Below are 107,528 nucleotides of genomic sequence, written 5' to 3' on the forward strand. Positions count from 1 at the left end.
TGATGTCCTTTCCTTTCAGAATAATGGTAAAATACTAAAAGAGTCAGCACAACAGTCTAGGCTAAGTTGAGATAAAGCTGAGCTTTTTCACGGTACCTGAGACCTCTGCTCCGTCTCAGGAGAAGCACAGTACGCAACCAGGCACATCTTCAAAGTACAGACAAACATTCTCAGAAACAGCTGAGTTCAAATTCATATAGGGAAACTTTTACTGAAAGATAAAACACCTTACAAAGGGTTTCTCTGTTCACACAGGAGAACATGTTTTGTTTGATCGTGCAGAGCAGTTTGTTTCCCAATCTCATCTTTCTAAGTATCTTCAAATATATGAGGAAGGGCAGCACTTCACCCTTTGCTCTCAAGCATAAGGAAGACCACTGAGATGCCTATTCAATTAACCTTAGGTAAGAACAAATTCTTAGGGGCATTTCATGAAATGCTATATAGAATCTGATCAATAGAGATTTATTTTTGTTACATCCAAAACAAGCTGCAGGAAACTTGGGGAGTGGGTTTTATTTTTAGTTACAGAGCAAAGAAATTAGAAATGGTTCCTTTGAGTACGTATCCCATTTGCTATAGAAATGACAACACGTATTTCAATCCAGCCAACAAATCAATTTATAAAGCTCTAGGTGAGTTTATGGTTGTTACTTCAGAAAATACGAGTAGTTTCTCGGGAAAGATAGCATTTCAATAGACTTACAAGGCAAAAATACTTTTACACAATCATCAGGTTCAATCACAAAGTTACAAAAGGCTAGAAACTAAGTGTAACAACATTCTTGTCTCAAGAAGCTCTGTTGGAGAAAGAGTTTTAGTTATTAACTTGTTTGGTTTATTCCAAAATATGCCAATTTCCTTACAGTTCCAAATATGTGCCAGTATATTAAAAGAGCATATATATAAAAAAAGTACAATTGCTTGGCAGTTGTGAAAAGTGCTAGACATCACAACTACACAAATAATTCAGATTAAAATTGTGATGTTTTACTGATTAAGATAGCAGGATTTTTAATGAAATGATAACATTTGATCCTGGCTAGGATATTTATTGTTGCATTCATTGTAAGAATGTATATTGGTATTCTGCTTTTGTGATGCAAATTGGCTTTATATACCAAAAACTACTATGGCCCATTAAATCTTATGACTTAGAACTTTTACTTGTGGGACTCTATCTTAAAAAGATACTACTCAGTCTAGAGAAGATGGTCTTTATAATGATGAAAAATTGGGAATGACTTAAATACCCAATAATACAGTGACTAACAAATCTATGTAGGACTTATGACATAAGACAAATATTTGTTTTATATTATTAAGGGGACAATGCATGCTACACAATTATATTTATAGCACAGTATAAAAACATTAAAAGTTCTACACACAGAAACTAGACTGGAAGAAAGCCCTGGAAGATTATCTTTAGATCATAGGTGACGTTTCCCCTCCTTACTTTCTGCTTTAACAAAGTTTAGGTAGGGGCTATATCTTCTTATGTTTAAAAATCAGCATTTAAAAATGTGATATTTAATATGTAATATAAATAATTGACAGTAAAATTCCACCCATCACTTTAAAAAAAACACATTTTAAACATTAAACTTGAAGACCACCAAAGAAAATACTAATTGGAGGAAATATCAAGAAGTGAATAAAAGTCTAAAATATTCATTGTGTTTATTTCACCAGGATTTCATTTTATGAAGTACTTTAATTTTCAAATCCTATAGTAGATTGTAAGCTCCATGAGGGCAGAGATTATGTTTTCTTCAGTTTCCAATCAGCAGCACCATTAGTAATGCTTAGAATATAGATCGTGTTAATAAGTGATTGATGGATGACTGACTGGCATGATAACTGCAAAGGTCAGCTTACTGGGCATCATTTAATTTGTGTGTCTAGCCCCCTTTTTCTGTCAATAGCTGACAGTTGTCTTGGAGCAAGACCTCCACACCGCTTTTTACCCATTTTGTCTGGCCATCCCTTGACTTTGGCCTTTTGGGCAAGATTCTCCTGGGATTGTGTTTTGCTCCAACTATTAAAAATAAGACATGCTTTTTCAACTATGGATTATTGAACAATGTAATGTAATATAATCTTGGAGCTTCTGGTGATCATCTTTGTCTCTGCACTGAGAAAACTGAATGACAATGAAACGAACACAAAGAAAGGCCGAGCTAAGAGATGGAGAGAACCAATATGTTGGTGACATCATTTGATCACTTGGCTTGAGCTATGCCTGAATCTAGGCGATCCCTGGACTTTCCAATTACATGACCTAACAAGTCCCTTTATCCTCAACAATTTTGTCTTGTTTTGTTTTGTTTCTCTTAAGCCAATTTGAGTTGGGTGTGTGTGCTGAATAGAGAGGATTGTAAATTATACAGATATTTATGCTGACATTTCTTTTCATAAGTCTGCCAACAATTTTGATAATAATGGGAAGTAGTCATTTTATGTAAAATTAGTATTCTGATAAACAGCCTTAAGAAATCATTGCTAGTAACTGTCAATACCTAAGAGCTACTTCTAATTTTTAATAAAATTTACTCAGATAAAATTCCACAAGTTCATTGGAATTGAAGGGACTTTCCACTGTACACTGAACTGCTGATACCCAGATGTCTTCTACAGTTGACTTCTTTTTAATTTGTTCATATATTTCTAATCTTTCATATTAAGACCATACACCATGTTTTACCCTTGTAATTTCTGTTATCTTCAGCCATGTAAACTTAACCCAGAATGCCTTGTTAGGGCTTCATTAATATATAAAACATTCCTACTCGTCCAAAGTCTTTTAGAATAAATTGGGTCACCTGACAGAGGTAATAATTTTATGAGTAAGAGGCTATTATGAGGCCTTGAATTTATTCATAACCAGTACTTTTTGCAAGATAGCTGTGAATAGATATCTTTTATAAAATTTGTCACTGTATTTCTATGACACATTCTTTGAAATTTATAGGAAGGTATATATTCTTGACATCTCCGAAGCTAAAAACTAAAGAACTGCAAAGGTCAGGTGGATCTTTAGATTTAAATCTTTCTTTGTGTGACCATAACTCTGTGGTGGAACACAGATTATGCAATATGTACATAGTTAAGATAAATTCTTCTCTTTTACAGGAGTCTCTCTACTAAGCATGTAATCATATCTATTCTTAATTTCTCTCTAAATTGCTAAGATATTTAATATTTGCTAAAGTGTCTCTTTTTAACCTATATTTTGAACTGAAGAGAGAATACATTTGTGTTCTCCACAAAGTGTGCCTTTTTAAATAATAAGATTTTCATCTTCTTTTTTTCTGTATATGATGCTAATCTTCAAGTAGGGGTCGGAGCCCAGTATGTGGACTTTTAAATATTTCTTCAATGTGTATATCTGCTTGTATATCTTTAGACAGCTTTTACATGAGACCTTGGATTTGCAATCATTTTGTTTTTATTTAAAATTCAGCTTCTTTAATTTTTTATTGCACACCTGGGCAATTATATGGTGTAGAACTTTAGTGCTTGCTATGAGCCAGACACTGTTCAAAGTGCTTTCTATGTAATATATTTATCCTCATCATGGCCTATAAATTAGCAGCTATAATTATCCCCATTTTATAGATGAAGAGATTGAGGCACAGAAGGGTTAAGTAACTTACCTAATGGTATATTTCTAATGAGTAGTAAAGCCAGGAGTTGAACCCAGAGTCTAAGCTCTTAACCATTGTACCACACTATCAATCATTCATTTATGCTTTTAATTTAGATATAGATTAAAGCAAACAAAATATAACAAACACACACTTTAAAATAAAATAGAGATCTTTCTGAATAATCTGATGGCAGGAAACTGAAAGGGATAAGTTTTGTTTTCATTTAATTTGATTTTAAGATAGTCGATTTTATTATAATTTTACTTTATTGTAATAATAAATTGTTTTCCGATAAAGTACTTAGATTTATAAGGAAACCTTTGTGTATAAGTAGCAAATATGGAAGAAATATTGTTGATGTGGCAGATTTGCAAACTAATGATCTGGAGAAAAAACGTGTAGCAGGTAGGCTACATGAAGTAGAATTAAAAAAAGTCAGTATTCCAGAACCATAGAGAATATTCTGGATTCACTTGAACTTAGCAATGCCTTACATCTCTTCTATAGGCCAATACCTGCTGATTTTTCAGTATCACCAATTTAATTTGTATAATGCATTCTTTCCCGTTTCAATGGAGAATGTCATAATATAGGAAGATGTAATTATGACTTCATTAACTGGAAAATGTATTCCCACTTTCCAGGATTCAAGAACTGGAGAACTTAAACAAAGAAGCAAACAGAAGAACTGGAGAACTTGAGTCTTTGAATTCTGGAATATATATGTATTTATAAAATAAAATTATTATTGTTATTAAGAATATTAAATATATGTTTATTATCTAAGTCTATATTTGGACAATTATGCTTAAACATATATAGACAGAATTTCCCTTGGATCTACACACATACATTTAGGTATTAGAAACATTCCTGTTTCTATGTTTCCATTCTTTTATTTTCTCCCAAAATAGCAAATACAGAAATATTCAATTAAAGTGATTTTATTTTCTTATTGAGAAACCAAATTCCAATGTAGATTCAAAATATATATTTATTGGTGGTTGTATCTTTGGCAATAATATACTACAAGACATCATTTAGTTCTTTTTCCAGGACCTTTTATTTCCCAAACCTTCTTGGCCTCTAATTCCAAAGAATCAGTTAAATTATTATTTCCATCTCTACATACACTGTCAAAGAAGCAAATCTTTCATTTTTCCTTTCTCAGCAGCATGGGGATTGAGCTGTACCTTTTCAGTTAAGCATGAGGTAGAAATGTAAGGAACAAGAGCAGGAAGAGTACTTTCAAGTATAAACATTTATAAAGTAAGTAGTTGAACAACCATTTTACTTGGCTGTAGAATGACTCTCACAAAAGAGGCCAAATGCCCACAATATTCTAGGATGGTTTGACTGTAATCAAGAGGTGTAGGTTATAACCGCTTCTGAGTACATTTCACTGGTCTCACACTGGCTTATTGTTCAACAGGACAGAATTCTCACATATCTGGTCATTATTTTCTGCTCATTTTCAGTATATTGATATACATTTATTGTCAAAGTAGCACAAGAGAGTGAAAGGAGTAGCAGTTTGGTGGCTGTCAGATGTGGGTTCAAACATTTACTTTCTCATTGTCTCTGGGTTAATGGGTTACTTACTTTCTCGAGGTTTCATTATCTAAAAGGAGCCCTCATTGGGCTGTTTGGGAGGATTCAGTGAAACACGTGTCATGGTTTCTGATTCTTAGCAGTGGCTCATTAATTATGAATTTTATTACTTATTTATTTATTGGCCACACCACCCAGTTTGTGGGGATCTTTGTTCCCTGACCACAGGTTGAACCAGTGCCCTTGGCAATAAAAGCATGGATCCTAACCACTGGACCACCAGGGAATCCCCTAAATATGAATTTTAGTTCCCTTTTTATAAACCAAATTAAACAATTACCATTTGAAAATATTTACCCTCCTTTCCTAACTTCCATCACTGCTGTTGTATGCGACTGGTATTGAACTCATTGAGTTGTGATGGGAGAAATGATGCTAAAGTTTCCATTGCAAGGGCCATTAGTGTTTACAAAACTAAGCTTGATGGAATAATGTACTTTTAGTCTAGGATGTCCTGCACGTAATGTAATTTGGATGAATGGAGTGATTTTAAAGAAGAGTTGGTCTTAGATCATAGGTGTTCTTGAATAAAGATATTCAAGGAAAAAAATCTCCTCATGAGTAATAAAAAGAATGCATTAAGATAAGAATTAATGTTTATATTCCAATAGTATTTTTCACAGAAATAGAACAAACAGTCCTAAAATGTGTATGGAACCACAGAAGACCCAGAATAGCCAAAGCAGTCTTGAGAAAGAACAGAGTTGGAGAGATCGTGGTTCCTGATTTCAAACCCTATTACAAAGCTATAGTAATTAAAATAGTATGGTACTGCTCTCAGATGATGGCTGTGGGAGTGGGAGCAGAGTGGAGCAGTAGCAGCAGAGCTGAGGACCCAGAATGTCTGGTCACCTGGGTCTGGATGCAAAGGAAGTTTCCAGTGATGTAGTGCACACGGCCTGGCAGCTAGAGCAGTGCAGACCTGTGTGCCAATGGGGCTGCAGGAGGAGGGGGCATCTCCCCAGCCCTGCCTGCCAGGCTTGGAGAGGCCAGAGGCCCAGGCACACAGGGGTGGGTGTTGGTAGGCAGATGCTCCCCAGGCCTTGGGGTTTCCTGAGTGGACTGCTGGGCAGGTGTGCCAAGGGTGGAGGATGTTGGCCAGTGTGTGCTACCTCCTCAAGGAGGGGAGGAGGGCCCAAACCAGGATGCACTCTATAAGAAGTACAACCTAATATTATTTTTTAAAATAGTATGGTATTTGCATTAAAACAGACACATAGATCAATGCAACAGAACAGAGAGCCCAGAAGTAAACCTATGTTTATGTGGTCAGTTAATTTACAACAAAGGAGGCAAGAATATACAATGAGAAAAGGACAGTCTCTACAATAAATGGTGCTCGAAAAACTGGACAGCCAAGTGCACATGAGACAGCACCATTATCTTCCACGATACACAAAAACTCAAAAAGACTTGAACATAAGACCTAAAACCATCAAACTCCTAAAAGAAAACATATGCGGTAAGCTTCTTGAAATAAATCTTGGCCAAGATTTTTTGAATCTAATCCAAAAGCAAAAACAACAAAAGCAAATACAAACAAGCAGGACTACATAAACTAAAAAGCTTCTGCATAGCAAAGGAAACTATCAACAAAATGAAAAGGCAATGTACTGAATGGGAGAAAAGAATTGCAAGTCACATATCTGATAAGGGGCTAATATCCAAAACAGATAAAGAATTTATACAACCCAAGAGCAAAAAAGCAAACAATCCAATTTAAAAATGGACAGAAGATCTAAATAGACATTTCTCCAAAGACATACAGATGGTCAGTAGGTACATGACAAGATGCTCAGTATCACTAATCAACAGGGAAATACAAATCAAAACCATAATGAGATATCACCTCATACCTGTTAGAGTGGCTATCATCAAAAAGACAAGAAATAACAAGTGTTGGTGAAGATGTGGAGAAAGGAACACCTGTGCACTGCTGGTGGGAATGTAAATTGGTACAACCATTATGGAAAACAGTATGGAAGTTCCTCAAAAAACTAAAAATAGAACTACCATAACCAGCAATTCCACTTCTGGGTATTTATCCAAGGAAAATGAAAATGCTAATTTGAAAAGATATAGCCAAGATATGGAATCAGCCTAAGCTGAACGAATGGATAAAGAAATTGTGGTACAATAGAATATTATTCAGCTATAAAAAGAATGAAATCTTGCCATTTGCAACACTATGAATGGACCTGGAGAGCATTATGCTAAATGAAAGAAGTAGGACAGAGAAAGACAAACACCCATGATCTCACTCACATGTGGAATCTAAGAAGAAAAAAAAAAAAAAAACAAGCTTATAGATACAGAGAACAGATTGGTGGTTTAAAAGAAGAGGCAGGGGATGGGAAATGGTGGGGAGAATGGGTGAAATGGGTTTGGTTTTGTTTTGTTTTTAGTTTAAATAAATTGAATTAAAAATTGTTTTAAGGATTGCAATAAGAAAATTATATCCCAGTATTTCTTCATTCACTTACTTGTATAATGTCAATATACACCTGGTAAATTCCTATGACATCTGGAGAACCAAACCAAAGTGTGCAGACAATAATGAGTAGCCACGATGCGTCTAAGTTGCTGCTGTGAACCAGAGTGCCAGATCTCCAGCAGAACTGCAGTGCTGTGTGTGACAGACTACACCTAAATGCTTAGATGGGGAGATAACTTCCGATGGATATGATTGCACATGCCTGTGTATCCCTGATTTGCCAACAGCAGCTGAGGAGGCATCGCTTCTTTGCAGGACCTTCGTGCACAATCTATGTTTGTACCCAGGGGCAAGACAGGTTAATAAGGCCAAGAAGGAGGGGAGGACGTGGGAGTGGGTAATAGCCAGGGAGGACTTCAGAGCATCAACCTGGGGGGAAAGGGAGGAGGGCTGATGACGGAGGGTGTTCCCTGTTGCTTCTGCCTATGTGTCAATTGGCAGGAGAAATTTTGAAAGTTGTGAGGAGGAGCTAGCGGCTGGGATTAGGGGTGTTTTGTACCCCACCCTTCCCACTTGTAGGAAAACCTCTTTCCATTCCGCGGTAATGGAATTGAAGAACGCGCACTGATCCAGGAATAGGAGGAAAGCAATTGTCCTGCTGCTCCTCCTCTTGTCATTTTTACCACTTGCCTCCTGACTCTTCTCCAAACCCAGCTCATCTGCACCAAAGTGGCAGCAGAATATCCTGCACAAGTGCCAGCCATCTGGAATCTGCTGAAGCCACCCTGTGCATCCCCAGCTGCCCTGTTATCCAGCCACTATCCCTGACCATTGGGACCGCTTCTGATGGCTGCGGCCTCTGCTGCCTCAGGGAGCATCTTATGTAAGCAGCTCCTTTTCTCTCTCCTGGTGAGTAACAAGCGAAGGATTAGGGAATTTAAGCATGTTACTGTGCACATCCTTCCTTCAGTTTCGGCTTGAAAGAGAGTCAGGGTGGGATGGAAGGCAGAGAAGGTAGACTAGGAGAACAAAAACAGATTTGAGAAAAATTCAAGGAAGAGTTGAGAGATCTGTGACCTGGAATGGCAGGTGTTTGGTTTGCTCTTCAAGTTTCCGCTGCCAAGCTGTTCGTATTTCAAGGGAATCCCCTGTTCAATCTTCCTGTGGTGTTTTTCCTTCTAGTGGAATGAATTCACTCCTCAGGCATTTGGCCCAGAAGTTTCTAAGGTTTGCTTTTGCTACTAGTCATTAAATAAGCTGTACTTATTTAATATGCTTAGTTCCACTGAGCTGTGAGAAGAGGAAAATGATTCTGGGTGGGGATGCGAAATATCTAGGCTTTTCGTAGTTTACACAGGAAGGGCTAAGAGAAGGCCAGAGCTCTTAGTTCAAGGAAGGTGTTTAACTTGAAAAAAAAATAATAAAGAAAAATGTGACAGTCATTGAAAGAAATACATTAACTTGGCTTCCACTTAAGTTTTTAGTAGCTTTGTAACTGTGTACCTTAGGTGCTAATTTTTCTTTGGTGGGGAGTGGGGAGAGGGAAGTTGTCCCATATCTACACCTGGTATTTCTGAACACTGAATTTCCTTCTTTTTTTCATTTTAGCAAAATATTTTGGTTTCAAATTATATTTTCAGTATTTAAAAATTTTATTTTATGAGGGTAAACATTTTCTCCATATAAATAATACACTATGTGGGGTTGATGGTCACATTCTCATCCTGTAACTGCCTGGGTGTGGGGGGGTGAGGGGAAAACTCAGAGATCTTTAGTTCATATTATTAGCTAGGTAAAATGTGGGGAAAGCTTTCCAAGATACCCAGGTTTCTTTTTCTTTTGGTCTCTGCTCTGTCCAGTGTCCTTTGGTTCATCCCCTGCCCATCCATCCCTAACCCTCATAATGACTAAAAGTGTGTCTGACCCCAGCTCCTTCCAAATAACTAAGCTGCTCATTTAACTTGAAGACTGGAATAGTGCTTCTAGAGATCTGCATTGGCTCTGTCTGCAGAGGCAGAACCAATGAGTGGGGGCCCTAGGGCAGGAAGGAAAAATGATGGAGGTATAAGTGGGAATGTGGATACACTCTATGAGAAAAATGTGTATGTATAATATATTTGTATATATGCATAGGTTTATGAATCTCTGTATGTATATGTCTGTGTATACATATACATATATTTCTAATTACAAAATGCTCTTGCACAGTCTATATTTAGACCATTACTGATAGGATTTTTTTTTTTTTTTTTAATAACATTTTTTTTTTTTATTTTTTTGGGGGTACACTAGGTTCAATCAACTGTTTTTATACACATATCCCCATATTCCCTCCCTTCCTTGACGCCCCCCCCCCTCGATTCCCCCCCACCCTCCCTGCCCCAGTCCTCCAAGGCATCTTCCATCCTCGAGCCGGACTCCCTTTGTTATACAACAACTTCCCACTGACTATTTTACAGTTGGTAGTATATATATGTCTGCGCTACTCTCTCGCTTCTTCTCAGTTTCCCCTTCACCCCCCGCCCCCTCCCATACCTCGAGTTCTCCAGTCCATTCTCTGTATCTGCTTCCCTGTTCTTGTCACTGAGTTCATCAGTACCATTTTTAGATTCCGTATATGTGAGTTAGCATACAATATTTGTCTTTCTCTTTCTGACTTACTTCACTCTGTATGACAGATTGTAGTTCTATCCACCTCATTACATATAGCTCCATCTCATCCCTTTTTATAGCTGAGTAATATTCCATTGTATATATATGCCACATCTTCTGTATCCATTCATTTGTTGATGGGCATTTAGGTTGCTTCCATGTCCTGGCCATTGTAAAGAGTGCTGCAATAAACATGATGGTACAAGTTTCTTTTGGGATTATGGTTTTCTTTGGGTATATCCCACAGTCTATATTTAGACCATTACTGATAGGATATTTTATACTCAGAAATTTCTTTAGATATATTTTAGTTCATTCCCTGACATTAAGAATGAAAATATTAAAAGGTCAAGTAAATAAAAAGACTCATTTTTTAAAAAGTGGTTATTTAAATTAAAGCAGAATACAAATACAACTTTTTAAATTTTAGTTTTGGGTATTATCTGCCTAACAGAGTTATTGTAAAATTACAGACTGTTTAAGTAGGCTGACACTATATATCCAATAGACGTGGGTGGAATTAGAAAAGAAATATACATCCATACTATGGCTGATGGTTTTCTTTCCTTCTCCCAAATCACGGGTCCTATAACTCTAGAAATATGTCCTTAGAGAAAAATTGGTTATAAAATTGGCCTATCTGTTCTAGCTCTATTTTATATTTAAATAATAACAAAATGGTCATTTTGAAAATCAGTAGAGGAAGCAAATAAACAGAAAATGCCAAGAAAAATAAGTAAAATAGGTTTTGAACTTACATTCACTTTTAAACTGATAGCTTTTCTTTTCTTTTTCAGATAGTCTTTTTTCCCTGAGTTAGGTATCTAGCTTTTTAAAGCAATATTTGTGTCTTGAATTTCATTAAAAATCTTTACCCTGTTGAAGTCTACTCCCTATATTTTGAAATATATTTCTTTTTAGACTAGTTTTATGAATGAGATCCTTTAGACTTTAAAGTTTATGCCAAGCCAGTTCAAGCAGTATTTTGAGATCAGTAAATATTTGTGGGCTTTGTTCTTTAGGAGGTTAAAAACATCCTCAAATATTTTCTTGACTTAACTACACCTCAAATTGCTTGGGGCTGTGAAATGATGATCTGTGTACAGATATGTGATTATTGTATTCCAGAATCAAGTACTTTCTTCATGCTAAAAAATCAGAATGACATTTACAAATTGCCTTAGAGATGATAAAACTGTATATAAAGTCAATGGTTTATAACTTATTTTCTTGAAATGATGCAATACAATTCAGGTTCTAAGAACTCTATTCATTTTAATTCTTTCATTGATACTAAATAATTGTTGTGTCCCTAAAGCCACTTTCTTTGCTGTTTCCTTTTAAAATGAATATGAAAAATATTGAAGGATTAGAAGCTTAATTTGTTTTGGAAATTGACAATACTTTTTTCAATAAGATAAAACTGTAATGTGAAAGTTTGTGATCAAATGTAATTTCTGATTTTTTTCTTTCTTTTGAGGTTTTAATATTATTTTGCGATGCTTGTCAGAAAATTTCTCTTCAAGTTCCTCCACATCTTCAGGCTGAAGCACTTGTAGGCAAAGGTGAGGAACAATGTTAAGAATTTCATAGTTTTAACTGCTACATTTAGTTTCCGGGCATTCTTGTAAAGTTTGGGATAAAAGCCACATGGCATTAAAATTCAACATTGAAATGAAAGATAAACTACTTGTTTTTTCATAGTGGTTAGAAACAATTAAAGGACTAAATTATTTGTATACTTTTCTTGCCAAAATATTAGCGAACATCAGAGGGCTACATTATCTTAGTTTAGTACAAACAAAGCAAGGCACCAAAACCAGAAATATATTTTAGTTTCCTCTGACTGATCTGTTGTTGAAGTTCCAAAGCCAACATTCCTTAATTGATTAGATACAAAACAGATGCATCAACATTGAAGTGCCCCAAAATAAAATTTATGCTTAAGGCTGATTACCGTTAGCAGGTACCCATCAAGAATTTATGTGATCTATTTCACAGAATAGCTTCTGAAAGTCAAATAAAATTTGAAGTAGCCTTATTATCACAGCCATACTGGAGTCATTGGTTGGTTGTTTAGAGTCCAGGGGTAACATTTCTTTCATCAGTGTTTTTTTATTAGCCTTAAGTTTACATCTAGAGAAACACACCTTGTGTGCAGAAGCGGTGTTCTTTCCAAGATAGACAATGCTGTGCCCAGTGCTTTGAGGTTTTGCATTAACTGCTTATATCTTTTAAAAGCACTTAAAAGATACACAGTCTATACTCTAAAGACACAAAGTAAATATGCTAAATATATTAAATATGAATCTATAAAGCAAATATTTTGATACAACCACTAAGCATTATTAAGCATGGGGCTTATTAAGCCTCCAAAAGATTTTATAGAATTAGTACTTGCAATATCACTGAGAAATATTATTTAAGTATAGACCAGTTTTCTTATTTTTTGCAAGATAATTTTAACTATCACAGATTATTGCAAACAAGTTCAAAATCTGACATCATACAGTTACACTACACATAATAGAAAACACATTTGTACATATATATGAGTTAAAGTGGAAACAATAAATCCACTGACATTAAAAATATTTTATGTCTATTCATAAATTAATTTATGATAAAAGCAGTGGAAATGGTGACTCCATCAATTTAATTATTTAATTTTTATGGCCTCTAAGTTTTAGAATAGCAAGTACACCACACATTCCCTATTTTTGCTTCTCATGCGCTGAGTGGAGGTTGTCATTCCTGTAAAACTTGTTCTATTCCTGTTTCACTTTACAAATTACAGTGAAATTTCTTCCCTGCAGTGAATCTGAAGGAGTGTCTCGGGTCTGCCAGCCTAATCCAGTCAAGCGATCCTGACTTCAGAATTCTAGAAGACGGAGCCATTTACACAACACGTGACCTCATTTTGTCTTCTGAAAAGAAGAGTTTTTCCATTTTGCTTTCAGACAGTCAGAGTCAGGAACAGAAGGAGATAGAAATTGTGCTGGAAGCAGGAGGAAAGAAGGTATATTAGGCAAGGCTTGAGGCACAACCATCTGCTCCCGAGAGCCCTTCCTCTCATCTGTTTCCTTCTGTGCTAAAATTATCACTCTTCAGTGCGCACTTGTTTGTCTATTCCACTTGTAATTAACATGTGTAAAGACCAGACTGCTTTAAGGAGTAACAGCGCTATTTACAAATGGTGTAAAGATGAACAACTCTGTAGCCAGGGAGCGAAGTCAGAATTCAAAGGTTTCAGATGATGTTTTGAGGTCTGGCAATAAGAACTACCTACCCGACCTATCCGCAGAACAAGGCAGGGCGGGGCTAAAACTCAGAGAAGATTGATTCTGGCTGGAGGTGTGGGGCTCCACCCTGAGTGGCTTTCTCCCAAGGGACTATGGGTTTGAGTCTCTCTTTAAAGAGATGAAACCGTCTACAGTTTATTCCCATCTCAATAGAAAATTCTAAGAGGTCCCTCTCTTCAGAGAATGCAGCATGGCCAGTCCACGGATTGCTTTGAATGTTCTGACTGTAAGCTCGTCTTCTTGCAGTGAGTGGTCGTGATCAGGGAGAAGGTTACTGGAATTCACAAAAATCTCACTTTAAGCAAACTCTGCACAACGAATTTGGTCTTATGAGATAATTTATTAATAAGTGATTCGATTTATAAGAGATTTTCCCAGCTAAATTCCTGTTGATTACAAGAACTCTTCATCAAATTTAGAATATGCTTGCATATTACATATACTTTAAATTTGTTAAACATTTAGAATAAGGCTTACAAAACATTATTTTATGTTCAAATTGTAAAAAGTCTCCATTTCACTATAAAATAAAATATGCTGGAACACATGCTGACCTATGGGTCTTTATACAGGTATACGCATGCTTCACACAGTAGATAAGATTTTAACAAGTTTTGGTTAAAATTTGTTAAAAATTTGCCACTACTGCTTCTAGTGTCATAAAATCAATTCTTTATTTTGTTAATGGATTATTTCTTTTTAGGGGGTCAATATTTCTGAAAATATCATCTTTCACCAAAACCCCATTAAGTTCTGCTTGGTTAAGTGATAAGAGATTAAATCAGGAAATACATGAACCTGGTTCTTACTCCATGTGTATATGTATGTGTCTTATTAATAAAAAACAGAACTTACAAAAAACAGAAACTGGGCATCACCCATAATATAGTTATGTACAATCATTGCTTATTTTCTTCATGTTACTGTAAATGTGATCACAGTATCTAGAATAATAAGCAATGCTACATTTCATCACCTCTCATCAAATGCAGATTCCTAAGAGACATCCTAAAGATACAGTCCTCAAGCGAAGCAAGAGGCGATGGGCACCTATTCCATGTTCGCTGATGGAGAATTCACTAGGTCCATTTCCACAGCACGTGCAGCAGGTACAGTCCATCTTGTTTGGTTTTATATGTTAGTTTTGTTTCTTTGTTTTTAAAACTTTCCATTTGAATTGAAATAGGGCTTTAACCTGTTGGTACTGATAAAATTATCTAGTCACCAGAACTAGGGTCCTATAGAAGAAAGTCAATTCTATCACTTTCCTCCAAAAATCACATTTGGCATTTAGAAACAATTTGCATATTTTGAGTTCTGACGCTTTTAGGTCTGCACCCAGATTCTCCTGAATACCCCACCAGACTTTAGCATTCATGTACAGAGGACACTCCTACAGATTTTGCATAATTCAATTCCCCCTTTAATTAGCACTTATCCTCACAAAGAAAGGCCAGTATTTCTGTTTTCTAAAAAGTGGTATCACTGCCACATAACTGAGTGTAAGCATAGGCCAGTTTTGAACTTATGCAATTCATGAAGTATTAATTGTGGGAGGAAAGTTGCGTTATTTCTATTTTCTTAACCACAAAAATTTCCATTCCAAATAATTCAAAATCACTGAAATCATTACTATACTTTATATAGGAATAAGAATAAGTGAAAAAGAATTGTAAAGGAATATTCAATGCCATGATTTTTCAGTACATATGCAGATAACTCAAAAGAATTTGGGATGAAATAAGTGACAAGAGTTTGTGGCTTTGCATATTGCAGGGTATGATTAAGAATTTGAAAAACATGGAGGACAGTGGGTAGACAAGTAGAGGAAAGAAAGAATAGATATGTAGGAAAGAGAGCAAGTGATAAAAAATAAACCATTGGAAGATGCCTTAGAGGACTGGGGCGGGGAGGGTGGGGGGGACTCGAGGGGGTGGAGTCAAGGAAGGGAGGGAATACGGGGATATGTGTATAAAAACAGATGATTGAACTTGGTGTGCCCCCCAAAAAATAATAAATAAAAAAATAAATAAATAAACCATCACAAGAGATTAGGTTGAAAATATTTATCAGGGCATATTTGTTCTTTTCCTAAATTGTCACTTATTGTTACAGGTCCAGTCTGATACTGCACAGAACTATACCATCTTTTACTCCATAAGTGGACCAGGAGTAGACAAAGAGCCCGTCAATCTGTTCTTCATAAACAAAGACACGGGGGATATCTTTTGTACACGAAGTATAGACCGTGAGCAGTATCAACAGTTCCAGGTAGGTTGATTGCATTATTAATTCAGAATTATATTTTTTTATTACTGGTTTAATATTTTCAAGCTGTTTATTTATCTATCAGAAGAATCAATTGTTTTAAGATTTTAAACATTGTCCCTGTGTAATATAAACTTCAAATTTCTATTGATACTATAGATGAAGAAAGATAATGGATATCACAAGGGAAGAAAGCAGGGGAAAGCTATAGAAAATATAATAACAATTTTAAAAAACAGGTTTTGATCTGTATAATCCTGAGACAACAGCAGTGAATTTTATTGAGTTTAAAGTTCCCTGTAATAACTTAGCTCAATTATTCTCAACCTTGGCTGTACATTATAAACCACATGATAATCTAAAAAAAAAAAAGCAAACAAACCACAACAAAAAAAAACAACAACTGATGACTGGGCCAATTCCCAGAAATTCTGATTTAATTATTCTCGGATGGGGCCCAGGCAACTGAAAATTTGAAGTCACCCAAGGTGATTCTAAAGGTATCTTGAGGTTGCGGTCCCCTGCTTTAGCCTCTTGCTTTGCACTAACCTTCTTTTCTTTCCTTCCCTTTGACTGTCCTTCAGCAACAAGTATCTTGAATATCAATTTATTTCCTTAGTCATGCAGAATGAACTTACTAAGTCATCTTATTCTATCTAATTTTTCCCAAAGAAAAATTCTAACTCTTCTGAAAATTAAAACCTTTGTTTTTCTGTTTCAACTTCACATATCTCCTTAGTGTTCTGATGTCTAATCTGACATACAAAAGAAATTTACAGTGAGTTTCAGCATGATGGTGAATGTTTAAGCATGTTGTTTAAGGACGTGGTACCTTTGAATTATAAGCATGTAGTAAAGGAATTCTTTGTTCAAGCAGCACGTGAAAGGGAAACATACTTGGGCAGTCCAGAAAGTAATTTCTTAGCAGACATCTGAAAGTTGAGTAGGAATTGGTGGCCACAGAAAGGCAGCCTTGAAAGATGTCAATAAAGGGTGCCATGAGGGAGGAGGGGGAGGAGGGAGCTAAGTGCTCTAGGTAGAGGCATCAGCAACAGAATGAGCCATCAGCTTAAAAAAAATCAACAAGAGCAACAAACAAACTCTGGCAGGAGTGTTGTTTGAAGCTAAGGAAGAGTGTGAAATACGAGGTTAGAGCAGAGAGGAAAGACCACAGTGTGAAGGACCTGATGTTTCATGCTGAGAACTGTATTTTAAGGATGTCAAAGCACGATATAAGGTAGCGCAATTTTTGAAACAACATAAATGTTCCACTTTAGGGTTTTCATAATGAAATAAAAGGCTTGGATTAGAATGTCACATCTTCTTTATGATTTTATGCTCCCTTCCAAATTCTCTAGAGTATTTATACTTTACTCATAATAATATCAAATAGTTACCTTACAAAATAGCTTGCATATGGTCTTATGGGAGAAGTATGCTAATCATATTTTAAATATTTTGACCTTTTAATCAAAAAGCCAAAAAATAATTGATAGATAGGTGTATATATATTTATGTACATGTGTATGTAAATATATGTTTTCTGCTGCTTTTATAGCTCCTTCACAAGAAGAAAAGCTCTAGCACTAGCAGTCATTCTTGTGGAGAAATAAAAAGCTGCCTGCTCTGTATGTTGTGATGTACACTTCATTTCTTATTCTGCTGATAACATCCTATTTATGGATTTTTGAGGTCTTCAGCTGCTTCTCACTGGTCAACCTGCTGTCTCTTTTGGCTTCTTATTAAGATCGTTGCAAGAGGGAAGGGAAAAAGAATAGTTTAAAATTAATAAGTTACTGGAAATTCCCTGGTGGTCTGGTGGTTAGGACTCTGCACTTTCACTGCCGAGAGGATATATATGGTCCGGGAACTAAGATCCCGCAAGCCATATGGTGTGGCATAAAGTAAAATAAAATAATAAAATAAAATAAAACAAAATAAAATGTTACTTCACTATTTTTTGACATCTTTTAAAGGACAAAGGAATAAAATAGTTTGAAATTTTTACTCAAAGTTGGGCTTCTGAGTAATTTCCCTTCAGAATTACTTGTATTTCTCTAGTTTCCATGAACATGCTTGAGACTGAATTGACATTAAGAAACATCAATTGCAAATCAACAAAATTCATAAAACACAACAACCAGATGTAAACATGACACAAGTTGTAAAATCACTTGAGGCAATATGGAATAGAAGCCTTCTCTGTCAATGCAGAGGTTAAAATTAAAATATGTCTTTACTTTTCTATCAAATCAGTTTCACTTATTGTTTTATACTGGAAAGCTTATTTCTCTGGAAATTAGTGGATCTTCCATGTCTGCCACTTTTCACAGGTTATAACCTCAAGAATCTGTTTTCTTCTCTGTTTTATGGGCTGCTCATAGTTGTTTTATCTTTCTCAGAGCTATTGTGACTATTAAATGAGTAATGTTGGCAAAATCACTAAACTGTAAAGCTTTTAAAAAGTATTTTAATGGTAGATCAAATAGTGTAAATACTCCAGAATTTTGTCCTCAAAACTGGGGCTTTTGATGGGATTTCCCAATTCTTTGCTTTTATCTAACGCATATAAATATTAAGTATTAAGAAAGTATTTTTGTTTGAAATCATTTGATTTCATTGATTATCGGGAATGGGGTTTAATTCAATACATATGATTGCTGTGCTCCTGTTCGCACTCCTGCCCCGTGTTGTATTGGTTAATCTTGGCTGGTAAAGATTCTTCTGGATGAGTCACGCCATTATTGCGGTCTGAGGAATTTGTTTTAAACCATTCAACTCATCCAGTCTTTTAAGGATTTATATAAGGCCACTTTCAAGTTTTTTAAAGCAGAGTTGTATAAGAAGTAGTTTTCTTCAATAATTCCCAGTTATTTTATGAAAGAAAGCAGCTGCAAACACACTTCCTCTTTGAATGTTGCAGAGAGTCTGTACCTTATAAGTTTATAGGGAAAAATCAGCTCAGTCGGGTCCCTTCTTACCTATCCAGCCAGAGTCTTACTTAATCTTGTAAGGTATGCTTTCTTTTCCAGACACAGGAGTCTATCCATTGTCTTTATATACACGTTGCTAATTACATTCTGTACACACTCAGCTTTGGTGTCACTGCTCTCCCTTCCTCTGTCCAGTCTACCCTCAATACCCCTCTCTACAAGGCTAAATTCAAATCCCAACTTCTGTTGACAACTGTTTACACATTCCCAAAGATGAGAGCAATTTCAGAGATAAGGGCCAAAAAGGCTAAAAGGGCTAAAAGCGATGCGGTTCTTCAAGCTACAGAAGAATCCAAGGCGGAAATGAAATCACAATAGTAGACACAAGAAATTTACTTGTTTATTAAATATATCTATTTATTTTTACGTATTTATTGGCTGCGTTGGGTCTTCATTGCTGCACATGGGCTATCTTTAGCTGCAGTGAGTAGGCGCTACTCCTCGCTGCAGTGCACAGGCTTCTCATTGTGGTGGCTTCTCTTGTTGCAGAGCATGGGCTCTAGGCACATGGGCTTCAGTAGTTGTGTCACGTGGGCTCAGTATTTGTGGCTTGCAGGCTTAGTTGCCCCTCAGCATGTGGGATCTCCCTAGACCAGGGCTCCAACCCATGTCACCTGCATTGGCAGGCGGATTCTTAACCACTGCACCAAGAGGGAAGTCCCAAGAAATTTAAATAATACTCTTCTAACTCAGCTAAAAATGCGACTAATTCCACTAAAGTATAGTATTCTATTTATACTTATTGTAACAATATTTAAATACCATTATTGCTTTTTATATAGAATAATGGGAGCTAGACTGCAAAACCATTAGTTTTATTGAGGTTTTTGAAACTGTTGCTTTCATGACTAATTATGAAAATATTTATAAGTAGTTTCTTTACCATATGAACATTAGTGAATTCTCCTAGAGATCCAGGCTGTGGTTTAAAGTTCAGTGCCATTTCTAGTTTAAATCATCTTTACAATAATCATTTGAATTTTTATTTATTTTGGAGATGCTGAGCACATTAATGGTGAAAACTAAAACTAGTACCTGAAATAGTACCAGAAACAAAATCACTATATCTGAAAATCAGTGGAATGTGAAACAATGATATTTATTTGTAGTTAAGCATCAGGACATATTATTTTAAACTACAGGTGATTATACAGCAAGAAGTAGATGATTATTTTCCATTGAAAAGAAAAATTAGTGTAAATTACAGCAAGTTGGACTTAGGTTAGATAGGGAGATGTTTTAATGCCAGTGTCGTGAGGTAGAAGAATTCATTACAAGTGGTCCCATAGAATGTTTACGACAGTTTTTACAGAGGGCAAGCTTAAGGGATTGTTTATTTTCCTAAAAAAGAAAGATGGATGAAATTGAATACAAAAAGCTATTTATTGGTGAATTAGCCAACATAAGGCACGGTGTTAGGTGCTTCAGTCACACGAATATCCTAAGTCTCAGACTTCACCCCCTGAGGACAATTAGAAACTAATAGGGACATAAAACAATTACACGGTTTTCTCTAGCCAAAACTCTCAAAATGACAGCAGTTTAAAGAAAGAAAGAAATAAAGAGAACAAATGTGAGGGGAGGGACTTCCCTGGTGGCGCAGTGGTTAAGAATCCGCCCGCCAATGCAGGGGACAAGGGTTGCATCCCTGGTCCGGGAAGATCCCACATGCCACAGGGCAACGAAGCCCATGCGCCACAACTACTGAGCTTGCACTCTAGAGCCCGCGAGCCACAACGACTGAAGCCCGCATGCCTAGAGCCCGTGCTCCGCAACAAGAGAAGCCACTGTAATGAAAGAGTAGCCCCTGCTTGCTGCAACTAGAGAAAGCCTGCATGCAACAATGAAAACCTAACGCAGCCAATAAATAAATAAGTAAATAAATAAATAAATTTATTTTTTAAAAAATATGAGGGGAGAGGGAGGGATTGATAGGAAGGCTGAATAGTGTGTCACCTTGTGGTGGTGATGGTGGTGGTGGTGAAGTGATGATAATATACTCCTGTATCTCTGAGTGCAGAATTTATTAAGATACAGGGATCAGACTGATAGAAATCAAAGTATAAGTTTTATTATTGAAAAAGCCCAGCTGGAGGTTGTTTGGGGAAAAGTGAAAAAGGGAACAGAGAGAACATGGATGGTGATTTCAAAGCCTTCTGTCCTGGAGATTGGAGTGTAAACTTCTTCCCCTTCAGGTTAGCATGTGAAGATGAAATGTTGCCTTTCAACACAACACTGAGGGTCTTGTGTTACTTTGGTAGATGATAGGAAGATCACGGAGGAGTCTGGTTAGGGGAAATGACGATTAAAATTGTTCTTTTGGAAATGATTCTGACTCCTGAGGGCTATACAGTTTGGAGAAGATCCACTAGGACAATGGTAGGAAAACTGGTAGGACATGTGTGTAGGATAAAACATGAAAGCTGATAGGATACATTTGGAGTCCCATGAGTATGACGGCATTGAGAATGGAAAAGAGAAGATGAATGACAGAGATGTAGAAATGCTGTAATCTCTAGAACCTGGCAATTGACTAATATAAGGCTAAAGAGAGGGAGGAGTTTGATACCTGATATCTTAATCCTGGTTCATTTTAGAAAATGGTTAAGGGAGGGAAATCAGGAAAGCTAACTATGGTAAGGAACTGAGTTAACAGAGTTTGCCTTGGGCAGATTTAGTTGTTCCCGTCAGTGAAGAAAATCTGTGTAACTCAACAACCATTTACCAAATACTTACTATGCATACACCACATAGGAAGAGTTCAGACATTATTTGATGTGTTTAAAGAGAAAGGCCATTAAAATCCTTGCATTTAGGGCCAAGATATATCATTTTGAGATAGAGTTTGGAATATATATGTGATTTTATTAGCATTTTTACTACACAAGAAATACATGTTAATGAGAGAAAAATGAGAAAATACAGGTAAAGAACACATAATTGAATCACCCAGAAGTAGTTGATATTTATATGTGTATATAAATCTACAAATAACTAGAATCATATTTTGTGTAAACTTTAGAAAAAAAATACTTGTTATTAGCATGACTGGGGGAAGTCTCGTGCATTCTTACAAGCAGAACAGCACATAGTTAATTCAGGGAACAGAGTAGCCGCATTCAGCGGGAGTGCGCGATGCTTGCTGGGAGAATAATGAGAAAGGACTGAAAGCATAGGGCAGGCATAGACTGCACTGCTGTGTTGCCTCTCTCTTGCATAAGTTCTTAGTTACGTAGGCCTTTGCCAATGATTTTTTAAAATATTACCTCTTTTCCCTACTGCTAGGTTTAATTGTGTGCCTAATTTGTTGTTTAAGAATCAGCCAATGGTGTCTGTCTGCCTTTTAGGTCATCGCCTACGCAACCACTGCGGATGGTTACGCACCTGAGTACCCGCTCCCATTACTATTCAAAGTTGAGGATGATAACGATAATGCCCCCTATTTTGAAGAGAAAGTGACCATCTTTACGGTGCCTGAAAATTGCCGAATGGGTAAGTTCATATCCGAGGAAAAGCAAGAGATTTTTGCTTCAACTGAATTCTTCATTAATGTTTTAAGCACAGTTAGGCAAAATATTTTTAAATGCGTGGCTTTCAAGATATTCTACATAAAACTTTGCATTCTTATACGATCACAGGCTCTTCAAAGTCAAAGCTTTTGTGCTTATTTTCTAGGCACAGGTAGAAGGCAGCTAACTGATCCACAAAGTTAATAACTTTCTTGGATTAATCGACAATGAAAGACGAAGGCTGTTTATATTTTCTCTTTTGATCATGTACCTTTGTGTCCCAAATGTATTTACAAGGCAATAGATCATTTGAATTTCTATAAAGTCGCAATACATTTTCAAGCACCCAGAAATAGTTTATGGTATGGAAATGTTGATATCATTCTCCCACGATAAATGGTTTGCTAAAAAACATTGCCAGCACTCTTGATTTCTAAGCCATAAACCTTGTCCAAATGATACTTAGACTGTGGCATAATGTTTGTCTTGTGTGTGTGAACAATTCAGCACATTTATTAACATATGAAGACGTGAAACCTTTGTTATCATATGCAAAGCTGTGCTCTTCCTTTAACATTATCAAGTTGGGCATAAAAGAAACAAGATATACAGAGAAGGCCCCATCCAAAAATGGCCCATGAACTGGATTGGGAGGAAGAATTTGAGAACCACTGTTACTAAGGGTGGGGCAGATGTTCTCAGGTATGTAGAATACAAATCATGTTATCCACAGTAGCCACCTAAGTGAAGTTTCCAGGTAAGGGGAACTTGGAGTTGTGGGAGAGCAGTTAGATACTTCTCCACTTATCTGTAAAATTAATCAACTTTTGTGAGTTTTTTGGGAGAATATGCCACAGCCACGCCTTGATTTTAATTTTAATTGTAATTCAATTATATCGCTATTTTAATTTGTTGACAATATTGGATTTATCTAAACAGGAACTACAGTGGGAAAAGTGACTGCCATAGACCTCGATGAACCTGACACTCTACATACTCGTCTGAAATATAAAATCTTACAGCAGATTCCAAGCCATCCAAAGCATTTCTATGTACATCCAGACACAGGTGTCATCACCACAACTACACCTTTCCTGGATAGAGAAGTAATGATTGCTTAATTAATTTCTCAATCACTAAACTATATTTAAACTGATCATGAATTCCCAGAGAAGTTACAATAAGGCCTCCGGTGGCCACCTCTCCAAGAATGTTTCCATATAGGCTGTGTTTAGGGCTTCTCAGAGCCCTTCCTTTGTCCCTACAGAGATTTTGGGAAGGTGTAAGGTCTCACTTAGAAATCATTGACTTGATTTGATGTGGGGATAGCTAAAATAGCTTTACATTTTAAAATGTTATATTAAAAACATTGGCTTTCCATTGTACTGGCTGAAATATATCTTTTCTATATTTGTATTTATGGTGGCCTTTTTTGAAAAAAAATTAAAAAAAATGTAAATTAATGAGAAATTGCTATGAGAATCACAAGTTACGGGAAATATAAATGTTCATCAGTGTACCTTTTTCTTTTTTTCAGAAATGTGATACGTACAAGTTAGTAATGGAAGTGCGAGACATGGGGGGCCAACCTTTTGGTTTATTTAACACAGGAACAATTACTATTTCTCTTGAGGATGAAAACGACAATTCACCATGTTTTACAGAAAATTCTGTGAGTATATCTCTGTATTCATTTATCTAGGTTCATTTACTTTTTCGAAAAGCAAATCTGGAATTTGGTAGCTCTGTGAGATTACACATTTTGGTTTTAATAGCTACCACTTACAAATCACATTGGCAGAAAAATATGATTTCTGTAAAAATAATCAAATTGCCAGTTGTTTCTGGATGCTAGGAAAATAGCTGCTTTCTTGGCCATCTACAAGTTCTTAGCCCTTGAGTTCATTCATGTAGTCAGTATTTCTTGAATGCCAAGCTCTGGTATCAGATTCTTTGTACTTAAATTCCTTTTATAGGGTGAAAAGGAAGAGGGCATTTGTCTTTGTTCTTTACACCTCAACTTTATAAGGTAACAAAAGGACTAGTTTACATCTTCTGCTCTGCTGGGGAGTCAGTAGTACAGGTTGCTCACTGCCATCTACACATAGGCTCTTTCTGGATTATATATAAGCAAACTTTTTACTTAGGAAGTACTTTTACTTAGGATGATACTTCCAGGAAATGATTCCTCTTTCTTAAACTTTTAGTGAGTAATCTGCTTTTTTTCATTAATCTATAATAGAATACAAGTCAAAGAAGGGAAAACCTATAGTGAGAAGCACATTTATACAATTTTTTACAATAATCTCAATGACTTATAAGGATATGTTTTATCTCCTATTTCATAAGAGGAAATGAAAAGTAAGTTAAGTAATTTGCCCATGCTCTCATACCTAGAGACCACGTAAGAGGAATAAGTGAGATTAGAGTCTATATCTATTAAAAAAAAAAATCTATATCTGTTTTGTTCCAAAAGCTATCATATCAGGCTATCATTCTTCTATGAATTCATTTTACATCTCTAGAAGACTCTGATTTACTACTTTTTTTAGTCTTTTTCTGTAACCATATTTCTTTGGGGGGGATGGGTGATTAAGGGAGAGAAACTTTGATTTAATTTCTCAAAGAAGGGAAAATTTTTTCCTTAGAGTGTTTGCCTGTGAATCAAAAGTTTTAAAAACTCAATTTATAATCATCTTTAAATATTGAAGGCTTCATATCTTAATAGAAAGCATTTTACTTATAAAAAGAGGCAACAGAGTGTAAACATTATAGAGATTCAGAATAGAGACAAATCTGAGGGCTTGAATGACTAGGAGAATCACCTCAGAGAAGTTGCACAGTTAAGACATGAGTTAATCTTTGAAGAATGGAGAAGATTTGAAACAGCATTATTAGTTTATCGAGGTAAGAAGGGAGTTTATGCGTTAAATGTGTAAATTCTTCCCACTGTATAATCACACATTTCCATATCACTTTGCTTTCTTTTTCTTTAAATATAACTTTGAGTTGCAAAATCACATCATTAAAACTATGAATTTATAATAACAAGAGGCAATGGTTTCAGTATTTTGCAGAAGTAGAAGAAAACAGAATTGACGTTGAGATTTTACGAATGGTGGTACGTGACCAGGATTTGCCAAACACGCCTCACTCAAAAGCTGTATACCAGATCCTACAGGGAAATAAAGACGGAAAGTTCAAAATTAGCACAGACCCAAATACAAATGAAGCAGTCTTGTGTGTTATCAAGGTAAAAAAATTACACACACACACACACGCGCGCGCGCGCACATATATGTATCAAGCAATGCTTTACAAAATTCTAACTTATGCTTGAGCATTTATAAACATATAAAAAGTAATTCCTGTATATATATAACTAGAGTGTTGCAATGCAATGCTGGAACGATTTACATTGTTTCATCTAGAAATCTTTTTTTATTATTATTTTATCCTCATTTTCTCTTAGAGGAAAGGCATGGCCGGTACAAAACTGTTCTATATACGAGGAAAACCAAAGCAGAGACATGTTGAATTAGTAAATAGATATTTGCCTTAGAAGGGGTCTGAGACACCCACTTATCTGAATTCCTTGTCTTATGAAACACAAGACAGAGATACAGGGAAGAATCAATAAAAAATCGACCTCTTGACTTTTCAGTTTCCTTCCTGCTCATATTATGCTTTTACCACTCTATAATGTATTTTGACAGACCATTTACTAAATATGTAGCAGCTGAATAATTAATTAATCAAGTAATTAATTCCCCTATATTTGAGGTAGCCAGTGCTTTGGGATTTTTAAAATTTAATTGCATTTACTGGCTCAGAGAACGATCACTTTAACTGAACTTGTTTTCTTTCTGAGTCCTTCTACCTACACTCCTCACTAACCTCTTACATCTTTCCTCATTAATTTCTTGGAGACAGTGTATTTTCTTAGAAGTGATGTGTATAAATTTTGCCTTCCTTATAAAATTTTTAGAAAATGCCCTTTAATTACAATATTGCCTATTTTTTGTTTCTTTTTTTTCTTTATTTCTTTTAAAGATATTTTTGGATTTTTTTTCTAGATTTATTCCTCTCTTTTTGAGAGAAATATTGATAGATTTTAGTTATATTGATAGATTTTAGTCTCTAATATTTTATTGTTTTGGGATTCTTTCTAGTTATTCAGTTCAGGAACTAACAAATCCAAAAGTAATGTACTTTGAAAAGATGCTGCTTGATAATATGATTACTCTTTGACTAAGATGCTCAGAGTAACTGCTCCATTATAGCCAAATCTCATGTCCTAGTAGCCTTATTACCAATCCAAACTTGGGTCCACTCTCCTGCTTGCAGTAAAGCCAATCTACTGACACCGGGTTGTGATGAAGGAAAGCTCAGCTTTATTGTAAAGGTGCCCATACAAGGAGAACAGGTGGCTTGTGCTTAAAAACCCCAAATTCCCCAGAGGAGTTTAGCAAACCATTTTTAAAGGTACGGTGAGGGAGGGGCATCCCAGGTATGTGATCAGCTCGTGCAGAGTTCTCTGAGTGGTTGATGGTGAGGTAACAGGGTGGTGTCACTGGGGTTAACTGTTATCAGTCCTTAGGCCTGAGGGCTATGAGCTCTTGGTCAGTCAAGTAGTTAATATCCTGCACTGGAGTGGGGGGTTTCACATCTTTAAAACAGCTCAGCAAGTGTATATCAGATACTGTTACCTAGGTACTGCAGAAAGGAGCTAAAGCAGAGGCTATGGGGGAGGTCTGCCTTGGAAGGGCCCACGGGGTCCAGCTTTGTTACAGTCTACCTATTGATTTTATATACTTAGCTTACAGGGACTTTTGCTGATTTAGTTATCACTGTTATCCCATTTGACAAATAATAAAATAATGAGAAATAGTCCATTTGAATTTATTCCAACACTTATTCTGTATTTCTCTATTAGTATTTAAACTTGCAATGAGAAAAATGAAAGCAGGACCTTCCCAAAGGAAAATGAGAAGAAAAATTGGTTGAATCTTAAAAATCAACAATTTTGCGTTTGATAAGTGTTTGTCGCTATGGGAAGCTAAATTGGTCATTAATAGATTAGCAGCAGCTTTTGGTAACATTTTATACATAAAAATGATTTTCCCTTTTGTGCTAAAACTTGGAGTCACAGTTGTCTTCTATATATACTGTTAAATATCGACTCATTAAAGTATGTTTATTGACCAGCCATTGAACTATGAAGTCAATCAACAAGTTGTTTTGCAAATTGGTGTACTTAACGAAGCACAATTCTCTAAAGCATCAAACTCACAAACTCCTACTATGTGCACCACAACTGTCACTGTTAAAGTTAAAGACCTTGATGAGGGCCCCGAATGCCAACCACCAGTAAAAGTCATTAAGAGTAAAGATGGCCTCCCCGTGGGCACAGAACTCCCTGGCTACAAAGCCGTGGATCCGGAAAGGGGCACTGCTGAGGGCTTAAGGTAATGTATTTTCAAAATGTCCTTCTTTTCAATTGTAATGATAATTGATTTCAAATTTGGGAACATTCTGTGTATTTTTCAGAATGACAGATTTTGAGATTATGTCCACTCTTTGGTTTGAGTGTTTATATTTGATTTCTAAAAACTAGGTATAAGAAGATAGGAGATGAAGATAACTGGTTTGAAATTGATGAAAACACTGGTAACTTGAAAACTATAAAAGTTCTAAATAGAGAATCGACATTTGTAAAAAACAACGGATACAGTGTTTCCATAATTGCAATGGATGCAGGTGAGTGCAATTTTCTAGAAATAAAATATAAATATAGGACATATTTTTAAGGAAATCTTGGAGTTCAATTTCTTTGTTTCCAGATCAAAATTTAATGCAAACAACGTTTGCATTATGATTGCTTACTGTCTTGGAAACCACCCAATTTTGGTCCCAGTGCATCACTAATGCAAAACTTGGAGGTGGTGAATGGCCAAAGCCCAAGTTTAAAGATTCATATTATTTGATTTCTGCCATGAACATAGTGGGATCATCAAGGATTTCTATTTTTTTCAGGAGTACAGATTTAGATTATTCTGATTTGAACTTACTGGAGGGGTTCAACCACCTAAAACAGTTGGGTTTAGATAGATTTGTTCTGAGTCTCTTTTTAAAAGTCTTTTGCTGAGGTTTGCAATCATTCTCCAAGGTTAAATCTAGAACCTATCTTGTGAAGAAATATCCTTCAAGTGTCTGAAAATAGTGATTTCAAAATTCTTTTGAACATATTCTCCAAGCTGTAAATCATTTTTGAATATGAACCTTTGCAGTGCAAGCCCTGTTAGTTGGCTTCTCTTTCTGTAATGCAAGTGCCTGACTTAAGCTTTGATTGCTCTCTCAAATAAACACATTGCCAGCCACAGAACTAAATCAAGAGCCAGGCTGACCCCTACCCCATCTCCCCAGGCTCCTTTGTTTCAGAGATCTTGGTTGATTTCAGTAACTCACCTTTTAGGCTGCTTGTTTTTTGTCTTCCCACACTTTAAATTCCTACTCTTGTCTTTTAAATTCATCAATAGTGAGCCTGTGAAACCCAAGACCCCAATCTCCACCTCAATAAAAGCAGAATCCCAGGTGTCACTCCGCTGGTCCCACCCCGTCCCCCACAAACTTACTCTTGCTTTGTGGCCCCATGTGTGCCATGTAATTTTCAGGACTTGTAAGTAATAAACCTTTTTTTTTTTTTAAGTTTCCTGATGGTTATTACTTAGGGCATCTTCCAATCATAATAGGAACCACAAGGGCCAGTTCAGCTACAACCTTGGATATTGATGGGCGGAGACCAGCCCACAACCACCCCCATATATTTACTAGTGTGTTTATTTATGTAAATATACTACTGTGCTAATTTAGACATCATAAAAATAGATATTAAAAGAAGATGATAAAAAATATAAATAGAAGTTACAATATGGCATTCCATTACACCAGTTGCACACTCACTCATTCGGGGTAAATTTCCATAAATTACAAAGATGAATGAAGTTGGGCTTTTATGACAGAGCCTATCTGCTTAATCCAATATGGTTTCCACTATTTTGGTGGTTAGCATATATTTATACACTAGATGTTCAAGACAAGCTGGTATGGCAATGCTGTGGTCTTTTTCTATAGAACCATTGAATTTCTTTAGAAGCAATGGGTGAGTGTATGAGTAAACACACATCAGATGCCATGGAAATAAACAAAAGTTGAAAGTAAGTCATGGAATGCCTCGTGTTTATTCATTTTGCCCCTTGATATTTTGATAATAAGATAAAGACAAATGTTTTCTCACATATTATACCCATACTTTTTTCTATAGCTTTACACTAAAAGCCACGTCTACTAAAAAAAAAAAAAAGATTCTCTAATGAGAGACAAATGTGAAACTAATGAAGATGCTGTTGCTTATGATTTATACGGGGAGGGCAAGCCAGTTCATCCACAAGTGTCCCATTCAGGTTTTTTCCTTCCTCCCTCTCTCAGCCTTGGTCTATTCCTATTGCCCTGGAATGGAAATAGTCTGTTGCATGTTATAATCAGTGAGATGACCAAGCAGTTTGAAAGAACTATGCCCATGAGCCAAAAATATTTAGATTTCAAAATCTGAAAGAAAACCGCAGTTTGAATATTGTTACTTAATCATGTGCATATGATCTTCCTTTCCTCTTGATACCTCTCACACAATCTTTTAATGTAATTCAGTATAAGTAGAAGAAAAATAAAGAATGGGGAAAACATTAACTGAGAAGTATAGTTAATATTGCCACTACTCTATAATCCTGGTAATTTACTGCTCCCGTATAAGCAAAAGTGAAATCTGAATGGTTCAGGAACGCAATGATTATGTCAAACAAGGATTTATATGTACTCACTTATTCTACAAATGTTGATTGTCTTTTAAGTTCCAAGTATTAGGCCATGAAAAATAGGATTCATAACACAAAGATGACTTTTCACATGATGTCAATTGAAGGATTATTACATGCTCATAAAAGATTCCCTGGTATGAAAACTTTCCCCATCAAAGAATGTATGGATATTGTGAGAAGTGGAAATCAGTTAAAGAGTTGCCCAGATTGAAGAGTAAAGGGAGGAAATTTCATGGAAATGCAGAGGCTTAGTGATAGATAATGAAATACTCTTTGGAGAGAAGGAGAATATGGAAAACAGATATAAGAAATTAACTTTGTCTTTTGGTGATAAAAGAATGTCTTTAACTACAGTGATCATAGTACAAAGAAATGAAATGTCACATCTAAACTGTAAGTCTCTGTCCCAGGCTCATGGATAACCTGGATGTGCTCAAGAAGTAAAGATAAGTGTGTTATAAATTTTAATGGAAGACCATACAGTGTCATGAAGGATTTTGTTTATTTGAACTTTAATCCATTTAATATATGCTTCCAAGGGCCAAATGTGAGTTATTACTTCTATTTCCAATGAATGTTCAGTTTTGATACTCAACTATTTCATGATGCTGATCTACGTATTCTAGCTTTCTCAGAATCCAATTTATTTCCTTGTACTTTTTTTTGCAACATTAGGCTATTTTCTACTTATTTGTTTATTTATTTATTTATTTACTTATTTATTTTTATTGGCTGCACTGGGTCTTCGTTGCTACATGCAGGCTTTCTGTAGTTGTGGGGAAAGCAGGGACTACTCTTCATTGTAGTGTGCAGGCTTCTCATTGTGGTGGCTTCTCTTGTTGCACAGTGTGGACTCTAGGCTCACAGGCTTCAGTAGTTGTGGCGAATGGGCTCAGTAGTTGTGGCTCACAGGCTCTAGAGTGCAAGCTCAGTAGTGTGGTGCACGGGCTTAGTTGCTCTGCGGCATGTGGGATCTTCCCGGACCAGCGCTCGAACCCGTGTTCCCTGCATTGGCAGGTGGATTCTTAACCACTGTGCCACCAGGGAAGCCCTTCTTGTATTTTTTTGTCAGTTCTTTTTGTCAGTCAGGCCGGTTTCCATGCTTTCACTCTAGAAAGCACTGTTCTATACACCCTCCAACTAGAATAGGATTGCCCCTCCTGTTTGAAATTTGCTTTTTCATGTGAATGGCAGTGACATCTTCTGTGATAGCTCTCACTAGTCTTTGTTCAGTTCTTTGAATACCTTTTAAGCCCTCCTTCCCTGGGAATAATGCTGTAATTATCACAGGTGTCTTCTCTATAAAAGGGTGCTCTCATTGTTTCTCAAGTACATTCTTATCCTCTACCTAGATGGACTATGAACTCATTTTCATAATAGGACGCTTATCTTTGCTAAATATCTTTTACCAAGCATCTGGCAGAAATCTTGGCATGTTTGCTTCATGTATGTACTGATATTCGTGATTCTTCTGTCGCTCGAGAGCCCTGTGAATCTCCAGGTCCAGGTTGCGAATTTCACTACCAAGAGCTTTGCAAGTTCCAAGTTCAGGCACTTGGAACAGTTAGTTTTAATGTAGAAACTTGAGTTCAACAGTTTACAAATTTTTTTTTATATTTGGCTCAAAAATTTTTTCTTGAAATACATGTTTCAGGGTTGTCATGTGGAAGAGGTAAACATTTTGTGTGTATAATCCAAAAAAAAAAAAAAACCATGAAAAAATTGGAACTGCTTCAGAGGTATATCATAGCCTGATAAGAAAGAACCTGAAAACTTTCTAATGGTTAATTAAAAAGTTCTGTACGTGGAGTGGGCTGACTCATAACGCAGTGAACTTCCACCAGTTCCTGGAAGCATTTAAATAGCAATGGGGACTCTTGCTTTTCAGAGACCCTCTGTTGACAGGTTGTAAGTTTAGATTTTAGTTAACCGAGGATGTACTTTCTAGGCCCAAGATTATAACATTCCTCACTTACCGATACTTGACATTCGCTTAATTTAAAATAAGGTTTAGAAGTAGACAAACATATACACTCAATTACCTTTTCACAGTCTTCAACTATTATCAGTAATTATTTATTTTTTGCTCAATTTCCCCAAAGTAAGGAAAAAATTTACAATCAGTCTTTCAAAGTTTTAGAAGGCATCTAGGACTTTGTTTTCAGCTGTGGCTTTAACTACTATCCATTTTAAAAATTTCAAGCTTTCCCTTTTTAACAACATGCTTGAAACAGAGACTGTGATGAGAAATAATCATTTATGTGATAAATGCTGGTTGAGTTTCTTTTGTTGTTTGTTTTTTTGCTGCACTGCGGCATATGGCATCTTAGTCTCCCCCACCAGGGATCAAACTGAAGCCCCCTGCATTGGAAGCATGGAGTCTTAATCCTATTTCTTTCTTAGATTTTTTTTTCTAATGTATTTTTAATTAATTAATTAATTAATTAATTTTGGCTGCGTTGGGTCTTCACTGCTGCATGGGGGCTTTCTCTAGTTGCAGTGAGCGGGGGCTACTCTTCATTATAGTGCACCGGCTTCTCAGTGTGGTGGCTTCTTTTGTTTTGTAGCACGGGCTCTAGGCACGTGGGCTTCAGTAGTTGTGGCACATGGGCTCAGTAACTGTGTCTCGCAGGCTCAGTTGCTCTGTGGCATGTGGGAATCTTCCTGGACCAGGGATCAAACCTATGTCCCCTGCAGTGGCAGGCAGATTCTTAACCACTGCGCCACCAGGGACTGGATTTTTTTATAGTGTGATTTGTGTTGTTCCTTAAAGGGAAATAGTTCTCTGCTTAAATTTTAAAAAGTAAAATCATAGCACACATGTTGACTCACATGTAGTATTTCTTTTAATTAAAAAAGCTTGTTTTTCCCATTACTCACTCCTTTGTTAGGTTTTGAAGTTTTTACCTGCATTCAAATTTAGTTACAAATTTACGGTAGTCCCAAAATGTCTATATGCTATTGCAGATTTTTTTTTTAATAAAATCTGTATATCTCTTTAATTTCTAGATATTGTAAAACTTGTTCAGATAGAATGTTTTTAGATAGGTATATACTGCAGTTACCTTATGTAAGTAATTAATTTAAAAGGCACTTTTAATAAATTAATTTTTTAGTTATTCAACAGAAAAAATTTCACTGAAATACACTACCTGATATGGCTTAATTGTTATTTCAACCTAAAAAGAAAAAACAGATTACATTTTCACATGATTTATGGTAGTCTTTATCATAAATTCAACATTTATGCACCAAAATTTAGACCAGCATTCAAAGCAAAAAAAGTGAGAAATTTCACCAATTACTTTTCTGTTTGTTTCAATTTTGAAAGCTTACCATTGATAGTAGTTTGTAATTTTATTACAAACTATAAAATTTGAACATGTTCTCTACAATTCATTATCTCTTAAACACCAGTAACGGGCATTATGTTAATTAAAAATATTTATTTAGACTTATGTGTGAAGCATTAGGCCAATAATAGTGGAGAGCTGGAGGTGAGTGAGAGTTCTTATTCTTAAAAACATTAATTAAATTAAGGTGGGTGTGCAACTTATTATGGTTAGTTCAATTAATTTTCTTTTACAAAGTATAAAAATAGTAAGTGCAGGGAGGGTGGGGGGGAATCGAGGGGGGGGCGTCAAGGAAGGGAGGGAATATGGGGATATGTGTATAAAAACAGTTGATTGAACCTGGTGTAGCCCCCAAAAAAAAAAAAATAAAATAATAATAATTAAAAAAAAAAAAAAATAGTAAGTGCATTATGTTCAGTGTGTTAGTATTGTTTTAAGTTAGCCATGAAATACTGGGCAGATCACTAGGCCATCCAAATGAATACAACTTAGCCCTTAGGATGAACACGTCCACAGTTCAGTGCGTGAGCCAAAGACAAACCAAGGATTCTGAGAAATTGAAGGAGACTGTGGTTTCCATAGTCCACAGAAGTCACAGCAAGTTTCATGCGGAGGTGATATTTGAATGGATTTTGAAAGGATAACAAGGTTTTCTCAGGCAAAGAGGAGGAGAAACGTTTTCCCAGCAGTGGAAATAGAATGGGCCCAAGCTGCACACAGGAAGGAGCACAACTACTGGGTTTGATGAGCAGTTCTACAAAGTTTAAACAAAGAGTACATGAGGAAAAAGGTCAGGAGAGGAAGTCAAGGAAGTGCTTGTGACCTAATGTAAAAATGTTTGTATTTTAAGCCGGAATGTATGTTCTTCCTAAAGAAAGATGTAAGAAATCAACTTTCTTCTTAACTGATAACTCTGTAGTGGTATTACTCATAATCTCATATCTTTTAGCTTTAAAAAGCACCTCAAGATATCATCTGATACAGCTACCCATCTCCAGGGAAGAGTAATGTCACTATTTTTACTTTTAGCAATGGTATTTGTGGTTCGGAAAGTGTGTGAAATTCATGTTTAGACAAGTAGTAGAAAGCAGATGTCAACTGTACATCATAGAAATTGTGGAAAATAAATTTTTAAGTGGAGAAATATCCTATTTTTTGTTTTTCTTAGATGGCAGATCTTGCACGGGGACAGTAGTAGTTCTTTTGGAAGATAAGAATCAGCCACCACAGATTGAAAAACAAGTGACAATTTGTCGGAGAAATGAGAATTTTGCTGTTCTCAAACCTGAATATCAAGGAGGTGGAGCTGATAATGGGTCACCTTTTGAATTCATTCTTGGTGATTCTGCCAGGAGACTTTGGACAATAGAGACATCAACGGATGGTATGCAGTTATGCTAAACGTTCTAAACAATGGGAACTTAAGATGGCTGGTGGTCTAGACTTTCACCTTGGTTCACTATAATAAATAAATATTAATTTTAGTAGATTATTTGATTGTTTCCAGAAAGAGGATAATACCTTGTTTTTTAAAACAATGAATAATATACTTATGTTTAGACTCTTGTTCTGAATATCTTTCAGAAAACAGTCAAATCCATTTTAATATACAGTATTTGAATAACATATTAAATATAGAATAGTATAGATAAGCACAGAGCAATATCAGTTAATTTTCCTGGCTTTTCAAGAAATCAAAATCTGTCTTTTTTTTCACATAGGTAAAACTGCTATTCTTCGTGAACGGCAAAATCTTGATTATAACGTTTATCCTGTGTCTATCGAAATAAAAGATAGACATGGCACTTCTGCATTAAACGAGCTGTTAGTGAGAGTATGTGACTGTAGAGTTCCATCTGAATGTAGAATACCTTATAAACTTCCAAGAGATGCTCCGCTATCAAATGTAATACTTGGAAAATGGGCTATTCTTGCCATGGTGTTGGGTTCTGCATTGCTGTTATGTAAGTATGATTATCTAGAATGTGTTAGCTGAAATGTCTAATATTTTAAAAAATATATGGCAGTTCTTCCCTTTAATGACATTTATAGCCTTTGATAAATGTGTCCTTTTAAAAATCTTGAGAAAACTCTATGGCTTGGGGCTCTGAGTCATAGAAGAACAAACGTATCAGTAAGAGTGGATTAAATTTAAAGTAATTTTCAGAACCATAGCCTTAGTTCTTCCAATAATTAGCTGTGAGACACTGGGTAAATCATTTCCTCTTCTTTAAGCTCTTTTTTTCCACGTGTGAAGTGACAAGTTTGGATAAAATTAATGTTAAGATTCTCTCCCATACCAAATATTATCGTCTTTCAGCCAGCCACGTTTGTGTACTGAGTGCACAGAAACAGTCAGTGAAGAGAGCAGTTCCAAAATTTACTTAGATGTTTATGCTCAATGTTATTGACGTATATTATTGAAGTGATTTAGCATACATCTTAATAAGACTCCAATGTGGGGGAAATGGTCCTATGCTGAGCCACTGAGAAAAAAGTAATGGATGCACAGAATCCTAAGATTTTGCATTCTGCAGACTGGTTTTTGGAGATGCAAAAGTGATGGAAATCATTGCTCAGACTTACCCCCTTCCTTCCTCCCTTTCTTCCTCCCTTCCTCTCTCCTATCTTTTCTTCCTTTGCTCCTTTTACCTTCCTTCCTCCCTTCTTTCATTTTTAACCATCTATTTGACTACACACAGTCTATTTGCATTTACAGGCTTTTCCCATAATCTTTACCTTGCATTCAGTGATTTGTGTTTCAGGTTAAACTGGATATTCCTCTTAGCACTTAATGTACACTTTCAAAACCAGGCACTGATTTTACATAATTGCCTTTCCTGTTTGATTTATGTCTAATATTCTTTGTTTTGTGATTCTAAGATCTTTGAGTTGTTCTATGTAGTTTTTAAATACCAATAATACTAACTTAAATTCCAATCAAATGAAGTAACTATTTCAGTGTGGAGGAAATAAGGAAAGCATTTAATTCTGGACCTGGGAAGAGAGCTATTAATAAACCGTGTTCACTTCATCTTTCTTACTTTTTGTTGGTTTGTTTCTTATTTAGCCTAATAACATAACCTCACTAAGACAGAGCTGGTCTGTATACTAATGCATTTGCTAATATTCTGTTTTAAATTTTATGACCCAAAGAGATCTCAATTTATGGAATAAATTTTTAAAAGTTATCTGAAGAAACGTTAAAACAAACCATGTGATTCAAATGATTTAATATATACCAGCATGAAAAAATGCTCTTTTACTTATATATTTTTATTTTTTAGGTATTTTGTTTACATGTATCTGTGTTACTGCTAAGAGAACAATAAAGAAATGTTTTCCAGAGGATGTAGCCCAGCAAAACTTGATTGTATCAAATACTGAAGGACCCGGAGAAGAAGTGACGGTAAGTCAGATTTCCCTTTCCTTTGCATGGTGGTTCAATGATGATGGTTGATTATTACATAAAATAGTAACAATAATAATAACCACTAATGCTTACTGAGTACTTACTATGCCAAGCAGAGCTCCAAGTACCCTGCATGTACTAATTCATTTAAACTTCTTAATTGTATTAGTTTCCTAGGGCTGCAATAACAAAGCACAGTAAATTGAATGACTTAATTGAAATTTATCGTCTTACAGTTCTGAAGGCTAGAAATTATAGATCAAAGTTTGCAGAACCATGCTCCCTCTGAATGGGCTAGGACTCTGTTCCAGTCCTCTCTCCTAGCTTCTGGTGGTTCCTTGGCTTATGACAGCATAAATCAAGTCTTCTTATGACATTCTCTGTGTATGTGTCTGTGTCCAACTTTCCCCTTTTGGATTAGGGACCCACCTTAATTGAGTATGACTTTATCTGAATTACTTAATTACTTCTAGAATGACTCTATCTTCAAATAAGATCACATTCTGAGGTTAGGACTTCAACATATGAATGTTGTAGGGGGAGGAAGATGCAATTTAACCTAAAACACCTATGATCTATGATATGGGTCCTGTTCTTAACCTGATTTTATGTATGGGGAACAGAGAGGCACAGCAGGTAAGTGATTTGCCCATGATGGGAAATAAATGAAAGAAAATTGTTAGTTTCAATTTGATTTATTCATTTTAGGAAGCAAATATCAGACTCCCCACACAGACATGCAACATTTGTGACACAAGCATGTCTGTTGGCACACTTGGTGGCCAGGGAGTCAAAACACAGCAAAGTTTTGAGATGGTCAAAGGCTACGCTTTGGATCCCAGCCAAGGAGGAGGACATCAGACCTTGGAATCAGTCAAGGGCGTAGGACAGGGAGTGACGGACACCGGCCGATACACATACAGCGAATGGCATAGCTTCACCCAACCTCAGCTTGGCGAAGTAAGTTCCAGTGTCTTCAAGTTCATAGTACATGAAAGTTAAACACTATTTATAAATCAGGATTTCCCTAAAATTTTACTCCTCTCACATCTGGAGCTCATCACCTATTTCATGTTGAATTATCATAGATATGGATGTTGGGTCCAAACCCAAAGAGAAAAATGATCTTGTAAAGTTCAATTTTTAAAATAGGGTTTACAAAACTTGATGTAGAAATGGCATATGCCGGCATTTTATACTTTAGGAAGTGTGAAAAGACTGATAGCTTCTTCCCTAAAAATTGCCAGGAAAATCACCCAGAATGAAATGTTTGTTATAGAGTACTGTGTGGATCACAAATTATAAATATTTTTAGTATGTTGAATCCTTCATGTGATTATGAAGTCCTGACTATCACCAGCAACCAGAGAGATTGTTAAGCTTTTATTTTGGGTTTTAGTTCCTTGTTGTATGTTCAGATGAGTCAATATAGATTAATATTAGCCAGTTTAACATATTGTGTTATTATCAGTATATAATAGTGTATTGAACATAAGAATCAGAGCCTATATTGGTTTCCCCCAAATGTGTGAAGAAGTTGCAGAGATACGTTGCAGTTATACAAATCTCATGTTTAAATGGGAAATTGTTGGCTAGCTAGTTGTGTGATGTGTGTGGAGCTTTCGTTTTCATCAGTGGAGCATTTATGTATTTGTTATATTTTAAGCGTGAATATAATACAGACCAATCATGTGCATTTTTTATATGTAGGAATCCATTAGAGGACACACTGTGATTAAAAATTAAACAGTAAAAGGTAAATCAAAGACATTATTTTTATGCTAATAGGTTTAGGTGTTTTTAAAAAATTATAATAAAATGTGCTCTTTTTCGATACAGAAGGTGTATCTGTGCGGACAAGACGAGGAGCGCAAATATTCTGAAGACTACGTTCGCTCCTATAACTATGAAGGAAAAGGGTCTGTGGCCGGTTCGGTTGGCTGCTGCAGTGATCGGCAGGAGGAAGAGGGGCTTGACTTTCTAGATCATCTGGAACCCAAATTTAGGACACTAGCAAAGACATGTGTGAAGAAATAAATGTGCTTTTTAATAGAGTAACATCTGCGCATGCATATGTAGGAGTTTATTGAATGTAAAATGATAGCAGTATCTGCTAAAGGGTTTGTTTATTGAAGATAAACTTCCAGTTGTGTATTGATAAGGATACTATAAATAGGAAGCTCCCTCTCATTCTCCTTGTCTGAGACAACTTCCTCCATGTTCTCTAGAAACAAATGTTTCATTGTTAATTTCCTTTTATGTGCATGTACATATTGCTCTTTCCAGGACTGTAGTAGGAGCTTTCTTGCACCTTCTATTTGAAAACTTATGTTACTTGGTATGCTCTGGAAGAGTACGTGGGGGAGCTGGGGATTGTGGCAGCTAATGAAAAATACATTTTTATTTTAGATGAAAATTAAATATTTTCTTCAAAATCTTGGGGAGAATTATGCTTTTAGACGTATTGTCTTTGGTGCCAGAGAATTGCTTCCTCTACCCGAGTGGCTCTGTGTGGAAGGATTCTTTGATGCAGACTTTGATTTGGTGGATAGGAGCTCATCTCTCACTATATTTTTGACCCTGCAGAGGTGCTCCCAGCTCGATCCTGGGATCTCTGTCCATGTGGATGCATTATCAGTTTCCTCCAGGTTCTAGAATTGTTGGAAAGACAGGGACCAGAACAAGCTCACAACAATTTGAGCTGCTGAGATTTTTTTTTAAGGATCACATGAGAGGATTTCCATGAAACAATTGCAGCCTTGATGCCCATGGTTTGACTGAAACCCACAAATCTGTCTTGTTTGCCCACCAGGATGTATTATTACTTTTTAAAAATATGAATATCTTGGCGAGGACATGCTCTCTCTAGTTTGACACAGGCCCACCATCTCCAAGCATTTGGGGAATTAGCCCAGCAGGCAATAGGCTTGCAACCCTGGTACCCAGTGCTCAGCCCTTTGGATATGCTTAAGATTGAATGACTATTCCTGCTGGAACTTAATACTCAGGCTTCGCTGGTAATCACTTTCAGAAAATGTTAAATCAGCAAAAGTGTCTGGCATATATATGCTAAAAAATTGAAATCTATTAACACGATTCTTACCAAACATTTGTTGAATGATGATGGATAAAAGAATGAAAACATGAGTTAATAAACAATTTTGAATATATTGCATTTTAATGTTATATTTTATTAATTTAGAAAGAAGGCATATATTTAAATAGTATTTTAATAGTGTTTTGTGGCAAACGCTATAGATTGTAAACATTAACTGTATATATTACAAGGAAATTTCTCATTCAGACAAAAAAATTTTTTTAAATCTATTAGCTAGTTAACCTTTGAAAAAAATGAGTATCTGAATTTCTTAAATTTTGTGATTATTCTCCTTATTCTTAGTCACAGTTTCTAAATAAAGGTGTTTCTTGATATGAAATTAGATATTAGAGCATAATAAAAAACTAATTTTAATAAGTAAGACTTTATTTTAAAAGGTGTCTGCCACGTGTGATTTTTACAGCCATTGTCAGTAAAGTAACTTTGGAGAGTAACGCAGTTTCTGAATATCTGTTATCTGATGTACATGTTATTCTGAAAATGATACCAGTTTTGAAATTTTAAAATATAATATTAAAATTTTGGAAATATATCATAATAACATGCTAAGTTATACTCTTGAACTTAGGTGCAGAATGTTTGCTGAGCAATTAAAAATCACTAGTTGAACATTAACTTACATGTTTGTTTATGTCTTCATATTTCTTAAATTTGTTTAAGTATGAAAGAGAAAATTTGTATCTAAACATAAAGTACAATTAAAGGGCAAAGGCTGATTTCTCAATCAGCAAGAGAAGGCACTCTAAAACTATGACCAGAATTATTAGAATGTGTGGGAAATTAATTTGGATTAAGCACTTTTGACTATTTTTAAATGTTTTCAAAATACCACTAAAATTTACCTCACAGGGGAACTATGATGCCTTTTGATTTATTTAGGAAATTCAAAGTCACTCTCTACTTACACTCAAAATTAAATGATAATTGCATGACTGATGAAATTTATGAAACTGCTGGACTGTTTTACAAATTTAGTTTGTTAATAGAACACGGTATGTTATAGATTATTTCATGTACCTTAATTGTCAGTTAATTAATTGTCAGTAAGTTAATCATTCTGAATTGTTTTCAAGAATTAAATTTGTAGTTAGGGAAAATGTACAATCAAAGCTTTCTTATCTTGATCAAGATCTCAAACTATTTCACATGAAAAAATGCCATGGAAACACCAAGACCGATGACAATTCATCTGTTATAAATGAGCTTTGTTAAATACTTTCTTAACTTTACTGAGCTTTTAATTCCTCCTAGGTTTATTAAAAATATTTTGTAAAACTTGATATCTATGCATATGTTTACTTTCAGAGAATGGGATATGCTATGTTGTTTGGGAAATGTTCACAATAGATGTTCTATAGTTGAGGACTTTCATTATCAGAGAGAGGAAAAGCTAACTCCATTTTTGTTGTGTGTTTGTTATAAAAGTTCTGTACTAGCTGAAAATCCTCAATTAGATTAGGGTAATGAAACAAACTGTGTATATTGCTCTATGTTTCTAATCTCTTTTATCTGCTTTTCTAATAAATCTGAAGGAACATTGCATTTGGCCAGACACTGCATTTGTCTTTCTGCGTAGTTAGTACAGCAGGAGAAAGCATTACTATGAATGGATAGACCCTTGTTTACGTTGTAGCGACCAGTAAATTCAAGAGAGCATAGTTTTAAAAAACTCTTTGACAGGATAGTGTTGCATAAAAAATAAAAACCATACTTGATGTCAAATCCTTGCCATCACCAATAAAATAATAATCACTTTTAAATATATAAGAATAATTGTGTAAGAAATGTTAAAGTGCGAAGTGTATTTATAATATGCATTTCATGCGGGTAGATCAAATTATTTTACAATCTTTACTTCTTAAAGTAAGTTTTTTGATTGTTAGGAATAAAATGCCCTTTATAAAATCAATCTATAGAGTTAGAAATTATTTAGTAACTTTAGAGAAAAAAACAATTAAAAATAAGTGCGACCATCCTCTTTATTTGGCCTGAGAATACATAAGATTTCAAATTTTTGAGAGTTCAATTGTCAGAGTGCAACAATGAATACCTGTAATTGTGGAGTGTTTTTTTGTTTGTTTTGTTTTTCATGTTTAGGGACTGTTAAATGTTATATCATGGAACTATTATTAAAAGGAAACTTCAAGGCTTCCTTTGCGATACCTAAGTTTTTACCTAGAATTCATATCAAACATTCATATAGAATTATTTTCTCCCAGGTATAGTTCAAGAAAAACTAAAAGGAACCCTCTAACCCGAAGTGGAAATGAAAGAATTTTCTTGTTTTGGCTTTGTCTCTTTTACAATATGTAGAAAACTTAGTAATTGAGTGGATGACATTGATGTAGTTCATTTACATAAAATTTAAAATCCAACTTCCCAAAGACCTTGCGTCCATAGTAGGCATTCTACGGGAGAGGTAGCTTCCTGTTTTACATCTACCATGTTTCCCATTTCTCTGCGATCCATAATGAAATTCTAAATCGGTGGGTCTTGAAGTGTGATTCCTGGACCAGGGGCATTAGCATTGCCTGGGAATGTGCCAGAAATACTAACACTTGGGTCCCTCCTCAGATCCACTAACTAAAAGACTCTTAGGGGGAGGCCCTCCAGTCATTCCCGGTGTATACATTCACCTGTGTACTAGGTCTTTGATACTCAGTGTTGTTCTCAACCCCTGGGAGCAGGTGAAGAAAGTGGATTCAGGCCCCACCCCAGACCTACTGAATCAGAATCTGCATATCAACAAGATCCCCCAGGAGACCACTCTGTACATGAAATTTGACAAGCACTGTATAGGTGATCCCTTGATTGGAACCTGCAAAAACTAATAGATGAACAACATAATTCGCTAATTAGAGTGAGTACACAGGTAGTCTCAGGGAGCAGGTAGGTCTATGGCTGCCACATGGTAGGGAAATTAGTCCCAACTCACCTGGTGACCCCAATTCAAGACCATCTCTTTTCTGTCCAGCCACACAGCAATGTCCCCACCCCACTCTGTGTTCTTCTGTACCTGGATTACCGACTCTCTGTGAACTTTGTACCTTATGGTGCTGTATATTGGAGGGTATACAATGTCACATAGGGTAACCAAATTTAGGTACATGGCATATTCACTGCCACTTTACTTAGTACATTTATTTTGCCAATCCATAATTAAGGGGAAAAAATCATATTTTGACATTATTTTTGGTCAGGTATATGCAACAAATTTACCAAATTATGTTTAAAAACCAACCTGAGTAACCTGGATAGTTTAAGCAACACACTCACAGTATCCTGAGATCATTCTGGCAAATAGGTGACTTGTACTCTTTTCTTACTGAGCCAGTTCATCATCATGTACTTTTTTAAGCTTTTGTTTTTCTGGGTGTAGCTGACTTTGAGTATTATAGGTGTGGCTAGGAAGCTGTCAGAATCAGTTGTGTTTTATTGAGTAACCATATTCTGTCACGATTATTTCTTTTTGTTTCAGACTGGGAAACCATGCAGAAAGAAAGGAAGACAAATTTTCAGAGTTATTTTAATTTTAGCATTTAAATTTAAAAGATACATTATTACTTTATAGTAAATAGATAATAAATAATATTAAAATTAAATATGTGGTATAGATGTTTTAATATTAAATATATTTAAAGTTAAATATTAAAGGGACATTTGCCACTGAGACATCCCTTGATATTTTGTGACAGTTGTGACAGAGACTGCTGATTGTCGACCAGCCATCCCCTAACCTAGCTATTTCTTAGAGATGCAGCTTGATTTCATTCAGGATGGCTATGTGCCTCACTAAGAGAGCATTATTTCCCAGACCCTTGAACTAAGTGTCATGTGTCCTAAATTCTGGTCAGAGAAGCAAGTGGATTGCTGTGTATGAAGTTTCTGAGTAGGTGTTTAAAAGAAGCTGATTCAGCTGGAAGATGATTTTAGGCTTTTTTGGTTTGTTTTTGTTTTGTTCTGTTTTTTGCTTCCCTTAATTGCATTTCATGATTTCTAGAGCACAGATGTGATGCCTGGTGCTCAAGCAGCCATTTTATGATGCTTCAGACTGGAAACCATGAGCCATTTGTTGACAAGGGTGGAGCATGAAGATAGAAAGAGCCTAAATCCCTAGTGATTTTGTGGAGCCTCCAAACCTGCTCTGGGTTTCCTGCTTGTAGACTTGTCCACTGGAGTGACTAAACCTGTCTGTTTCTGTGTGTGTGTGTGTTTGTTTTTTAAATTTATTTATTTATTTTTTTATTTAGTTGACTGAGTTGGGTCTTTGTCGCTACATGGGCTTTCTCTAGTTGCGGTGAGTAGGGGCTACTCTTCATTGCAGTCCTCGGGCTTCTCATTGTGATGGCTTCTCTTCTTGTGGAGCTTGGGCTCTAGGCATGCGGGCTTCAGTAGTTGCAGCACATGGGCTCAATATTTGTGGCTCGCGGGCTCTAGGGCGCAGGCTCAGTAGTTGTGGTGCATGGGCTTAGTTACTCAGTGGCGTGTGGGATCTTCCCAGACCAGGGCTCGAACCCATGTCCCCTGCATTGGCAGGTGGATTCTTAACCACAGCACCACCAGGGAAGTCCCTAAACCTTTCTGTGTTTAAGCAATGAAATTTTAGATTTTCTGTTAAATATAGCTAGTCTAATCTGATATAGGGAGAGAACAGAGACTGGATGGAAATAATTGTTTTACTTAAGTCATGATTCAATAAACTTAATCTGCCTTGGGAACTCATTTTCTTTTGGCCAGGATTTCAAAAATGATTGGTCTTGAAGATAATTCCTTGTTCTCTAAACAGTCTCGAGGCAAAATGAAGTATTAATTATTTAATGGAAGTCAGAAAGGTGTACCTTTTCTCCACTTGAAAATACTCTCATCTATTCTCTCTAAAGTCAGAAGCCTGATTTTGTCAGAGCCATGGCTCTAGGAGTAAGAGGATCTGGATTCTTCTATTAACCTGCTGTACAAGTCATGGAATCTCATTTACTTCAATGCCCTCAACTATAAAAAGGATTTTATCTGCTGGTTTTATCAGCCAAACTGATGTTCTTCAATGCAGGGATGATGTTTCAGTCATCACTGTGTTCTCCCTTACATCTGTGCTTGACGAGGGTTTTCATTTGTTTTGTGTGTGTCTATAGTCTATATATATTTAGCATTTAGTACTCAATTGATGCATTAAATTAAAAACTTAAATGAAAACATCTTCCCTAATTTTAAGACACCCCTTTTAAGATTTAGCATACTATTTCCACTGCTTCAATCTCTGTCCCTATAGATTGTGTGATCAAATGGATGTGTTCCCTTAAGTCTGAGGGATTCAATGTTTGGTTGCATTCTAATAGCCTGAGGCATGATCTCATTTTTGAGTTAATTAATTTATAGGTAAATAAAAGCAAGTACAATTTATTTTCCTATTAATTAATCCAACAAATTACATCGCAGTCTAAAATGTTTCTTATAGCCAACTTAACTGGACTTCAAAATGAGTAAAGGTGAGTTTAACAAACACAGGAAGTTGAGGAGGTTTCAGCAGGTAGCAAAGAAGACAGTTTTATGGTTTTGCTCTATGACAAATGGTGATTCCATATGCTGATTGACTGCTGAAATTCTGCTCTTCCACATTAGAGGCTATATAAAAAGATATTTTAAAAATGATCTCAGTGAATTGGCTAGGACTTGTATTAGGCTACTTGGTGACAGAAATTTATTTATTTATTTATTTATTTATTGAAAGTCATGTACCACCTGATCCTGCCTGTTCAGGGCAAAGTGTCTCCCATAGCCCAAGCCATAACACTGGGCATCACCCTTGACTTCTCCCCCTTCTTTGTGTCCCTCCCCCAAGATCCCAAATGGAACTACAACCAGTTCACTCTCCCTCCTAATTATCTCAAATTAAGCAATCGCTTGTAAGGAATCAATTTCTTATAAAGTGGTTTAAATAGGTAAACGTTTATTTTCACTAACGTAAAACAAGTTCAGAGTCTTGGACATATATAGAGACTTCTTAATATCATCAATGTCCCAGGAGCCTTCACTTTTTCTGCTCAACCATCCTTTGTACAATTACAAGATGGCTAATGCAACTCCAGCTATCACATCTGAGTCTGAGGCAGATGAAAAGAGGAAGGAGGAAGATTTTCCTTTTAGGGAGTGATTCCAGACGCTCTCTCCAACAACTCCTGCCTACATATCCTTGGAAGAACTTAGTCACTTGTCCATCCCTATCTGCAAGAGAGAGTGAGAAATGTGGTTTTTCATCTGAACAAAATCAAGGCACTGTAATTAAAGAAGACATTTAATAATGATAGGAGGTAATCTAAGGGCAAATATGCAGGAAAAATATTGTTTCTTATTCTTAACCAATGTTCCCTGCTCCAGGTCAGTAAGATTCTTAGCAAAATATTTATTCCTTCTATAATGATTTGCAGGGCAGGAATAGAGACTCAGACATAGAGAATGGACCTGTGGACACGGGGGTGGGGGGGAGGGTGGGACTAAATGGGAGATTAGGATTGACATATATACAGTACCATGTGCAAAGTAAATAGCTAGTGGGAACCTACTACATAGCACAGGGAGATCAGCTCGGTGCTCTGTGATGACCTAGATGGGTGGGATGGGGGTGGGGTGGGAGGAAGGTCCAAGAGGAAGCAGATATGTATATACATACAGCTGATTCACTTCGTTGTACAGCAGAAACTAACATAACATTGTAAAGCAACTATACTCCAATTAAAAAATATAGTTAATGGACTATATAATAATTTGAGTGAAGAGACATACTTTTTCACTTGCCAAATTTTATAAAATATTGCAGAGCTAGAACTTATTTTAAAAGTGACATAAATAAAACCTCAGTTTTTTTTCAGAGATTAAAACCTGATTACATCCTTAAGCTAGATGTAGCATGCAAATTCTGAGGGGGGTTGAGGGGAGAAGAGGAGAAGCTTTCACAGTTGAAAAAATTGTGAATAAATTCCTATATTAAAAACCCCAAATGCAAATTTGTGACTTTCCTTGAAAAACTGGCAGGTCTGACAACACTGAGTTGATATTCCCAAAGGCCCCCAATTGCTTGGAAGTGACAAGTGACTTCCCCAGGGTCTCTGCCAGTGCCGAGGCCCTGTGAGGCTTGCCATTTATGTCTCAGATAAGAAGGCTGTCAACTGCCAATTGACACCCATATTACTGTTTTCTGAAGGTGGAGGTAGGGAAGAAAAGCCATGTATTTGTTGTGCTCTTATCTTTGCAAAAGCAGAATAATAAAAAAAGGGCTGCTCTTTCCAACCAAACTAACTTATTTATTTTGATGACTTTCCCGCACCCTGCAAGTGTTAAAGGCTATGACTACTTACACTACGTGAATTTTCAATATAAAATGGATTATATTACCATTTGGTGCACAATATAATTCGCTTCTTTATTATGTTTATTTTTTTTTATCCCCACCACACATCTGAGTGTAAGCTCTGAGAGGGCAGGGATCTTTGTGCCTGGAACAGTGCCTGAAACATGGAGGGAACTCAATAAATGTTTGTTGAAGACATTTTTTGAGCACCTACTATGTGCAAGCATTACAGGATACTTTCACAAATGTTATCTCATTGAAAATATTAATAACATACTTCCAAGTTTAGGGGTTAATTGTTCCATTTACCAATAAGAAAACTGAGGCTGGGTGAGGTTAGCTGACTTAAACAAGATCAGGCTGCTAGGTTTTCGTAGAGCAAGGATTTAAATCCAAGGCTGACCAGTGGTTATGCCCTGAACATTTCTGACTTGGCCTTCTCAGGTCCATAATACAATGGAAAAGTGTTTTTAGCTTATAAATCCTAAAAGGAAAAATACTTCCTATGAACTTGTATTAAACATCTTACATACTCACATCCTTCTACAATGTAAATTCAATCTTCAGGTGGTACATTTCCTTGGGAAGGTAGAAGACACACAGAGTCTTCCTCACCTTAGAGCCATCTTCTCCACAGCAGCATCAATGGGTTAAAGAGATGGATGGCTTTCATTTGGAGTCACCCTATCTATATTCTGAAAATGATCAAGTTTGCATCTTCAGATTGGATGTCTCTCTTGAATTTCACACCCATATCGCTTACTAATTATTCCAGCCTGACGGCGCACAGAAATCTCAAACCCAGTACCATCAAAAAGCAAATTATTTAACTCCTGCACAAAATAGCATTTTCCTGTTGTTCCTACCTTTGCTACTAATAATACCATCCACTCTTTGTCCAAACATAAATCAAACCCAGAATTCTGCAATTATCTGAGCATATAAAGAATGGAAGTTTAATGCACTCTAGAGGAGACAGATTTATAAATAGAATAATTACAACAGTTTGGTCAGATAACAAATTACAGAGGCACATATGAAAGCCGGTCCATACACAGAAGACTCAAAGTTCTTTGCCTCCATGGGCAAGTAGGGAAGGCTCCCTGAGCAAACTGGAAGAAGACATCCTAGGTGGGATGGAAGTAAGGATTCCCAAGCCAAGCAAAGCCAAAAGCAACCAACCAAAAGCAAAATGAAACAAGCAAAAAACAAGATCCACTAAAATTCCAAAAAACACAATTTGAAAACCATGCTTAGGGAGGTTGGATTGGAGAGTCTGTAGATCTGGAAGACCAGTATAGGTGGCCCAGATGAGAGCTGGGGGATTAAGCACAACAAAGCACTTGGAGTCTGATGGGATGTGAAAGTTAGAGGATGTCTAGGATGACTTCTCAGTTTTTTTTCTTGAGCAAGTGGGAGGATCATGAAACTATTAACCACAACGAGGAGAGAAGCAAAACAGTTTTGCTATGGAAAGATAATGGCTTCAGTTTGGGATATTTTGAACTTGAGATATTTATGGGAGTTCCAAAAAGATACTTCCGGTTTCAAATTTGGAAAGAAAGAACACACATGATGCTCTCCACTCCCTCCTCCCACTACTTATTACTTAATACCCATGTAATCCGTCCCGAAATACTGGAAGTCCATCTAGAGCAGGGATCACTCTTTATTTAGTTTTCTATCTAAGTAACTAGTGGTATAAATACATTTTTCCACATGAATATTCAAAGTGTCTTTTCTTTCCTCTGCTCAACAAGGACTAGCTAGGCACCTCCCTCACGCCTCCTTCCTTCTCTCCCTCCCAATCCCCCACTCTATTGGATGAAATAAAGTGAATGTGAAAAAAGATGTGAATTATATCTGGATAAATTTGTTATTAAAAAAGAAAGAAAAAAATGAAAAAAAAAGGAGAGCTCAGAGAATGAGGAGGTGGTTTATATTATTTATGTTGAGGAAAGAAAGTGAGAAGTAGAAAAGAGGTACATTTAAATTTTCAGGAAACAGTGGCAAACTGTATAAAGGGCACTCAGAATGTTAGCCTTGGGAAGAAAACATTTTAAAGACAGTTGCCAGGTATTAAGAATAGCCCCTGAAAAGGCTAGTGTTGGGGAGGAGGAAATTTCCCCTCTACCCTCTTGAGTTTTTGTGCCGGACTAATACTAAAATTGACACAAGACAGATTCACAGGAGAAAAAGAAACGTATTTTAATTTGTATGCATAAAAGTGTCATAGAAATGGACCTAAGAAGTGGCCAAAGCAGGCAGCTTTTATACTTTTTAGGCAAAGAAACAAGAAATTGGTGAGGAAGTGAAGGACAAAGGAACTTAGGTTTTGGGTGCTTACTTAGTAAAGAATCTAAACAGAATTTGGACGTGGAGTAGTAAATTAAAGAAGTAAAAAGGCTTGTTTACACAGGATTCTCAGCCCAAATTCCCTGTCTCTGGCGATAAGGTGTCCTTCTACCTCCAGATGCAGGAGAGCACCTTTCATAGGATAGATTTATTTCCTGCTTTCAGAGAGACAGAAAGGAGGGTTAGAGTATCTCTCTTACAATGGCCATTTCTTAAATAACTTTAACTCAAAATAATCACTATGCCAGGGTGGCATATTTGGGGATGCCTCGAGGCCCAACACTAGAAAAGGTTTGAAGTACCTGAACAGGTCTTTTTTTATTTGTTTGTTTTTGTTTTTTTAGTGACTGTGCCTCCTAGAAAGTCCACTCTGCTGGGACTGGACCTGGGGTGGGGGCAGGCTAAGAACACTAACGTGGTTGCTGACCAGGTGAATGTTTGGGGAATGGTTTGATTTGTTTTTCTTTTCAGTTTTATTGAGGTATAACTGACAAAGCTGGTATGCATAACGTATACAAAGTGATGATTTAATATCTGCATACTGTACGACAGGATGATTAGAGTCAAGTTAATTAACACATCTGTCAACTCATGTACTTAAATTTTGTGTGTGTGTATAGTGAGAACACGTAAAGTCTTCTCTCAGCAAATTTTAAGTGCACAATACAGTATTATTAACTATCGCCATGCTGTACATTGCATCCTCAGAGCTTATTCATCTTATATCTGAAGGCTTACACCCTTTGACCAGATTTCTCTATTTCCCTACCTCCCAGAACCCCTGGTAACCACATGTTAATCTTCATCAAGATATCTATACATATCTATAGTTCTATCTACTATCTATCTATCTATCTATCTATCTATCATCTATCTATCTATCTATCTATCTATCTATCTATCTATCTATCTATCTATCTCTGTATCTATCCATATTTTTTAGCTGGCTTCCCCAAAATGGAATAGATGAAAACGTTTACCACAGTTAAATAAATTAATCTCTGCTATTACTTTCTTTGGAGTGAGTCACATAGAATTGTCTTTATGAAATGCAATTACATTTCCATACTTGCAATTACAAATCAGTGTTGTAATTAGGAATTCGTTTTGTTTATATACACTTCAGGAAGATAGAGATGGATTAAATTGAGGACATAGGAGAGAAGGAGCAGAATTGCTAGATAAATGTTCTCAGTAGGTGGGAGGAGATGGGAAAGAATGCCCAAGGGTACACGCTGGCCTTAGCCACGAACAGAGGCAGTTCTTCCACAGTATAGAAGAAAAGGCTGTGTATAATATATATACGGCACAGATGCAGGCAGGTGGGTAGGTGTGGGGAAGCTTGTAGTTCTTGACAATTTCTATTTCCCCTGTGAAATAGAAAGCTAAATCAGTAATGGAAACTAAGGATACAGGAGGGTGTTTGGGAGGCTTGAGCAGAAATAAGGAGACATGAACATTTTGCCAAGGAGAGAAGGGAAGTGAATGGACTAGGCAAACAGAGTAAGACTGCTGGGCAGTATTACCACCTACTTAAGATACCTATCATGACCTTAGAGTGAAACTCCTGAACTTGGATATGAGTTTAGCCACATTCAACTGAGTGTGTAGCAGTTGGGAGGGTGGAGAGTTAGATTTAATCAGGGAGTCACTTTGACAAGGGAGCATCAGCTTCCTAATTTTTGTCAGTCCAACAGATGTAAAGGATATTTTACGATTTTAATATGCACTTTTCTCTGGTTTCTTAAAATATACTTTGTAGGCTTTGAGATTCCTCTATTGTAAAATGCCTGGTCATACACTTTGCCCATTATTTTCTGTTGTGATTCCTGTCATGCGTAGGAATTCTTTGCACATTCTAGATATATTCCCTTGCCTGTTTTAGTCATAACTAGTGTGTTCTCCCAACCTATCGTCTACTAACTGTATTCACAGTGTCCTTCATTGAATAGAAAGCCAGAATTTTAATGTAATCAAATGTATCTTTTTAAAATTTCTTTATGGTATATGCTTTTTGGGTGTTATTTCAAAAATCTTTCTCTACCTATGGGTCATATAGGTGTTCTGTACTGTCTTCCATTAATTTATGTCTTTGTCACCACAGGAAGTTTATCTCATCTGGAGGCAACTTTGTACATGGTGCTAAGTACGGAATCAGTTGTTTTTGTCTAATAATGAATCAGCTTTCCTAATGACACTACTAAATAATTTCTTCCTTTTTTAGTGGTGTGTGCTGTCCACACTTTTGTCATATATTAAGTTTCTATTTCTGCACTAGTCTCTTTTTGAATTTTAAGTTAAAACTCTTTAGCCTATTTGTCTGTTCTTGTGCAAACACCGTACTAGAAATTCTTGGTAGGCCCAGCTCACATTTTAACAAATATACTAATACATGTCCATTATGTTTGAGATCAGATTAGGAACTCCCACCCTGCTAAATTTGACTCAAGACATCATTTTAATAGGCCAATAAACATTAACATTAGAAAAACAAACAATTACTTACCAAAAACCTCCCAGGAGTCATTCATTTAGGATTCATGATGGTTAGTGCTGGAGATACAGGGAGAACCAAAAAAGTTCAACTGCAGTCATGGAAATGTACAGTCTTTGATGAAAAACAAATACTACGCAAATAATTACTCAAATTTAACTCTGTAATTGTGACAAGTGCTCTAAAGAAGAGGCAACTGTTTAATGAGGAAGATTTGACCTGGTCGAAGAGGATTTGACCTGGTGGGAGAGAAAATAAAAGTTGCTATTTATAGGATGGGCAGGAGCTAGCCAGGCCAGAGACAGAAGAAAGTTCCAGGTAGAGGCAAGAGTGTATACGAAGCACCTACGGTAAAATGAGCCTCCTGAGTACAGCGATCTGAAAAAACGCAGATGTATTTGTGTGTGGCAATGTTTAGATGTCAGATCAAGCAGAGGAAGCCAGGTGACGAGAACGCATAGACAGAGCATGAGGGGAAGAAGAAAACAGGAGACATGACTATCTAAGGAGCCAAAAGCAAATATGTTCTAGGTGAAGTGATCTACAAAATGGTGAGTTTCCTATCCCGAGGTCCGCTTCAGAAGAAGGTAACAGTTCACAATCCAGGAGCAGATTTAACAAGTGATTCTTATGTTGGTGATTTTTCATCCTTATAGAATGCTGTGTATATTTCATTTTGCACTTAACTTGAGATTAGTCTTTTCTTTTACAAAAGAGTCAGCATGAGGTGAATCACGGGTGGAGAGTACTTGTTCTATCCAATTACACTTCCGTAGGCGTTTCCCTCGAGCACAGGCCCTTTCTGTTTTGTTCACCACAGCATTCCCAGTGCTGAGAGCGTGACGGAGACATAGTAGATACATGCCTGAGACATAGTAGATACTGAATAAATACTTGTCAAATTAGTTAGCAAAGCAAATAACTGAAAATTCTGTGGTTTTATGGAAATATTTGTTCATAGCTCTCCAGGGTGCCCCATGTCAATGGCATCTATTAAAGGCAAGAGCAGACATGATTCTGTTCAACACGACTGCCTCAGAATTCACTCACTGGCTTGTTTTTATTGAGGGTCTATTAAGTGAAAGTACTGTAATAAGAATTGACTTATTGTTTATTTCATACTCTATCCCTTATTTACTTCAAAAATATATCTTGAAAGGTAACAGAAGTTGAATTTGATTAATACACTCTTTTATTGAGGTCAATTTTGAAACGAACTTCAAAGAACTATGAACAGCATTGAAAAATAAATATTTTATTTATTGGACAATGCGGCATTTAAAAAACTTTTCTCCTATCATAAAAGAGTTCTGATGGTCCTTGCCCTAAGAAGCTTACAGTGTAAAGAGGAGAAATAGAAAGAGTGAACAGAATTTCTATTCAATATGTTAACTGCAGTACTAGGACGGCATGCCAAGAGGGCTATGGGAATACACAGTAGACATTCAATAAATGTTTGTTCAATGTTGAAATAAAAATGATCCAAAATTTCACCAAGTACAAAACTAGCACAAGCTGTGGCATCTCATCTTAGTGTTGCATAGTTAATCCTTTTGAATCAGGCAAGATGTGGGGGTCACGTCAAGCAGAAGGAGGCTGAGGGACTTGGGAGTGGTGAGTGAATTAACACTGGGGTTCAGCCCTAGAGCAGGACCTGAGGATAGGTACTAGAAGAACAGGAACTAGGGAACTGTCATAGGACTGAGGTGGGGTGGGCGATGAGTGGGTTGTAAAGGAAAGGTAGCAGTGGGCGGAAGCTCCCATGAGAGCTCCATATTAAGCAACCCTTACAGAGCTCTTAGAATATGTTAGGTTTTATTCTGCATCGTTTAATCTTGTAACAACTCTGAGAGGTAAATAGTTTTATTGTGCTCATTTCATTATGGTTATCTGTTGTTTTTCTCACCACTTTCACCTGTAAAATAACTAGACAATGTCCTTCAACCTCATTTTCCCCCCTTAGGTCTGTATTCCTTTGCTTTAGGGTTCCATTCTGTCATTTGCCATGCCAAGACAGATACAGCCTAAAGATCACATGTCCACATGGACCCTTCTCCCCAGGCTTCAGCAGAGGAATCAGGCAGCTCAAAGAGAGCTGTCCGTGTGTACATATCAGTAAGTGGTATTTTTCATTGCCACTAACATGCTCAGTTTCTGGTTTCTGAAATTAGAAAATTGTAAAGCTAGGTTGCAGAGATGTGCCCCAAGGGCCTGAGATTGCTGTTTGTTCAGTTTTTGAAGGGTAACTCTGGTTCTTTCTATTTGGAAAGGAACACCTATTTCTAGCCAACCTCTCAAAAATAAGCCATAAGGAGTATAAGTAGTTTAATTTGAGATGTGGAAGGTGCCATAGACAGCATCCTGTATTACTTTAATTATCTTACTTAACAAACAGGAGTGCTGAGGGCTAAGGTTACATGAGCAGCCCAAGAAACAAAGGAACTTGGTCCTGACTTTTGGTCCAGTACAGCCTTTAGTACAGCAGAATGGAAAACCAGTTTGAGTCAGCAAAAGCATCTTCACAGCCAAAAGACATTCTTAAAAAATTCTTCTTCCCATATTTCTTTGTCTCTTCAAATTTATACCTGTTGTTGCAAGATTGTATTACAGAAGAAACTATTTCAGAAGCCGAACAGTCTAATCTAAATCTATTAAATTAACTGGGCCCCTTGTTTAGAGTTTATATTTCATTTCTTTGTTTAAAATAATTCATGATGAAACAAACAAATCACCATCTTCGTAGCCTCAATAAGTTACCTAGTGTGAAAGATCAAAATATCTAAGGTGAATTCTTTTCAAATTGCTCTTCTCCCCTTTTCTGGAATGTGGAAAAACATGAACCACCCTTAGGCATTAAAAGTTGAGGGGCGGGCAAGAGTTTGGAAATGTCCTATTGTCAAGGACTATGATGACAGCCTGAGTAGATGTCTCAAACCTGAAACTGGCTTGCTTCTCTTCCTCCGGAAAGCTTCCTGCTAGAGATCATGGTATCATCATTAACAGGATGAGGTATGTTTATGAAATCATTGCTGGAAAAACATGAGGGTTAAAAAATATGGAAACAGAAGGACATCCACCATAGTCTCACGCTGATGACCCAGGCTTATCTTACACACAGCGGTTCAATGATAAATTTCGTAAATATGGAGACAACAGAACAGCTCATGATGTGTCATTCAGTAATAAAATAGAGCATGGTACTAATACACAGAATGTATGGTACTAATACACAGAATGTAAGGCAGGTACTGTTTGATGATACTTTGAATTTAAGTATATGGTCAATATTATAATAATTTTGGCTCTGTGTATAATGTTATTAGGACTGTACATGTTTTCAAGAGCTGAAATGTGTCATGGCTGACTTTTCAAACAGGTTTCTCCACACATCCCTGCATAGACAAACCAAATGAAATGGACAGACAAGTTTCTCTTTTGTGGTCAGATTTCCCTGGTTTAAGCCAGTAATTGAAAAGAGGTGCAGGGGATGAGTCAGAATGCCCCGTCATTGCTTTCTGAAGAGTGGCAAGCATACCTTTTATATTCTAATCTCCTAGGTTAAGTGCTCCTATAATTCACCTAGTTTAAATATACTTCAAACCAAAACATACATTTTACCCTATTCTTTTTCTTTTCTTACCACAAACTCTGGTTTTGGTGGTGGGAAAGGAAAAAAGAAATCTCAGACGTCCAGGAGTCCAATTTAGGAGATAAGTTATAAGACCGTCAGTGGTTGGCTTTAACTGGAGACAAAGGAGGGTCTTGGAGAAAATCAGAAGGCCACATTTAAGCAATGTCTAGGACCTCGAGAGATGTATTTTCCGTACTAACTCACCCTTGATGCCTGGATTCCCTTACTTTAATTAATTAATCAATTAATTAATTATTGTAATTTCCTTGTATCATTGCTATACTGGCCATGACATTTCTTTAAAACAAAGCAAAACAACAACAACAAAATCAACAACCACCCCCCAAACTAGACCCCAGGAAAGGTGTGCCACAGATGAAAACTCTGTCCGAACTGCACTTGGATGCCTGCAGTAAATTAACTCCAGCAAAGAGGGTATGAAATAGTCTCCCTGAGGTCAGCCCCCTAATAGGTGGGCCTTAGGCAAATGTGACACAAAACGCGACCTCTTCAGCTCCCAGGCGGCCTCTGCGGGTCTGAAACTGACAGCCGCGCACGGGGCGGAGTCGGGGCCGGGAGCGCGCCCGGGTCCGCGCCCCCTCCTGCGGCCCGGCGCGCTCGGCCAGTGAGTCTTTGTACGGTCAGGGTGTCTGCTGGGCCGGGCCAGCTGTTAATCCTCCAGGCGGATACCGGGGCGGGGTGGGGGGGAGAGGTGGGGCATATAGGTGGCGTCCGTCGGTGAGAAACACCTAGCACAGGTAAAAGGGTGGCGGCGAGAGGGAGTTTCCACCTGTTAACGTTCTTCCAGAAATGAAGACTTAAGAAAATACCAAGGAGGGGCCGATCGGTGACTCTCGGACGCGCCTGGAGCCCCACCCTCGGTCAGGGGAAAAGCCCCTGGGGTGAGAGGCAGGAGCTTCAGAAAAACCGAGAAGAAAAGCTGCTCCCTTCGCGCGCCACGTCCTCTGCCTCGCACTCCTGCGCGGCCGGCCCAGCCTGCGCCCGGGCCGAGGTCTTATCGCCGCCGTGCCCTCCCAACCCGGCCTCCGGGTGCCTCGGCCGGTGACCTGCCTCCGAGTCCTCCCATGGCGGCAGCCCAACCCACAGGCTCCCCGAGCGGAGCCCTCTGCCGGCAATTCCTGCTGGTCCTCGCGGTGAGTGGCTGCCGGGACCCCGGTCCCGAGAGGGCGCACGGACCGATGGGGGAGGGCCGGGAAGCTTTGGAAGCAGGGGTCGGTGAGGGTGGCGGGCCATGCGGGAGTTCTTGGGCCTGGGGCTGGCTTAAAAAGTGCAGTCGGCTGGGGTAGGGAAGGGCAGGCAGAGGAGGGCCACCTGGGAGCCGCGATCCCGCAGGGGAGAAGGGTGTCTCCGGTAGATGTAATCAGGGCAGGCAGAGGAGCGGCTGCAAACGCCCATCCAAAACCGTGGCCTCTGGGTACGGGCCGGCCAGCGTCGCGCGCCCGCGCTGCTCCTCCGCGCCTCGTGCGCCTCCCGGGGCCGGGACGGTCCAGTCGGCCTCAGTGCCCGGTTCCGGCCCCGGACTAGGCGAGCCGCTGGGCGGACGCGACCGAAAGCGCAGGTCGTTGGGTGAAAGGGGACTAGGCGCCTTTTGGAGGGACTGATTTTAGTGTGTGAGTGAAGAGGGAAGGGAAGAGCGGGGGCGGGGGCAGTCTCCACCCTTAGCGCCTAAAGAGCGTAGGTGGGCGGGCCCTAGGTGGTCCTTTTTACGGTTGCCATTGTTTGTCGGCACGTGAAGTTTCCTTCCCCTTAAACTTTGGAAAAATAGTGTTCCCTATTTCTCGCCTCGGAGACATCTGATTCTACCCCACCCCCCCCGCCCCCCAGCTCTAGTTTCTTTCCCACTTTAAAGAACACAATAGCAACGACGCCAAAGCTGCGAGCGAAAAAGCTGGGAGCGAAAAAGGGGGTGGCCTTGTTTGGAAGCCCCCCCCCCCCGCCACCCGTGCCCCTTTCTGGCAGAAAAGACTGGGATCCCTTTGGGGGCCGCAAGGCACAGGAATCCAGTGAGGGGGAGCAGCCCCTGGGAGAGTGTAGGATCCCAGGTTCCTCAGACTGGGCTTCTTGGGTCCCCTGAAAGGAGAAAAGTAACGTAGACCAAGTGCGAGAGGGCTAAGCCGGTAGTGTCCTTTCACGCTGGTCCTGAAGGACTCTGGGTCGAACCTGGAGAACAGACAGCGGGAGGGTTCCTTCTGGGAGTGATGGAACTGGCGACGTGAAATATCCGTGTAATTTCCCTTACTCTACCGCTTTCATTTTACAACCAATTCCTGCAATTTTTAATTAATGAAATTGCAGTTATTACTGTTTTAGAATGTCCTTCCCAAGGAACTCCATGAACTTGAAACCCTTAACTTAATTCCCGGGGCACACCAACAACATACAAAGGGCCGGGTGCACAGTAATTAAAAGTTCACAGTTGAGGAAATCAATAATGAAATACATAACGGTCGTAAAATAGGTCCTTGATGACAAAAGGAACGTCTTTTGGTTAGATTCTTAATAAAGTTGACACTTTTTTTTTTGACACTTCTTTTTAAACCGTTGCCCCTGAAGGAAAAGGCATGATTTGGCACGGGTATTAAAAGGCACAGGCCATAAATAGCATTGCTCTGATATACTTACACACAGAACTTTCTGTGTGTCTTCTCAGATCCTTTTTAGAAGAAAGCAGATATAAGGCAATAAACTAAAGCTGAATAATCTTCATTCCTTGGCCTTCCTTAGTTTCAAAGCTGGATAGGCCAGAAGTGGGGTGACTTAGGCTGCACCGCTCATCCTGCTGCATTCTGGATGGAAGGCTTGGTGTGAGTGTCTTGAGCTGTTCTGATGCTCATGTGTATGTCTGTGCAAAGTCTTGCCAGCCTCAGATGGTTGCTGTGGTTGTGAGCCTCGTGTGTGATAGACATGTAAAGAAGGATAGAAACATGACCAAATAAAAATGACTTGGGGGACATACATTTCCTCCTGGCCATGCACCCAAGTAATCCTTAAGCATTCCATGAGTCAGCTTCTCCCAACTTCCTCATGTTGCCTCACTTCACAAGTTTGGTAAGCACTTGAACCCGGCCTCTGCCTAGACACCTGGTGAAGCTTCTCTCTAAGGTCATCAGGGGTCTCTACTGCTAAATCCAAGTCATTCCTTACACAATTCCATCTTGTGGTTGGAGACTTTATTAAAAAGCTAATCTAATGATACATGAAGAGCTCTTTTAAATCAAGACGTCCAGCATGAACATAGACATGAAAAACCATAAAGTAATAAAAATGTCCCATAAAGTATTTCAGTCTCACTCATAATAAGGAAAGATGAGTTTAAAACTACACTGAGGGGCTTCCTAGGTGGCACAGTGGTTGAGAATCTGCCTGCCAATGCAGGGGACATGGGTTCGATCCCTGCTCCAGGAAGATCCCACATGCCACGGAGCAACTAAGCCTGTGCACAGCTACTGAGCCTGTGCTTTAGAGCCTGTGAGCCACAACTATTGAGCCCATGTGCTGCAACTACTGAAGCCCATGTGCCTAGAGCCCATGCTCTGCAACAAGAGAAGCCACCGCAATGAGGAGCCCATGCACCAACGAAGAGTAGCCGCCACTCACCGCAACTAAAAAGAAAGCCCGTGCACAGCAAAAAAAAAAACCCAATACAGCCAATAAAAAGAAAGCCTGCTCACAGCAAAAAAAAGAGACCCAATACAGCCAATAAAATAAATAAATATTTATTAAAAAAAAAAAAAGAACTACACTGAAATGGCATTTCTTGTCTGGCAAACATCCAAAAGTTTGACACCTGGCTCTGTAGGCAAGAATGTGGAGAAATAGAAACTCATAGCTGGTTGGTGAGTGTAACAAAAAGTTACAACCTTATGGTCTATATACAGTTGTATCCAATGCAAATAGAAACTGCTTTACTTCTTCCTTTCCAATTTATATGCATCTGCTCCCCTACCATCTATTCATATACCAAATTATGCATTGTTTTAATTATTGAGACTTCATAAGACCTTTCAGTATCTGCTAAAGTTAATATCCCTTCATTGCTTTGCTGTTTCATAATTTTACTATTTTTAATTGTTTATTTTTCCTTATGACTTTTTTTATTAATTTATTTATTTTTGGCTGCGTTGGGTCTTCTTTGCTGCGCGCTGGCTTTCTCTAGTTGCAGTGAGCGGGGGCTACTCTTTGTCGTGGTGCGCAGGCTTCTTATTGCGGTGGCTACTTGTTGTGGAGCATGGGCTCTAGGCATATAGGCTTCAGTAGTTGCAGCATGTGGGCTCAGTAGTTGTGGCTCGAGGGCTCCAGAGCACAGGCTCACTAGTTGTGGCACTTGGGCTTAGTTGCTCTGTGGCATGTGAGATCTTCCCAGACCAGGGCTTGAACCCGTGTCTCCTGAATTGGCAGGCGGATTCTCAACCACGGGGCCACCAGGGAAGTCCTTCCTTATGATCTTGTAAATCAGCTTGTCTAGTTCCCCCAAAAAATACTGTTGGGATTTTTATTGGGATCATAAACTTTATAATTTAACTTAGTATAAATTGATATATTTATGTTGATTTTTTTCTGCCCAGAATAATGATTTTGTTTTCTTTATGTGCAAGTCTGCTTTTGTGTCTTTCAGAAAAATTTTCAGATTTTTCTCAAATAAATTTTACGTTTCTTGTTTTGTGTTTTCTTAAATTCATTTATTTATTAATTTATTTATTTTGGGCTGTGTTGGGTCTTCCTTGCTGCCTGCAGCCTTTCTCTAGCTGTGGTGAGCAAGGGCTACTCTTCTTGCGGTGCTCTGGCTTCTCACTGCAGTGGCTTCTCTTGTTGCAGAGCAAGGGCTCTAGGCATGTGGGCTTCAGTAGTTGTGGCTTGTGGGCTCTAGAGCACGGGCTCAGTAGTTGTGGTGCCTGGGCTTAGTTGCTCTGTAGCATGTGGGATCTTCCTGGGGCAGGGCTCGAACCCATTGGCAGGCGGATTCTTAACCACAGCCTCACCGGGGAAGTCCCAACGTATTTCTTAAGTTTACCTTTTGGTATTCTAGCTTTTTATCAGTTTTGAAAATGATTTCTTCTTCTCCATTATATTGTGTAACTGGTTTTATTTATGTGTATGAAGACTAATGATTTCTGTATTTTAATAGTTGTTTCTGCTACCTTATGAAATTCTCTTATTTTCTGGTTAATTTCCTTGGGTTTTCCAGATATATAGTCATCAAATGCAAATAGAGTTTTGTTTTGTTTTGTTTTTAAATCTCTTTCTTTTCAATTTATATGCCATCTAGTATCATCCTTTTGCGTAATATACTTTAATGTAATGTTAACTGTAGATGATGACCCTTGGGAAGTCTAGAGTTTAGTGAGGCTACTGCTAGTGCTTTTTATAATGATCATGTCATTATCATTTAAAACGAAAATTGTATTGAATTAGCACTTATCAATTCCTATTGGGGACGCTTTTTTAAAAAATTTAAGGATGGTTATTGAATTTGGTCAAATGGTTTTCAGCACCAATGGTGCTGATCACATGCCAGGGCTTCTGTAAACTAATTAGTGGCTTGAGTTTCCTAGAACAAACGAGTGACATGAATGTGGATCGCAAATCCGTGCGAGGGCTGGTTGACTTCTAGCTCACTCCTACAGTGAAGGTTTTGCATTTGGGAATCCAGATTAATGTGGGAGGCTCTTCTCTTAGATCTTAGGCAGGTCTGTGCTTTGATTTCACTCCCCTCTATTGAGGCCAAAAAACTAGAATCTAATCTTTTCAGATTAGAAATTGTTTCTGGTCACTACTGTGTTCCAGCTTTGTCCTCAATTTTTGCCTAGCAACTCCTTGCTAGATGTTTTAGGATGGTTTAAAAACATGTATCCATCATTTTTAGTTTTGGCCTGGGGGTTTGACTGAATGCCCTAGGTCCCATTATTGGAAATGAAAATTGTTTCCCTAATTCATTCACTGGTCAGAGTTATTTTATTCAAATAGAAAGCTGCTTATGTAATTTAGCTGCTTGAAACAAATCTTTGGTGTGTTATTATCTTTAGGAAAAAAGATCTGTGTGTGTACTTTGTTAAGGCTGTTAGGAATCGTGGTACACATGCTTCTCTGAATCCGTTTGAAGCTCCTGTCCCTTTTGTGCTGTATATGTATCAGCCATCGCAAATTGCATTTTCAGGTCTGTGTCATCTCTGGGCCTTTGCATATGCAGTTCCTGTATTTGGAACATACAAGCCCTTCCTCCCTTTGACAAGGCTAACTTGCCTCCCCTCTTCACCTGGCTCTTAGCGGAAGGCTGGTTCCCAGTGCTCTCTCAAAGCACCCTGTACTTCCCTGTCATAGCTTTTATCCTCCTTTGTTGAAATTACAAATACGTCTTACCCTTGAACTGAATGATTCATGAGAATCCTGTTTACTGCTCTGTGTCTGGTACCTATTAGAACATTCAGCAAGTATTGGTTAAATGCATGAATGAGTGGATCTCCAGGATCCTGTTATCTGAAATATTGTCTTAATTCGGCCATTTCTCACCTTTTCCATTGTTTTTAGCTTAGTCTAAGTCACCACCCCTCCTCTCAGATTCCTCCCAAGGGGTCTCCTTGCTTCTGCTCTGTCCCCCCAAGTCTGTTCCCACACAGCCACCAGAATGAGTCTGTAAATGCTCACCGCGATGCCACTCCCCAGCGTCTAAAGCTAGACGCTGCTTCTCTTTGCCTTCAGAATCAAATCTGCACTCCTTACTGTGGCCTTTTAGACCCTGCATGATACGACCATGATTGTCTCTTCTATATAATGTCGTATCACTCTTCCCTCACTGTGTTTTTACTGCTACAGCCTTCTTTTTGTTCCTTCAACACACCAGGTGAAGTCCCCTCTCAGGGCCTTTGGTCCGGCTTTTCACTCCACCTGGGAGACCCTTCCCCAGTTAATGAACTGGTTTGCTTCCTCTTTTCATTCAAGCTTCTGGTCTCTCCTTTATCACCCTCTTTCCCTGTTTTATTTTTCTCATAACACTTACTCTTGGCATGATGTGACCTTTGTGCACTTATGTGTTTACTTTTTGTCTCTTATTATAAAATAATCTTTATGAAGTCAAGGAGTTCTCTTTACTGTGATAGCCTTTGAACACTGCCTGGCACCTGGGCATCCACCAAGAAGTGGTGGTTGAATGAATCAGTGGGTGTGTGCTTTCTGTCACCTTGAGCTGGACTCTACATATCTGATGACAGTCCTGTTCTCTCTGGGCTGTGCAACCAGTGAAAATTCTTTTCATCTTTTTATTTCTAATTCAAGTACAGTCTCTTTGCTATGTCCGTCTCTGAGTTCCAAATGAAATGTAATCTCTGCCATGCTCGGTCGTTCATACATAATTTAAATTGGACAATTAAAGGGTCTTTAATGTGTTTTGGAAATAAAAATTTTCACCCAAATTTTGTTGATTTTAATTTATGTTTATAGACTTTTAAATAACAGTGTAGGGACCTCCCTGGGGATTCAGTGGTTAAGACTCTGCCCTTCTATTGCAGGGGGCACGAATTCAGTCCCTGGTCAGGGAACTAAGATCCTGCATGCCCCGTGTATGGCCAAAAAAACAGTTTAAATAACAGTGTAAATGCTGGTTAGCTGTTTTCCTTTTGGTCAAAAACCTTTGCAGAAATATAGGGAATAAAAAAAAAGACAAACCTGAATCTTTCAGAAGCATCCATTATAAGTTTCAGAGAGAACAAAATTTATTTTCAGTGTGCTCAAATACATATTTTCTTGGAATTGGTTCACCATAAATTACTAAATCATTTGAAAGTTTTAAGTGAAATATTTTTAACACTGACCTTAATTCTTCTTAATGAGAACTTCAAAATAAGTTCATATTTCAAAGTCGTGTACTTGTATGCGTGGAGTCATATGTAGTTTTTTTTTTTTTTAAGCTCTTTATTGGAATATAATTGCTTTACACTCTTGTACCAGCTTTTGAGGTACACCAAAGTGAATCAGCTGTATTTATACAAATATCTGCATATCCCCTCCCTCCCACGACTCCCTCCCACCCTTCCTGTTGTAAATAGTTTTTAAGTCAGTCCATGGCAGTGAGTCAGTGCTTCTCTTTAAAAGCCTTGAGCTTTTCTTTAGGATATTTTTGATTTGGTATCAAAACTCATAGGCAGTTGACAGTTAATTGAAACAATTTGCTGGCTCATTAAATCTGTTTTTGTTTCCCTTTTCTTTTACATACCTGTGCTGCCTCCCTGATAGTTTCCATTGCTTTCCCACAAAACGGTGTCATTGGTTTCTCAATATACCCACTAAGTTAGTGACGTTATTATTAACTCCATTTTACAGACTTGGAAACAAAGCCCAAGAGGTTAAGGAACTGTCTGAGTTTACATGCTTTGTGAGAGAGGGAGCCTCTTAGTCTGTTGGTTTTATTCTTCTCTTCTATGCAGTTTTTTATCTGAATTCTTAATGCAGTGCATGCTTTTTATTTTATTTTGCTAATTATACAAACAGATTTATAGTTATACAAATTTGTATAAACTATGTACACATGAAAAGGCTCTTTTTAATGCCTGATACCGATTTTTTTTTTAGATCTTAACATTTGCCTGTGATGCCTGCAAAACAGTGACACTACATGTTCCCTCCAAACTAGATGCTGAAAAATTTATTGGTAGAGGTAAGAAACTCCCAAAATATATAATAAATCCTAATTTGGGATGATCTTATAAAATTAGTGTAATCTTTAGAAGGATAACTCTATTGGAACTAATAGTTAAAACTAATATAGTACATTATAGTAAATTATTTTTTTAATACATATGGTGTTAATCCAATGAATGGAATATTGTACTTTATTGAAAAACATGGTTATATAAAGTAGTTAAAATTGTTTAGTTTGAGTAATGAAATAATTACTAATATTTACATTAGTTGAAGGTTATGGTATATGTTATAATACATACCTATGAAATTGAGAAATAGTATTGAAACTATTTCTTAAGTTTAGAGGTTGTTTTTGGATTTTCACCCTAAAATATTTTGGCATCTTACTGATATTTATTTCCATATATATTTTTTTATCGGTTACTTTTTTTCATGTAACTCAAATGTGTAACAAAAGATCAGACCAATGAAGATGCAGAATATGATGACTATTTAACAACAGATGCAAAGAATTCAGTAACAATTTAATTTTGTAACTGCTGGTTTTAATCTCTAGATTCTGTTTAACTTATTTTAAGTGTTCTCATGTATTGCTCTATGAGAGTTTCAGTTAATAGTTCAACTAATAGTTTCAGTTAATAAAGAAAAACTTTTCTGGTATGAGTTTAATATTCAAATTGTGGAGTTCATATGCCTTTGTTTCAGAACAAATGTCTCTTCCTTAAAAGAATGTGAAGTAGGTGTCAGAAGTGATGGATATGTTTAATTAAGTACAACTTAATTAACCATATAGTTTCATATGTCCTTTCAAAAATGCAAAATTTACAGGTGTCACTGTAATTAAAGGTTTTGACTGTCCCACCTCAAATGCATAGCTTACTATTAAAACTATATATTGCTTTGTTTTACCTTACAAATGATTACTCTGTATATTTTCTACAGTTAACCTGAAGGAGTGCTTTAAATCTGCAAATCTAATTCATTCAAGTGATCCTGATTTCCAGATTTTACAAGATGGTTCAGTCTATACAACAAATGCCATTCTTTTGTCCTCAGCGAAGAGATCTTTTACCATATTACTTTCTAACACAGAGAGCCAAGAAGAGAAGAAAATACTTGTCCTTTTAGAGCATCAAACAAAGGTAAGCCAAAGTATAAAAATGCAGTATGATGAACTGTTTTCTTCAGGTGTAACTAACATGACCAAGGAAGATGTGAATCAGAAAAGATATGAGTTAGTTTAGTTTGAAGAAGAAAGAAAACCATGACTCAGGTTAACAGTGTTGAAATGGAAAAGCATTGTTCAGTGCAGGTTATCGCAGGTTGTAATTCCTTTTTGTTTGGGACATAAAAGGAGAAACCGGGATATGGGACAACATGAGAACTTGAGATTAGACACAGAGAAGCATTTCTTGACCTTCACCGAGGAATAGGTTTCCCAAACAAGAAACATTATTGCTTAAGATAGTTGTGTATAACTTGGACTTTGTTGTTTTTAATTATTCAAGAACTCATATGGCATGTTGATGACTTAACGATGGTGTCCTGCTCTGGGCAGCGGTATAGGGTCATGACGTGGTTAATTACACTGAGATACATGAGGCCTCCAGCGATAGGTCTCGTGTACCTTAGCATGATTTTCAGTCTTAGAAAATGGAGGACTGTTTTAGGTTAAGGTTTGCACCTCACGCATGCTTATGACTTTGGGACACCCATGATCAAAATAACTTCTGTTCAGCCACTGGCCATTACTCATGACAGCTGTTTGAGAGTTGTCACTATGTTTCTCTCCTCCTTCTGACACAGATTTTCTGTTGGTACCCTGGCTCTTCCTAGTTGCTGGTGAGTGGAAGATGCTCGTGCTAAATTTAGAAGGGCACCTATCTTCTTACATTCTTTGCATCTCTCTCCTCCCATGTTTTTGCATGGCATTGTGGCAACAGTAATTTTTTTTTTTTCTTTTCAGTTTTGCTTCTAGGCTTCCAATTCCATCTCTCTCTCTTCCATGTTCCCACCAAGTTATTTTCTCAAGAAGATTGCTGTGATAACAGGGCAGGGATTTCTTCATTTTTTTTTAATAGTATTGACATTTCATTTGGTTTTCAAGCACTACCATGGACTTATACCTCCCCAGCTAATCCCATGAGTGAAGAAAGATGTATCAGAGTTTTAAAGTGTGAAAATACGTAGTCGTTGACTTTATTATTATTATTTTTTGTCTTCTAAATTGAGGTACTAAAGGAAAAGCATTCTCCAGAAAAAGTTCTAATACGTGCCAAGAGAAGATGGGCTCCTATTCCTTGTTCAGTGCCTGAGAATTCCTTGGGTCCTTTCCCACTTTTTCTTCAACAGGTACAATTTACTTTCCCTCCACTGTGAGAGTCTACGGTTTCCATCTTTTTAAAAAATTTGGACAATGCATATGCAGATATTTAAAAAATATTTGTGTATGAATATATGATGAATGAGTATGTCTGTTGTATGTTTAAATATATGGTGTAACTACATCTTTTTTTTACAGTTTTAGTCATGCAAAAGCCATTTATAAAACTGTAAAACCCATATAGCACTCTGAAACACATGCTTCCTTAATGAATTTCATATCATCAAGGGTATCTCAGAGCCTGGGCAGAATCTAGTGCATCTTCCATAATAAAGGATGAAATTGTAGATAGAAGGTGAAATGCCACGAAGGGGAAAGACACGTATGCCTTTCCATGGCGTCTTCCCAAGTCCACTTCTTAAATCACGCTGCATCCACATTTCCTCTCCCCTTTGTCACTTTTAGTGGAAACCCCAGCAGATCTTCCTGCTTTCCTCCACTATCAGTGGTCTCTGCCATTCAGTCTAGCTCTTAGGTTTCTTTTCCCCCAGTTCTTGAAATGGTGAGAGAGAATCCTCGTTTCTATCCCACCAACAAATTCACTGCAGCTGAGGGAAGAACATTTTAAAGTTGAGAAAGAAATCGTTAGAAAATAAGTGTTAGTCATCCTGATAGATAGTCAAGATCCTACTAAGAGGATGAAAACAATTTGGAAAAAATTTTCTTTTTGAATCAAATATCAAAGTAACACACTGGCCAGGATGTTACATCATTTCTGTTCTCACTCATTTTCGTCCCCCCATTCAGCCCCTTTAATAAAGAAGATGCTGAGAAATAACAAAAGCTAATTAAGGAAACCATTTTCAAATGTTTGCCCTGCAGACCATATGCTTGAAACCCAATGTCTCAAATACTATGTTATATGTAATAAAACTTCAGGTGTTAAAAAATTGACAAAAGAATAACTTTTCATGCTCAGAATACTTTGTTTTCTAAGACAGGAAAAGTCCAAAATGTTTAATCCGTGTAGGTACATGTAGCCTTTAATGTATTCCTTAGTTATTCTGGAAAACTAAGATGCTACTCCATTATTTTCCTCACGCCTTGCTCTTGAATTTTGCAATTATTAGTCTTCCTTATTTTAGTGCTTCTTTTTATTCATACATAATAACAAATTAAAGAGGGCAATTACTCATTGTATTAAATATGTCAGTGTGATTGCATAAGTGTATAGATGAAAGTTTTGCTGAAATACAAATTTGTCTTTTATGTATATAATGTCTACTTTCTAGATTCAATCTGATACAGCACAAAACTACACTATTTACTATTCCATAAGTGGGCCTGGAGTTGACAAAGAACCTCGAAATTTATTTTATGTAGAGAGAGATACTGGAAACCTGTTTTGTACTCGTCCTATAGATCGTGAAATATATGCATCTTTTGAGGTAAAGTCTAAAGTTTACATATTGTATTAGTAAAATTAAGCTTGGCTATTTTGTCTCTCTTCCTCAATTCATTCACTCTTCTCTGTTTTCTGAGTTTGTCATCCTTGCTCTGGGTATATCTGATAGTACAGACGTGACTGGAAGCAAAAAGAATTTTGTAGAATAAATAGCCTTCGATTCTATTAGATTGTCCTGGGAATTATAGTTTTACTATTTTTCTTTTCAAAAGAAAAAAGAGTAGTTATTTTGAAGAGTAGTTATTTATTTGGCAGAAAAGATCTGTGAACCTCTTTATGGTCCTGAGAATGATATCATAGGAGGTAAGTCAAGTTCAGAAGTTAAGACTCAGTACCTTTGCAATGAGAGAAAGTTAACTTGTGGTGAGCAAGTAAGGAGTGTGGACAGTGCTTAACTAGGATAACTAGGTCTTTCCATCATCTAGGCAACCTCCTGTGGTGGGATGAGCATTAATATGTAGGAATTTAACCTAATGTTGTGTTGATTTTCCAACAGGAGCTGGTCATTTTGCTTAACATAGTTTTAATTATTTTATATCTATTTTGGATGATTTAATTACTTAGTTTCAAAATTATTACAACATGACCTTCTAAGCACTTATGGTGGTCTGTTCTTTCTATGATAGTTATTATGAGAAAAATTGGAATTGAAATTCATATTATAAAATCAAAAGAATAAATTTCATGCTAGATGCAATTTATAGCCATTCATTTGGTCCATTTCTGACTCCTCCTTTTTAAATTAAAAAATTCTTATGAAGACAGTTATTTAAACACAACCATCAATGTACCTAAAATTCTAATTAGAAAATAAAATAATATCTCAGTTAACTGCACCTGGGGAATTTGGAAACCGAAGAATTCAAAGTTATAAAAGATCCAGAAAATTGTATTTAAAATTCACTTACCTGAAACTTTCAAAAAAAAGAAAATAGTTCTCAAGACTCTTGGGAAAATAATAATAAAAACCTTTACAGTCATGAACAACAGTGCAGCACTGGTGAGGAAACCAAGTTTTTCTATCAGATAAATTTTTATATATTATATATATATAAATTTATGCATATATTAGATAAATTTAAACATAAAATTCTATAGTGCACCGTGAAATTAACCATTTCTTATGGCATTAAAGTTATGTTCACATCCAAAAACAATAACCAGTGGTGAATCCCATACTGTGATGCTGAATAATCTCCAAATGAAAGCCAAAGTGAAAGCAAGTTTGAACCATATTTTCTTTTTTTTTTCTTTCAATTTTACTCTCTTCACAGTTAGTTGCCTTTGCAACAACTCCAGATGGATATACTCCAGAATACCCACTGACTCTATTAATCAGAATTGAGGATGAAAATGATAACTACCCAATTTTTACAGAAACCACTTACATGTTTAAAGTTTCTGAAAATTGCAGAGTTGGTGAGTACCTCTGTTGGCAATATATGGCAACTTAATGTTTTAATTCATTAGTTGAGTTTCACTCTAGCCACTGGGAGGGAGCACACCGTGCTGCCAAGGACAAGGGACTTGCCAGACAGGCAGCTATGGGTGGCATTTTACTCTACCTTTTGCTAGCTGTGTGCCATGACCCTGGGCACGTTTCCTAATCTTGACAAGCCTTGGTTTCCATCTGTAAAATGGGATATTAATATACAAGGTTGTTTTGAAGGTTATTTGAAGCACAATATACCTTGAATGACAAGCACAGTGCCTGAAAAATAGGAGTTACTCAATGTTATTTTGCCTTCCAGTGCGAGGTAAAATACATACTTTGTGAGACCATATTTTCTAAATATTCAAAGAATATTTTTAGAATATTCTTTTCTAAAAAGAATAAGTCTTTCAGCAATGGAAGTCTTAGCCTTGAAGAGACCTGCTGATGTTCTATAGTGATTAAATGACAGCATTGTGAGCATTATCATAAAGGTCATGGAGAATAACATATTTTCTCAATCTTTTGAAAGTGGACCATTTCAGCTAGGAGTCAGAATGCAGATTTTGAGTCTTCTTCTAGAAAGATCTAACTAAACCAAGCATTTTCAGAGCCAACTGACCCATGTGATCCATTTAAGTATAGGCTTACACATAGAAAAAGGTTAAAGAATAATTGGAATTCCTTAGTCTAGAAATACAAAGGCCACGGAGGGATATTATTAACATTTATAAATTTATACAATAAATACAGATATAGTCACCAAATTCCAAAACGTTGGAATGTTGGGATATTTAAAAGGAAGTGATGTTTTATATAGAAGTCTGAAAACGTATACAGGCTGTTACTGTTATTAATTACATGGTCCAAAACTTTTTTGTGGTAGATGGAGAGGAGTTAAACGGAAAGTTGAAACTGTAAAAGTTTTGGAAATTAAAGAGGATTTTTCTATATGTAGGTACGACTGTGGGACAGGTTTGTGCAACTGACAAAGATGAGCCTGACACACTGCACACGCGTCTCAGGTATTCTATCATCGAGCAGTTTCCAGCATCACCCATCCTCTTTTCCATGCATCCAACTACAGGCGTGATCACCACAACATCATCTCAGCTAGACAGAGAGGTAACATAAGTATTAACAAAACCTGATTATCACGTGGCTATTTAGCAGTACCTGGATATCTCTGTGCACCACCTGCAGATGCACTTTTGAAAAGCATATTGTGAATCTAATTCAACAAAAATTATTTTAAGTAGGTTGATGGAGGTCATTGACCTTGCAGTGCACTGATGTTGAACCACTAATTCATTCTCTCCTGAATTGTATATTTTATAAAATCAAAGTTTCTGATATAAACGTATTTATAGTTGTAAAAAACAAGCAATGTCATTTATGAAAAGTGAAGCTTTAGGAATTTGTGGAATTTTCTTATCTATAGATAACAATGCTTCTTTTTCTATCTGTGTCATCTCTTCCTCAACAATCTCATCTGCATTATTTTCCCTTACATAGATTAAATGAAAGTTTATCTCTCTCTGATCTCTAACATTTTCAGTTGACTGCTAGAAATTCTTATTTGAACGTTTCACAGGTTCCTATGATGCAGTACATCTAGAATTGAATTTTTCTTTCCTTCTAAACATGCTCTCCTTCCAGTGTTTTCTAGTTAAAATGATAGTAGTACGTTCGTTCCATTTAAAAAATTTTTCTTTTGTCACCTTGGATTCATGTTCTCGAAATTGTATTTGATGTCTCCTCTTGCAGATCAGATTACTTTCCAAAGCATGTTGATATTAACTCCAAAATGATCTTACATTAACATTCTGTCCATTTCTACTGCAACTATCCTAGTTTACTAATTTTTCATTTTGTTATTCACCTATTACCCCCTCCACTAAGCATTTATTCATCTGAATTCTTATAGTAGTTTATCTGGCCTACTTCCTACATTTATAATCCTTAATCTTAAAATATAATAATATGTGTTTGTCAGGTTTTTCTTTGATTCCTAAAACTCATATTAATTCATTTCTTCTTCTCCCATGGATTAGAGAAGCGGTCTGCAAATTTTCTGGTCTCAAGACCCCTTTATAGTCTTAAATATTACTGAAAATTCCAAAGATCTTTTGCTTATGTGGTTATATTTATCACTATTTAATCTGTTAGTGTTTAAAACTGATAAAAGTTTGAACTATGTATTTCCCCAATTAAGATAATAATATTACATGTTAATATAAACAATATTTTTATAAAAAATGATTACATTTCCAAAACAATAAATAATTTAGTGAGGAGAGTGGCATTATACATTTTCTAAATCTCTTTATGCCTAACAATATAAGACTGATGGATTCTCATATCTCCTTCATTCAGTCTGTTGTATAGTTTTAGTCGAAGTAGATAAAGAAAATCTAACATGATAAAGTTAGAAAAGAGTATTTTAATAGTAATTTCAGATCTTTGTGGATAGTCTTCTTTGATAGTACACCAAAACTTGACAAGTGGTAATTTCATAAATGTTTTTGGCAGTGTGCACTCTGAAGAAGCCTTGTCCATAAACTTTCCTACTTTGTTACATCAAAATCCATTGGTCTGCCTTGTGCTATGAGTGGATAGTTTACCGTGTGTGATTTTGTAACATCATGCATTAGTCATATGGGAAATATTGACTCACTGAGTTATGCAGATCCTCCAAATATTGACACATTTAGTTAAACAGTATTGAAAAAAAATCACCTCCTCATCTCCATTAGTATCATGATGGTTCATAAAAGCTTTCCGGAATCCTCATTTTGGCTTGAAAACTCCTATTGATATTTTCCTTGAAATGACATATTCACTTTACTTATGACAGAATGTCTTCCAATACACCAGTCTGAGTAACCATAGGTGTCTTTCGTGTAAAAATGGTATTCTATGAAAGAAAACAATAGCTAGTTCAGCTTATAAATCAAGCAATCACACAAGTACTTTTCCATGAAAAGAACATCATACTATATTATGCAGAAGTGCTTTATACATACCTCCCATTTCTTTACATAGACTACGGGTTAAAATTTAATAAAATTTATTAAAATTAATCATTTTTACTACATCTACAAGGACATTTCTAAATAAATTTTTATTTTTTTAATTCAATTTTATTATTTATTATTTATTTATTTTAGTGTAAGTATGTACCAGTGAAGAATGCAATATCATTTGCTGAATGAATGAATTGCAGTCACAGCTCTACACATTGTACAGATTCTTCATGGAATTTACGTACTTAGAAAGAGTAGATTATAAACCAAATTCTCTTTTATCGTCAAATCTTGAATAGATCTTTCTGATAAATAAGTTGAAAACATTTGACTAATGAAGGAGTCTTGGAGTGCTTTTACCCAAGAGAGCTCTGGACTCACTTTCTGACCCCAGGTTTCCAATTTTTTTCTATTGGCCTTCAACCCTTTAAGCTCTCTAAACATCAGAATTTTTTTCCATCTGAAGATATCACAAGTTAATATTTAGGTCCCAAACTTCATTTCTTTCTTTGTTTTATCAGCCAGTTGATTATTCCCAATAAATCATAGTTTACTAGAAACAGAATATATATTCCCTCCCGTATGTATACTAGTATGAGCTTTTAAAAATTTTTTAATGAAATAAGGTCATGAATTTTTAACTCTACATGTGTGATTGATTATGAGAGAAGAGTAAATCAGTAAAACTCTAGAGAAATATTAGTTTTATTTTGGGTAATACATGAGGACTCGAAAGTTTAAGAGGTCTAAGGGGAAGAAGGTGGCTTTTTAAGAGAAAGGTGAATATTCTAGGTGGAAGGTTAAGATAGTTTTTTACATATTATTTTCTCTTGTGAAAAGAGGTAAATTACATAGGAAAGATGTTATTATCATCATTTTACAGAAGAGGAAAGCTTCCAACTGCCCAAGATTACCATTGTTATTTTTGAACTTGGAAATAGAACCCAAACCTCCTAATGGTCGGTTCAGAAGGCATTATTAGTAGTGTCGTTAATCCTTCCATATCTCAATACTTGTGACAAATGAAACCATTATGAGGAGAAATACACTTTTTTAAACTCGTGATGAGCCTTCTGTGATCTCTGAAGAACAGAAAACACTTAAGAACCAAATTCTGTTTTCCATGAAGGGGAAAAAATTATATTGTTCCAAAACTTTGTTTTCATGCTAATTTAATGATCTTTTAATAAGTATAAATATTTAAAATCCACCTTTTTATATGAGGATATTTTACTTTATTGCTTCATTACAAGATTGGTATAGAGTTACTGCTGTGTATTTTTGAATATAAGAACATACTTTGCATAGGAGATGAAGATTTTGATTAATTACTAGGTAATTTTAAATGTACTGTGACTGTATCTTCTCTTTCTGTTAAGTAATGCTAAAACCAGTTGATTCCATGAGTAGCCCTTTAAATTTGGGAAACTACTCTATTTTCGTAAATAAATTGAAAATCACTAGTGTGAGGAAGTTGTTCTTCTGCCAGTACATGAACACTATGAAATCTAATAGTGTACTTCTTAAATGTTTAATGCAAGGAAATATAGAGTGTAAATTAAGACTTCATTTGTAATGTTGCTTTCACTCAGTAATTAAATTCTTACTGTTTTTTCAGCTAATTAATAAATACCAATTGAAAATAAAAGTACAAGACATGGATGGTCAGTATTTTGGTTTGCAGACAACTGCAGCTTGCGTCATTAATATTGAAGATGCGAATGACCACTTGCCAACATTTACCCGTTCTTCTGTAAGTGCGTGATATTAATAAAAGAAAAACGTACCGTGCAGTGTTAATAGCTAAATACGCACACCTCCACCCATGCCCCATGATTTCAAGTGAAGTATTCTCAGCCACATGTCAGTAGTTTGGACTTGGGGTTTAAAGTCATGTTAGCAAAGTATTTTGGCAATTAGAAGAAATGGGCTGACTTTACCTGGTGTTCTATTTTTGTGAGTGTTACTAATCAAACTTTTTTTGTTTTTTTAATTATTTTAGTATGTGACATCAGTGGAAGAAAATAGGATTGATGTGGAAATTCTACGTGTTGCCGTTGAGGATAAGGATTTAATTTATACTGCTAATTGGAGAGCTAATTATACCATTTTAAAGGGCAATGAAAATGGAAACTTTAAAATTGTAACAGATACCGAAACCAATGAAGGAGTTCTGTGTGTGGTTAAGGTAAGAATAACTTAGGAAATTAATTATTTGTAGCTTATATTGTCACAGATTAGCATACTAGAGCTTAATGAAAAGAAAGGAATTCTGGTAAATGTAGGAATAAAATAGATTTTGAGGTAAATGTAAATACTGTGTTATTCATATAAATAATGGGATGGATATACTCATTTTGGAGAACATTTTATAAAGGCACGATAATTTAAAATTATTATATATGTGTAGTCAGTTAATACGATATAGTACCCACTTTGTAACTAGTATCTCTTAACGATTAAAAAACTAGCACAGCTTTGACACCAGTGGGACACTGCCAAACTTTCCTAGTCCATTCTTTCTCTAGCTGTGTCCAGGACCTTCTACTTAATTACTAAATTTCCCAAATGATGAGTTATTCCTGGTCAGACCCATAGGGAAGCTGTTTATTGATCTGTTCATTTATATCCAGTGTATATTCAATTCTTAGCTTCCTGATTCAAAGTGGGAATCCTCACCCATTTGAAGATGTAAATACTTCTAAATAAAACCTCTTTCTAATACTATTCTACAGTTACCTCAGAAGACATCACTGCTAATTCAGGAGGCAGAGTTCGCCCATAAAGTGATTGGAGCTCTGGCTTTGGACAAAACCATAGGCTTATTTCTGCTGCCTCTTGAACAAAAACGTGATTCTATCCTGGGTCTCTGAAGTTTCTCTTTTGTACATATTCACAAGGAGAAAGGATCAAAAATGATGAATTCTTTTTTTCTTACAGTGATGGAAATCAGCTTCAGTTTGTGGGTTAATTTCTGTTTCAAAACAGCAAGCGGATTGTCCCTTAAATCTTGTTTCTTTCTTCACCCAACCCCTGCCCTGATTCTTGGCATTCTAAGAAGGAAATTCATCTCGGTGAAGTCTAGGAACTGACAAAATTTCTGTCTTTTGGGAAATGGTTTCACTCATTCTTATTATAACCACATATCAGGCAAAATAAGAAAAAAAACCCTCCATTAAATTTGGTACTGCCCATTTTTTAGAGAGTAACTGGGATGAAAGAGATAAAAAAAGGAAAGTGTAAAGCCTATAAGCTTTAAATTTTCTTGTCTCTCATCTTAAAAATTTTACAACATTTGACCCACGTTTTCTACCCCAAACCAGGTACAAATAATTGTATTCATCTCAGGGCAGGTAGGATAAGCAATCCCCAAATTAATGGAATAGTAAATTACTGTTGATTAGGGTATGGAGTCCCTAAAGTAATATTTTAAATAATATTTCATTAAATGCTATCTGAAATTGCCATCAGGACTTATGATATTACTTGTGTTAAATTTGCAGTTGAGGAATTTTTTTTTTTTTCTGGCTCCACTCAAATGCCAAATCAGTTGAAGGATTTCCCTTCTTCTACCACCATCACTTTTGTGGGTATATGTTTAATATTTTCATGACTATTCCCGACATAGCACTTACATATTTGCAAAGCTAACTAGTTACACACTAGTTCTCATTGCCAAGTACTGTGTCTTGATCTGATTTTCAACACGCTTGCTTTTGTAGGCACTGAATTATGAAGAAAAACAACAGGTGATCCTGCAAATCGGTGTAGTTAATGAAGCTCTGTATTCTGGTAGTTCAAGGTCAGCCATGAACACGGCAACAGTCACTGTTAATGTCCAGAATCAGGATGAAGGCCCTGAGTGTATCCCTGCAGTGCAAATTGTTCGAATTAAAGAAAATGTACCCAGGGGAACAAAGGTCAATGGATATAAAGCATATGACCCGGAAATAGGAAGAAGCAATGGCATAAGGTACTTGTAATTCTTTTCATTTTTTTTAAGCTTTTTATTATTATTATTAATTTATTTATTTTTTGGCTGTGTTGGGTTTTCATTGCTGCCTGTGGGCTTTCTCTAGTTGCGGCGAGGGGGGCTACTCTTCTTTGTGGTGCTTGGGCTTCTCATTGCAGTGGCTTCTCTTGTTGCAGAGTACAGGCTCTAGGCATGTGGGCTTCAGTAGTTTTGGTTCGTGGGCTCAGCAGTTGTGGTTCTCGGGCTCTAGAGCGCAGGCTCAGTAGTTGTGGTGCACGGGTTTGGTTATTCCATGGCACGTGGGATCTTCCCAGACCAGGGCTCGAACCCATGTCACCTGCGTTGGCAGGCGGATTCTTAACCACTGCGCCACCAGGGAAGTCCCAGGTACTTGTAATTCTATTTTAGTTAACTTCAAATTTACCATGTCTTTAAATGTATGACTTATTTTGATACCAGTATTATAATTTGGCTTATGATCCATTTTGCTTTTTTAATTCATCATTATTCATAGGTATAAGAAATTAAATGATCCAGAAGGATGGGTCACTGTTGATGAAAACTCAGGATCAATCACAACTTTCAGAACCCTGGATAGAGAGGCAGAGACCGTCCGAAATGGGGTCTATAATATTACAGTCCTTGCCTCAGACAAAGGTAAGAACTTTGTGTTTAAGCCAGCTACATACGCCCCCAACTACAGACATCCTCAGTTTTTAAACAACATGTATTTTTAAGTCAGCTGCATACGTTCTCAAAATTTATTTCTCCCCAGATGACACGTAGAGTAATTGAGAGGTTTGCTGTAATTTATTAACTTATGTCTGCTTTCTAATAGTACCCTCAATTTTGTATGTAATTACAGTATAAAATAATTTACTAATAGAAAGCACTTGAGACTAATTTATTAAAATTAATCATTAAAAGTTGAGAAAATTACTTTAGTAAAATTAGCTTCAACTTCTTTAGTCATATCTCTTAAAATATTCACTTTGTCAGGAAAATTCATTGCAGAGAGGACATACTTACTGCCTCATAGTACAGTCCTAAAAAAGTTTATTTCTTTCTACAGGAAATTAACAGTCTATTTGGGGATTAGTATTCTGATATTATGAAATTAGGAAAACAAATACTGTGAATCCACAAAATCATATAAAATGGAAAATCATTTTCTATGAGCCCTGTAAAATTGTAATGTGAGCACACTGATTAGGAATGAGATCCTTTTAGTGTATAAAATATAATTTTACTGTAACATACATGTGAACTTCATGCCTCTGTAAAATTAATATGTTAACTATGGTAAAATAAATTATTATACTATAGCTGACAAAATTAGAATTTAGAAGTGATTTTGTAAGATTTTTAGATATTTCAGCTTTTTCTAAGTTAATGAGAAGTAGCTCGTATCCATTGATTGAACTGGTAAAGTTGTAATCATTGTTAATTTAACTTCAGCCAATTAATGATTGTCCTTTCAGGCGTCAGCTTCCTTTGTCCCTTTGTCAAGCCGTGCTTTTTGGTCAAAGCAAATGAAAAGAAGAGAAATAATATGAAAACCAAATCCATTATTTTTACATTTTTAAGTGCAAATGGTTTGTTAATCAGTGAGATAAAATTACCGTCTGGAATGAGAGCTTTTGGATATAATTTCATTCTGCATTTTCCTCTGTTGCAGAGGAGATAAAATAAGTGACAGAACAAATGTTTTTATGGCATTTAGGAGAGAGGCACGGTTACTCGTTATCGTGGTCGAGAATCAATGTGCAATGGGGCCTTTTCCGTTCATTTCTTTTGAAACTGGTAGGGGATAAATAACTCCACATCTTTTTATTTTATGAACTGAGATCATACTAAAGTATGTTTTTTGTTTATTTGTTTTTGTCTTTTACCTTTTTCTAAAATCTATACTGGCTCATTCCCTTTGGGCCCTCCCAGCTGCTGCTTCCATATGGGAAGTGTTCTCTCCTGTGAGCACTGACCTCTGGGCCTGTGCTCACTTCCTCTCTCCTACTTTCCTACAGCACTTGTTTCCTCTCTTTAAAACTCTCCCTCAATTATTCCACACATTCCTCTCTTTTCTACATGCTTTCTAGTTTTATCTCTTTCTCCTCTTCTAAACATAACTCTTTCTTAAGCTTTGAGTTCAGTTTCTCTTCTCTTCTCAATCTAACCTTATTTGGTAGTTTCACCCACGTGTTTCCCCTGTATAGCTAAGTTTTAGGTTTCTACTTCTGTTGTAAGATTCTAACTTTTGGGAGGAAGAGTGTGCTTTCAAATTTTTAGAAACATTTAGCAGGAAGGTGCCATGCACGTAAATCATGAACCCATGGGTAGTTCACCTTCCAAGATTTTTGAAATCGTATTTACCCATATAGAATTATATTAATATCAGAAGGTGAGCATTGCATGCATACCTTCCAGTGAATGAAAGAATATTATTTATTATTAACAGATGAAAAGCAGAGCTGTGGAACACTGAGTTAGTTGTCTAAACTCTTTGATAGAAATATTGTCCAACATTCATCACAATGTGCAAAAAAGACAGTTTATTGAACAACTCTAAACGTTTCATGGAAGGAAAATTCAAGCATTAGCACAGTGGTTGCACAGCAAACACTGTAGAGGTCAATTTTAAAGACATTATAATTAACCAGATTTAATCAGTAAGGCGTGCTTTCAACTCCATGTGTGGCCTCAAATGGAAAGAAATGGTCAAGACATCTTGTAATCCCAATTTTCAGAGAAAGCAGGAAAACACATAGCATGAGAACAAGAGAATGTGAGAGATGAGATTTTTCTGTCCTAAGAGAAAAATTTGTCAGATAGATAAAATACGTGTATACCTACCTCCCTCTTCCTTCGTGTCTCTGTCTTTTCTTTAAAAGTTGTTCAAAGTGAGAGATAGTTGCATTGTTTCTTGCATCTCATTTCTTCTCTCCTAGTTCCATTCTTGCTGAACTATATCCTTTACTAGTTCTTTTAGTGGTGCATTGTGGGTGATAAACCCTGTCAGTTTTATTGTTCTGAAAAATATTTTAATATCATTCTCATGCTTGATTTGATCGTTTGACTTGGTTTAGGATTTTGAGTTAACCCCTTCTTTCCCTCAGTACCCTGCAAGTGGTACTCCATCATCTTTTGGCATTTCTTGCTACTGATACATATTCTACTGTCTGTTTAATTATTGTCTCTTTACAGGTAATACATCCAGAAAACTTTTATAGTTCCCTAGGTTGTGTTCTATATATAGTTTTAATTCAGTGTCATGCTGAGAATTTATTTTTATTTACCCATCACTGCAGTCAGAATATACTTTAAAGTAGAAGATCCATTTTTTTCTTTAATTCTCAGATATTCTCAGCAAGTATTTCTTTAAGTATTATTTCCCTACCATTCTTTTTTTAAATTAATTAATTAATTTATTTTTGGCTGCATTGGGTCTTTCTCTAGTTGCAATGAGGTGAGGGGGGGCCTACTCTTCATTGCAGTGGGCGGGCTCCTCATTGCGGTGGCTTCTCTTGTTGTGGAGCACCGGCTCTAGGCACGCTGCCTTCAGTAGTTGAGGCACATGGGCTTAATAGTTGTGGCTCACAGGCTCTAGAATGCAGGCTCAGTAGTTGTGGTGCATGGGCTTAGTTGCTCCTCGACATGTGGGATCTTCCTGGAGCAGGGATCAAACCCCTGTCCCCTGCATTGGCAGGTGGATTCTTAACCACTGCGCCACCAGGGAAGTCCCTCTCTACCATTCTATTTATCCTTTTTTTCTGGAGTCCCTATTAATGAATGTTGCTCTTTTATTTCTATTGGAATTTGAGCTGTCATTTTTATGCTTATTTAAACAGTTAACCTTCTTTATGTTTTTGAAGACAGTACATACACATTTCAAAGATATCTTGCATAGAGTGAATTAATCTTCTGTTGGTGATTTTGTTGGCTTTCCTTTAAGCACTAATCTTGCTCATTTAGGAATTCTAATTTGCAAGCTTATATTAAATGGGAGATATTGGTTTGCCTTCTGCTTTTGGCTTTTTTCTGTCTTCCACTTTACCTCATAGCCGTCTTATAGCTGCCTCCACCGTGTTCTTTTCTGTGGCCCGCATTTCAGAACCACTTCTTAACTTGGTGGGCTATGGCTCCTGGCCCATGATGACCCTGGAAATATCACAGGTCCTGTTGCTGGGTGGAGGTTGTGACTGCAAGGCTGTGCCTGGTTTTCCCGCTTTCCTAGGTGGGCAGCTTCATGTAAGGCATAGCTTCAGGTCGTGGGTGGCACAGGTTTTTTCATCCTCTTTTCCACCCTTTATGTCCAAGGCCACCTCATTAAACAGAAGGAATAAGTGACTTAGAGACACAGGTCTTCGATTTATGTTCAATTTCGGACTTCACAACAGTGTTACTATTGAATAATTTGTGACCGGGACCCATGACCACTTCATTTTTGAATCTCCAGGTTTTCCATGGCAGTGCCCTATACAAAGTAGTTAGGACTCAGTAAATTTTTATTTGAATATGCAGATAGATGAATTCCTTAGGCCACACCTCAGAGTGATTATTCTGGTTTGCAAGTGATTTTCCACTTCTGGAGTCTTTCGTGCTTCGAGCATTTCCATGTACTAGTTTTGTTCTAATCTCCCAAATGAATGCCTTTTGCCTTTCACTCTTCCTGCCCCCAAATTGTAAGTGTTTTCTAAATGCATATTAAACTCCAAACTCCCTACATTTGCTTTCAAGGACCCTTGGCTTTTCTTTTCGGTGTCAACTCCCACCAGCCTGCCTTCCCCTTCATTATGTCAGGAACATAGGTGTGTGTATGTGCTTTCCCACCTCCTTAAATCTCTTTGTGCTTTTAAATGTACCAGAAATACCCTTGTTGGTCCTCTCTTCCTTCTTTTTAAAAATGTCAAAGCTCACCTCCATAAAAATGTCCATGTCTTTTGTAGCCCTTTAGTGAATGAATGACAAATCTAAATAGCAGTTATTTTCTGCACAACCCATTTGAAATTGATAATGTCTTTCTGTTAACATACCTTAAGGACATAGCCTGGGACTGTGATTGTCACTGTCATTTATATGGTACAAGTGCCTAATCAGTAATAAAAACTTTTTTTTCCAATGTGTAATGACCCAGTGAAAACTCAAAACATTAAAAAATTGTATTTTCGTATCCAATTTTCTAGATGGGAGAACATGTACTGGGACACTAGGGATTATGCTTGAAGACGTGAACGATAACGGCCCATCTATACCTCAGCGGACAGTGATCATCTGTAAAACTGTCATGTCATCGGCGGAGATCGTGGCTGTAGACCCCGATGAACCCATAAACGGCCCACCCTTTGACTTCAGTTTGGATGCTGTTTCTGGTTCAGAAGTACTCAGAACGTGGAGACTGACAAAAATTAACGGTATGTGCTTTTAAACATTACTTTGTCCTCTTCAGCATCAGGGTATCTAAAATATTTTTTTTTCTTGATGACGTAGAAGAGTACGTCGCTATATAGTAACCATAACAAAAGACCGTTCCTCAGTGTTGGTGTGGTGGGGAGTGCCTGTCTCTGATCAGTCCTGTGCCAGGATTCCCTTTGGTGTTGGGTGAATTCTCATTCCCACTCCACCCCCCACCCCCCCAGACTAGGTCTGATGTACCCTCTTCCTGACTTGTGTACCTCCCACCTACACAGATTCTTCATGTGACAGTGGTTTCCTAGGTCATAAGGGAATCCCCATCCCTGGCAGGTATGTTCCTGAGATGGTCTTTCCAGGCCGAATGTTTATCAGGGAGTTTCCTTGGCATCAATATACATGAAACAAAGGGAAGCAGGATTGAGCAAACAGAGAAATCAGGCTGCAGCTCAGGCCAAAGGACAGCCTCGGCTAACGCGTGGGGGAGTCTGAACTACATGGCCCTTCAGAATGGCCATTCTGTTCTGTGCTTTTTCGTTGCTCCATCAGTGGGTTGGGCTCCCTGCAGGAGCGTGACCTTTGGCAGGAAGGCGCAGTCACTGACGGTGCTGATAGCTGCCCAAGCAGTTGGGACAATACACCCCTGACTGCAGGGGATCTGGGTGTGCATCTCAGTGTCCACCATGGGATCCCTTCTCTCCGCTCTGCATTGACTTCTGACCACTTCTTGTCTGTTGTTTTCTATGTGGGCTTCTTCCCCCACTTGGACCCAGTCTGTACTTCTGACTTTACCCACGTTAGAATCTATGATGACAAGAATGGCAAAAAATGAAGGGAACCTCTCTTTGTGCCACCACTGCCTCATTCCTTGCATCAGCTCTTAACTTTCCAGCACATTCTCCATCTCCTGCCTGCACAACCTGTGGGTCATGATGTCATTTCACTCCAGCTTTCACGACTCAAGATCCACTGTAAGCTAAATGGGGGCTGCCTTTAAAATGCCCTTGAATGGTTTTCATTCCTGTGCTTTCCATGAATATTCCTTGGTTTCCTATTATGACAAGTTGCTCCAAAATTTTCAGTGTTTTTAACAACAACATTCTAACGTGTGCGTGCTTGAGAACTAGCCTTATATTTAGATGTCCTTTCTACTTATTTGGTGTCATAATATCATTTCTTTTTACATGATGTTGAAGGAGGCAGTAATTTTAAAAGTATTCCTACTTAGTACAATGAAACATTGGCAGAATTATGTTGGTCAAAACTTTCTTAAAGTTTTACTGGGCTGTAAAATAGCCCCTAAGCCTGGAAAATACGAAGTTGAGAAGAACATATCCTAAAGAAGCTTTAGGTCTTTCCATGCTATTTATTCTTCTTGGGCATCAATTTACTCATGTGTAAAATGGGATTATTGGGGGAAGTAAACAAGATAGTCACTGCAAGAGACCATGGCTCATTTTGAATCATAAATTTTGGTTTTGTTATTATTATTTCTTACACATACATAGACTCACTGGGTTAACCATGTTTTATTTATTTATTTATATTTATTTATTTTTTTGGTTGTGCCAGGTCTTAGCTGCAGCAGACTCCTTAGTTGTGGCTTGTGGGCTCCTTACTTGTGGGATGCAAACTCTTAGTTGCGGCATGCATGTGGGATCTAGTTTCCTGACCAGGGATCAAACCCCGGCCTCCTGCATTGGGAGCGTGGAGTCTTAACCATTGCACCACCAGGGAAGTCCCCATGCTTTCTTTTAAAGTTGACTTGATTCAATGATTTTTTAACTCAAATATCCAAGTTTATATTTAGAGCTTCAAGTATGAAATAATGAAAATGTCACACTGGGCCAGTTACGGGGGAGGATTATTCTTGGGCATGAGTGTGTGTCATCTACATGTAGAGTAGTATATTTTTGGCTCTGTCCCCCAGACTGTGTTGGATTTTGACCTGGATATTTTCTGCTCTTGACCTAAAAGAACGTACATCGAAACCAAATAAAATACAGTTGGTCACAGTGTTTTGAAGGACCATGAGAAGAAGTTCCAGCACCATGACTCATGCCTTGATAATATGTTCAAGGTTTGGCACAATATAGGAAAACAAAGTAAGGGGAAACATCCAGAATTGTAGACTGTGAAATGCTCTGACAAATCATGCGTAAAAGAAGATATACACTGGCTGGTTATATTAAAAATTTTAAAGATGTGATAAAAATCAATCTCTAAACAAGTCTGTTATTTGTGATAGGAAGAATTTGTTTATCGATGGATAAAATACATTATTACAACAGCCAAAAGACTTTTATAAAAAGAGGCAGCGGAGACAAACTTTTATAAAATTAAAAAGACTTCACCCATTCATGCTTAAAATGGTGTAGCACTTGTGCAAGTCCCAACAGGAATATATATTTGTAGGGAAATATGATGACTATTCTGTCACTAGTTATTTATGCTCCCGAGAAATCAATGACATTCTATAACGCTTGGTTTTATTTCCTTTCAGATACAGCAGCACGTCTTTCCTATCTGAATGACCCCCAGTTCGGACGATATACAGTACCTATCAGAGTTACAGATAGACTTGGCATGTCGGTTGTCACTGAATTAAACGTGATATTATGTGACTGTGTTACCACAAATGACTGCACCATTCGCTCAGGTTCGACTGGCAGCAGAGGAGTGGTACTCGGAAAGTGGGCCATCCTTGCGATATTGTTGGGCATAGCGTTGCTATTTTGTAAGTCCTTTCATGAATTCAAATGACAGCCTTTACAATCACTTTCAGGACACATTCTTAGAATCAGCACTGCTCTCTGTGGCTGCTCACTTGTATATAGCTACATTGCCATTTAACACACATATTTAATTTATTTATTGAAAGTGCATTGGTATTGTTTTAGTGCTACCCTAATTAGCACAGACATAAAATTCAACACAAATACAGCACTTAGCATGTCCTTGTTTGTGGCATATCTGGTTAGGGCAGCATTTTCTACTGGATGCCACTTTGACACAGGCAATAGTATTTATGTTTTCTGGAAAGTTGTTTTTGTATTTGTCATCATACATTCATAACATTGTTTTAAGATAAACTGAAGTAATCTCTCTCATCCTCCAGGTATCCTGCTTACCTTAATCTGTGGGGCTACTGGGGCAGCCAAAAAGCCAAAAGTATTTCCTGATGATTTAGCCCAGCAGAACCTCATTGTGTCAAACACTGAAGCTCCCGGAGATGACAAAGTGGTAAATTGTTTGTCTTTGCAAAATAAATACAGCCGATAAATTGGCCTAACCAACTATAATGATCTTTTCTGGGCAAAGGTCTTTTGAAATCAGGTAACTTACAGTATATAAAATGTCATCGGTCCCAGGGGACAGATAAAATAACGTGGATCCCATGGAGACAGATGGCATTTAAATTTGGCCCTATGGTGTTACTTAACAGTAAAAACTCTTTGGCATTTCATTGTTATTTTCTGTTTCATAAGTGTCATGGCTTCAACTTTAGACCCAGTTTTTTTTTAATATATTGAAGCTGCTGGTTGTGCTGTAAAAATGTTTCATTTAGTTATTCACAGATAATCAGCATAATGGTTTTAATTTTTTTTTCTGGCAGCAGCAGTAAAATGACTACAGGCTTTGATCATCGTGGAAGGAACTTCAGTGGAGGCTTTCAGGCTCTAATATAGGTTAGAAAGGAGCCTGAGGTCAAATGTATGAAGCAGTAATGCTAATAAGTGATTACACTGCTTCAGCTTTGATTTCCAACCTAGTATGTGGATGAGGAACAAGTGAATTCCCTACAAAAGTGTCATTGATGATTAGAGCAGGAAGGATTTAGAAAACAAAAGGATGTTGACATCTAGGAAGGTATTAGAAAAAATAAAACTTAGAGTATCCTACTAAAATATAACATGGAAAATTAGTGGCCAGAGCTTTGGTCTTATTTTCTCTGCTGATTTATTTTTATTTAATTGGATCACAAGGATTTAGTATTGCTGCTAAGATTTTTACGGCAACTTTTGTTTCTATTGATTTTGTTTCAGTTGAAGGGAACTCAATTAGACACTGAATAAAAATGCCGATTATTATTTCTGTTTCTGCTCTGGTCAGGTGAAGGGAATGAATTTAAACTAAGCAGGGTCAATCCATGTGAGACAATAGTGTGCAGTCCTGGTCTTGGGATGTGAGATGCTGGAAGGATTTCACAAATGAAGTTGTACAGTAGTCTAAGATGTGTTTAAAGAAGGAGTATACATCAAGCTTTCTGACTTGTCTCAAGGCTCAGACCACTTGTCGTCTGCAGTTTGCTTCGTGTATTGGATGCTCTGTGAAGTACTGGGGTTACAGTAGTTAGGTACTTGCAATTGCCAAGACAGATCGAGTTCCTGCCCTCAGAATGCTTACCTTTTAGCACAAAAGTTCACAGCATTCACTGCATGATTTGCTCTTTTTCTCATTTTTTGTTCTCTGTATTTCCCAATGCCAACTGCTTCGTTTCAGTATTCCACGAATGGCTTCACAACCCATACTCTGGGCAGTTCTGCTCAGGGAGTTTGTGGCACCCTGGGATCAGGAGTGAAAAATGGAGGGCAGGAGACCATTGAAATGGTGAAAGGAGGGCAGACGGAGTCCTGTCGGGAGGCCGGGCATCATCACACCCTGGAAGTGTGTAAGGGAGGTGGACAGCACACCCTGGATTCCTGCAGAGGAGGACAAGTAGACATGGACAACTGCAGATACACGTGCTCTGAGTGGTACACTTACACTCAGCCCCGCCTTGGTGAAGTGAGTTTCGCTAAGTGTCCTACAAATCTATTTTGCTTCTTTCCAACTTTCTGAATGATTACACTTTAGTGGGCTGATCTTTATTTTCAATTAATGATTAAAGTACTAATAAGAAATGTGATTTTCCTTAATTTTGATTTAGTTATGATCAGATGTTAAGTGGATATTGACTTTTCCTCACATTTTGTTTCATTCTTAATTGTTTCTGAAATAATGAGATGATATTTAAATTCTTTTTCTCATGATTTTATGTTGCCATTTCTCATCAGCAAGTCATGTCTTAAAGACCAAAAGTGGGGTCCAAGGCAATTGCAGTCTGCACAGTCACTATGCCTATCTGGAAAGCTCTGAGCCCACATGCATTTGGGTTCAGTTTAAGGGATGCATTTCACGTTAGCCATGATCTTGAAAGGGAATGCAACAGTTACTTAAAACAAACACTTGTGTACTTGCTGCCACATGTGTGACTTTTAGAAACATGCTTTGTAGTGAATTAATGGTGTGATTTATGATACAGACCAATCATGTGCGTTTTTTATATGTAGGAATCCATTAGAGGACACACTCTGATTAAAAATTAAACAATGAAAGGTAAATCAACGCCATTATTTTTATGCTAGTATGTTTTGGTGTTTAAAATAATAATAATAAAATATGTTGTGTTTTTCCTCTTGGCAGAAGGTCCAGCAGTGTAATCAGGATGGCAATCATATGCACGCTCAAGACTACGTCCTGACGTATAACTATGAAGGGAAAGGATCGGCGGCTGGTTCTGTGGGATGTTGCAGTGAACGACAAGAAGAAGATGGGCTTGAATTTTTGGATCATTTGGAACCCAAATTTAGGACACTAGCAGAAACATGCATGAAGAGATGAGTGCGTTCCATTTAGTCTACAAAAAGCCAGTGGCTTTGTCTTTTTTTTAATTATTATTATTACAAGTCAGGATTTTTTTAAAAAATAGAAGATGCTGTGTTTGGGGCTTTTCCCCTTTGCTTTGTTGGGATCTCTTTAGCCCAATGTGCATTTACTGAGGGATGCTGTAAATAACTACACAAATTTCTTGATTTTTACATAGTTGTTAATTACTTGTCTCCCATCTAAGGATACCTGCAGATAGACCAGTTAAGAAAGTCTGCATTATTGTTTACATTTGGGTATAGTGACAGCAGCCAATGTATAGTGCAATAAAATTTAATTAATTCAAGTCTATAGCATAGACTACTTGAAGTATATCTGAATGGAAAATTGTAGAGATCTTGCTCTAACGTTATCTTCGGTTACCTAAGTAATTGTGTGGTGCTTGAAGACTGCTGTTCTCTTAAACATTCTAAAGTGTGTATGCTCATTCTTGATACTGTTTTATCTTGTATCATGACCTTTCTTCATAAAGCAAAGGGAGATTCCCAACCAAGCGTTGACTGTTATTATAATTCCATTTTGGAGGAGTTTCATTTCTGTGTTGTATTCTCTGTGAAACCTGGCACTGAATCTACGTTTCCTCTGTTGTCCACCTTCTCTGCAAAATTTAAATTTAAAAATTGCTTAAGAATGTATTTTTACTCCTGCAAGGTTTTGGTCTTTGGTCTCCCCCGCCCTACTCCCCGCCATCCCCTCTGTCTCTGTCTCTCACCCTTTCTCTTCCCTCTTTCCCCCACTCCCTCTCTTTTTCCCTCTATCTCTCTCTTTCTCTTCTTTTTGTTCTTAAAATTCCTATTTGGGTTGGAGAATCTAAATGTGTTTAAACGCCATTTCTCTTTTTCTCTCTTATAAAGTGGCTTATTCTGTTTTTCTGTTTTATGTAAGCATCTTTACTCTTGGCTTTCTTAAAATCAATATAATGTTGATTTTATTGTTTCAGCTATTTTAGTGATAGCTTCGTTATCTCCTCAATAAGACCCTTTAATTTTGCCATTGAACTGTAGAAGTATGTCATGCTTTTACTAAATGCAACATTTTATGTTAACGAAAGGAATAGTGTAATTAAAATTGGGATGTGGACGTTTAGTATATAATATTATATTTACAGGTCATTATTACAAGGATACAGTTTATAAATGCAAAATAGAGATGGTTTTTGAAGTAAACTTTGAAATACAGGGATCATGAAAGCTCTCTAGGAATAACTTTTATAGTCTTTTAGATGAGATGGCTAGTTACAGCTATGTGTTTGTAAAGTTTTCTTTTAATATTTTAAGATTACAGTTTTTAACAAATGTAGAAGTGGTCTGAACTATTAAATTTTGAAATAATAAGACAAAATTAAACTTAGTAGCCAACCAAATTCCAGGCTGTGTTTCACACCTGATTTCAGTCAGTGAATTTTCTATCCATATTAACCATGTGCACATTTTCAATCTATTTCTGATATTTAGGATTGTTGATGATATGCCTATTTTGAATTCACAAGATTGGTTTATAATAATTATTTTTAAAAATTAACATTGGGTAATTTATTCAATAATCAGTTTATCTTTCCAATAGTTTCATTACTACTCAGTCAAAAATGCTATTTCTCAAAGTTATTTTTAATAAAATTTTGTGTAAAATTCTTGTATATTACTAGTCATGATAGAGTAAATCAAGCAGTTTTTAAAAATCAGTGTGTTTGTTAACCATGTGTATCATATGAGCTTATGGGATTATATTTTTCTTACTTAAAGAAGGGAATCTCTTTTTTAGAGTCCTGTTTTACATTTTTTAGAATTTTAGAGTTTGGTTTGGAGAGGTAATTGGTCTGTTATCACCACATTTATCTAATATTACTATTCTAAAGACTGTGATGCTGTGGGATGTTGGTTAAGTTGCATAATTTCTCTGTGTCTGGTTTTCTTCATCTAAAATGGGGAATAATAATAGAGCTCCTTTCCTAGGGTTCTATTAGGGTGGCTGTAAGACATTTGAATAAAAAATGGTTTTTAAGCATGAAAGTCACTCAGAGTGGTCCACCTAAAAGGCACTCCTAATAAAACTAAATAATTTTAAATAAGTCACATATACAACCCATTTCATATTAACAAAAATCAATTAAGAAAATAGGATAATGAAAAGGTTGGATTTTGGGGGGTGTTTTGTTTTTGACTTTTGAATGTTTGTCAGTTAAGCATAGGTTTCTCCATAATGATCATCATCTGATGATCATTATGGAGAAACATATGCTCTTATATTTCCAGTGATTCAGAACAAACATTGCAAAGATTGCTGAAGTACCTGCAAAGGACTGTTTTGTTTGAAATACTATGAAACTACTCTGTTCAAATTGGCAGGAAAGAGGAAAATCCACTTCTTAAAAAAGGCACTAATTCTAAAGCCCTATGAAAATTACATGTGCCTAAGAGTCCTCCTGTCAAGCCCACTTTAGCTGCTCTCCTAGCTTGTTTTGCTAAAGAATAGCTTGCCTCAGAGGCAAGCAGTTGCTTGCCTGGGCCTTTAAGAAAGACTCTTTGGCAGTCACCATGGTAACCTGAATGCAGAAACTCTGGAGAGACTCCCAGCTTCACTCTTAGCTATGGGATTTGAGAAGTCACTCAAACTTTGAGTCTAGATTCCTCATTTGTATGACCTGTATTGAGGGGATTGGAGGAGTCGACTTCATAGTTTTGTTGTCAGAGTTAAAAGACTTGGCACCGAGTTAGCCCTCAATATATGAATGCCAGCTGCTGCTATTATAGGACAGGAGGACACCATAGTTGGGAATAATCATAGCTCCAGTCTCCACTTTCTCTACAGCTGACAACTTGCCATGATGTTCCCGTGCATTTTCCCCAGGAGCTTGATCAGTGTCTAACCTGTGATGGCCTTTGGGAAACTTCATGGCTCGTAATAGTTTCCAGGTCTCTCATTCTTGGTAGTCAGGAAGGTACACTGTATCCATAGGCAGCACATCAGTGTGTGATTAGTCTTATGACTTAAATGAAAAGCAGATAAGAGTACTAATAAGCCATATATTGCCTCAGGAAGCAAAAAGGAGGCAAAAATCTTAGAGATTTCCCCTGCAAAATGTTGCTTCAACAGAGGAAGGCAACAGAGATCTGCCATGAGTTGGGTGCAGTCTGCATTTGTGGTTTCTGTGTAACCATTTTCTGCTTTACTGGATTCCCCAGTTTAAGACTGAGTTTTATCTTGGTTCCCCATTTTTTTTTTTTTAAGTGCAAAATCTGTCTTTGACCACAGCTTTCCCTTTAGTCTCTATCTCCCGCCTTTTCCTGGGCTTAAGATTGAAATCTCCACCCAGATTTTGCCCTGGTCAACCCCTTAGGCAGTAACGTCCTGAGGACAAAGTGCTTTTCCTTCTATGTGCCTAGAACTGTCATTTTTTCTACCTCCGGGAATAAGGAAGCTCTAGGAAGTTACGTGATACCTGTGTAGAGCTACAGCTCTTATCCAGTTCTTCTGTAAGACTTCTGTTACCCTATTATTTACTTTTAGGTCAAGACCCCTGTTACCCGAGTACTTTCAACTCATTATGGGTAAAGACAGATGTCACGTTGCCACATCCAATCAGGCCTTCTGAGTTTCCTGTATAAATAGTGTCCTTCTAGTTACTTAGGCTTGAAGCTGAGAATCCCCAGCTTCTCTTTCTGGTCTGCATAGCACATCCTATTTTTTGCCCCAAGATGCCAAACTTTCTGAGAATTTTAGACACAATTTCATTCATACATTTTTTTTGCATATAGTCCTTTAATGCCTTCCCAGTACAGCCATGTAAGGCCTTCCTAATATAGACCGTTTGTGCTCTTACAAGAATGAACAAGCTGAATCAGCTACTCTTGCACAGGACAAGGCATGGTGTAGTTGTTTCTTATGTCCCTACAGGAAATCTGCGCAGAGCTAAGAGGTTAGAACTGTGGAGTTCCCACTAATTGTCTGCTCGCTTTCAGTTATGTTAGGATGCAGGAATAAGGACGGAGCAAAATGCTGTTTTTTTCACAGGTGACAAAATTGTAGGGTGACCTTGCTGAGATATTTGCTTGCACTATTTTTTAGCGTGTGGTTCACAGGTCATCTGCCTCAGAATCACCCATTGTTTCTGTTAAAATAAAGATCCCTGTGGGACTTCCCTGGCGGTCCAGTGGTTAAGACTCCATGCTTCCACTGCAGGGGACGCACGTTCGATCCCTGGTCAGGGAACTAAGATCCCACAGGCTGAGTGGCCAAAAAAAAAAAAAAAAAAAAAAAAAATCCCTTATTGAGTTGGAATCACAGGGATGACAGGCTATTGGGAAGAAGTATGGAAGGCTGCACTTTTTAATAAGTTTCCCAGTCACTTTCACACTCTTTAAAGTTAGAACAATGGATAGGGATTAGTAACAGGGTTTAGGTGATTATTTGGAAGTTTATGAAACCAAAATATTTTGTTTGCTTCTTCATATCAGATACATTATGCAAAATGCTAGAAATGTACCAAAGAGTTGAAACGCAGTAGTTTGTAAATTTCCACAATTTCAGTTAATCAGCCGTTTCAGAATGAGCTCTGTGCTCCATGATTCCTGCCAACCACATGGAGCGGAAGTGGAGGCATAGTCTTAAGGTAGAATCGTGGGATGAGGCCTCTCAGTAAACACTCAATAAAAATGAACTAATTTTGCCACATAAATGCTGCTAGCCAATAAAATGCATGCAAATTTTGTTGCATCTCTTCCCAGAACAAATCAGGGTTGTCAACTCTCCAGAGACAAATGGGACGAGGAGGATCAGCACCAAGTGCAATAGGTGACTCTGTCCGTGAAGTGGCAGAGATTTGGCAGTGCTGTGCTGCCGTGTGGGAGCTGCGTCAGGTAGAGTGACAGGCAGTGCTCACTAGGTGCTCACGATGGCTAGGAGCTTCAGAGGGCTTTATGAAACAGGGAGGGGATGTGGGGGAAGAGTCGAGACTTTCGCCTTAAGGAGTGTTCCCATGGGAAGTGGGCCAACTGGAAATTTTCTAAGAACCAAGGACATGAGGTGAACCGACAGGGAGTGAAATGGTCTGCAAGCCAGAGTTGAAAGGAGAGGAGTGGGGTCAACCTACAGAACTTGGATGCAAAATTACCAGTCAAATCAGGCAAAAGGAATATATCCTGAGACGGTAAGATAATGGCGCAAAGATCCCACACACATGCCAGGATGTTTATCTCAGTGGTGTGAAGTATGTGGATAACTGGAAATAAGCTCAATGTTCCATGGTAGGAAAGTAAATGATTTACATACATTATTGTGATACAAGGTGCCATAACTGAGGATAACGATGTAGTGACCATGGGTACTGCTATTGTTATGATGATGATGATGATGATGATGATGGAATATCATGCAATTATTTTATTTTGAAGGCTAATTAAATAAAAGACAAAATATAGTATTAATGAAAAAGTAGGACAAGTCTCTATCAGTATAATTCCAAATTCATATAAATATAAGACTATATAATATACTAAAGTGTTGAGTGGTAATCCACAGATGAAATATTTCTTCATTATGTTTCTGTGTTTCTGTTTTACAATAAGCATTTATAAAATCGGGGGAAATTAATAAATGAAATAACAAGAAAAGTTCATAGGCTTTTAGGTATTTGGAGATTTATAGACCTGTGAGAAAAAAACCTTTAAATCTTAGCCTTACAGTGTCAAGGCTGCAATGAACATGTTACATTCACAGTAAATGACTGAATTGAAACAACAACAACAAAATATTTTATCATCTCATAATAACAGAGTGCACCCATATGTTTTTAGTCTAAAAATTTTATGTTAGTGCATAAATTTTATCATCAGTAAATGTTCATGTACTGGCTAGACTAAGAAAAAGTAATCAACTTACTAGACATACCAAATGAAATATTTCAAACAATATTTACAGGAGTGCAAGGTGAACCAAGTAAATTGTTCATTTTGTAGCAAGCCAAGCTTTCCCTCTTCCTCATGCCACAGACATAGTTAATCTTTGCACAAAGAAGACTATGCTGAGTCTTAATTATATTTTAAACTTTGCAACATTATGATCTGATCTGGAGTCTGTACTTTCCTTTTTTTAAAATTGAAAAATAGTTGTTTTTCTAATTATTTTAATGTCTTACAAAGGAGACAAAATTTTCATATAAACTGTAATTTAAATTCTTCCTTTTTGTATAATGCATATAGAAATTTTAGAGAATAAATATTTTAAAACTTCTAATTAATAAAATTATTTCTAAAACTATATGGTTCAGTTATTATTCACAATAAAAGAATTTGGATAGTTTCCTAGGACAGGATTTAACTTGCAGATACAGTTTTGTTTTTTATGGTTATAATTGGGTGCTGTTTCTTCCAAGAATAATAGTAACTTAAAACCTGCCAATACATCTTAGGTTTAAGCAGGAAAGAAAAACAAAACACTATGGGTTTCAGCCATTTTTGGTTTTAACAGATTAATTTATCTCCATAATTTTTTTTTTAGGAGAAAGGAATACAGGTCCAAAATTCTGAACTTTTATTTCAACCTTCTGAGAACTCATCTACATCTTTAGATAAATCATATAGCTCCTTCTTTGGGTGTATGTTTCTTCAATAAAATGAGTAGGTAGACCAGATAAACTATCTAGTCACTTTGTTATAATTTTCTCTCATTCTATGTTGATTAAATATGAGTGAGGTGGTAATTCAGTCTTAGCATATCATTGATTTCCAAATGTCCTTCATGTCGAAGAGATTGTATTGCAATACCTGTGGCTGTGGGGATGTAAGTCGACAGGGCAAGGGTAGTTGGATAAGTTTGGTGTTAGCTCTAGGACAGCATGAAACTGGTAAGTGGCCCTGATAAAATGTCTTTAACAGATAAATGCACAGGTCTATCCCAGAACTCTTCTGATGCTTCAATTTATAAAGTTTGTCTGGATATGTACCTGAAACTCAATTACTAGGAAGTTCCCTTTTCCCTTTTTTTCTTTTCCCTTTGTTTTTTGCCTGAGTTCTTTTAGGAAAACTTCCAATAACATTTTTGGCAATTTTCAGTCTCTTGCGAAACCCTACCACTTTTTCATTGTTTCATTGATCTCATCATTTCCTTCCATTCTCAACTTCAATTTATTCATTGCTTTCATCTATTCTACTATAATCTCAACTTCTTTTCCCTTTTTTTCTTTGTAATTATTCAGCAAAACCCTATCACTGGATAAACCCCGTTTGCTATTTCACGAATTTTCCTTGAATCCTGGAACATGGCTCAGGAAAAAACATTTAACCATGCTGACTCTCAGTGCTGACCCACAATTCTGCCCTGTTACCTCAGTTCAGGGTTTTTCAAACAGTGAGATACAGCCAGTTGGTTGAAACACAGCCAACTAACTCGAGGGATGGCCACCTGCGTTATTAATGAATAAGAAGGCAATAAACAGAAATGGTCAGTATGTGTTACCCATGGGAACAGTAAGTAGTATTCCTGAAATTTAAGTTCCAGATTACATGTATGAACTGTGTACCAGTTCACAGCATTAAAATTATTTCTTATTGTGGATTAGAGTCAGCAATTCAAAAGCTCGGTCTAGTCAAATTTCCTATTTTACAACTACTCTCTGCTTAAGTCTCTAATCCACCTTCTTTGCTTAATATAACTGTGCATCTGATTTTAATGAGAAAATGGAAACAGAACTCCCTCATCTTTCCACCACCAACTCTACCAGGCTACCAACAACTATACCATGTATTTTGACCTCCATCCTTTATAATGGATGAATTGCTCTGCTCCCATTTAAGGCAACCTCTCCATTATTACGCTGGTTCCCGTGACTTTTTGCTTCCTCAAGATCTTTGTTCATGAAATTAAACCTCTCCTACATCATTCATAATAAATAGAAATGCTCAACAGAAATAATATTTAACATGGATATAGTAGTTTTCATGTGCTATATTGTGAAAACTTTACTTATGTGAATTCTTTTTATGCTCATTCAAATTAGGAACTATTTTTATTCCCATTTTTTGGATGAGGAAACTGAGACAGAGAAATGTTAAATGACTAGCTCAGAGTAGCAGTACTAGGATGTGACAGAATCAATATTTGACTCAGCAATCTGACTCCAGAATCTACACTCTTAACCACTCTGTGATTTGCTTCCTTCATGTGAATAAAACTTGTTTACCTCAAACTGTCCTTTAGCGATTGCCTTATTTTCTCTGTCCCCTTCATAGAAATACCTACATAACAGAGATCCAAATGATGCTGTTGCAGAAGATTTTGAGTCCCATAGGACAATGCTTCAGCACCAGATTTCAGCACAGCTGAGGCTGACAGCTCCACACACCTGCCAGTGTTCACCTGGAGCACCTACTTCAGTGTCTCTCAGTCTGCATGTAGGTGCAGCCCAGAAAGTCAGAGGAGTGATTGCTCCTCAGGGCCCACCTTCACCCTAAGGGGAAGAGAAGTCAGTGGATACGTGCTCCAGGTTCCTGTTTGTTAAGGTGACCCTCCAGTGGTTCCTCACCTTTAGGTATCCATGGTTTTGTGTAATCTCTGGAATGAGGGCAGGGCCTGCGACTTGCTTCTAGTCAATAGAACATGGCAAATGTGATGGGATGTGACTTTGGCCACATATCATATGATTAGGCTATGTAACATTCCATTTTAGCAGACTGGGGAAAGAGGTTCTTCTTGCTGACTTGCAGTAAGCATGCATATTAAGCAAGCCCATGTGACAAAGAACTGGCGTCACCTCTAGAGACTGCTGGTGGCCTGTAGGGCTAATGGTGCCCACCATCCATCCAACAGCCACAAAAAGCAGGCCAGTTGTAACACAGCCATAAGGAAATCTGCCAAGAATCAGCATGAGCTTCCCCACTTGATCCTCTAGATGAAATAGCAGCCCAGCCAACACCTCCAGTGCAGCCTGGTGAGACTGAAGCAGAGCACCCAGCTAAGCCATGTCCAAATACCTGGCACAGAAACTACGCATGATTCATGTGTGTTGTTTAAAGCCTCTAAGTTTGTGCCAGCTTAGAGCTACCAGGTCATGTACTGTCTTTCCAGAATATAACTCTGAAGTGCAGTATACCTCATTTCTCAGAGAGTCACCAGCGGGATGGAACCCACTGCATTAGTCAAAATCAAAATTATATTTTCCCAGTCTCACTTTTCCTATTCTCTGATTCTGCCTCTCACCATAGACTGGCTTCTCTCACATTTGTGTTTCAGGCTTTGCTTTCAGGGGAACAAAAGTGTGACACGTGCAAGGAAGGGATGATCTGAGAGTTGCTTTTGGCTGTATTTCCTCATCAGCTCGCCTAGTCCATTGCGGCTCTGCAATCATGCCTTCGTCACCGCTACTCCAAGGAAACTCACTTTCCTGTCATCATCAGTGGCTTACTCATGTCCAATCCAGTGACTGGTTTTTAGCCCTAATCTTACTTTTCAAAAGCTTATGCCACAGTTAATTACTTCCTTCTTGGTGACAAACTGTGTCCCCTTGGCTTATGGTACACCATGTTCACAGACTGTTCCTCCTTAGTCTCTGGCCACTCCTTAGTCCAGGAGACGCTGGTTCCTTTTTCCTTCCTGACTCTTGGAGTAACTAAGGGATCTGTCTTCACTCATTCCCTAGATCTTCTCTTTCACTCTCAAAGTTTTAAATAATACATCTTAGCGTGGGTACGTAATAGACATCTCAAACTTTACATGTCCAAATAAAACCCTTCATATCTTAACCCAAACCAGTTCCTCTCCCAGTTTCCTCCCTTTGTTCAGTCATTGTGTTCACACTGCTGCTTAGTCCAAAGCCTGTGGTAGGCACCCTTAAGTCTTCTCTTTCTCTCACATCCCATCTCCAATCTATCAACCAGTCCTATAAGGTCTAACTTCAAGTTATATCACAAATTCAAATTTCATCACTAGTTCCATCACTACCTTTTATAGGTCAAAGTATCACTACCTTTTATAGGTCAAAGTATCATCACCTTTGGCCTGAACTGCCGCATCTGCCAGTATTGCCCTCTACAGTCTTTTCTTGGAACAGCCATAAGTGATTTACAAAACATATAAATCAGATCATGCCTCCCTCCCCCACCACCACCCAAAAGCTTTTCTATGCCTTTTTATGAGCAGATGAAATTAAAATAAAACCTAAACTCTTTAACTGGGCCTATGAGTTTTTTGGTTTTGTTTTTTAATATTTATTGCTTCTTTTCACTACTTTATGTGCTAGTAGCCTTCACTCCACTCCAGCGCTTGTTGGCTTCTCTCTGTTCTCTGAACAAACAAGCTTGTTCTTGACTTCCAGGGCTTTTATACTTGCCATTCTCTCCAGCTGGGATGCTTTTCCTACAGATCATTGGTGCTCTCTATCATTCAGATCTCCAAGTTCACATCTCAGTAAATCTTTCCAGATGACCCCTATAAAATACCCATTTCTCAGGATACTTAAACTAGCTTGGGACTCAGGACTGTTTGGTCTTCCTAAAAGAGGTGTGGCAGGAAACTTGTGGTTTCAGGAAGCATGCCTTCATCACTGTCAATTATATGTGGCTTGAGAACATTTTTATTGTCCCAGTTGAGTGTGGGATGGAAAGACAAAAAAAGTAGGCAAAGCATGAGCTAAAGGAAGAGATTTTTAAGATACAAAACCAAAAGCAAAACTCATAACATTCCGGTAGAGACAAACAGAGGTATCTCAAAGGGAAGTGTGGTTTTGTTTCAAGACTGGTGTAAGCCCCTGAGCAATAAGATATTGTGTTGCAGTACTTAGTATGAAGCCAAAGGAAGCACCAATCTTTGTCCCGTATTTACTGTGTCTTGATGCTAAAAGTCTCACGTGTTAGCTTTGGTTATCTAAATGGAAAGAATACCAAAACAATACCTGATTTTTTTTTTTTTTTCTGTTTGCCAATGGCTGTGGACATAAAAGTAAATTGTGAGGATTGTCTCAGTTGTAAGCAGAGGAAAGTCTTAATAATACAGACAGTTTATCTGGAAACCATTTAAAACACCAAGCCCCAAGAGTTATAATAAATATTCTTGCCCTTGGGATAGGAAAATGGAACCATTAGAACTTTCTAGCCATGAATATTTCACCAAGGATAGGAAACATCTAGACCTAAATGGGTGTGTGGAAGAAATACTTCCTTGATATAGATTGCTCCTGTAATTTACTGAAATGAAAGGAGAGACTTTGAAAGTAAGAATAAAAGAATACAGGTAACAACAGTCTAGGTGTTAAACGAACCAGAAACCACAGTACATTTCATTATGCCCACCATGTAAAGACGATGAAGTACACAAAAGTAGACCTAAGCCTTTCTTGTAAAGCACTGATTAAATAGATTATATAAGTGCTACAAAGAGGGCTAAAAAATGGGAAAAGGAGAGTTACTTCTAAATCAAAATGAAACACTTAAAAAAAAAAAGTTAAGAATCTGCATCTTAGCACAACCCAAAGGCCTGAATTCTTCTGACATCAGTCTTATCATTTCCTGGGATTTGTATCTGGCATCACACTTCAGAGTGAGTAAAGAACTTCCACACTCCTAGTGGTGCTTGTGCTACTGGTTAAAGAACCACATTCTGAGAACTTCTCATCTAAAGCAAGAATCTCATTTCTGACCTGTACGGTAGAATATTCTGGGAAGACTTTAAATAATACTCTTTAGAGAGCCTCTCCCTTGGAGAATCTGATGTAATTGATCTGAGGGAGGCTTGGATGTTGGTGTTTATTAAAAGCTCCCCATGAGATATCAATATACAGTGACAGTTAAAAACTACTGTTTCTGGTGATGATGCTCCTAGATTTGCAGCTTGACTTGCAGAAGTAACAGACCTTGGTCAGTCCTGGCCCCATGGCAGCCTTCCCAAACCTTTGAGTCAATTACAGAACTGGGACTTCCTCATCCATAACTATAAATTTTATCTTGGCATCCAAAAAGAAACTTTAGAAATGTCTTGTGGTCCAAAAGCTTAAACAATAACACATTCTAGAAGATGCCCTTGCCTCCATCCTCCTACTTATAAATCCAACCTATGAAACAGAAGATTTTAACAGCTCCTGTGACTGTGGAATCACTGTTGTAATAAACATTAGCCAATATAGAGATGAAAAGGAGGAGGAGGAGAAAGAAGAAGGACTCACATTATGTTTTCAACAAATAAAAGATAATTCGATTTAAAGTCTACAAAATTTGAATTTATTTTAACAAAAATTTAAATAATTTGTGTATTTATTATACATTATATATAAATAATTTAATTTTTAAAATATGTAGTAGATATTGTTACAAAACAGTAATGAAAAGACAGGAAAACACATGAAAAACTGCTGAACATCATTAGTCGTCAGGGAGAAGCAAATTCAAAACACAAGATTTCACTTCATAGGGAAATGCAAATTAAAACCACAATGAAATACCCATAGTGGTAAAATTCTAAGACTGACAAAAATGTGTTGGCAAGGGTGTACAACAACTGGAACTCATATATGTATGCTGGCAGGGAATTGGTCTGGTAGTTTGGATGAAAGCGAAGTATAGCATTACCCTATGCCCTCTGTCCTAGTTATTCTACTACTACTACGGATATATGGGAAAGAAATGAAACTCTATGCCCACAAAAGGACTTGCACATGTTCACAGCAGCTTTATTCACAATAGCTAAAAAGTGGAAACAACACAAAAGAGAAGAATTAAACACAGAGTGGTATACACAGACAATGCAACACTACTCAATAATAAAAGGGACAAGCAAAGTTGAATGAAAGACATCAGACACAAAAGCATACATTCCGCATGGCTGTCAGCCTCTGAGATGGTGTCCAATGATCTCTGCCTCATGATGTTCATGCTCTTGTGTAACCACCATTCCTTGACTTCAGAGTGCTTCTAGTGACGTACTTCCAGCCAACAGAATTAAGCAGAGGTGATAGAATGTCACTTCTGATGTTGGGTTACAAAAAGACTGTGGCTTCCATTCTGGGCACCTTATCTTTCTTGTTTGTTCAGCCGTAAGCTAGGTACCATGGTGTGGGCTGCCCTAGAGAGGCCCATGTGGCAAGGAACTGATGCTCTGCCAACAGTTATCAAGGAAAGCCTGCCGAAAGTCATGTACGTGGACTTAAAAACAGATCCAGTGGAGCTTTGAGGTGACTGTAGCCTCAGCTATACACCTTGACTGCAACCTGAGCCAGAGACAGCCAGCTAAGCCTGGATCCCACAGAAACTGTGAGACAAGTCCTAGTTGTTTTAACCTACTAAGTTGTGGAATAATGCAAAAAGTGATGTCCAACAGATAAAAAGTGATGCTGTAATAGGTAACTAATAGAGTGTGTGATTCCGTGTATGTGAAATTATTATTATTATTATTTTGGCTGTATTGGGTCTTCATTGCTGCACACGGGCTTTCTGTAGTTTTGGTGAGTGGGGGCTTCTCAGTGCAGTGGCTTCGCTTGTTGTGGAGCATGGGCGCTAGGCGTTTCAGTCGTTGCAGCACGTGGGCTCAGTAGTTGTGGCTCACGGGCTCTAGAGCACAGGCTCCGTAGTTGTGGTGCACGGGTTTAGTAGCTCTGCGGCATGTGGGGTATACCTGGACAAAGGATCGAACCCGTGTTCCCTGCATTGGCAGGTGGATTCTTAACCACTGCGCCACCAGGGAAGTCTACATGAAATTTTAAGAAAGTTGAAATTACTTTTTAGTGATAGAAATCAGAACAGTGGTGGCCTCAAGGTGGGGATGGGTATTTACTAGGGTGAAGGAAATGTTCTCTGTCTTGATTTGAATGTTGGTAACACAGTTTATATATGTGTAAGATGTTACAGAAAAACCAGAACAAACTTTTGGCCAAATATATATATAGTCAAAACATATATTTATGTATATATTTGTCAAAACTTATTGACGTGTATGTTTACAGTCTATGAATTTTATTCTATGTAATCCAGATGTAAAAGGAAAAATCTTTTGTAAAATTTTACATTTTTACAAGATGGAGAAGCCAGAGATTTAAAAACTAACTACCCCAGGGAAATTATGTCGAACAAGTTAACGGGCAATTTAAAACTTCAGTTGGAATCTCTAAACAGATGGCGTTAGAGTACCCAGGTCAGACTGACTTGGATCCCTGTTATTTTTGGAGGGAATTTCTTTATTTTACTAATAAAACGTTGCTGCCAAAATTGTCTCTTTCATTTTACCTCAACAATGGCCAAATACAAAGGTTTACTGTGAACTAAAGAACATCGTCTTCACATGTTCAAAATTAAAAGAAAGGATTAAGGGGAGGAATAAGCTAGAGGGCCTTGGATCCACTTGGGAAAAAAAAAAACCTGGCATATTCCTGGCCAGTTGCCATCATACAGTACGTCCTTCTTCTTTGAGTAGATGAGTTTGGAAAACTATCATTGAGTGAGCCTGGTAGAGCAAGGCTCAGACCACCTATTTTCAGGGAATACTTTGTATGTCATGATAAATGAATGTGGCAGAAAACAAAATGTTTTTATCTTACATTATGTCATAAGAACATGTGTGTGCTTATCATTTTCCAATATCACTCTGGAAACGAGAATATGAAAACCATATTTTCAGTGTACCAAATGGAAAAGTTGATACTGGGTGACATTAGTGTCAATTATCTTGGGAATATTACAGAAAGGCAGGTCACCATAAGAAGAAAAGATGTCATAGTCACATCCATGATGCTTGTCTTTTCCCAGCTTCTTTTTGTCTACGCATCTTAAGATAAGATGAGTGGGCAGAGGCAATGGGCTCCAGTTTTCGCTTGGACCTTTGTAACAGTACGGCAGTTGAGATCAGATAATTCATCATAAGATGGTTGAGAAGCTGTTCCAGATAATATCTGATCACTACTTAATGTTGTCTTGAGTAGGAACTAAATTTCTCACGGATGTCTTGGTGAGTTTGCAATCATCTATTTTGAGACACCTAAAAATACTATTTATTACTTTGGGGGTCTGACAGGGTGATTTGGGTCAGAGATCCTCATTTTTAAAGTGAAATATTAAAGTTAAGATTAGGACTTTCTCTGACCACCATCCAAACAGAACTTGGAATCTGGGAGAAAGCCAATTTTACTGCACAGTCAAGAACATTGCAATCTTAGGAGAAAGAGACAACAAAATAGCCTTTCTGGGACATGCCTACATGCCTACTAGGAATATTGCAAGCTTCTCTCTCTCTCTTTTTCATCTAACATTCAGGTAAGACCCCTGCATTAGGGTTGTTTAGAGGAATAGGGATCTGGTATAACCTTACACAGATGTGTGCAAGTTAAGACTGGAACTTGTCAATTAGGGAAATGTGCAGCTTATTATAACATGGAAAGCCTAACACAAGAATGATGCTTGAAAGCAATGAAAGAAAAGAACCTTGGCATTGGCCTGTTCAGTGAACACTAAGCAGCTAATTGGTGGAAAGCTACCTCTCATCTAGTGACAGAAGGGCTTGGGAAACACGGAAGGCTGAAAAGAAAAAACAAATGAATAAATCTTGAGTAAATAAAATTAATGAGTAGATAATTAATAATCAATAAAATAAACACTTAATAGCAATAGATAGTAATTGCTGACAAATAATTTACTGCCCATAGAGAACTGGTGGGAAAAGCAGCTTCTCCACTCTGAGCTAGCTGATAGGCGTTTGAGCCAGAGTGGAGCTGAAGCTGATTTCGAGGGATGGTCCTCCTAAACTTCTGGGAAAAAAGAAGGCTGACGGGACAATGAATCAGGTGAATGACACATGGCATCTGGAAGCTGGGCCATTCCCACCTGTAGCCTTTGTGCTTGAGTAATGCCCTGTGAACAACAGATGCACACAATGAGCTCCTGGCAACACGAGAACCTACAGGAGAAATTACAGCCTCACCCAGTGGGAGAAGTTTTTCACACTGAAGTGAAGCAAAGGATTACGGGATGATTCCAAGATGAGAGGGACTAAATTCAGCCGAAGCAGGGCTTTGTTTCACTGGGTTTGTCCAGTTAATGTAAGAAGTTAACACTCACACAGTGGAGTTGTTGTCTATGTGGAAATCCCTATTCCTTCTAGCCTGGTGAGAAGTCACCAGGAGACCACTCCTCTCTCCTTGAAAGGTCTGTTTGCAGAAGAGAGGCTATTTGTCAAAGTGTCTGAAGATTTCCTTGGAGGAAGAGTAAAACCACTGAAATAGTTCTTGAATCATTTATTAATAAGGAGAGACTCAAAGGGAGCCTTTCTGACCTTGGCACACCCTATCTGGGTTGGACTGTTATGGTGTTACTTAAACTGGATATTTCTGAATTTGAAAGAAGTACAAATGTTCGAATTTTGTATGTTTGTTACAAGGTTAGAGTGAAAGGCCACACTTCTGTGGCTGGGAGTGTTTTCTCTGGAAAGGAATGGGTAGTCCTACTGTCAATCACTCTGGATAGCAATTAATCCTCAGGATTAAGGACACAGCACAGAAAAAGAGGAGGGTAAACTTCTGGTCCCTGGGAGGTCAGGGTTCATTTTGGTCTAGGTCTGAGGTTCTCTTTGCTTCCTGGAGCATTTCCATGGGGTGGAAGTAGAGCTGGGAGGGATGCTTGCCATGGGAAGACAGGAGAGGAGGGAAGCTGACAGGGATCCTGGGATGGCTCTTGTTTTGAGCAGCAATGCAGTATTATAGGTTACTCTTGGCTTCAACTGTCTCCAGCAGTCTTTTTAAAAGACCGAAAAAAATCAAGGCTGTTCTTAGTAGTGCTGTGGGAAACTAGTGGAGGACCAACAGCCACGCTTTGGGAAAGGTGGTACAGTAAAAGGAGCATCCTCTCCTGGAGGGCAGCAACAGAGTTTACTACTCTTGGAGGAAAACAGCAGTGGGGATGAGAGAATCCGACTGCCCTGTTCCCAAGTACCAGGGAAGAGCCTTCTCTAAAAGAGCAAGTGGATACATTAAGGGGAGCTAATTTCTAAAAATTAAGTCTAAGAATGCTTCTGGCACTCGAGTACATATTTGTACAGTATTCCTCACTGTTGCTCCAACAAGCAATGTGTTTGATTTGTATATTATTGTGACTATTTATCCTAAATAATACTCTACAGATGCTTCTGAGCTAACATCTCAGGGCAGAACTCATTTTGTGTCACAAGCAGGATTATTCAACATTAAACTTTTACTTGGTTTTAATTTAAGCTTTTCATAAATATCTCGTCCCTTACGAGCAAATTTGTTCCGAACATCATACGGTTGTTCTAGTGTTTCACAGGCGTGTGTGAGGAGACCCAGGTTTGCAGTGTCACCGCCCGTATAAACCACTGAGGCGAGTGGGTGTGTGAGACAGCACCTGTGGGCGTGGAGTTGTGCAAGGCAGCCTTCTCAGTGGACCAGGAGTCAGCTCCCAGCTCCTACGGCCATTACCCTTTCTGTGGCCAGAGATTCCTACACCTACAGAGAACTCTTCCTAATGATCTTAAGTTCACTTTCTACCGAAAATTTGACAATTCACCTGCATGCCTGATGTTTTATACGTTAGCTTAAGGTCACCTTCCATTTTTGATCTATTGATTGCTGCTCTTACCCTTCAAACCAAGAAGATAACAGAGAAAAGTAACGTTTCTTTCCCATTTTTACATTATTCTTTTAGTAGTGACTTTCAACTGACTTTGCAGTTTGGGGTATAGTGTATTAAAATAAAGGCATTTTGGAATAACTTTATGCTTTATGATGTCTCATGATGATTTAAAATTAATTTTATTATTATTTTAAAATTAATTTGTTATAATTATAATTTTATTATAGGCATCCAGTTCTAACTAAAGCTCATATTTTAAATAAATTTTCAACAATTTTACTTAAAATTATAATTTCCTTAAGAAAAACAAAAACTATTTTAAAATTTGTCTTCAAGTTATATTTGTTATAATTATAACTGCCTATAAAGATTCTTTTCTAAGTTATAAAAACACATTGCTTTATATTAGGACGTAGCTAATACACTCATGGTGGACAAATACATGCCTTAGCAAAAAAGGAAATTCCAAGATAGTTATTAATACTCCATATAGTTATTATTCAATATTCATAGCGCACCTAGAAGTTTACAATATGAATAAAAAATATCACCAATATGCTTTCTTACAGTACTTCTGGAATAGATTCCTACAACTTTTATTTTGTGGAAGCTAAACACGGGAGCTTAAAGTAACCGTCATATAGTCAGTAGGTTTAACAATCACCTTAATGATACAGCGTATGATGGCTAGCTTATGGTTTTAGTCCCATGAAAGACAGTAGTAAGCAGGTCAGACTCTAGCAGACAAAGCTGAAATCACTGAAAACGAGGGCTACTGAGCATAAAGAAAAACACTTCAAATCTTTTCTAAATATTAAGGGAAAGCTATATCATGGCAGAAATTGGTTCTTTAATGAAGTTAATGAATCCATTAACTCACCAGAAGTGCTGACTTTCCAGACTGAGTGGATGATTCTCCATCTCTTCCAGGATGAAATTTAACTCCTCAGCCTGGTTTGCTGGGAGATCATCTTTCTAACCGAATTCTCAGCACAGGAGTTCTGCCATCCAGTGGATCTGAAGAAACTCCTTTCTGTTTCCTGGATGTGGGAAGCCCTCCCAAGACTCTCCAGAGCTCCACTGGGGCCATTACGATGGCCTTTGCCTGAAACATGCTCCAACCTTGCCCCTTTTCTCTCTTGATTCTTATCTCAAGCATTATTCAGTTCTGGAAACTGCGGGTCCAAAATCAAGGTGCAAGCCAATTTGCTTTCTGACGAGAGCTATGGTCCTGGCTTGTTTCTAAAGGCCGCCTGGGCCCAGAGGACACTTTGAGAGGCTCGCTTTTGAGGTCATGGGTAAAGGTGAAGGTCTGGAGGATGGGAGGTGAAAATGGTTGGAGTGAAGTGTAAAGAGCTTTCTCTGAGACTGGAAGAGCTCTTATATACAGAGGCATCCAGAGGTGAGACGGGATCTCTAATGGGTGCCTGGGAGCCTGGGATGTGTAAGAGATGCGACTGGGAAGCTGAGCTTAGCGTCTGAGTCCTGAGAGCTCAAGCCTATGAGTTTTAGGGAAACCCATGGCTTAGACAAGCAGCCTATTGGGGTGACCAGGGTGGGATGAATGAAGGCCATAGTGCCTTCTCTGATTAATCTGCACTGTCTGAGGGTCCTGACCTTGGAACTTGCGCATTGACTTTGAGAAGCAACAACACATATCTAGGAGGGAGTTCACCCTGAATCTAGGTAGATTGGGGGCTTAGAGAGAAATAAGGGCATGCACCCTAGTGTTATAAACTATCTCTCTGTTAGAAGGTTTAGCATACTGGCCCACGACAACTGCCTTTATTCCCTCCTAGGCTTTGAATTGCTTTGGGCAGGAACTGGGTTTTGTGCATTTCCTTTCCTCCAGCCCCAGTGCCTGTGCAACTGTGGGCCCTGATAAACGTTTGTTAAATGATACTGAATCTGGAAGCCTCATTTTAGAGTAGAAGATTTTGCGTGGTAGATATTTCTTTTCCCACAAACTGAAAAATTGCATCTTAG

At 37.3% G+C, this 107,528-nt stretch overlaps 2 protein-coding genes across 5 annotated transcripts; both read left to right on the plus strand.

The window, feature by feature from the left end:
* The first annotated feature begins 8,203 nt into the window (after nt 1-8,203).
* Nucleotides 8,204-41,459, plus strand: DSC1 (desmocollin 1). Of its 2 annotated transcripts, XM_057698095.1 has the most exons (17): nt 8,206-8,607; nt 11,831-11,915; nt 13,167-13,369; nt 14,645-14,761; nt 15,768-15,923; nt 22,261-22,405; nt 23,362-23,528; nt 23,960-24,094; nt 25,490-25,675; nt 27,631-27,890; nt 28,040-28,182; nt 34,818-35,033; nt 35,371-35,613; nt 36,937-37,058; nt 37,770-38,021; nt 38,772-38,817; nt 38,901-39,111. In XM_057698095.1, the coding sequence occupies exons 1-16, from the start codon at nt 8,545-8,547 to the stop codon at nt 38,805-38,807; spliced, it is 2,529 nt and encodes an 842-aa protein (XP_057554078.1). In that variant the 5' UTR covers nt 8,206-8,544; the 3' UTR covers nt 38,808-38,817; nt 38,901-39,111. The 2 variants fall into 2 exon arrangements, with proteins under 2 accessions (XP_057554077.1, XP_057554078.1); XM_057698094.1 differs by lacking the exon at nt 38,772-38,817 and having other exon boundaries at nt 8,204-8,607; nt 38,901-41,459.
* A 15,185-nt stretch (nt 41,460-56,644) lies between these two features.
* DSC2 (desmocollin 2) lies at nt 56,645-93,316 on the plus strand. 3 transcript variants are annotated; one of them, XM_057699254.1, is made up of 17 exons: nt 56,647-57,155; nt 64,585-64,669; nt 65,599-65,798; nt 66,889-67,008; nt 68,272-68,427; nt 69,719-69,863; nt 70,835-71,001; nt 74,521-74,655; nt 74,905-75,090; nt 76,625-76,875; nt 77,390-77,532; nt 82,056-82,283; nt 84,785-85,018; nt 85,400-85,524; nt 86,785-87,069; nt 87,615-87,660; nt 87,748-87,881. In XM_057699254.1, the coding sequence occupies exons 1-16, from the start codon at nt 57,087-57,089 to the stop codon at nt 87,648-87,650; spliced, it is 2,565 nt and encodes an 854-aa protein (XP_057555237.1). In that variant the 5' UTR covers nt 56,647-57,086; the 3' UTR covers nt 87,651-87,660; nt 87,748-87,881. The 3 variants fall into 3 exon arrangements, with proteins under 3 accessions (XP_057555235.1, XP_057555237.1, XP_057555234.1); XM_057699252.1 differs by lacking the exon at nt 87,615-87,660 and having other exon boundaries at nt 56,645-57,155; nt 66,898-67,008; nt 87,748-93,316; XM_057699251.1 differs by lacking the exon at nt 87,615-87,660 and having other exon boundaries at nt 87,748-93,316.
* The last annotated feature ends 14,212 nt before the right edge of the window (nt 93,317-107,528 follow it).

The sequence above is a fragment of the Hippopotamus amphibius genome, chromosome 11 (assembly GCF_030028045.1).
Source record: "Hippopotamus amphibius kiboko isolate mHipAmp2 chromosome 11, mHipAmp2.hap2, whole genome shotgun sequence".
Taxonomy (NCBI): Eukaryota; Metazoa; Chordata; class Mammalia; order Artiodactyla; family Hippopotamidae; genus Hippopotamus; species Hippopotamus amphibius.

Excerpts from the sequence above, each read along its gene's own strand:
- DSC1 (XM_057698094.1), top strand. The coding sequence starts at position 8,545 with ATGGCTGCGGCCTCTGCTGCCTCAGGGAGCATCTTATGTAAGCAGCTC. Across the intron at positions 13,370-14,644 it reads TGGAAGCAGGAGGAAAGAAG|ATTCCTAAGAGACATCCTAA; the intron begins GTATATTAGGCA and ends CATCAAATGCAG. Across the intron at positions 38,022-38,900 it reads CCCAACCTCAGCTTGGCGAA|AAGGTGTATCTGTGCGGACA; the intron begins GTAAGTTCCAGT and ends TTTTCGATACAG.
- DSC2 (XM_057699251.1), top strand. The coding sequence starts at position 57,087 with ATGGCGGCAGCCCAACCCACAGGCTCCCCGAGCGGAGCCCTCTGCCGG. Across the intron at positions 68,428-69,718 it reads AAATATATGCATCTTTTGAG|TTAGTTGCCTTTGCAACAAC; the intron begins GTAAAGTCTAAA and ends CTCTCTTCACAG. Across the intron at positions 85,525-86,784 it reads CTCCCGGAGATGACAAAGTG|TATTCCACGAATGGCTTCAC; the intron begins GTAAATTGTTTG and ends GCTTCGTTTCAG.